We start from the raw sequence: 144179 nt of genomic DNA, 5'->3' as shown, positions 1-144179 counted from the left end.
GCACAAGGAGAGGGCAGTCAGAGAATACTCGAAGGTGCTTAACAGCCACAGAACACAATATTTTTCTCTGCTGATTAGCTTATATGGAGCAGAAGAGCATGGGTGATGATTATTCCCGACGATGACGGAGGCGACATGTAGGAGCTGGCTTTATATAAACGTCAGGCTAGGCATAGTCATTTGATGTTTTCACCACCTTTTTTCCCGTTGCATAGTCCAGCTGAAGTGAATGCACTTTTCAGCTAAAAAAAACATGCTACCCTTGAGTATTACACAGAATAAAAAGTAGCCTTGACGAAGACACAAAGGCACCTTTCAGAATGCTAACGGTAAAAAAGAAAAAAAAAAAAAACAAGTTATACTACATCTGTGTTAGCAGTAGCTCATTCTGTTAGTCACACCACAGCATTGTGTCTGTGTGATTAACCAGGTAGTCCATCTCTATGGATAAGACAGGCCTGCAAACATAATGTCTTGAATATGTAATAGATTATTCTGGAGCCAGTGTGTGTAGCTCCTTGCAACAGAGCTGTCTCCCTGGAAAAAGTGCCAATTATAATATTAAAGCTGTCTCTACCAGTGACCTTTTTGCATTTGCTCTGTATGCTATTACACTCAATCAAGAAAGGTCAGTGGTGGACGTGGGTCCCATGCAAAAACTATGTGTTCTTTCATCTCGTGTTCGCCGTTTGTACAATTGGATTTCATCACTCCAGTGCACAAACACATGGCACACCATCCACGTGAGTTTGCAGAGTTGGTGTTTGCATACTCTGATATGACTTGAATAATAACATGCACTGTGTGTTTAATTTATGTATAGGAAGTGAGTGACTACTTTTCTACTGCTTTGTTTGCTGATTGTAATTTGAAGTGTCATGTAGGCAGAGCTCTAATTGTTTCATAGACAGTTTGGATTTATTTAGTTGTACAAAAGAAATCTGGCAATTTTCAAATGGTCAGTTTCACAGAATCCATTAATAAAAAATAGCATTTTAATATTAAAATATCATTATTTAATAAGTGCTGTCATTGTCCCTCTAATGGCAGTGTTACAGAAGAAAAACAAATGTTTGATCTATTTAGGACAACATGAAAATAGACTTTATTTGAGGTCACTTAAACAAAATATTTCTATTACACTAAAATCTTGTCATCTTTAATTAGCTTCACTATTTTCTGTTGTGATATGATTCTTATATAAGTAGACCTATTTACTGAGATCTATATGCAGTACAGTTAACACAGTAATGATAATTGTTTTCATACAGCACACTGTGGGTGAACAGCTCCACCTGCTTTGCATAGTCATATTAGTGTTTGAGAAGGGAGCCACTTGGTGGGCAAACTGTGAATTTCTCTCCCCTTTTTCCTTCTGTCAAATAAAATAAACAGCGTTTTAAATGAGCTATGCTTCTCCTCGTCTTTTATCAGATAGTTCACACATTCACTAAGACAATGTATTGATGGTGCATTATTCAAGAGGAAGAAAATCTTATTTAGATGTTTTTTTTCAGCATGGAATTACATATTATAGTTGGCATCCAATATCTTTGGTGATTTCTGTTGCTGCTTGTTGTGTCAATCATGAATGTCAAGTCAAGTGAGTTTTATTTATATAGCACCAATCACAACAAAAGTTATGTCATGACATTTTTCATATAGAGCAGGTCTTTGCTATACTCTTTAATTACAGGTACCCAATATTCCCCCACGAGCAGGAGGAAACTGCAGGGATCATTTCTGGTTCGGATAAAACTACCTGGTCTATTTTTTAAAATCTTGCTACTGTGGTCAAAACATGAACACATGTGATACTGACTGACCATAGCAGCTACCAATATAATAATAGGTCGATCTCATTTAATTTTTGGTTCAGTGTTATATTTCAAAAAACAGGATGTAGAAAAAGTCATTTCCCCCTTGTAAAATGTTGTGTATGAAGTCAGGGATTTCTGGCAGGTTTCTGGTCTGACCAGAACAAGAACACCTGGGAAGTTGGTGACTTATTAAATCAGTCCTCAATTGTCGCTCTTTTGTGCCCCGTGTGGACGTCAGGCTGCAGCACATATAGGTTTAAATGCCATTTGTGTGTAAGAGTCTCCAGGATTGTAAATTGGCAGTTAAAGTTTCTGCAAATCACTGATACGTTCACATTTATACATGTCATAGGCTATATTGACATTTCTACAAAATGTATTATCACATTCACAATACATGTTAATGACCTGAATTTCATATCAGGACATGGAGGTGGTGGTGGTGGAGTTACAGGTGAGAAGGCGGTCAAGCCAGCGACTGAGAACAAATCTTAGCATTTGTAAGCGTGTGGCGGTACTGGCAGGATATATGGATAACGTGGATAATAATCACGAAATGCCTGTTTAGGGGATGATGAAACTGAAATATACTTCTTTTAAACATAGCAGAGGTTCTGGCTGATAATCTGTTCGGATGCAGGCTGCAGCATGTCAATAAGAATGAGAATGACCAGGGTGCGTTATTCCCCATCTCTCCTAAGCCCTCACAAAAGGGCGTCTTCACACCCTGATTGGCTGTGAGCGGAAAGCCTCAAGCTGTCAGTCTCTGCACACAGGTGATCTGAATTCACTGCAATCAGTCCAGAGGGATTTTAAAATTTACCTCAAATAAAAAAAGATAGCAAGTACTGCACAATTGGACTGCTACAAGCCTGACGCCATTGATATTTTTAAGGAGACCCCGGGACAATTTCCGAGTGGTTTTCACGCCTGTAACCTACCTATAAGCACAACACTAAATCACACAAAAATCTAAACCTAAAGGAACCTAAAGTTGCAACATAAAGACATGTAACCTTACATTTACATAACATATCTGTGTTTTGCAGATTTACATAACAACGATTGGTTTGGTGTTTCATGAGTAACACGCTATTATCAGAGTAATAAACACACATCTGTCAGTATGTTTCTGCTTTGCCATCAACAGCCGTTTATGTTCCCTATTACTTGGCTTGCATGTGAAACATCAGGTCAGAATGCTTTATTATGCTTGTCAAGTTTTTGCTATTCAAATCTGTATAACAATGTTTTTCACCACTGACCAGCAGGATGAGTCACAACCCTCCTTTTGATATTTATCTGTTTCAAGTTTCATCAGATCAGCTCTGCATACTTTTGGCACAAATGCTGGAAAATGAGTTTAGAAGGCGGCCTGGTGCTGTGGCTCACTGATTAATATTAATTCCTCCCACTACGGGAGTCTGCATTTGATTCCTGGCCCATTGTACTTACTTTTCATTCACTTCAGTGGTATCGCAGAGTCGGCCGCCTGCTCTGTAAGTGCCACTGAATGAATATTCAACTATTGAACAACTTTCATCTGTGAACATTTGGGCTCGACCCCTCCATTTGTCACTTGCAGCGATGTTATATTTCTCTCCTTTGGGAATACATTTTGTTGGTGAGTGCGGCTCTCTGTTAGCAGGCGGACACTCACTTACTGTGTCGACAGAGACTGTTAAATTTTGATTCATCATTTCTTGTGGGCGGGGAACCGTCCTCTGCCAAACACAGAGTTTTGTCTGAATAAAAGGGATGAATCAATTGGTCCCGGTGGGAAAGAGACATTTCTGTATTACAGTGATATTTTGTGAGTTAGGACACAAACACAAATACATGTTTGAAGAATCTTCTCTGTCCGATGAGGAGCACGTTGAATCATAAACAGGAAACAAACCTTTATTTCTAGAGAGGCCGTTGAATCAGAGACTTGTGATTTATATCACTTTGTCAGAAGTGAAACTTAATTGTTTGATCACTTCTCAGTGGACTAACCTTTTCAGATTAGAGATGAAAAATGTGACACATATTTTCCATCTCTGTGCTTCACACCAAAACAATATTTATAACCCTTTAATACAGTGGATGAGGAGCTCTTCTATGTCTGATTTAACCACTTTATTTCTTATCCATCTTGTATAGTTTTAACACTTTCTTCCCACGGTTAATGAAAGGGTAACATCTTTTTTACTTGCTGTATATATTTATTATTATGTACCAAATATGTGGATGATCAGCCGAACTGTTTTATTCACTCTACGTAGAAAACATGTTTACAATATGTGCTGTCTATTTCCATTTATTCATTGAAATGAAATCTTTGCATTTATATGGCTTCATCAAAAAAGTCACAAAAATAGTTTAATGATTTTTTTTTTGGTAATCCATCATACCATGAAATATAACAGATAAAAGGTTTTGTTTCCCTCCACACATGTCTTGGATCAGTCTGCTTTCCCTCCACACCTGCACTGCATCTCCTCCATCAGCCCCTCTTCCCTGTTTCTAGTGTTTTTCCATTCATTCCCCTCACCTGTGTTCCTCCGCCTCACTCCACCTGCACCTCATCCCCTTGTTAGTTCAGTCTGTATTTAAGTCCAGTCTTTTGTTCAGTCATCTGCTTGTGTTCCTGCTGTTCTGTTCCCCTGATGATCCTAAATCTACTTCATCCATTGTTATTCTTGCTTGCCGTCTCATGCATTTGGGTCCACCTTCTCTGCTCTCATTGTGACAGTAACAGTATTTTGCTGCCTTCTGTTCAGCAACTTCTGTTTAATTAAAAATATCCAACATCTGACTCAAAATTGTGTGTCCAGACCTCTCCAGCTGCAGCACGTTCCCTCTGAGGCAATTTCTGACCTTTTTGTTTGTATAAATATTTATGTGGATTTCTATTTCTTGGAGAATTAAGTGAGATATTCTCACAAGTTCCTTCACACTCACATGCTGTCAGTGCTGGGTAACACTGATGAATGCCATTAAATGAAATAATCCTCCTTGATTAGCTGGAATACACACATAAAACATGCCATTTGAGGTACTTAATGATACTGAACCATTATCAGTGTTTTTACAAACTATTACTGGAGCTTTTTTTATTCTTCCTATAAAACTGTTAATTACATTACTTCCAGGCTGCCTATGTCCCTTAAACACCATCTTAAATGTGGGTATTCAATACATTTAAATTCCAGCTAGAACATGATCGTAATTGAAAGATTTTTAAACGTCCAAGAAAAAAACAACGTGTCTTGTCCTTTAATTTCAGCCAAACGGCACGTCTTATATTAATGAAAAGAGGTTCCCTTACGCTGAGTGAGGTCTATTGTTAGAAACGTGGGTGAGAGTGATGGGCCTATAACAGCTGGAACATATTTAAACTGAATATATAGAAAAACATAATTAGAGAATAAAACATATTTATAGCATCCTGACCACTGGTGTAAACAATATCCACAAGTTGCAGTACACTTGAGTAAAAGTAAAAATATTGTTAAAAAAAAAAAAAAAAAAGACAAAAATAGCACTGGATTAAAGTATCTGAAATTAAATGTACTTAAGTATCAAAAGTAAAAGTAACATGCATGTATACGCTGGATAATATGGGTTTATATTTAAATTAAAAATAGTAACGATAGAAAAATGAAATACTCAAGTAAAGTATAAGTACCTACAATTTGTACTTATAAGTACAGTACTTAAGTAAATGTTCTTAATTATATTCAGTCGCTGATCCTGACATTGTGTACATTAAAGACAAACAGATAAATGTATTGATGTTATGTTAGTTTTAATGTACAGTATGTTATTCAAGCTGTCACAAGAACAGGACACTTTCTCTTTTGCCGTGTGTTCAGATACAGGACAGCTGATTTGAGCTCAGGGTCGTAAGAATGCTTGCTGAAACTGGAGCCTGAACACAGGAAGTGACACGTCTCTGCTCCAGAAAAATCTTAGAGACATTTTATAAAATACCAAACATCAACCAGGCTTTGAACCGTTGCACATTTTGAAATTATGAGACTGGAAGTGGCTTAATGGAGTGTTTGATGGATTTTAATGAGCTACCACACAACACCCTCCATCAACAAAGTTATTGCAGAGATGAAAACGCAGCACATATAAAAACTACTGCACATGACTGTATGCGTGTGGGGAGTAAGTTCAGACGATGCTGTCAACTGTGTGTGTGTGTGTGTGTGTGTGTGTGTGTGTGCGTGTGTGTGTGTGTGTGCAGCCAGGACTGTTCCTCTGCTGTTGATGTCGATGCAGTGCCACCCATAGACAGGTCAATATATTACATCTTCCTCCTCGGTCCGTGTGAGTGGAGATGGTAATCACATAGATGCCAGATGGAGGAATTAGTAGCAGCACTGTGTTTGCAGGCTTTTTGTTAGGTGGATGCAATGCAGGTGACTGCAATCTGCATACTGTGTGGAAGAGAAATGAGCAAAGTCCAGTCCAGATGTAGTGGTAGTCAGGCTCTGAAAGTATTTGAGCAAAATTGTATGTTGTCAAAATAAGTTTTTTCATATTTTATTGTCAAATTTCAAATTTCTACGCACCATGAGTCACAGAATGGCATAATCTGTGAGCTAGGTGGAGGCATATGAACTGATATCCCTCTTAGCTGGGCAGGATATAACGATATTATTTGAAATGGGAAAGATTTCTTCACCACATTAACAGCTTTAAAAAGACACTCATGGCTTTTTACGGATATTTAGTCCTCTGTTCCTTTGCCTGTTCTGTGCCTTTCTCTTTGTTGTATGGTTGTTATATTCTTACATCTTTTCGAAAATTACATCAAAATCGCATTAAAAATCAAATCTATTTCCTGTTGTCACTTCTTGACTTGCAGTACTTGCTTACTTTCTTGCCTTTTCCTTTATATTTTTCTACATGCCATGTTTGTTGTAATGCACCAAAACACTGTTTCTATAGAACTGCAACAAAAAACAACCTCTTTCTCGGATTATGTGTGAAATGACATTATTTGTTATCTGTTTACATATAACAGACATAAAGAGCTGACATATGTCAGGCCTATCATCAGTTATTGGTTAGTCGTGTCAGTAGAATACTAGATAATAAAATGATGCTCCAGAGATGCTACTTCCTATACATACTGTATTTTCACATCAGTGACCTCAGGAGAAGCATGTTCCCAAACACATCATGTTTAATCAAAGGAGAGTGTCAATTTGCCATATATTGTGTAGGACAACGTAACAAATATTCACCAGGCAGTATGAAATACCTAAAAACATACATATTTATAGTCAATTGTCTGCACTCCCTCTATAGTGTCAGTGGATTGATCTGTTCCTGCAGTAATATGGGGGAGCGTTCACTGTCAGCCTGCAGCCTGTCTGTAGGTTCCACCACATTGGTTTTGCTTGATGGTAGATGTCAGCAAGACCATAGAACAAAATAGTTTTGAACGAATGCTGGCAAATTGAATTCCCTCTCCATTTGTTGAATGCCGCTGTAAATGGATGCTTATTGACAGCCTCACTGTGGAAGCCAAGATGACCAACCAGCGACATCACAGATCGATACCATTAACTGAGACATCCCCGCAACGAGTCTGTGTGAATAAACAACAGGAGGATATGGCAAATATGAACAATGAAGTGCATGTGATATATTTCCAACGCTCTCAACCGAATAAATGTTGACAAAGTACATTTCTGCAAAACATGGTTGTGTTGAAACTTAATGTTTAGTTTAATCAAATATCAAATACATATAAATATATAAAAACCACAAACACAGCTGGAAATTGTACTGACGTCTCATCAAAAATATCCGATTTTGTTTCCACAGTGGTTTCATGCTTAAAAATGTTAAAACTATTTAATGGTTTTACACTTAGAAATATTAAAGCTAACCAGTGGTTTCATGCCTGCAAATGTTAAAACCATTCCGTGGTTTCAAACTTGCACTTGCCCTGCAAGTTTCTCGTCGCCTCATTCAAAATATCCGGCGGTCTCAGCCTTAACAATGTTGAAATGCTGGGATCCCTAAAGAATATCCAGTGGCTTCATGCCATCTCAAACGATTCTGCACACTGACACCACCACCATACCTTCCACCTCCTCACAGAAGTCAACTCATGTACATGTAATGTGAACGCTGTATTGTAGAAAAGTTGATATAATACATGTAACACATGCAGATTTGAACACATCTGTGGTTTTCAGAAATGTAAACTTCAGCATTTTGGCGACTAGGCTGGACTCATTCCACTGAGTTAGGACGATGAGTCCATTGACTAGTAGTGGTTCTGTCACCTTGTTCAATAAATGTTCTCATGTCACCTATTTGTCTTTGTCATCCCAGTGACATTGTCTATCGATCAATAACCATGGAGCAAAGTAGTCAACATGAATAATGTGCTAAATTAAGATCTTTAGCAGTTATTGATTATGAATTTGCCCCTGCCCTTGAACCTCCTCACAGCACTTAACTGGTTTATATGCAAAGAGAGCTTTATGTCCTTTTATCACAACGAGAGAAACGTACAGTTTAGGTCAGGCTCGACGGCGCGCCATCTATTTTCGGTATTGCAGATTGCGTGCGTGTCTTCACACCGAGGCATCCTTAAGCGTTGCCCTTTTAAAAATGAGGAGGTGAGTAAAGCATACAAAGCTGCAGTGATTATCTCCATCCTTTACCCTGGTGGTGAATGCGATACAGCGTGCCAAAGAAACAGGCCTGATCAGCCCAGAACATTTTGTAGGAAAACCGGCTTTGCAGCAATCATGGCATGAAGCTCGGGCGAAATGTGGCCAGAGACATGCAGTCAGAAATTATGTCTCTGTCTCCCAGGGTAAACAAGCCAGCACACATTCATTAAAGAGCTCTCGACTAGACCTCAAATGTGTATTGACCAGCTGGGGACAAATGGGATCCATTTCCCTCTATGAATTGGAGCCATTTGTTACAGTTTAGGATTGATTCTTTGTCATGGCAACCTCCAGTGTATGGTCATGATATAAGAAATTGCATTATCTCTACTGAAATTGATTCGAGAAAAGAGAAAATGGTTGCGTTTTGAAGAAGTGAATGACCTCATCAAGATGTGACACAGAATACATGAAGGTATGTGTGTCAGAAAGTGAGCAAATGTTGACATTACCACTCTTTTCAAAGGGCTCATCATCTATCCTCAAGCTACGGTTCTTTTCCAGCTATTTTACTTTTTCTACCACATTCTGTATTCATCCTTTTATTCAGAAATGTTTGAACTATTCCTGAAAATTGCATATCCATGCAAGGTTCAATAACAGCAAACAGCACAATAACCTCAAGCAGATCTATTCATCAGCTTTACTGGCTAGTTTGGGTAACAGGTGCAAGATGTAAGATAAGATAAAATTTAACTAAAATGTTACCAAAATGTGAAGAAATAACAGTTTTAAAGTTTTATGTGCAGAGATATCTACTGAAGTTAGCATGCTAACCAGCTAGCCTCATCCAGTCCTGGTCCAAAGCTTCTGTGCTAGGGGTTTAAACATCAACAAACAACACTCCCCCAATGCTCCAGGCTCCCAGTCCGGATCACTACCTGCATGGCTAACTGAGCTTACTAGCTAACGGCAGCTACAGTTAGCAGTTACTCTAGTGATATGTTGCCCCCTATTTGTTTTGAGTGGCCAATTCTTACATATTGCCCCCCCTTTTTTTAATATAGCTCAACTCAGTGTTGATGCATGATTTTTAGTCTGTAAGCTCTTCTAATAAACATGTTTAACATATTGTAGGTCTGTAAAGAGAATAAACTCAGCTGATTTGTTGTCTGTAACAGAAAATTGATACTATTATAACAATTATTCTCTTCCTTAGTTAATGAGGGGAAACCTTGTAATATGTTAGTGATTAGATGATTAGAATAATGTATTGAAAAGGCTACCTGGTTTGTTACAACACAGTGGATGTACTTGATTTTTCCTAGACAATGCAGAATGTACAGTAATCTCAATATCTGCTGAAAATGGCACATTTCAGTGTGACAGAGACCTAGGTGTCAGGTTAAAATAGCTCCATCATATCACACTATGCATATGTGAAAGCATTAATATAAAATAAATACGCATATAAGGTGTTTTCATGGAAGCTGTGACAAAAAACTCACTGGAACAGGCCAAACACAAGGAGCCTAAATCCATGTTAAATTTCAGTAATAAAGGTGAGTGCTTTTTTTAGAGGGGATGCGTGGGATGAAGTGAACACCCCGTTTTCCCACCATTTCCAAAGACAAAACCTGTGCAACCTGTCAGGAGAGGATACTGGTGAAGAGGTGTTACTGTATCTCTGACAAGGTGCCAAAACCTAATCCTGCAAAGCACCAGTCTAAATATAAACAGCAGTTCCTCTGACAGCTTTTTGTTTTCTCTTTATGCATCTAAATTCATGTTTGATGGTAATGTGACTATAATTAATGCTAAAATGCATTTGCTTTTTGCATGCTTTTTTAATTGATGTTTTCATTGAACCTTTTGTTGGAAGCAAAACATATATTTTAACAGCATGTAAATGTTCATTTATATTTTATTCAATAAGAAGTATGTTGTATAATATTTACAGACATGTTCATTCATGTACATGTACATTATTCATTGCCCAAAGCTGTAATTAAACGTATAGCACTGGAAAACACATACAGAGTGCTAAAACATGTCCTGAACAAAATTAGGATTCCTGCAGTACAGGGCGGATTCAGACTGCATCTTTCCTCTGATTCATTTGGTCATGTTTTACATTTTTCTGTTGCTAGTGTTGCATAGCTGAAACTAAGGCATCATTATTGAGGCCCCTGCGGACCCAGAATTGAGGCGATCTCAGCTGGAGCCCAAAACATTTGCAACAGTCTCCTCATTCGATACCCTGGACAGAGTTATCCAACAAAGCAACACTGACACGGAATCAGTATTACATTTAACTCTGGTTTGAGAAGCCATTACCTTGGCACGGACTAGACAGCTTTATTTAATCTACAAGCTGCCAGCTCTGTCCCCTTCCCAGACTGGCACAGCAGGTGCTTGTTCATTCAATCTGTAGGAGCTGGCATGAGTCGGGGAATTTGATTATATCTGGAGGCCTGAAAAACCTGGCAAGGAGCAAAGTTCAAACTGATGCCTATCTACACAAGCACTGTGTAATCAGTGTTTTGGTTCTCTGCTGCACTGCATGAATTATACTGTATGTGTTGACATATTTGGTAAAAAGGTGTAGAGTTATAGCCGGGGAATATTTGATGTTGATGCTAGTTTCAGGCAAGAGGGAAAGAAAAAGACACAATTCACCATTGTGCTTTTTCTTCATTTATTCCCTCTGCACCTCCTCTCTCCCTATCAAGTCGTGCAGACGCCAGAAATATGTAGGTTATTCCAGTGTTGACAGGGCTCCACAGCCAATGAATAACATAGATCGTATCTCTGCAATCCACCAGTCACATCTGACCATTCACCTCCCGGATACAAGTGGCATTTTTATTTTCAGATTTAAACAGGTGTAAAATGTGAAGATGTCAGAAAGCCCGCGTGCGGCATGTACGGCGGGTCAGAGGTCGATGAGCTGTGTGTGCAGTCCTGGGATTCGGGGGATAAGGGAGCGCATCCAGGCGAGAGGGTTTTAAATCCCAGCGAAAAAAGAGGTGCCAGCGTCGAGAGTCAGACAGTGAGCTGCTCGACAGATTAGATGGGATTGTGGTGATGCTGACCTGCTCTTTAAACCCAAACACACTGGCTTACATGCTCTACAGTAGGGGGAGTTATTCTGTTGGCTTTGTGATACTCAAAGGCACACAGCTATTAAATATTTTAATGACCCCTAATCCTCCTGAAAAAGCCCTGTTTGTTTTCAGATCTCATTCATATTCTAAGTGCAACAAGGTTAAGGGTTTAACTATTGTATTAACAACATCAAGCTTAGGCATCAAGGTCACTAAATAGTCGGCATTTTAAGTGGGAGTTTTGGCAACACGAGCAGAGAATTTGCTCATCAGCCAACGAGTTAGCAGAGATACGCACACGCAATTGCACACACAAATACAATGAATATTTCCGACACTTTTTAGTGTGATACAGCCAGATATTCTGATTCATGTGTCCTCACAGCATTGCTACTGTGGTCCCATTTCAGTGACAGACAGAATATAAATTGAAAATTTATATTGTCTTCTCCTTTAGATCCTGATTTGTGAAAAGAGACATTTCTTGCGACTCTTGAAGAAGAAAAAAAAAACAAAAACACAGAAGAAGCCGATGTGCTGGTGTCATTTGCAGGACGGGTTTGTGATTTTTTTCGCCCTGAATAAACATCTTCAGTCGCCGCTGCTCAGCATTTGTTGGAGGATTTTAGCAGGTGTGAGGCAGCAAAGTCGATGCCCAATGAGTTGCCCTTCTTACGCCATTACAGGTCGCGTCTCTTCTCATTCTGTTCACACTAACAAATTACACTGGCCTGACACAGTAAATAGACATAATAAGGGCTGTTTGTTTTTCGGCGTCCTCTTCCAGACAAAGTCACGGCTGCTAAATGTTTGTTGTAGCTATAAGGTATTTCTCTGCAGACTGTGCCTGAGGTCTGCTTCGTTTGGGCTGTAATTACTCTGTTCTATATTTCATGCCTGTTGGTTCTGCATACAATAGACACTAATCACTGAGCCACTGCACATTTCCTAGAGCTGTAATTGAATAGTGAAGGAGAGAAGCAGAGAGCCGGCTGTGACCGTAACGTACTGCAGATGGCAGTAGTTGAACAGGCAAACAGGCAGGTGAGCTGTGCTTCTCTGTTTTTTTTGTTTTTTTTTGTCTTGAATGTTAACTCCTCCACAGGTGACAGATGAGAACGTAGAGCTTCCCCAACAGTGTAGTAGTACTTTTAATCTAGTTCAGATTTATGATGTCAACAGAGGGAAAATTCTCCCTCGCTGCTTGTCTGAGATGAAATGGAATGTGTGCAGACATTAAATAAAGAGGAGGGTGTTTGGTGGGTGATAGAAAAAAAATAAAAAAGTGGGTTTGCCTCATATACACCGGAGTGAATGCCCCATGTGATTCATCCCACAACCTTTTAGAAGTCTGACTAAGAGAAGGCATGAGGTGAGCTGATAAGCAAGCACTACATCAGACAGGAAGGAACTGAAAGACAAAGTGTAAATTGCAGCAACTCTTGGAGAGATGAAAGGCAGGAGCTGAAGAAAGTTCAAATTGGAACTTAAAACAGGGCAAGAAAAAAAAAAAAGATGATGAACAGCCAAAATAGATTGACTCTATCTAGTGCCTCATTCAACATGTACACCCTGTGGCTTGGTTCCTCATTTCCATAAAAGTCTAGGCCTTCATCTGACAAGAGGAAAAAAAAAAAAACACTTGCTGCAGCTTCAAGAGAACACAAAGCATGAAGAATATTGCATCATGCCCTTATCCTGCAGACACTCCTATGAGGTTACACATGACATATCCATTCACGCATTAATGTGCTGCATAAGGACACTTCCATAAAAAATTCTAACCACATGTAGTAAATCACAGCACGGCTGCAGTGCAAGGCAAAGCCAATTAAGTGCATATTTCTAAGGGAAGAAAAGAAACGAGGAGCCAATCAGCCACGCTGGCCACAAATGAGGGGTCAACCTAAATAAAAAGACACACTCTTAGAAGCATTAGAGGAGCCAGAGCATGAAAGATTTATACAAGGGACCGCGCTGAAGATTTACAGTCTTGTCTCGACTCAAAGTTTGTCCATCCTGTCAAATGCTGCACAGCTAAATCCGTCACGGTGAAACATAGCCACATCACACTGCCAAGACCAATTGTTTGTTGCGTCTCAAAGATCAGAGCGTGACCTTAATGATCCATGCAACATTGAGGGTTGGATTACCGAGTTACTTGAGTCAGCCACTGAAAGGCATGCTGCATGTTATATTTTGATTGTGTGGGCAGGAGCTGATACCCCCACTGCCCTCCCCTCGTGGAACCTGACGCCAGCAGCAGGACGCTCTGGGGAGGCTTCAACAGGACGAGGCATTCAGCCAAATAGCAACGCCACACAGCTCTGCAATTTGTCTTCCTCCTCCTCTGGACACACCTCATGAAAACAAATGAACTCTCACCTTTGTTGCTACAGCCAGGAAGCGCGCAACATTGTTAGAGGCTACAATTCATTGTAGGATGCTGAGGTTGTTGAGCACCGCTCCCTCAGGGGGTGGGATCCAAACTTCTCTAAACTTGTGATTGGATTCCACTGAAATTGGATGAGGTGAAGAGAGAGAGAGAGGGAAAAAAAGTGAGGTGAATGATACTTAGTGACCTCTGATGTCCAGTGATGTAAGGCCTTCGGGGGTTTGTGGACTACATTCAAGACAGTAACAGAAAGCAAGTGTTGGAAATTTACTTGAGGGTCAGAGGCCAGGTGCTGCATAAGCACTCCTGCTGCACAAAGATCATAAAGCACTGGGTGGCCTATTGATTTCACAGTCTTTATCAGTGTTTCCATGTGGCCGGTGGCCGAACACCGCTGGATAGACATGTCTGTCATCTTTATGTGAACATTTACAGTGCCCAGGAGAAACAATGAGTGTCGGAGCCTCATCTATCTATTTATGTCACCTGAGTAAAAATGTCTCTTATATTTGTGTGTTTTCCTCATTTACAACAGTGATTTAAAGTTTTCTCTTCAAGTTTACCCGCAGCACAATATAGTGGAATCAATACACTGATACTGTATGTGGAGATAAAGATACAAAGGCTTTGTTGTGTAAAGTATAATTCCAGTTTATCAAACCATAGCTGTGGTATCGTCTGTTACTTATGATGTACTCAACAAAGTGATTGTTTGGACAATGAAGAAACACAACATAACACAAGTAACTCATTTTAGTATTAAAGGATACGAAAAGACAGCAGCCACTTCAACCAAAGTCGGTGGCACCAGACCACACAGCAGCTTCTCTCCTCAGGCTGAGAGACACCTCAGTTCAATCTCCACACCCACATGAAATAATTCAGATTTTTTTATAATTTAATAATTGTGTTTTTATAAGAAGCATAAATGTACTATAAGTATCTATGATCACACAAGACACTGGATCATCTGAACCAGAGCATATGAACTAGGAAGTGGTATAACCTTTGTTGTTGTAGTTGTTAGACTTTTAAGGAAAGTCACAGTAATCCCAGAACTGAGCAATTAACTTAGTGGCTACAGTGTTATCTTCAGTCTGTTGTTGCTGTTTTGGTGATTAAAGTGTGTTATTTATTTCAATCAAAGCAGCTAACTGGATGAAAGCTGATATGACAGCTCTGACAAAATCAAATCAAACTCACTGTTAAACTGAATACAATTGCAGATTTATCTGAGTTTGAACATTGTTGCAAACATTAAGGATAATATCAGAACACAGCACAACAAAATGTATAATATACGTAGGTGTAGTCGTTTTTTAGACATTCATGTTACGTGGACTTGCTGTTGTGTAATGTGCAGTGTTATTTCTTCATCCAAACAAAAAATTAAGACATTGTTGACATAAATTAAGTAATGCTAATTATACGTACTGTATGTTTGAAACTATATGTAATCAGTTATTCAGTTACATCAATGCTCCCAATAGCTGCTAATAGTATAATAACTGCTAGAAATCATGTCCAAACCTATAAAAAATAAGTTATAATAAACCTCCTTCAACATTTGTGTTTGTACCTGGGCTACATTTTGCCTCGACATTGATTCCTTGTATTTTCTGATGCGACAGATGCAAGGCTTATGTGACTTATGGTCAACAATTTCCAAGTTATTGAAAGGTCAACACGGGGCTTAATGTGTCGATACTTCCATCCAGATTTTCAGATTAAATTCTGTGACTGATTTCTATCAGCGAGTTGGCCTGAGCTTGTCTCAGCACCGTCTGAGACTGAATGCGTTCAATAACCCTGGTTCATATTCAGGTTAATTATGTCTGCGTCTGTAAATAAATGCAGGTAGTCGCCTCTGTAACCTGCAGCTGCTGCACCTACTCACTATGATTGACTTCCTCTGTAGGCTTTGGGGATTAGGTTGACCCGGTAGTCGAGCTGCTACTGTGCACTTTAGTGGTGTAATTACGGGGTGAACATCACAGCTCAATTTATTCAACACCTCAATGTTGTCATAATTTTATGCAGCAATTAAATGACCTGACTTCTTTTCTCTCCAGCAGCCCTACTGTCACATCCTGTTTTGTTCTGCCAAATTACTTTTTCTGCCCACCAAACCACAACAACCATCTCAGAATATCTATCTAGAATACAATACATGTGCCATTTTAGTGGTGATGATTTCAATGTAAACCTTAGATCAGTATATGTATTTGTACTATACAACCATTCAGTCATTTCAAAAGAGATGGGCACGGATTTAAAAGTACGTTTAAATGACTGTGGGTTTATTTTGATAACCTCATATCGCGGTCAAAATGACCCTGGTTGAGTTTTTTTAAAAACAACTAACATTCATTTGAAATCACTGACGAGATAAGACTTTATAGTTCCCTCAGCAGGGGCAATTCACTTGTTACAGCAGCTCAAGAGTCACGAGCAGAGGAGAAGACAATGACAAGCTAGACAAAGCAAGAATAAAGTAATAAAAACATGACCGCATTCTATTCACCGTTCACTTACAGATATTGACCAAGAAGACAACTGCACAGGATGATTGCACCCATAAAATGACATAATACAGATACAATACTAAACAACACAAGAATCAAAGGGTTGTAAATATGCTTTTAATTTTACAGATTGTAGTGTGTTTACAGGTCTTTGGGAGTACTGCTGCATATGTGACACAAGTAGTTTGAAGCCTTTTGTGGCTCCAGAGTGGCATTATGGGTAATGTATGTGTCAGGTTTTGAAAAGGAAGAAGAATGCATAGAATACAAAATGTGATATCTTTGATTATTTTGTATTGATTATCATTATTTGTTTTTAAATTTTCCACATTAAACCCATCAGTGTTACATGTCAAATGCAAGACCAGTGGACACATCTACTCTATATTACCCACAATGCAACTCAGGCACTGAATGACAACATTGGAGGAAATCGGATGACATGCAGCTTCTTCAAAAGGCTTTATACTATATTTTTTTTCACATGCAGCATTTATTCTTAACCAATAGCGTTCTCAGTATAAAAACATTAGCATTTTTGGTTCGATGGTTATGTCTTGCAGTAGTAGTTTATTCCTGGTAGTAAAGGTTTACAAAGAGCGTTTAGCGTGAAGCCTCAGAAATCTGCCAGTTCTTTTTGAGGGATCAGAGTCCACACAGTACAACCTAACAATGCTTTATAATAAATCAGTATTACACTGTATCGCACAGTGAAGGCAGTGAAGGTGAATGTCTGAGTAAAAGTGCACCACTGCACAATAATTTTGTGGTTTCTGTAGATTCATTACATAGATCTTTTTGATAGTTGTCTCCTTGACCCTTTCACAATTCTATATGAGTAATGGATACGCTCTCAATCCCATTAAGACGGAAGATAAGGTACTTAAAGGCCACTGAGTGTCGACTGCTATCAGATTTTAATCCTCTACTCCATTTATTGTAAGGTAGCTACACGCCCGGCGCACTAACGGAAGAGGAAAGATTAAAAGACTTTTAATAGGCAGTAAGTACTTCATAATTTGAATCTGGAATGTATTTTGTCTTTTTGTATCTTTATCACTTAAAATGCGTTTAATGATTGCAAAAAATGAAAGTTACTTGTTTACAGTAAAAAAGAAGAGGCCATTTTTCAATATTTCTTCTTGAACAATTATGTCAAAAGATTCATGACTAAACAAATGAATGTCTTTACTGGATCATTATAGGATGGACGAAGGAATAGATGGTTCCCTGAGAGATTATTTGGCTTCAGTTGGAGGTCAGAAAAATCCCCCACTGATACACAAGAAAAAAGAAAAAGACTTTGTTTTTTCTTATTATAGAAGTCAAAAGGGAAGTGGGATGCACTGGTAAAGCCTTTTTTATGGATCCTAAAAAAGAGCCAGGAGGTGATTGTTTGTTTTTCCCTTTGAAACCTCTAAAATAGACTCAGTTAACAATGAGAAAATACACACTGTGCTCCACCATCAACAATGTTGTTACTTTATTACATTTCTTTTTCAAATTTCCCTCAGCAGATTAATGTTGCTTCGAAGTTGTTAATAATTCTTTTTCAATGCTTGGGCACATACCATAGTACGCTGACGTATTTGCTGAAGGAGATATCGACACATTATTTTCAGACACCAAAAAACTTGAGGAGAAAAATAAGGAAAAAAACAATGGCAGTCTCCCCTGAGTGTACAATACTGTTCAGCCTTGATTGTAGAAACAGACATCTTGCAGTTTTCAGGTCTTTAACCCTGCGGTTTAATCAGACTGAAATGATGTCATCTGACTTTCTGAGACTTACAAGTAAACACCACCTTGTAGTGAAAGTGCATTCTTAAACAGCCCTGACAAGAACAATGGAATGATTTTGTTGGAGAGAAAAAATCCGGTTCAACGTCTGTGGTTGCCGGCACGAAAAGCGATCCTACAGTAAACACATTCAAATATTTAGCTTTGCTCCGTCTCGTTCGCTCGCCTCGGAGTCAGAAAGAATTGGATTGAATGCGGAGGAGTGGAAGGTCAGTGGTAGTGAGTGTGCAGGTGTGCATGTGTCAGAAGTTAATAGAGGCAACGGTGGCTCTGTAACAGATTACAGCAGCTCTGTCAAAGGAAGACGGGAAGGCAAGGCCTGCAGCCCATTCATCACCAGCCCTGTCTTCTCCTCAGCCTCAGTCTCCTTAAGCCATGTGATAAAGGTGCATGTCAGCTCCTCTCTGCTGCTCAACTGCATCCAGTCCCTGCAGAATCCATACACAGAGGATCAGGAGCCTTCGCAGCCCCAACACTGTAGCCATAGCAATACCAGCATCACTGTCTGCCTGCTAATGTAATGTATATATGGTAAGGGACTGTTTCCAATGCACAGGCTTTTAACACTCGAAAGTACTTATATAAATACCTTGAAGTTCCTGCAAATCTACAGCCTTATTTATGCAGTGCCTACTGTGTAACTCAGCAATCTTTATCTTACTATAGGAGATTATATATGCCTGAGTTTAAATCCCCAATCAGCTTGACTGCTCAGAGGACTCTGCTATTAATCTCGCCTGAAATAGACCGACACTGTCTTACTCTGCGGTGTTCTTATGGCATTAAAGCCAAAACGATAACTTCATTCAGGCTAACAACCACTTGGAAGTCATTTCTGTTTGACCTAGATTACAACATCAGGGGATATTTTTCCCCCATTAGTGACACAGGCTTATGTTTGCACTCGATTGGATGTGTAGGTGGCTGTTGGTTGAGTCATTTTTATGAAGGATAAGCCATTCAATCACACCGTGGTTCAGTACAAGAGTTGCAATTGCAGATATTAAGCAAAAGGAAATCACAGAATCGTGCTGATACTTCTCTAAAGGACTGAGTCACCCAACAAATCCAATGTTTATTATCTTCTAAACGATTAAATAAATCAGTAACTGCTGGAGATTCCCAGATTCATAATTTCATTTCATCGTATGCAGCATGATGACCTTTCCCATGATCCTTTGGAACATGAGAGATGGACTTGTGTTGCATTCAAGCTGCAAACCTTTTGAAAACATTTCAATGAAAAACATAAACAGTTAGACACTAAACATACTTTAGGTCAGTCAGCGAGTGCAGACTATTTACTGCACTCAAGGACTGATGGCTGGGCAATAACTGTGTTTACAACGGTTATATAATTTCATGCGTCCTCATCAGTGAAGGTGTTGACCTCAATCAGAGAGTTCAGGGTGTTTTTAAGGCGAAGCAGCGATTGATAATCCTGGGAAACATCAAAACTTTATTCAGTATGTCACACTCTCATGTATGTGGCTGTTTCTTTGACCTTAACATCTAAAACTCACAGTGCTATTCTTTATACTGCGACAGGATTAGATACTGTTTCGTATTTTAGTCACTTGAACATAATTCTTCTTCACAAAATTCTGCACGTCCAAAATGAAAGAATTGAGTCAATGTGTTGCATTTCACACGTTTATTAATCTTATTGGTGACTCAGTATAGCATTTATTTTCGCACCATGTATTGTTGTGAAAATGAATTTAAATTTAACCGTAACATCAATAATCTGACTGCCATCTTGAATAATGACCGATGAAAATATGACTTTTTACATGTGATTGGCTATTTTCATACATAAACTATATACTTAATATGTGAATATTTAAATACGTCACATGTGAACTGGACATTTTCACAAGTGATTGGCTTTTTTTCAAATATGAATGAAAATTTCCAAATAAGGAATTTACATTTTCACATTAGAATTACAAATATATGTGATTGGCTTTTTTTCCATGTGGATTAGAATTTACACATGTAATATATCTTACATCTAAATGACATCAAGATAGTAAGAAATTGGTAAATCTATACAAAAATCACATATAAATATGATCTGACCTAAAATAATGTATAACATAAGGGCTACTGAACATGATACATACACATACATAATACATGTTCACCCACACGAGTCCTGCACTAAAGCTGAGGTGAGTGCACAAAGTAGAGACAGTTATGAAAGAGTTATTATTGGAATATCTGCCCCCTCTTTACACGTGAATCTAATACAGTAGCAAATCCTCATTAAATACCATTTAATGCATTACTTCGCAGCTGATCAATAGTCTAGTGTTGGTCATGTGGAGTCTCTTGTTCTTGTTCCTGGGTAATCTCAGATTGCCCCGAGGCCAATTCTCCCATTCACCAGGTAAGCAGAATTAGAAATGAATGTACATTGGAATTAATTTTTAGTGACCAATTCTTGATGTTAGACAAATGTTATGATACATATTATCAATATAATTTACCGGAGTTTGGACCAGCTAATGGGAATCCTTCTAATAAAGTAATTAAAGGAGACATGTTATGCTCATTTTCAGGTTTATAGTTTTACTTTGGGTTATTACAAGAATAGGTTCACCTACAGCACTTTATTCCCCCTCTGTCTGAAACGCTCCTGTCTCTTTAAGAAACAAAAGTCTCCTCTGATTGGCCAGCTCACACATGCCTGACCCAGCTTCACTAGCAACAACAACCAAGCAGCTGTGCTAAATCAATTCTTACGTGCTAAACTAGCCGCTATGCATAAATTATGCAAATGTGTGACAGTGAGCCAATGTGATGTCACAAAGTCACGGAGTTAAAGGCGAGACTACTGATGAGGCGTTGCAGGAGCAGTGTTTTCTGTGGGAGAGAAGAGCTTCTGACTTTTGACTTTTATAAAACACTGAAGGAAAGGAAATAAAAATAAAAAGCAGATTAGGTCTTCTTTCATAAATATTTACTAACTACAGATGAGATTTGTTAGGATTTTATTTCGTAGGATGAACACAGGGTCAGGGTGAGCTCAGCTTTTCGAGCTTTATCGTCCACTGTTAGTGCATTTCCATATTTTGAACAAAATTACATACTGTTTTTTGTGGAGATAAGCGACTGATTGCTCACTGTTTTTTGTTCCTGAAATATAATGCTGTTGTGATGATCGGATTTTATATTGTTTTGAGGGAGCTACACAAGAAGCCTCTGGGCTTTTTAGTGCCACTTTTCATATTTCATCTTCTATTTCATATGGTGCAAACTATCGCAATCAAAAAGATACCTTACTGGCTACGATAAACAAATATCTTCTGAGCTGCATTAAATCCTCATCCATTACAAGGTCAAAGATATATTGGAATATGTAATATAAAGAGCTGAACAATATTCAGCCGTAAGAATATTAATGGACATTGATTAGCGCAGCTCTCTACTTACCAGACCTCCTTATAGATGCACATATAGGACATACTGCATGCTATTAAACATGTTGCCAGACAGCTTAAATTCCTTTGTGCTCTGATTAAGTGTACAGAACACCAATCAATATGGTCACGCTTTGCCGTTTTAAAAATTGAGATCACCAAATCTGACACATAATTTCCTCTCTTGTTTATAGACGCAGGCTTGAAATTATTACCAGATGACCAATATGCTGCAGACCTTATTTGGACTGTTTTATAAATGCGCCTATTTGTTTTAATCCCGTATCGCCGCCTTTGCCTAATGCCTTTCCATTAAGCCTGAGGAACGTGGACATTAAGCTCGCAGCAGTTCAATATCAAGAACTGGCATGTGTCACGACTTTTACTGCATAAATAAATAGCACTGAATTGATTAACATGAAATAATGAAGCTATCTTTTCAGCGAGATAAAAAGATTGATTCTCTCACAATAGCACGGAGACAGGAATAGAAGTGATGATCTAATAGGAACAGCAGTATCTGGCATAAAAGGCGGGCTGCAACATGATGCTCACACCTCATAATGAAACTTTACTTTTCATTCTACAGTCCATTTCATCTTCACCCCTCCACAATGTCCCGGGTCCTCGAGGTGCGCTAGATGAAATGTTCCCCCAGAGTGAATAAATGTCGTGCAGAAACCTGGTTAGGCTCGCGTTCATTTTGCAGTCAGTTCCTTTCTGTGCCTCCAGAAGGGTACTTCTGTTAACAACCCTGCCAGCTAAAATCTAATCCAGCTACTTGAGGTCTGCCCTGAAATGATATTCCCTCCTCCAACTAACAACACATGGTCTTTAGAAATGCAGCACATATCAAAGCAGTGAGTGCATCAGAGACATTAGAGGAGAGGCAAGGTGTGCTGTCCTCCAGAGACTGCAGTCATTTGATTCATAAAATTATTTAATTTCGGACTGATGGGCATTAAGCTGGAGGAAACTATTTCTACGATGATGGGGATCAAACAGATCACATGAATTATTAATCGGGACCATTTTGTCCCTGATACCCTGAGGAAAAGGCGGCTACTGCTAACACAATCCACATCTCATTTATTTTATGGAAAGTTATTAAAGAATATACTTGAAATCAAGCTGTTGGTGCGAGGAGGAAAACATGAAAATAATGAATGTCATAGCCTCCGTATCAGAGAGAAAGGCTTTCAATCAGAAAACAGAGATTTACTACTAACCTACAGACATAATAAAAAAAAAGTATTTGGTCACCTATTTTACTGTGAAAGCTTTACAGAAAACAGTTTCATCCATACAGTCGGTTCAGACGAGGACTTCTGGTCCATTCTTGAAATGTACCAAAGGCAGCAAAGGAAAACATGGCAGTCAAACCTCTGTGTTAAAACATGATGATATGAATGGATCATCTATTGACACAGATGCAATTATGAGTCTCTCATTACGTGTTTGCAGCCATGCTAGCAGCTCAGCTCGTCTGTCATAGATTCATAAAAGAACAACTGGATGCAAAGATGGCGCCAATTCATCACTCAATGTAAAGCTCACTGATGCAACGTGATTTATGATTATGGCCGATATAAACAGACTTGACTTGACAGTTCAATACAATGCGAGTCACTTGTCTGGCGCATACGTCAGAAAAAGCTTTTAGCTTCCGGTTTACTTCCTGGTTATGCGGTCTGCTGAATATATGTGAGTTTCTGCTCGGCACATTGACTTTACATTGCGATGAAGTCACAGATTTTTAAGTTGCTTTCCTCGACTCAAGTCAACTTTTACAAAAATAAAACCTCTGAGTCCATCGGAACCAGACTTCACCACAATCCATCCAGTCAAGACGTTACAATCTGAAACAAAAATGTCGACCTAATGGTGGTGCGGTTGTTGGCTGATCACCAAGGTCATTAGGATTCATCGTCTTGGAACCATAAATGACAAATATCGTCCCAATCCATCAAGAAGATTCAGAGGATTTTTTAACACCTGATAACACCACATGACAACCCTGTCTCCAAGAAATTATGTGTACATGCTGCTAATTTGCATAGGCACATACATTATGAGGAAATATGTCGTGCCAGACAGATTAGCTATGTTTCCCATCAACGATGGCAAAATTATGTTAATTAACACATCTGCCAGTTTACACAAACTGTTCATCCTGAACGTATCAGCAGATTGTTCATTGACTGATTAACCTTTAAAATTGTTCCTACTAAACGTAATAGCGGCATATCAACAAAATGTCTTGGAGGCCGAGTCATGAAAGGGACAGGAGAGGAGATCGTCAACCAAATTAGCCTACATGGACATTCATCCAGTAGTTGTTGAGATATTTCACTAAAAATGGTGGCACTAGTTGGAATCAGCGTGGATTAACAGTGGGCAAACACAGAATAATTTGAACAGAAACATGAATCCATACACGCAGGTAACATCATACTCAGCATCTGCTTCTGACATTACAGGTTCTCAACATCTCTCCTGAGAAATGATGTTATTTTCACTATATTTTACTGCTGCTGTTATTACTGCACTTTATCTGAATAAACACACATTTCATTGTAAGAAGAAATAAATAACCCAAAGCATGTGAGTAAACCTTCAGTGCATCATGGAGTGCAGGAGAACATCTCTGAACACCATTATGTCAAATTGCTGCTGTCTCGCTGAATTATCGTCAGCCTGCATTAACTGTGTAAAACTACATACAGTACGCTCTGTGTTTTTCTTCCATATTCATTAATATAATAGCCTTGAGAGAAATATTAATGTGAACCAAACATCCAATCATAGTGGCCCAGCCTGCTTATGTTGATAAAAGCCTGTGCCACATTGCAGTGTGATGTAAACTCGCTGCAATCAAAATTTGTTTTTCCTACATCAACGCCGCCGCGGGCACTTGGACCTAAATTTTGCCAAGGAAACATCACAACAATTGAAAGCTCTGCACTCCAGAGAATAGGGCTGTTTTCTGTCAGCCGGAGAGTTTGGTGCTCCCCTCGAGTGAGGATGCGGACGGCGCCCTCAGCACTCGTCTGTGATGAGGAGAGCTGATGAAGAAGTACAATGCCATGGCCAGCGGTCAGCAGTGTTTATGAGGAGTGTCATCATGGCTGACAGCCTTCCCGCTCGATGATTTATACACTTCCAATCGCAACAGGCACCTGCCGAGAAGTAACAACTTGCCCGCGGAGGAGTGCAGAATTGTTTCAAGCGAGAGGTGTCCTTGATGCCAGCAGACGTAATGACACCGTTTGATGTCTGAAATTCAACAGCTGGAAAACTGTGCAAACATTTCCCGGGGATGCATTTCAGACACGTCTATCATCTGATAAAGAAGCTGTCCTATTTACAACTGTTCATTCATTCAGACTGTACACTTCAGTCACTTTTTATTGCAGTCACAGTGCCATCACTCTCATGAAAACATGACAGCAAACTGAATATGTGGAAAAGTTCAGAGGGACCTTGTACAGCTCTGCTGGCACAGAGAAGGCAGGAATTACAGTGCTGTGAGTTTCTGCTGTGGTTGAACTAGGAAGAAGAAAATCAGTCAAACTAAAAAACCCTCCTCAGTCCTCCTCTCTAAATTGTTGTGCTGCCCATTAGGAGGTTGATTCATCGCCGCATTTCACTCATACGACTTTCTCCTGCAGTTTGATGCGCCATTAAGGATTAGATAACACACCTACTGGCTGTGAAACACTGTCTATAAGACAGACCAGTATAATTTTCCTTCTTCAAAGCCATCTTTAATTGAAATCTTCGTTTGTCATTTTCGGTACAATCACCCGTGGCACCCCACAAAACAGGCACTGACACCAGCCGAGCTTTGAAATGATCATATAATTAGGTATTAAACCGGTGATATATTCTGTTCTTGATTCTTTGGACAGTTACATTCAAACATTTCTATCACATTTTTCTATTAAGTGACACATTTTTGTTCTTGCAAAGCACAGATAAGACTAATTGGACAGCTGAGTCTCATGAATTGATGGTATGGCTTGAGTTGCTTTTCATTCAAAACGTGGCATGAATCGGTAAAGGTCCCTCTGCAGCTTGTGCGAGCTGCCCGTGACCTTCAGCGAGCCGCAGAATAATGTTTTTATTTTGTTTCTTCTGGTTCCTTTTAATTTGTCGGCCATTCAGAAACTGTTCAGTTCACTTCAGTCACACATGGAAGGAGAAAATATTGAGAGAGTGGAAGAATATTATATTTTCTAATGTTATATGGGAGCATGACTAAGTGATAATGTTTTTATAGAGAGAAATTCAGTTGTGTTTGGTTGGCTTTTGCTATAGGGTTTTTTAAAAGACTACTACTAATAATAATAATACATATTACATAATGATAATGACAATAATAAAGCAGTTTACAAACTGATTTGACAGACAAAGCCAAATGTTTATTTCATCAGGCGCTCTATAGAAACAAGTTTTCAATACCTGAACCAATATCAACATTATGCCAGAAAATAAAGAGCTGTGTAAGCATGTGTTTTATTTTTATTTAGTTTATTTACCTCTGTCAAGAAGGATATTTTTTTCGCCCGTGTCCATTTGTTGGTTGGTTTGTCAGCTGGATTACGCAAAAAAAAAGAAAAAAAAAAAAACGGAAAAAAAAACGGGTATATTTAGGTTTCTGGTATCTATAAGTATGCCGATCTGAATAAAAATCTGGATCTAGGGGATTTTAATATGTTTTATTTGATATTGAAATTAGGCTTGATTGAATTAAAGGGGAATGTTGGGCCTTGCTATCTTTTTTTTATTTTGGCTGAATTTTAAAACCCCTCTGGACTGATTTCAGTGGATTCAGATCACCTGTGTGCAGGATGCAGAGTCTGGCTCCTAATTAATGAGTGAGAGCAGCTCGGGGCATTCCCCTCCCAGCCAATCAGGGTGTGACGACACCCTTTTGTGAGGGCTTAAGAGAGGTGGGGAATGACACCCTGGTCATTCTCATTCTAATTCTGTCCCTGACACACTGCAGACCTCATCCAAATAGATTTTCCAAAGGCCAATAGTTAATGAGAGCAAATCCAAACATAAACCGGTGCTCTAATAATCTAATTACTAGATCATTTGGAGTTGTTAACTACCTGTGCATCTCTAAAACCTTTTGTGATGATAAAAAAAAGAAAATTAAATGTTTATATAACATATAAAAATATGTTTTTAGTTAAGGCACCTGGATGACTGTTTGTATCTTGGGGAATTTGTAAGGCTCAACATGCCAACTTTTTCAATATCATGCAAATAAATAAAGGTCTTACATATTTCTTTACAGCAGTTTGTGCTCATGACCTTCAGTGAGTGCAGACATGTTTTACAATTAAAGGGATAATGACATAAAATGAAAATTGTCTCCAAGTTTCCCAAAATAACCTTGAAAAATAGTATTTATCAGATTTTGGCAAACATGTAGACATCATGCATTCACATTTTTTATCCTATAGAATACCAACTGTAGACGAACCATAGTGGAATAACAACAGTCACAACATGTAGTCACGACTGCTCTGCCTTTAGAGTGCAACAACCGACAGCTGTCGTCTTTCTGTTTTTCCACCATGTCACACTTGGTGATAAGAACTCGGTATATCCTGGAAGAAATGGAAAAACCTAACCAGAATCTTTATCTCTCGACATAGTGGATAAACTTAACCTCTGTCTGGGTGTTATCAAACCCCAGTGAGCAGGAACATATTTCTTGTCCATGTGAACATTTACCCTCTGGTCTTCTCTGAATGGAGAGCTACTGTATATCCTGAATCTCTCTGGACAAATGTTCCCTTTGCACCCGGCATGCCTTGCCTATAATAAATCCTTTAAATTACTCCATGCTTGCTCACAGGGAGAAACATACCGTTCCGGCTCACAGTTCTCCTACAACATGCCTCCGAAACAGCAATGTGCATCTTAAGAGTCTCATTTAATTACCCCAAAAATCATTTCACCAAAATTAAAAATTTAGATCTTATAATGAGGCACTCAAATCAAGAAAATGTCTACTTTAAAGTCACTATCCGGAAGAGAGGAAACTGGATTTCAAATGCCAACAGCGTAATTAAGACACGAGGCTTAAAACTCATGTGGTTAAAAGCTTAAAAAGGAAAAAAGAACATGTCAGACAAGGTGAAAACCTAATGAATTACAATAGGTTTTAGGAACAGTTTAACCATTGGCTGGTCTGATACTTTGGGGACGGCTTTACAGTCTCAATGCTGCCAGAGTTAAAGCTTCATCCCCTGTCAGTCTGAACCAGTGCAGTTCAGAGCGCACAGGTTTGAACTTTCAACCCTAATTAACGTGTGTTTAAGTGGGTCAGATGTGAACATAGAGGAGAGTCGTTCCAGAGGAAGTATGGCTTGGCTCTGTGTAGCTCATGTCCCAAAACACTATTTTATAAAGCGGAAAGGAAGAGGAGGTGTTGAGGAAGACGAGATTCGGTTTTGGCGATGGAGGCACCCGAGGGGAGACTTGAGTCTGAATTTTCTTCTGATGCCAGCAATAAACACTGACCCTCTTGTTTTTTCTGACATCTGATGCAACGTGTGAAACTAAATCCCAGCCCAGCAGAGCAGAACGATTGTGGAAACCGGCTCTGCATGTCAGTTATTGGTAAATCAGGTGGAGAATCAGAGACAGCTGCCTTGACTATTCTTTCTGTGCATGAAAATGTGCAGCCCTCCTCACAGATGATCTGGGCCTCCGTCTATCAGAAAACACTGTCATGCCGACGTTTAGACAGATTTATTCGGGAGATGTGTGATTTCTGTGACAGCTGCAGCCTGGTTTTCTGATTGAACTGTGTAAACAGATGTTAAACTGTGTATTATTAATATGATTTATGTTTGTTTATTGTTTCTCAATATTTCATTTGAAAAGTAAATAAATTGAACAACTAACTAAGATAGCATAAGATCAAAAAAGGCTAATAGAAGACTGTTAAAGTCTTCATCTGCCCCTGTTTGAATCGTGCCATCAATCACACATATGATGTTTATGAATTAAAAAGATAATATTTCAGCTGCCAAAACACTGGAAACATCAGCATATATTTCTAATATTTAACTGATACGTCTACTATGTTCGTTTTGGCGTAGAACGCTATTATTTGCTAATTAGCACTGCATGCAAACTAAAGCGGAGAAAAGGGGATGTCATTAGTTTTGCAGCTTTCTAGTCACAATCCAAAGTATTTGGAACGAGATTGCAGTGCTAGATGAAAAATCAGGGGATGACCAAAGTAATTAGATTTAACGCAGTGGGGAAGACAAATGTCTGTACTAAATGTTTTATCAGCTTATCCAACGCTTGGAACCAAACGTTGGATGGACTGCCAAACTCAACCTGCGCTCGAGGAAGAGTTGATCACCAAAGTCATTAGGATATTGTCTCAGAACCATGAATGTCTGCAGTAAGTATTGTGCCAATCCATCAAGTAGATGTAGAGATATTTCACTGCTGTGGGGATCATTTGGATTCACCCTCTGACCACCATGAAAATTTGCAGTGAATTTAGTTGAAATCCATCCAATAGCTGTTGAGATAATTCTGTCTGGTGGACCAACTGACCAACTGACAGATCAGCAGGCAGACACTGCTAGTCTTAGAGCCACAGCATACAGCTCAAAATATCTTTAGAGCATCTTTAGGTCACCAGCTAAAATTGTATACTATCTATAAACAGCCTCTTATATCTAATGTATTCTATCCTGCTGGGTGTTAAACTGTGACAGCAGTGGGGTGCTCGGTAGTTAAGAAAATGATCATCCTAAGGTTAAGAGTCCTTACACCAAAACCATTTTCGGGGAATGAGTATTCATAAAGCTCTATAGTCTGCTATGCTTAAAGTATTCGCTTTTTTTTGGAAGCAGCTGATTGGAGCAGTCACACTACACCTGTTCCCAGCAGAAAGCATATTACTGTCGTACTTTACAAGCTGGCTGTGTGCTGAGTTCTGGGCGAGGAGGTAAATTATATGGAGTGAGCAGAATGCACAGTGTTCATCTCTGTTGCCATAAAAAACAGAGCTATAAGTCGAAATTGGTTGCAACTGGGAGTAACTGGGCAGAGGCTTTACCCCTCATTAAATTATTTTTTAATTATTGTGGACACAGTAATCTGAACCAAGCTGAGTGGATGTTTTATAATAAGGTCGACTATAAGCAGTGCTTTAAGCTTCTATGAAACTCTGGCGGGCCTGCGCTGCCTGCGTCTGGCAGCAGTGATACCGACCACAGCCAGACTGATCTGACTGTGTAAAGATATTTGACTTTACAGCATCTTTCAAAAAATCTTATTTGCACATTAATAATTGCGAGGGTTACTGGCCAAGTCGCCTGGCCCTACCTACAAATCATCACTATGTGAATAGGTGGGGGGGGGGAGACATCTACATATGCATGACCAGCAGAATGCAGATGCATTTCTCTGCCAGCACTATTAGGGGTGTTCTCCATTCACTGCACACGGTTCGCGAACAGTATGGCATTCTAATTTGGTCACTTTAGAGGTATGGTGTGCAGTCTATGCAGCTCAAGCCCCCGGGTCAGAGTCTACATGTCTCATCTGCCGCAGGAGTTGAGGGCATGAGACTGATTTGTTTGAGAAACCATAAAAGCAACTGGAAGTAATGGAGAAGGGAAATTGGTATCTCTTGGTGGGCTGATTTATCTCTCATCTCAAAAGAAGGATAGAAACATTTGGTGTCATTGCCAATTGCTGGAACCTAAAATTGAAGCAAGGGTCAATCCAGAATAATTGTTGGCAAACTATGTTGCTGCAGAAACACAGATAAGTAAAAACTTTACATTTCATGACTCTGTGTTTATGCTCTGGTTGAGTTGAGGCACAAAAGGGTTTGGAACACATCGGGCAAAAAATATAAGTAAGGGCACCTGCTCTATGGGGTGGGGCACCAGCACACAGAAAGTCAGTGAAGAGAGGGCACCAAGCTTTGTTCACTGGACGGGCACCCTAGGGCACTATCACGCATTTTGTTCAAACATGAGTCCACCAGCCTGTTTTGGCTTAAGCTACCTGTTTTGGTTGCCATAAACACGGTGGGAAATCGTCCCGTGGTCTCCTTTTTTAAAAGATTACAAAACATTGAAACACAGACTTGAACAGTGGTCACTGGCTTGGCGCCCTTGTCCCCTCTAACTCCATAGCCATTTCCTCTGTCTCCCGACATGAAAGTAATAAACATGTACTGTAAATGTGATATGACACGTCAATGTGGTACGAAGCCTATGGCATATACCGCCATGGTTCGCAGAAACCCTTTTAACCCTGGTGGCTGGGCTGCAAGGGTCGATTTAGTCAAGAATCACATGCAGCCCAAGTTTGTCCACCACATCCACCTATTTACCCAGCTTTTTTTAGCCACTCTTATTATTATTATCTAACAGAAAGCTTTGATGTTTTAACAGGAAATTATGCATCAGGTATAATCCTGTTACATTTCTGTACATCGTTTTATTTTATTTTTTTTTTCCCAAAGTGTGAAGCCAAGTGTCTTTGAATTTTATATCTACCTACCTAACAATGTGGACATATTCCACATGGCACTCACCCATGCACCCACACAGGCAAAGAAAAATAAATGCAAACACACACACACATACACAAAATCACACAGAAACACACAACCACACAGAAAGGACCTTTTCCAAACATTTCTGCCAGGATCTGATTCAATGGCTTTGTGTCATATAGAGCACATCCTTTTAATTACATATATCGTAGTCACAAAACGTGCAAAAGCTTCACGTTGAAAGATTTCTTAATACTGTAAGAAAGAAGACATTTTGATTCAAAGCCAGCAGAAAAAAACGGTGCTCTCTTGTTCCCTTTTATAAAGTCTCTAGTCATTTTTACGGATCATTCAGATATTTTAAAAGTACAAGCTGCAAAATGTTACGTTTTAAAAGTATTCATGCTGTGCCAAGTTTCTGATGTGCTCTGCTGCGTATTTGTTTATGTCTCGGAGACAGAATATGTGATTTATAGTTAGACTGGTGGGGGTGGCAGCAAGGGAAGCTGTTATGTTCTTCCTTTGCTGCTTGTCGTGCGCCGCTGCTGTTCTCTCCAGCTTGCTGTACGTTCACCCCGATATGCACCCTCAGGCAGTATGCCTTTCATTATTTCTTTTGAAACTTTCATCTGAAGTCTCTGAGGGATTAGCCCTCTTGATTCCTGACACAGTCAATGAAAAACAAGCCTCATATACAGGGAGGCTTACAGCCAGAAAAGCCGCGCTCAGCCCTCCCCTCTCCTCACAGTGTGAAACTGTATAATGGTTTACACAACAAGTGGAGGCTCCTCTCCTCTTTGCTCATTTTGACACATTTCAATTTGTGTTTTTGTGGAAAAAAATAATCATTTTATATCCTGATGACATCTGACTGTTGCTGAGGAGGTTGAATGCAGTCATTGTGAGATCAAAGCATCTGCTAAATAAATGTCATGCACTGCAATTTTAACCTTTTTAAGCATTATAACCCAGCAGCACTGTGCAGGTTTTTTAATAGATATGCTTTTAATGTTTTGGCTTCCAAGTTCGCACATAGATGGCACTGAGTCTCCACACTCTCGTTAAACCCCCAACATAAAGCCAAAGGCAGCTGTTTCCAGCACACCAAATCAAACATTCTGGTGTTGCCCTGCATGATACCACAGAGGTATAGAGAGGTAAATAAATGGCCGGTGAAGAAAAGTAGAAATCTAGCAAGCAAAACATCCAGATATTTTCTTTAGCAGCTGAAAGAGACCAAATTAGAGATAATAGATTGAGTTGTTGGCGCTTAGTGATGAAGCTAAATAGAATAATCATTCAAACCTGCAGCTTCGCAGCAGTTTTACGGAGCCTTATAGTGAGCTCATTTCAGCTCATTGTTGTCTTGTGCACTACCCGCTGAGCCAAGCAGGTCTATCTGCAGACTCACAATCTGATATTGCCGTGTTAGGTGTTGTTCCTGGAACAATTCTGTTCTTCGAATTCTTCAAGCATTTAACTTGTAATATTATTGTTTTGCAACTCGGAAAATGTCCAGAAAATATGTCCATGGGAGAAGTTATCCCTTTATAATACATAGTTAATGTTGTGATGTGTATTTTACCCAAAATAATCTTCTTCTAAACCTAACCAAGTATTTTTTGTAGCCTAAACATAATGAAGTAATTTTGTATCCTATACCTAACCAAGTTTTTTCAATGCAGAAACCCAACCAAATAAGTTTGTTGCCTGAACCAAACCAATTATTTTCCATGCTTTCACCTAACCTAAGTATTTTTGCATCCTAAAACTAACCAAGCTGTGGCAGAAATCTGGACAAAAAACTAACAAATGAAGTTTAGTAATATGTTCCAAACAGGAGAGGAACTTTGGTTTCCTGGGTGAGAGTCCTATACTTCAGCCATTCAGCCACCATAGCTTGCTCCAGAAGCAGACTTGTATTGTGACTGAACAGTATGGTTAGTTTGAAAATGATCGTCCTGGAACAACATCGATTATAATGTTCAAGGCACAACACCAACATGGTGATATCTGATAAACTATCTGCAGACACACAGCTACAAGACAAGCCTACAACATGATTCCCCGCTTGAAATGGAAAATGTCTGCAAAACTATTCGGTTAGGAAATGATCTCATGGGGGACACCCCTGAGCACCAAATGGCAGACAGAAAATGTTAGCCACAAGCTGGTTAACGTGGAGCGTTTAGAGGCTACAGACTCAGACATTTCCCTCTGGTTGGTAAAGACCAAAGGCAGAGCTAACAGAAAGTGGATATTTGACTTACATTCATCAGGGGGAATCTAACATGGCCGCCTAGCAACTATTTGCTAACAAGTATGTCACAACAAAATAAAATGTGATGTCAATGTTGTGTTGAAAACTTTTTTTTTTGCTGCTCTCAAGTGGAGGAAAAATCTTTTATCGCAGGTTTAAACAGGAGATCACAGCACCAAAGTGTCTTCTTGTTGGACCAAGTTAGTGGACGCCATTCTTTCTGTTAGTATCTGATTAGAAAATTGAAACGCTGAGGCAGTCTGAACTGTCTGTCAGTGAATAAAGTGCAAATAGTGTTATTGCCTTCTTCAGTAACTCTCTGCTATGACCCCCACGTCAAACTCTGTGGTTTTTTGCTGTGCGATTCTTATCAGCAACTTTTTCAAAACTGTCTGAATGGTGAAATGTTGCAATCTCGACTCCTTCCGCTGTAAAAAACCGTGAGTCATTAAACAGTGGATCTGAGTCCCTTTGGGATTTACATGCTGTGTAATGACGCACTCCCTCCTCGTTCTCCTTTGAGCTTACTTTTGTCAGCAGTTTCATTACTTTGCACTTTGCTACTAAGCAGGTGGAGCTAATCTATCTAGTTTGCCCTTCAGTTATGGTTTACTGTCCGGGGGACTGGACACAAGTGTCTCCAATAATCCCTTAATTAGGCAATGATGGACTATTCATTTAGTATGCAAAGCTGCAAATCTCCCCATCCACTGAGCGGAGCCCTCTGCAGTCATACGGAGGCCAACGCTAATGATCTCAGCAAGTGGCAGCAATCCATTGGAGCGCTGCAGCAAGTGCACATTAATCTTGCGGGTGATCCAGTTGATGAATGACCCTGGCCCAGAAGCCCTGGCAGATCCCACCTTAATTATGCTGAGGGAGCCACACCTGGGAGGCACCGGGGGACGTCTTGCTAACTCAGGAACAACGGCTCCAGAGAGGGCCTGCGGTCCACCCGCAGCTCGCTCCAAGCAGCTCCAGTCCTGAGTCACTGTAACGCCTTGGGAAAAAGTGAGCCTTTACAGAAACTCCATAGAGGACATTATAGCAGGGAGTGACTTCCAAAGCACAATTTGTGGAAAGGGCAAATGGATGTCATCAATTCAGGACATTTTCCACTGATAGGTCATTAGAGGAAAGTGATTTTTAGGCCAGCTCCAAAAGAAACTCATTCAAGACGTTGCTTTTTCTATGATGATGCTTCCAAGAGAACATTTTCACCACTGCTCTAATTGTACCCTATTATTTGGCTGTGTGCTGACATGTTAGAAGAGAGAAGCACAGCAGGCCAAGTGTTGCATCAGTCTAACATCAACACCCCAAAGATAGTACAGGCAGCACAATGGGAGGATGAGTAGAGGGGAAAATGTGATCAAAACGCATGAGCAAATAATGTGAGGAAAAGGGAGAAAAACACCAAATCCTCTGCAAACTGTTTGATTAGGCATCACAAAGGAAGACATGGAAACCATCTTCACAAACACTGACAACATCTATGAAATCTCTTATCTCTTAGTAAACATCCAAGGTCAAATTAAAAATATTTGGTATCTTGAGATTTAAGGGGGGAAACCCACTAACGGAGCTCATTATCTTTGAAGAATACTGCAATGTCAGAATTATTTTGGGATCACCTCTGTTGCTTTAGAACGAGGTGTTTTAGCTGTTGTCTCTCAGCAGCTGAGGATGTGCAGGAGATGAGAGGAGGAGATTGGGCAACTCTTGAAATTTGTTTTTTTTTTCATTTTGTGCTGTTGGCAAAAGAAATCTTGCCTTTTGCACCTGTGACATATAAACATTTTTTGCCCAAAGATATATTTTACTTGAAACTTTCACACCTTGATGCTAAAATAGGTCATATTAAAATATTCAGGGCGCTCTAGTGGCCTCTCACTGATCCTGTTGGGAATATCTGATCCATGTAAGCTCTGAGCCGCCTTGATTTCTTCATTTTCGCTCCAGTAATGGTCACCTGGTCCTCATATCCTCAAAGGAGGCTATTGAACATTTGACCTATTCATAGAGGTTATTGGATTCTCTGGCACAACAAACTCCAGTAGGAATAATTTGTCCCTCTTTCTTGCAAAGCCACTGTGACTTATCTGGGAGAAAATTTGTGAAATCTCATTATCTCGTGTGTTGGAATGAGGATCAATAAACCCTTTATGTCAGACTTCTTTATCTATGTATCTAAAAACATATCTTTTTCTTCTTTCTTTGTGTGTATGTGTATGTGTGTGAGTGAATCAATGCAACAAAAGCCAATTGCTGCATCGCAAACATCCAACAAATTGACGTTACTGTGTCCACGTACAATAAAGTTAGGATCCAAAAGGTCAGCTGGAAATGGGAGAAAGCCCAAAGGAGTTCTCTTAAGGGCCAGCAGAATTTCATACACATCCATCACTTTTTATCATCTAATTAGTCCACAGTGTGGCAGCCTGGACAACATTGGAGGGAAGCAGAATTATTGATCAGGTAAAGGATAGTATCTATCATTTCACCTCAGCATCGACACTGCAGCCATCTGAAGACAGGGAAGACAATATAACCGCAGCCAAGTGCGATGAGAATCATGAACGCCATTCAAAACAGGGGGCCATTCGCTTGCTCTCCTCCGTGAGCCCATCGACTAATAGACTCGTTGTACTGCAGTGCAACAACTATTTAAAAAAATAAACACAGGAACTACAAGTAAAATATCAAATTGTATTCAAAATCATCATGTGAAATAAAACACTGTAGTTCTTGATAATTACAGGACGTAAAACAGTTCCTGTGTGCTGTACAGAGAAGTAATATCACTTTGAGTGCATTCAATCTTCAGTGGGGCCAACTCATAATTCATATGGATCATAGTTAAACATTAAAATTCTTGCTGATATTTATTACTAATCTTTTTTTGCGGAGAAGAAATATATATTTTATTACACCCATAAATAAGAGACTTTTCATTATTCTATATTAAACAGACGGACACATTTATGGTAGCAACCCCATGAGATTAAAAATTGTCATGTGCCGATTATTAACAGCTCAAAATACCTGGAAACAAAAAAACTTTTTTTATATATATTTTTTTTTAGATGGACTACAAAATGATGATCGTGGGATTAGTTTTCAACAATTAAAGTAAACGGCAAATATTCTAACTGTGAATATTTTCTTGTTTCTTTACTCCTTATGACAGTAAACTGAATATCTTTGGGTTGGCAACAAAACAAGACATTTGTGCTTCATCTTGGGAAAACCGAAACATGTTCTGACATTTTATAGCTCAAACAACATATGAATTAATCGAGAAAATAATCAACAGATCAATCAAAGAAGAAAATAATTGTTCATTGCGGCCCTACTACTATAGTGGGAAATTCATTTTACACAATAGATGTGATCTATAAGGTAAGTGTGCATGATTCCATGCAACACATCCTCACACCTAAACGACCGAAAAGGTCAAGTGCCATTGACTCCAACAACGACACATCACCATTGTCAAAACAATGAAGCTGTGCGCGGTGCAGGATACCACTCTGATTGAGTCTTGACAGTGGTGATGGTGACTGGATCAAGAGAACTGCCGAGATCTGGATGGATGTGAAGAGGAGTGGGCGCTGGAGGTGAATGGGCTGGGGGGCAGGTTGCAACAATTTGCACTTAAATGACACCTGACAGCAGCAGAGAGGAGAATATGATTGGCTAAAGAAGATCGAGGCATAATCTGGTTGGTGAAACTGAGAGAGGGTAAACAAGGTGATTGTTGAGGAAGCGGGAGAGAAAAGAATCCTGTTTAATCCAACCACCCACCTCCACCCGATGTCGACCGTATAAACATAAACATGGGTCGTCAATAAGCTGCTCTCATAGTCAACCAATGTCTTCGTTTTTTTCTGATGAGGATGGGACAAGATGAAACAGGAAATGGGTGAATGGTCAAGTTATCATGAATGTTTTGCTGTGTACTGGTCTGTAGGCCAACACAGGTGTATCCTTTAGAAGACTGAAGGTTTTCAACCAAATACCTGGTAAATAGGACATGCCGACTTATAATTTCCTGACTGTAGAAGAACCGCCTTGGTGCACTGGGAAACAGCTGGCTGAGCTGCAATGGATCGCTGCATACTGAAAAGACGTGTCCTTCAAATCCAGCCGAACAAGGCTGCATTTCTCCGCCACGTTTGGAGCAGCCTTTGAAATTGGACAGGCCTTGTCGACGGGGTATGATGCATTTGATTTTGGAATCGCGAATTTCGATGCTGGCAGCTCCTGAATTAGCGCACGGCTACAGACGTCCCCGCTGAGGTCTGTAATGTTCAAACAAACAAATCAATAGTGTCAATCCCTGAATCAATTAGTCATTCTGACAGTTGACCCTGCTGAGTTGTGCAAGCAAGTTCAGCACTTCAAAAACAGCTTTCTAGCAACAATAATAGGCTAAAGTGACAGATAACTTATCTAGTTTCAAACAGCCCACTCAGGAATTTAGTTTTTTTGCAGCTATGCAAGAATCACAACAAGAGGACAGTGGACAGAGTAACTATCCGGCGTGAGTGCTGAATATGTGCATGTTCTGCAAAACTGTGCTGAAAACAGTTTGTATTTATTGCAGGATCAGAGGATTTGTGAGGGTGTGAATGTTTGTGAAGAATGACCAATGAGGTCCGGCGCTCACATCAGACACTTTTTCTTAATTTACGAAATTATGTCATCAGTACAAGTGATTGTTGCTATAAATCACAATCACGTTAGATTGTACATTGTGCAGGGACACGCTTAATAGCTAACTAAATCAATAGCTGTCAGCTCTTACAATTAGCCATAATTTGTTATTATTTTAAAAGCCACAGTTTCTCTCTGTTCGGCATTCAGTTTCTCTCTCACCTCAACAAAATGTGCATAACTCGGTCCTAAATATTCAAGCCTTTCCTGACTGTGAAGCACAACATAATGTGGGTTAGATTCGGGTCCTCACAAAAGAGAATATTAATTTTTCAGCATATTAATTTGCTGTGATGTGTCTGAAATTTGTCAAAGCAAAACATTTTTTGTTGAAGGCTGCAAAATTAGATCTGTTAGACCAAGAGCAAAAAACATCAACATTTTGTCTAAATCTAAATCCTTGCCAAACTCTGCCATTGTTTTAAGAGAGCCAGTTATTGTACCAGTCAGTTGCTATTTATTATTGTGGTAAAAACCAGCCATAACTTATTGCAGCTTGGATTAATGCATGTGCAGCCATGCAACACACAAACAGAGACATCCAGGACGTCTCAAGAGTTATGTAAACGATTGTCTTGTTTAGTTTTATTCCATTTTCTTCTCCTGAAAATTCTCACTTTGAATTAAAACTTTAAAAATCAGCCAATTAAAATAAGGTGCAACCAAACCACTTCAGGAAGGAAAAAAAGGAGAAGACTTCAGGGACCTTCAGACCAGGTCGTGATCTTCTGTTCCTACAGGGTGATGACCTCAGCAGGCTGCTCAATCCGGGGGTTGAAATCTTGGAGTTATGGGCTCAAAACACTGAGTGTAGCTCCAGTCTGCCTCCATTTTGTTCCCGTTTCCTCAAAGTCATTGTGCATTACTCACTGCACTGTTCAACAACAATCCAAGCACCCCTGTACATTTGTTAAATGATCAATAACTACACAATAACTGGCTTGGACATCATCACCACACTTCAATCCCAAATCTGTGAAAAACCAATTCAGAATGGACTCATCTGTAGGAGTCTGCAGCTCTATTATTTTCTACCAATTTGTCCAAGCAAAGTAAAATACAAACACAAAATACTATATTTATACACAAAGACTCTTTCACTTTTTACCGAGTGACTGCATAACTATTTAAACACCCTAAAAAACATACCCACTTTAAGGCATTTCCGTCACCCAACACACTCAAATTCCCATTTTAAAGTGCAGTACATACCCAGGATGCACAGCTGTGAGGTGGAACACACATTTGCACATTGTGCTTACGTTTATATGTCCCTGTTTAGGTTTATGTGCACGGCCCCAGGCTTTAGGTTGCCATTTTGCAGCACAGCTTGCCTTCGCACAAGCATTAACCAGATTTCTGATTATATTTGGTGTGCGAACAGAAAACCACATGCTTTTCCTCAGAGGTCTGTGTGATACTGATCCAAATGCATTTTCCAGGCCCAGATATAAAGCATGGGATTCTCACATCCCTAATTGGGCGGCTGAATATAAAGGTGGTTTGTTGCAAAAAAAAAAAAGTTCTATTCCTGTCAGTATTTCCATAGAAATGTGTTCTTCTGTTCAGAAGTTTGATGTGATGAGCACCACACGGTTGTTTAAGAAAATCATATCACAGCTTTTAACAGTGCCTCTGCTTCTGTACAAGAAACTCTTTATAGAAATTCATGAGGAAAAATGCCTTCAAGTGTCACTCGGAGGCATTTTCCTCATGAATTTTGTTATCTTCATTAAATGCCGACAACGAGACTGTAGACTCTACTGAACCTGGGCCAGCAGCGCACAGTGCAGAGCACCGTAGGTTCATGTACCCAAGTTGTATCTTTTACTTTATGTATTTCTCATGTGTGGATTTTACTGCATTTGGAGCCTAAGGAAGTCCTCTCATGGTATTTCGTACTGACTCTTTTGTCACCTAACAGTACATTTGAACTGATGCAGGGACGGTCACTTGTCTCCAGTCTGTCATCTTCTGTCTAATTGCAGCCAAAAACCATCTCTGCTGTCATCCACAGTGGAACAACGCGGCGCGGTACTGGCCACAGCACTCTGACTTAATTTACACTGAGCACTGTAGCAGCTCGGACCTGCCAAAATCTCCCCACAATGGCCGTTCATCTCGGCTCCAGCAGACAGGCTCAGACTGTGGCAGAGTTCAGAATCAGGTCATTTAACATTAGAAGACTCAAATCTCAAGGTGCTGCAGCAGCTCCTGATCTGTAGCTATATTGAGAAAGTGCCAGCGGCCCTGATGTATTTTGCACTGATAGCACAGGAACCTCCACCTTGGTGCATCTTGAAAATTTGAGTCTTTTGGATTTCCAGCTTAAAACGAGCCTCTAGAGTCCTTTGTGTTACACCTTTTGATGATAATCAGACGCTGAAGGAGCTCTGTCGCCACATCAGTTAATTATAGAAGCGATGGCAGACGCAGTTTAATACTTAAAGGTCGTATTAATAACATATTTATGTGGAGAAATCATTTCTTTAAATAATACATCTACAGAGCTTGCAGAAAAGTGCAGAATAAAAGTAACTCTTTTCCTTGAAAACATTATTGATTGTAAATTAATGATTTTCGAAAATTTTGTAAGAATTCTGACAATCGGTTCCAGCTCCTACCAAGGTTTGTGAGCTAATGGTATAATGGTGTTGGCATCACACTGTGTCTGTGTTTCGTCAGCATCAGGTCAGCTAGCTAGCATTAGCAACGTTAGCTCGTGCAACAAACTGGCATCCAGTTGAGGGGGCAGATGATTCGTAACAGCGGTGTTGTGACGTGAATGCAATGAAAGGCGGAGATGGAACGTTATCAATAACACCTTAAAGAAATCTGTGCTAACTGCCGCCAGGCTGCATCTCCAGCACACCTACACAGAGAACAATGCACTGACTGTCACATACTGATGTAAAGCCGTCTGTTTGAAATGCTAGAAGACCTGAAAACTCTCCTTACCTGCACTTGATGATATACACCACATCTTATGAAAGATGCCTTTATATTATACTAAAGATAAGCAGTTTTAATATTGTCTGTTCAGCTGTCGCACCATTAAATACTTTGGACTGAATTTGTCTTTTCTTTGTGATGCATAAATATTCAAACACAGAGAAAAAAAGAAAAAAAAGGTGGCACTGAAAGAGATACACATGTACCGCACTAGAATAAAGTCGGCTCCAGCCTCCTCTGAAGCCTGTGAGATGATATTTATAACGAGTCAGATGAATAATTTTGCATTAACTGTGAGTGGATATTGGCAGGATTGAAAACCATAATTGCAGTGGAACTGCAGACACATTGGATAGCTGAGGCCCATTTTTAATTCCAGGTATAAATGTAATATGGATAATTCATATCTGAATACAATCTAGACATGAGGTGAATGTTAATGCGAGCTGAGGGCCGCTGTGCTCCGTGTGCCTCACAGTCTCGTTGTGATGAGTGTGTGCTGACAGACTGAGGGTAGCTTGTGTTGTATTTATATGAAACAATATGTTATGTTTTACCTTGACTGAGCAAATTGTTGGTTGGTGATGTTTGTAAAACCCTTATCTTCACTTAAATCTTGTTAAAAACCTGTTGCCCGTAGGTAAGGTAGAAAATGTTCATTTGTTGTTGGTCTTGTGACACTAACACTAAATCCTCCTCTTAAAGCAGCTGTCTGGACTCGCACAAAAGTCAAGAAACTCCATTTTTCCTGAGTGACTACTTGTTTGTAAATGCAAATAGAGACAATCTGAGCACTCTGCCTCCACAGGGACAGACAGTGTCTGAGTGATTTTATGAATGGCTCAGATAACAGACACAACAAAGGGAAGATAAAGTGGGTCAATATATTTTCTCTGGCGCTGTGATAATAATTTATCATCAGCATTAAGTGGCGGCAGCCATCTTGATACCACTTCACTTGTTGTTGTTAAACCTGAAACGTCCCGAAGTGTCTGAGCATGCTCCGAACTCTCTGACAGGGTGACAGGAAGTCTGATAACAGTGGGAATTTACAAACAGGGCAGTTCGTGCTAGAGAGCTCTCTGCTTCTCCAAGTGGCAATTTACGAATACAACATTTTCAGCAAACTCATTGAGCTCTCCTACGCTCTCTTGACTGCCAAACACCCAGTAACCATTGTGCTCCAAACACTCGTTCACGCTTCCCTCCCCCTCACCCAATCACCTGCATTGCTTATGGATAGCCCTAGTTTGTAAATAACTTGCGGTTTCATCTTGGTGAGGACATGAAATGGGAAGTAAAATCAGAACAAGAATCCGGCAACAGTGTTTGGGATCAAGATTTCACCAAAGAGGATACACAGACGGCTACATGGCAGCTCGTGATGCTGTTTATTAGACACAACTGAATCTCACACAGATGTAAGGTACCTCACATTTAGCCGTAAACATATAAATTACTGACTTATGTGTATGACTTAGAAAGAGCACCACTGCATAAAATCACAGCAACAATGTACAAGCCATAAGATCAACTTTCTAACCCTAACCCTTTCTTTTGACTATGTATTTTTTGGCCACCAGGGGGCAGCGAAAAACAAGTTGTAAACACAACGTTGATATATTGTCACTTTTAAAGTTGAAATTTGCAAACAGACACTTACATTCAGCTGTTACTCCTTTGTAGTCGTGTTTCATCCACCTGATGAATGTAAATCCAACCTTCACTGGCTTTTTTTAATGTCTACCAACTCCTGAGGAAAATACCTGACTTCTTTAGCAGCTCAATGCTTCACTTTGTTCACCTGCTAGCCCACCCAGTTGCCAGAAAAAATGTCTCTCTAACATGGCTGGAAATTGTCCCTAAATATACCCAGTGATGAGACTCTTACAAATGTTGAAACCCTGTCTCTGGCTTGGCGCCCTTCTCACCTGTATCTCCACAAGCATCCACCTCACGATATCAAAGTCAGGTCATAAACATGTAACATGAACGCGATATGACACGTTATGCAGAATAACAAGTCTGGTACGTAGCCATTTTATCCTAGCGACTGGCTAAATTTTGCACTTACTGTACAGATGAAACGCTGTCTCAGACACTTGGCCGCCTTACCTAGCTGGCACGCCACCACCATCCCCTCCTCCCAGGACATAAAAGTGACACGTATTGTAGAAATGTTCATATGACACGCATTGAAACTTGCAAATTGAACATATCTGTGGTTAGCAGAAATGAGCACCAACATTTTATTCTGGCCACTTGTCTCTTCTCACCTGTTTCACATCATCATTTGCTACTCTGTCATTGTAAAAACATTGATATTTAAGCAGTTATCTCCACTGAGTTTTGAGAATCTTGACTATGTGTTAGGGGACTCAGCAATGTGAAGAGATATATTTCCCGCCTGTGCTTGTAGCGCTGGTTGGATGACAGATTTTGTGATTTGGTGGAAACGCATCGGGCTGAATGCAAATTTAAAGAGCTCCCTTGCGATGCTGTTGTCCTTTAGTACCACTGCGCCACTTTATACAACACTTTACTAAAATGACTTTGTGTCACCCCTGGTTTGCATGCTGAGGCAGTTAGAGGAGACACAGTTTAGTAAAGCCAACACACACATATGAATATTTCCCCCTCCCCCCCAACACCAGAACTTTAAATATAACAGTGGCTTGCTGTTCTGTTCTGTTCTGTTCTGAGATCCAGGCATTGCAAATTATTTGTGACCCAGTACAGAGTGTGACGCTGGCTCCGCCGGTGTGTTGGAGGTGCGTGATGAATGAGATCCTCTAATACAGGGAGACGTTTCAGTGGCATGCAATTTTAAATCCTCATATTGCGGCAACAAAGTGTACAAGTTAAGGTCTGGTGAATATTCTCATCAGTAATTACAGCCTGCGCCCGTGTGTAATAAATCCAGTGTATAATGCAGAACACAGGATTGTTTCCTGCATGTGCTGCCCTGCATTTAAGAGCCACTACACCCCCCCTCCCTCCCCAGTGACTCATCATTTACATTCAGGACACACTGTTGCTCATTATCCACTTTGAGTCGTATAACATGCGCTCACATTTGGCAGGATAAACTTCTCTTTGTGTCTTCTGTTGTTAATTAACTTAACGCAACGCTCCACAGAAAAACCAGCAGGGTGCAGACATGAGCTTTCTGTAAAAATGTAATCTCCATCGCAATTATTATTTGGAGATGGAGTTTGGGTAACTTTGTACAGTACGAGGTGACACACACTGTAATGACATCCCCGCATATTCCTGCTCTGTAATTCAGTCCTCTGTGAGTGTCCATGTGAAGGGTAGGGGACGTGTGGCTTTGTCCATACGCGTGTTTCAGATGAGGATATCTGACGTTCAGAGCCCTACTTGTGCACGGATAGAGGAGGAAAAAAAAAAGTGGGTGTACACACTAGTTGTGCTGTGTGGCTCCACGGCGCTTCACTTGAGATGAGCTCACCCAGCCGATGCGCACATCGTAGGATCCTACCAACGTGAGAAGGCGCAAGGCGGCAGGGACGGCGAGCAGCAGCCTCAGTGAGGAGAGTGGATGCCTTTGTGCAGCAGGCTGCCCACTTTCTACTACAAAAGTCAGGAGCAGAGAGAAGCGGAGGGGGATTGTGCGCCCGTTCGTCTCCTGTTGGGAAAGATTCAGTGGATTTGCTCTCGCCCGGATGGATGTGAATCCACTCTTGTATCGCAGACTGGACTGGACTTCGGGCTGGTGAGGAGGAGGAGAAGAAGAGGAAGAAGAGGAGGAAGAATCCCACTTTAAACACTGCTGCTCATTTTCTTTCCTCTCTTTATTTCCCTCCTTCTTCATAAAATGCCTACATTTCGCTCATCACACTCAGTCCAGTTCAAGCCAGGCTGCTCATCTGGAAGGACGCCAGACCTCCAGCCTCTCAAATCTGCAAGTTCAGTCCAATAAATTGTGACATTGTCTGTCAGCCTTGGAATAAAAAAGAAATCGACACTCAAGAGGAGAAGGGACGCGATATTCTCCCGGAATCTTAACGAGCTATTTCCCCGGCTATCCTTTTTTTTATATATAAATATGCGGTCAGGTTGGATTAGGTTGGTTTGGTCCAGCTTCACGCTTTTCCAGCTGGAGCAGCGCTGATAGTGACTGATTATTGCTGTTGATTTTTTGTCCATGCAAGACTCGGGGTGGAAACATGTCTGGCCACTTCTTTGAGAGGATCACTGCTATCAGAGATGGCATTTTGGTCCAGCACTTCGGTTTTCACCTCTAAAGTGCCCCGGAAAATCTTATTCATGTTCACCCTCTCCCTCTCTGTCACATACTTGTTCTATAGCTTGATGAGCTGCTACAACTCGCTGCAGTTCCCCCTGCAAGAGAACTACGCGTATCAAGGGAGGCTGGTGACGGAGGAGACAACTTTTGTGACATTGAGGGAGAAACTTTACTCCGCTTCCCAGGGCTTCAGCGAATTCACCGAGGCCGAGAGGACCACCGCGGTCTCCACCGTGAAGGATCATGCCGAGGCCGAGCAGAGGACGGTGGAGTGGATTAGGACGCAGGCGGCTCCGACCAAATCGGCGGCGGCGTATCGCACCACCGCGCTGGAGAGGGAGCACCAGGAATTCAGCACCACGGACAGCGAACTCAGGGTGAACTGCACCATGGATTACGGAGAGAAGAAACTTCCCCAAGCCATCATCATCGGGGTGAAGAAAGGGGGGACCAGAGCCCTGCTGGAGGCGCTCAGGGTGCACCCGGACGTCAGAGCCGTTGGGAATGAGCCACATTTCTTTGACAGGAACTACGAGAAGGGGCTGGACTGGTACCGGTGAGTTACAGTCTCAGTGTGATCTAGCCCCAGTGTTTCTGTTTGAGCCAGATCCATTGCTAATCATGCACACTCCAGCCTCCTCCTTGCTGTTTTCCAATTCCAATAAATCTTTTTTTTTTTTCATTCGTATTTAATTTGAAAGACTCAAAACCTGCAGGAGATCAGACACAGAGGATAAATCATTTCTCAAACTTTTCATCTCTGCACATCAGCTACACAAGCTAATTTTTTTTGTGGTTCTGATAATAAATAAAGCCTGTGGATTGGATTATCTCACTCCAGCAAGTTTCACATCCTTGCATTTTGAGTGACACCAATACAAAGCAAAGGCTGCCTGGAAATGCAGGGGAAAAAAGTGGTTTGTAAAGTGGTTGGTATGATTTGTATAAATTGGTAAAATGGTCCTTTAACAGAGTGTGTAAGAGCACCTGAGAGAGGTGAGGTCTGTAATCTTGTGTTGAGAGTATATATTTATACTGCTCACAGGAGAGTTTCCACTCTGCTTCTGAACCATGATGTGTGTGTCATTACAGGCTGTAGTGAACTCCATTGTTGCAGATCCAGGGTGGTCTTAAACAGCAGAATCACACTTCACCAAGCATGGTGGCAGACAGACACACACAGATGAGGGCCACGGGCCAGGATTCTGTTCAACATCACGTTTTATTTATTTTTTTTGGGGGGGGGGTCTGCTTCCTGTATCAGCTGGTGAACATGAAACACGTGATGGAAAACACAGTGTCCATGTGTTCTCATATTATTTTCTTACACTAATCAAGAGGAATTGGCTCATTATTCAGTTCATTATTCCTCAGTTTTAGTTGCACACATGCATAGTCATGCACACAGATTTAAAGAGTTCTTTTATAGGAGCACATTTTCATGTGATACGTATCAGACTGCAAGTATTTAAAGGTGAACTAGTTTTTTTTTTTCTCGCTTGACTCCGCTTTCATGTTAAAGTCTGTCAGTATTTTCTCCTCCTACTCAACCCATCATTTAGCAGAGCACCTCCTTTGCTTGAATTGCACAACACGTGAGAGTGTTGCATTTTTTTGATCTTGAATTGTTAGTTAGTGTCTGGCTGACATTCAGTCCAGCTTTATTAGCCAGTGAGCTGCCTGTTTATCATTCCCGTGTTTATGTGAGAAAAAAAATCAATTTGAGGGTTCACTCATGGTCAGTTGGTCATGGCTCCGCTTGGCGTTCCTCTCGCATAATGATGTTTGACCGAGGGAATTCAAGACTTTCTAACGGAGTCAATGAGCTGACGAGAATGACGCTGACTCAAGGTCCCTTCTGTTCCTCCGGAGAAACCCGGGTCTGTTACGCCGGTGTTTGGGTTGTGGAGCATCTGCTTTCATCTTGCTGCATAGACATGGGAGCTCTCGGCTGTTCATTTAGCCTGTGTTAATGCAAGCTGTTTCATTACGCTTCCGGTGAAAGGCTCATTAGACAGGAGGATGACATGCTTACATAAATAATAATAAGTGTGCTCGTGTGTTTTAGGGCCCCAGAGCCGAAAAAATCCCCACAGGAGCCTTAATTTTGTATCCGACGCTGTCCTGTGAGGAACGTTCACCTCTGAATGGTGCATTCAGGGAGCCAGTGAACACACAGGCCACATTTTTACACCAGTGGGTATAAAGTTGATGGTTTAATGGGTAAAAAATAATGACGAATTGAGCCACGCTGAGGCAAAAAAAAATCCATTCAGGCCACGTTTGTTTGTTTCTACACAATGCCTTTTACTGCATCGCTCTCCTCTGGCTAATGTGCACTTAATGGAAGTGAAATTATGATCAGTTACAGATGTTTGCAAGCATTTGACATTGGTGTAGTAGAACGAGACCAGTAATCTCATAAAATGTGATTCATAAATTCAGGCCTGTCTCAGTAACACCTGCTCCACATGTTGATGGATGTGAATGACAAACTATGGGGAGATGTAATCCTAAGGCGTCTCATCAGAGCTTACATGTACTCAAATGCTCACTCAGTCTCGGTGAATCCAACGATATCTGCAGGAGCTTGTATCGACTGGTGATATTTTTCAGTTACAGTTTATCCTACACATATTCAGGTGCAGTGATCTTCAGTACGGGGTTGTGTGTTTGAGCTGTTTGTGTGTGCTTAGGGGAATACTTTCCTGTGGCTTTATGTGATCTTGTGCGATCGTGTGTGATTTGAGCTCTGGAGGAAAGAAAAGAGGATGAAGGGAAGTTCCATCGAGTTTTTGTGCTGTGAATTAAAGAACCTGCCACGAGGTGAGGAAACATGGTGGGTTCATTCAGGCAAGCCTGGAGCCTTTGCCACTGCAGTACAGCTGGGGTTATAGTCAAACCCAATCCCCTGGATAAATGTACATTTCTGAAAACCATGGTGATACTTTAGATTTCCTTGGGTTCAATTTTCTATTTTATGTTGTGACAAGACTCTGCTTATGGTCTTTTTAGGTTTAGGCAACAAAATCCACTGAGTTAGGGTGAGGAAATGTTCATGTTTTGCTTAAAGTACCTGTTTTGGTTGCCACAAACACGACTGGAAATTGTCCCGTGGTTTTCTTTAAGGTATCCAGTGGTGTCATGCTTGCAAATTTTGAAATGCAGTCTCAAACTGTGGCCACTGGCTTGGCAGCCTTCTCATCTGTTACCTACACCACCTCCTCAGGTCATAAATGTAACGTGAATGTATTGAGACACCTGTTGTAGAAATGTCCCTGTGCTACGTAGCTTTTTACAAATAGAATAGTGAACATCAGTGGTTTGCAGAAATGTTAACAGCCAACATTTCATCCTGGCGACTCGGCTGGTTGCACAGTAGGGTTATAGTCCAGCTGAATGAGATTGTGAACATGTGTTTGTGCTACTTGAACATTCAGCTTCAGACACCTCATTTAGAAAAAATGCATCTGTCCAGTAAAGGCTTTTTTTGCCACTTTCCTCTGACTTGGGTAAAGTATCATGAAGAATCAGCTCCTCCAAGGATGTTATCATTATCTTGGCAAATGTTTGACATGGTCAAACCTCAGTGACAGTGGTGGAATAAAAGGAAATATGTGCTCTTTTATGTAGGCAGCAGCGAACGCCCCCTCCTATTCCACAGTCACTGTGTTCTCCTGCTGAAGTGAAGGCAGGCAGTACAACTTGTCAGCTTGTGTTGTGTAGAGGCTGCATGTACAGTACATGTGTTGTCGACAGGAATCTTAAAAACGGCACTTCATCAATTCTGAAGTTATTTGAAATAATTACATTCATTTTAAAAAAGGTAACTGGCCATTTATTTTGCAACTGAAGCGTTTTCTTGGAGCTTTGAGTCTTTGTGTTGTTGTTGTGTGAGAGGATTCACGAAATTAGTATATTATATAGACTAAATCACAATTGTTGCACTCAGATTCACTTTTATATATAGGCTGGGGACTCAAATGACATTTTGACACATGCGTCTCCAGTAGCGGTTGGATCTGAATCATGCTTGTGTGATTTATGCTTGTTAGTGTTTCAATGTATCTGTTAAAATTGCAAATGAAACGCATCACATGATTTTTTTTTATGGCATCAGTCCATGTTATCAGTAGTTAGAGATGGTTTTTTGATCCATGTGTTCATAAAAATGCTTCCAAAAACCTTTTTGCAACCGCTTTACACCGAACAGTGAATTTCTTTTTAAAAAATTAGCATTTAATCCAACGTTTCCATCGTGCAACACCTAACTTAATGTCATGTGAATCCTCACAATTTCAATTACGATTCCCCTGTCAACTATTTGAATGCACAACAGTTCTCATTTCATTGCTGTGCTCCCATTGATGTATCTTAATAATGCACGTTACTGCACATGCTGCCTTTTCACCAATTAATACAAGAACTCCGGTTAATCTAAACTCCCTTTTCATTTAGAAAGCCAGTATACAATATGTAAAGATGCATCTTTTCAATACCAGTATCTGTGTGACCCACCTCAGTACATACACATAATATAAATCTTTCTCCAAGAGCTTCACAAGTACTGTAGTGTTGTCACAATACTGGGATTTCTAGCTTCTATACACTGCCTTGAAAATATCGATGTTCAATACCATGTTTAACAACATGGGTAAAAACTGACATGACACAAAGGGCATACAACTGTGATTTTTATCTAAAGATAAATACAACAAGGCTTGTGGACTGTGTGTTTCTAGCAAAAGCATCTAAATGAATTGATTATGGAGGTGGAGCGATGTGGCATCTCGCTGTTGGTAAAGAGAGTGAAATAATGCAGCTAGTGCTGGTGTGTCAATACTGTGAAGAATGAGGCCTGAAACTGTCGATATTTTGATCTCTTTGACAACGCTAATTACAAGTGCGCTTCAATCTACAAAAAAATACATTTTCACATTGCACCTCTAAGACCGGGGTACTTCCTGACACATGACTCTGCTGCATGCTCCTCTCTCAGATGGCTTCAAACTCCTGATTATGCTCCGTCGCTGCATCGGTGCAGAATCCTCCACGTCGGCATCACAATGCATCTAAGAATCATTGATTTTCAACACGTCTAATACAACTATGTTATTCTGTTGCTGTTGTTTTACTTCCACATTTTTCTGTTTAATGCAATATTAAGCATCTGACCCGTTACTGACACGTTACCGGATTAGGGATTAACTCCAATTGTGGAGGCGGAGGGAAAACAATGCTTTGTTTCTGTTTTTTAATTTATTTTGTAGAGTAATTCTTCCATCATGAACACTTCAGAATGTGGCACAAAGATGGTTTTAGCCTCCTGTATAAACTCAGCACATATCTAATATTCACATCAGGATTCTTGTTTATTATTGCGGGTCTGGTATGAACCTCCATCGACGGGCCCAGATTGGTGATTGGTCCTGCTTTCCTGTTTTTAGTGCTCTTGGACAGTTTCTCCAGTGTGTTTTGGGCTTACTTGAACAAGCAATTAGCAATGTAGAGCCATCATTACCGTACACAGAGGACTTTCAACAGCCAATTGGCGCTTCTAATGTTGCCTCTATTTCTGAGTAAAGAGGATGAGCCACCGCAAGGATTTAACTTATCTGTTCTCTTGAGCATGCCTCAACCTGGAATAGGAAACGTTTGATGCATGATGACCAATCCAGCAAATGTTACCCCAGCTCCCTGCCAGTATTTGTATACTTTAGTGGAATCATAATGTGCCTCATGAATTGTGCTAAATAACGCCATTGATTATCGATCATACATGAAGATTTATGTGTGCTGTGGGCGAGCTTTCTCAGCAGGAATTCACACTTGTTAGGGACCGGCCTAATGAGGGCTTATTAGTGAGGTTTTACACTTGGAATTTTTTTGCAAAATGCCAAACAAATAGCGTTTACATTAATGCTAATGAATAGGGTTGGAGAGGAGCAACTGCCAGAGAAGAAAAAATCCGAAAAAGAACAGAAAAATAATCACAAAATGTTGCTGGCTGAGGAAGAAAAAAACATGGCGTGATCAATTACAGTGAAATCTTGTTGACAGAGCAGTTATTTTTCCAAAATTGTTCAAATTTGGTGCATCACACATAAAACGCCTAAAGCCCTTGACATTTCAGCTAACTCACAGATTAACAGTGGCAGTTTCAGCCGCTTTTCTCGTTGTAAAAAGCATTTTGAGGAGTGTCAGATTGTCCGATTTAGATTAATTCCAGCTGAAAAGCATGTGTGGCCGGATCAAATAATACAGCAGAAGGCACAAGCTTTCTCATCTACTGAGGCTCGATGGGATTCTGCTCTGCATTGATGTGCGAACTGGACAGTCAGCAGAGTGGGAACAGTCCCTTCACAAGGAGGAGGAACGGCTTTCTTCACACTGAGAGAACCTGCCATGGAGCCGTTGTGTTAATAGTTTCTGATCTGAAAGGTTCAAGGGAACAAAAAGTGCATATCATGCTATATGTGTTTGTATTCTGACTTTAGGCTCTGGTATGATCGGTATCAGTGTCTTCTGGAGGTGCAAACTCGAACTGATACTTTCCCGGAAAATCATTACAGGAGTCATAAATAAAGCTTTATCAACACACAACCATAGATCTGAAATGAATTATGTGTGAAATTCATCAAAAATCAATACGACCCTGAAACACAGATCTTAAAATTTCAAGTAACTCTGTCTATGTGCCCTTGTGCTTCTAGTGCATGTGTGTGTGTGTGTGTGTGTGTGTGTGTGTGTGTGTGTGTGTGTAACCCACCCTACTTCTGCTTGGATGCCTTGTAATATTCAGAACCTACTGTGAGACATCTACTTCCTGAAAACGATGCTACATGGAAGAAAGTCTGACTCCTCTTTGCACAACACCGCCTGAAATCTCAACAAAAGAACCGCGTTACACAAAACATTCAACGATAATGTAAAATATGACAGTGCTACCGTTTTGGCTTCGAAATTACCTGATGCAATCCTGTTGAATCACAGTGAATGTATTTGTATTGAGTAGACAGTGCTGCCCATAAGGGGGGAAAAGGGTCCCAAATGCTAGCTGCACCCGTGGAGACTAGCAATAATCATGTTCATCCTAAATTAAGCATTTTATCTTGAACCAAATTAATGAGCATTACCTGTTAAAACATCAAGAATTCAAGTTTCAGTTTGATTTATTGTTGCATTAGTAAAATGTGACCCGTTTCATCATTTGATCTTAATTAACTACGAGCTCGCTAGGCTACTAGCTACTAGCACTCAAATATTAATGTCAGAAAAGAAAGAGAAGAAGAAAAAGGGGAAGTAAAAGACTCAAATAATAATCTATTAACCAACGTTTTTTTTGAGAATTAAAGCCAGAATGCTAACGTTACAGCTAACGTTACTCACGGTAGCTAATACTACTTTTGCACCAACACTAGCGCGTATATATATATTTTTTTTAAATGCAGGATGAACGATTGACATCTTTCACATTGCCAGGAGACGACTTCGCTGTGCCTCATGACGAGGGGCAAATATTGCCGTGTCCACCCAGGTGTCCGATAAATACTCGGGATTACTTCAGAGTCAATTGCAAGAACACAAATTGAAGTATGGAAGACGGTTACACACACACCCTTAACATCTACTCCACATAAACTGTGGAAAGAAATGCACAATTTGCAATTCAACAGCCTTACTGCTTTTTGAGCTGAAATACAATCCACTAAAATGAATTGTCCGTCCATTTAATCTGTGTATGAACAGAGTTTTACACTCACATCCACGTCTCACAATAATTGGCCAAAAGCCGTAAATTAGACTTCTCTCGTAAAGTTTCTCAGTATAAGACTTAACAGGGTATAAAACTGATTTATATACTGTACTTCATCAAATAACTGCCACTAAGACTGTACTGTTAGAGCCAGAAGAAAAGACAATACTCGGTAACAGGAGTGTGTCCTGCATATCCTGAATAACTTATCGCTCTGTCAGCCCACTGCTAACACACTTCAGCCGCCACCTCCTGAAACACCACAGTTTCACCACTCTATGGATCTGACCCAGTGTTAAAGGATTTATTGCCAAGCTCACCTGTTTATGAGGCGAATACATCATCTATCAAACTCATAGCGCCACAGTCGGGACTTGGCAGGGCTGAATTAAAAGCATATTTTAAGGAGAAAAAAGACGAAAGCAACAGCAGGTCGTAATCTAAACAACTTTGTGTTGGAGGAGTTTCATGACTTTCATGGCACTGTGCTGATTTACCAGCTTTAATTCATACGAGATTTTTAAAAAACTGGTGTAAAATCCAAGAAGATGAAACTGCAGTATCTATGGTCAACATGTGAGAAAAATCATAATGTGCCCTGTGTATCCTTTGTCTCCTCTGTAAAGTATTTATACATTGATAAATCAGCTAGCTGAGAACAAGAACAAAAGTTTTACTGAGGTTTGCAAGCTCTAATATCTCTGTGTTATTAAAATGACACTTTAACCCCTATGCAATAAAATTTGAGAGGGAGCGCCTATAAATCTTTAGAGTCGTATTCTTATTCTTTCAGGGCTGCGGCCCCGTGCTGCTGAGAAACGAGTCGGCGATGGCTTCCAGCTCCGTGGTGATTAGTCCCAGTACGCACTGTTGTTATTCCAGCCTGCTCTGAAACGATTTCGCTTTTGTTGCCGACTTTTTTCAATCATCTTTTCCTGTTGCTTTGTGCGATGTGGCCTTTTTAAAAGCATGTCGCACAATGAGCGTTGTCATATCCAAGGCCTTTTCCCTTTGTGTGTGTTGTAATGTGCTCTAATCAATAGATCCCACACAGATTTAAAACTTTTAGCTCAGTCAAAGTCACACAATGGAGCGCACTCATTCCTCACCTTATCAAAGAAACAGATCCTGTCGTTGCACTGTATTATAAAGAATTCACAACTTCTTTTTTTTATGAAATATTAAAGTCTATTCATGGATGCAGTGTGTATCACATCTGAATCAGCCTCTGTGGGGCTTTGAAGGAACAGTGTGTGCTGCAGCTCAGGCTTTGCTGTACCTGCAACCTCTGGTCGTGCGACAGGACCCGGTGACAGAGGTGTGTAATGGAGACATGGATCCAGTGCCGGGGCCAGAACCAGAAAGTCTAAATCCAGCGTTTATCCCTTGTTTAGCCCTGCTTTCCGTTTCTCAGCTGCTCCATGGGCAGCTTAGCGCCTGACTCTTGCCACCTGACTGGGAGCCCGTGACTCCACTCAGTGGGGAGATGGGAAAGAGCAAGGTGGGCCAGATCCCCGAGTAGGCACGCTGCCATCCCTTCCAGCTGGGCCTGTGTGCCGCTGCAGTGCCTCCCTGTCCTGCGCCTTCCCCAACATGGCAGAATCTGCCTACGCCTGATAAGACGGCGCCAAGACTCACAAGGACGCACCTCTGAGTGCTCCGATGCCAGTGCTGCAGTTGTGGAATTAAACTTTTTAATTAGCAGCATACCCCATGCGCTGTCAAGAGAGTGGACCGCTTCAGTACAGACTTTCTCATTGCCCACCCTCTTTCCACTTGATTAAACTCCCAAGCATCATGGAGCTCTGAGGTTCCAGTTACCACAGGAGCAATCATGTTTATTTCTTGTTTGAGCATCTCTTTAGATGCAGCATAGCACAAGAAAATTACTCATTATATCCTACAGCTAGAAAGGGCAGCCTATTTCATCTGCTTTAGCTCGTACACAGCACTTTATAAATCAATCTATTGAACAGTAAGCCAACTGTGGAATCAATGTTATGATGAAATCATCTTCTCCGTGAGTAAGAAGTGACTTCTTCCTGTAAGAAGGCTCTCCTCAGTGATGATCAGATGTGCGGCTGATTGTCGAGTGTAACGATGGAGTACCACTGAGTGTCTGTGATCTCAGAGCTGAAAACTGCCTATCCACATATTTTACATTGTCAATGGTGCCTTGCACGGCCAAATGTATACATGACTGTGTCAATTTACATCAATCATTAATGCCCCGCATGCATGATGTATGTGTATCCACGTGTTATGGATTCAGTGCAAGTGCAATGTCTTTCATGTTCAGGGCTGTTTCTGCACATCCATCAGAAGCCCTGAGAGGGTTCATCTTTAATTATATTTCATAAGACTCAAAATAATTTAAAAGTATTTTATTTTAAATGAAACTTTATGCAACTTTACTTCTTCTGCTCAGTGTTATGCCATCAGACTATAGTCTGTCAAATTGTATCTTGACATGCACACCGGCCCCTCTGATGTCTGATCTTGGTTTCAGTCACATTTAGGATATGCTTTGGAATATAATATAAAACCGAACCAAACATTGTTTTTTTACATCTGAACCTGACTCGAGCCCGGCACAGTTAAAGGTAAGGAGGGTTATTCTGGAGAAATATAGTTGATTGATTACAAAGGCAATCCAGGCACCCCAAAAAGACGCTTGGATCTGATGCTCGAAACATGTTGGCTTTTGTAATGTTTGCCCTTTTAATCTTTTAGCTGTGAGAATGTAGGCTTTTTAGTATTTCCTTCCTTATTTCTTGATATTTTCTTTTTTTTTGGAGTGCCTAGACTGCCTTTGTATTCCCTTTCTCACATTTTCCAAGAGCACCTGACACAGTGTTTGCCTACGTATGTTACATAGAGCAACCAGCCTTCTTCTCTTTTTTCAAACATAGTTTATTGTTGACTTTCATTCCCAGGTCATTTAATACGACGCCTCCAGGCTGAATACTTACCCACAGCGTCGGTTTTCTACAACCTGGGAATGAGACTCAACAATAAACTCTTTCTCCAGAATTACCTTTGCACTGAGCTTCTGCGTCACACAGCTGTTACTATGGTTACAGCTTACCTGTTTACCCTGATTACAGAAATGTACAGTGTAGGTGGCCTTGAAAAGATATTGCTCCACACACATGGATATAAAGTTAAATTATATACATATGGTTACACATACACTTACGTGTACAGAACTGAAGTCACATCCAGGCAGTAACTACTCATCCCTTTTGTTTACACTGGAGAACTTGAACGCACCATGTCAACTGACATGACCGATCCTAACCCCTGCGCAGATATCATTTCTAACCTACACTTTGGGGCAGTGAAGGCAACATCATGCTGAAAATGCTTATTTGCTTGCCTGCCAAGAGTTAAATGAGAAAACTGAATATCACTCTGATGTCTGTAAGCTTAATATATGTAAAGCCTACCGTCAGCAGCCAGTTAGCTTAGCTTAGCACAATGACTGGAAGCAGTCTACTAACCTAATAACCTATAAAGCTCACCACGTTACTCGTTGCATCTCGTTGTGTTAATACACACAGACACCTGTGTAAACACAGCAAATCCCCATTTTACAGGAGGTTATGTGTCGAGCTGTCCTTGGTTTCTGGATGATGAAGAAGTGAGATGCAATGTGTTAATTAGTGAGCTTCACAGGTGCAGATGGCTGAATTTCATGATGTTTTGACAGAAACAGGCTAACTGTTACACCTTGTTTTTAGCCTTTGTGCTGAGCTTAGTAGCACCTCATTCCAGCTAAATATTAAGCGTACAGACACATGAGCGTTGTGAACCATCTCATCCAACTCGCAGAGAGGATGCATGTAAGCATATTTTGAAAAATGTTAGTAAGGCTTTCCCTAAGCTAGTTAGGGAGAGGCTAACCTGTAAGCTAGGGAAATGGCTAAAGACTGTTTTGGCTCAGAATTTGTGATTTAATTCAGTGTTGCCTTCTAAAATCAAAGCAAAACCACAAATATAAGTCATGCTGTGATGGATATTGGAGGTAAATGACATCACAATATGAACATTTTGCCACTTAAACCATCAAAACATTAACCCAAATATGAAAAGGGCCATTCGGCACCACATAAATGTATTTGCTGAGACAGGGTTGCACTAGAAGCTCTTCCCCCAGTTAAATAACATTGTCTGCAGATTTTTTACAGAATGCATTTGCATCATCTGGTTTTGAATAATTGAAATCTCAGGTGAAATTTTCCTTTTGTAAAACACTGCACATTTGAATTTCAACAAGTACAGCCACGAAAAGCTGCAACTGTTTCAGCACAGCTAATTAGTACAACCATTACAACACCATTCTCCAGGTTCTTACATTTCCTGCAGCAGATATCCCAACACTGTGGATCAACACATACTGTACAGAGCACAGTGCTGAATTACCTTTCAGGAGCTTTTCCCTTTCTGCTGTGTTTTGTTTTGGCTGAATAGCGGCTCTTTTTTCATTTCATTCCAGGATTTCAGATTGGTTTGATCTTATTCTCGCGATCTCTATTGTAACATGGGAATTATGGAAGAAGTAACGTCGCTCCATCCTTTTTGCATATGGAGAAAAAAAAACCCCTCTTGAGCAGTTAATGGGTATAGCCAATTTCATCCTGCCTTTGGTCCTGTTCAGAATTCATGTGCGTTCCTCCTCTCTCTCTCTCACACACACACATCCATCTCTTTCTCTTGCTCTGCTGTAGCTACACTCCGATGCTTTCAAGTGGAAGTCTATTTTACTTATGGTTAGAATTTAATTCGCCGTTTTTTTCCCCTTCCATTGCTATGAAGTGGCCGTGGGTTATGGTTCACCATCAAGGCTCATATCCACTTTATTTTTGTGTCCATCAAAAGAGGCGGATAAATTCAGAGCAGCCTTCTCCTGCGTCGTCGCTGAAATAGAAGGGAGGACTTAGGCTTGTGTTTTTGTTCCACGACATGGACAGATTGTCTGAAAATGAAAGACACAGCTTCATCTGCTAAATTATTTATTTTGGACCCAAAATAAAGTATAAGCTGAAGTCATTTTATGCTCAAAGGGATTCCTCTCTCCCAAAAGATTATTTGCATGCAACAGAATTGCCGTGATGTGCCTCTAGTCTGGAGGAACAATGATTGTGCTCTGCAGAAATGCCGGTTTACAAACGTCTTTAAATCTCTGCAAATAAGACTACCTTGGGACAAATACGCATGTCAATCATACTTGTCAAGATTCCAATTTTCCTTCCACATCTCCTGGAGCACTTGCGCCGCTCATGCTCCTTATTGGCTGCGAGGGATGTGGTCTCATGACACGAGCTGATGCATTTGTTCAGTCAAAGGGAAAACCCTGACAGGAATGGTCATGAAGCCAAGATACGGGGACTGCTGGGAGTATGTTTCAAATGTGTGTCCGTGAGCTGATAGGTGCCTCTGTAGTGTGTTATGCTGAGGGATGGAGGGGGAATGAAAATGTTGGCTTCTCCCAGTAGTATAGGCAGCATTATCATATGACCATTACGCAGTAGACATATGCAGCAATATGCAGCGTATGGCAGTTTTTTCCATCAAGAAGAGCTTGGCAATTTTTGTGAAAGCAAACAAATTAGCATCAAAGGGCTGGCTGCTAAATATAGATACCATTTCAGACATTTTTCAATAATCTCATTACCTTTTTATTTTCAGCCCAGTCACCAGAATACAATGCTAGCATTGTACATTTCTGCAAATCACTGATATATACTACATTTGTATGTTTCATACATATTGTATCAGAGCTTCTACAATACGTGTCATATCATATTCACATTTGAGCTGACTTTCATGTCAGGAGAAGGACAGGATGGTGATGGCATGACAGCTAAAAGGCAAGATGGCTGCCAAGCCAGAGACCACTGTTCAGGACGATGGTTCAACATTTGTAAGCGCGAAATCACTGTGTAGTGCATTTTTAACAAGATGCTGGGACATTTTGTGGCAACATACTGGATATTTTTAAAGAGATTCTCGGACATTTTCCAACCTTGTTAACAAAACCAGATATTTTTTAGGGAGACATCAGGACAAATTCCAGCCATGTTTGTAGCGACAGAGCCTGGTAAGCTAAAGCATGATGTTTTCCAAATCCTAACCAAGTGTTTTTTGTGCCTAAACCTAACCAGAACAGAAGTAAAGATAAAGTCATGAAGAAACATAAACATATCCACATTCTGGCGCTTGAGATGTCTTCTTCAAAGATTCGATGGAAACGTAAAGTTCACTTATTGAGGTGATCTTTGAAGCCGAATGCATCTCGTGCTCCTCACACCATCTACAGTTTCAGCAACAACCTGACAGACTTAATTCAATTATGGCTGTGTGATGTGTTGAGACTCCGGAGGTGCGAGCTAATTCCTCTGTTTACACCCCTGAGTCACTGTCACAAACAAAGACAAACACATTCATTGGCTTCCAGGATCTTGTTTGCTGTGATTGTCCCATCGCCTTTGAAGTTTCTCATCGCTTTATGTTGTTTACTTATTCATGCTCTTTCTCTCCCTCAAATCACCATGGGGTATTCCGTTAGAATAATTTTAGCACAGTGTGAAACAATGTATGAGCTGGGTATTAGATGTGTAAACTGCACTCGACACGCTTCTCACATACAGTAGAGACGCTGCCGAGCCGGATCGAGCGGCACTTTTTTGAAGAGGAAAATTTCCGATCGGTAAAAAAATCTGATTTCATAACAAACAGCGCTGCTGACGTCTCTGCCACCAGCAGCACTCTGTGTGTCGGTATGTTGGAAGTCATTAACACAAGCCATGGCATGTGCCAAACTCCACCGAGACCTGGATTAAGCCAGTGAAATTCAAAAGGGCGCTTTTAGGGATTATGCTAATTGCTAATGGCTGTATCAGGAGGTGATTGTTTTCCCTGGATAATTTGGATTATTGGCATTAGAGATTTAGGAGAGAGTTGACGTGTTCTGCCTTTCTAATAACGAGTGTTACCTGCCCTCAACCATGAAGCCACCGATTCCCTTCGGGGGCCCTTGACACGGGTGATATATCGTCTTCTATGTATAAAGCAGAGCACAACCACACACAACAAAATCCAAAATGACTTGCGATTGAGACAAAGAGACGAAATGGGAACACTTTTACTGGAAATGGTGCTAATAATAGTTAGTGCTAATGGGGAGAGATTTAGCGCTGCCTTCTCAGACTGTTCATTCTGTTCTCATAAAATATGTTTTTTATATAATGCTAACAGCTTCAACAGAGGGCCTTCGGGAAGGCGCGGTAAGAAATCCTGAAGAGTTGATGTTTAGTCTCATTCCCAGGTCGGCAAATATTCTTTGAGTCGGTGAAAGTTTCAGATAACTACTTGGAATATCCAAAGGCTGCCATTTTCATGCCCTTTGTACCTGCAAGGGATGGTAACCATAGTGTCACTGAGCCCCTGAACAGGTCCAGTGAATGGGCCCTCCCTAAATCTGCTTTACTCATTTTAATGCACGCACATGCCTTCTTTACTTCTTCACTATTTGCTTAATATGATGTATTCGCTCTCAGTAGGAAAAAGACCCAAAAAGTCTTTAAACCTTCTCTGTCTTTAGATTGCCTTTAACCTCCGTCTATAAGCAACAGCTTCATCACTATTGGTATAAAAACCACGGGCCTAAATTCAGCAGTCTTTTATTTGCAGAGTCTGTCAGGGACAAAACTGTAAAAACATTCCAGTTTGCTTTCAAGCTGCTGTAGATTAGGATCCTTGACTTCTTTCTGGCTCTTTTTTCATAGAGAAGCTGATGTGAACTGCACTCAGTTAGTCATTCCATGCATTTTAAGTACGCCCATGGTGAATCTCCCAATAGTCGCTCTCTACTCTAATCGACCTCTAGTTTGTTTCATGTCTACAAGACAGGAGGAGGCAGAATCCTAAGTATGAATTGATTTTTGAATGAGCATACATTTACTTTTTAAACACCCGCGGAACACACTGGGACTGTGCTGTGCAGCGAACAGGGCTGTCTTAATTGATTTGAGTAATGAACAAGGACGTGCTCTCTGTCTTTTGACTCAAGGTCGCTCTGCCATCACAGCCTTAAGCTGTGTCCTCTGGTCTCTATAAAGGACCAACTTACCATGAAAGTGTATCTGGGCCGAGGTGAGTAGGTAGCTGCTGTAACTAATGGGTTTATTTAATTCAATTTATTGCTTCAGCCGCTGCATCATATGAGACATGCTGGTCACTGTAAGATTGAGGCTTCTTCATGAAAGAAAGAGAGATTAACCCCCTTTTTTTCGAAAGGGCAGAATACACTCTCATGTCATGCTGGATTTTTGTGCCCAGATAGCTGGATGTATAAATCTGCAGAACTAAATGAATATAGGTTTGTGGTGAAATGGGGCTCTCAAGCTTATTTCGTACAAGCCTTCTAATCAGCGTCACGCTGGGGCTACGCTTGCCGGCCTGGGAATCTGTAATAAATGAAGGCTTTGTCAACATGTCCACTGTTGGATGCAGGGGAGCAGTGTCTTTTGATTTCCACGTGTCAGCCGAAAGGCACTCGGGTGCTCGCGTCCAAGCAAAATGTTTAGCATTCACTGCTATCTTTTTCATCTATTATGTATTTCTATGGATGGAGAATGACATTCATTTTTCACCCTCACCATATTGTGATAATTAATTCATCCTTAATACTATTATGTTGGCTACATGTCAGACCATATCTGCCTCTTAACACATTGTCTCCAATTAACATTTTCCAAATTTCTGATACGATCTGTGGAATACAAATGAAGTCGTCCCAGCGGCTGCCGGCTCCGTGTTGTCTCAGCTCAGAGCAAATAGCTTTCTCTTAAGTTTGTTTTGTAGTACACCTCATTTTTACAGGAATAAACATGTACGCTGTGCACATTGGGTAAACTCAACAAAGGCTTCGGGGTTTTGAAAATTAATGTGCCATGATAATTAGTTAAGGAACGCCACAGGAAGGAATTTCACACCTTGGGTTTAATAATAAATAGCATCATTTGCCTTGGTTGTAATGTGCATATGTTTCTTCATGTTATTTCATGGTCCTGCTGTTATATCATCACTTCTGAGCAGATGGATCATCACATACTGACAAAGTGCCAACTATTTCCAAACACATTTATTTATGAGGATATTTACCCCAAAATCAAAAATACATATTTTCCCTCCTAACTGTAGTGCTATTTATCTGTCTAGATTGTTTTGGTGTGATTTGGGGAGATGTCTGCCTCCTCTTGAATATAAAGGAACTAGCTGGCACTTGGCTTGTGGCGTTCAGAGCATCACTAAATATATTTTAAAAACTCAACAGCAATGTCTCTTTCCAGAAATCATGACCCAGTTTTTCGGGAAATTCACAGACCTCCCTCAAACGGTATCACCGCAAGCGAGCATCTACTGCACTCATGGATGAGAGGCTCATTAACTAAGCTAACTTAACTAGCTAATGATGCAGTTCAGCTGGAGAGAACGGCAATAACGTTTACATGAGCACAAGTCTCTTGTCTTTGAGTAGATGCACCCGTCCTTCCTCACTTCTAGATGGGTAAATTGTACAATGGGTAAGGAAAAATATGTGTTTTGGATTTTTTATAGGATCTTTGTAGGTGTGTCTGATATTGCAGCGTTAGTGTTGCGCCAAGAAAATCATAACTAATGTTGTTCCAGGACAGGGACTGGGACTGTCCTGGAACAACATTAGTTATGAATAGTATGTTTCACTTGGTTTGAAACATACAATTGTAATGTTTACTTATTATTTCAGGTTTCTTTTTAATTTTCTGACAGTGTTTGATTAGGTTTAGGGAACTAAAATATTTGGGTAGGTTCAGGAAAACATGGTTTGGGTTAAAATGGACCATTTCACAAGGTTAAACAGGTTTTAAAAGGATGACTTCTCTCATGTGTGTATTTTTTCCGGTCTTATTCCATGCGTCAAGCTACGACACTAACAAAACATGATTTGTCAGTTTCAATGATCGTCCTGGAGTTCCAGGAACAACATGGTATCTACGATATTAGATTGTAGAGTATCCTCATGTATCCTTTTGTAATCTAATGCCTGATGCGTGATGTAAAAATGTGACATTATAAACCACCATAACAAGATGTTCAACACACCTTTATTTTCATAGTTAAACCATTTGCTGCTTTACTTTAGGACCCAGGGTACTGCTTCCCTCCATCTTTCCAGGCAGTTGATTGCAAGTAATTGCCTTCACCTGGCATCCCAGGTGTAAACCACTTCCTGATTACATGTTGAAAACCAGCAGGCGTGTAGGTCCAGAGGGCTCAGATTCAAGAACCATTGCCTTAAAGATTCATCTGGTTCCAACCTAATCTGCTCTAATTGCTCTCCGGCAATTCAGCAAAAGTTGTATTTCTTTTAAGAACCTTTTAGTTGTAATTTGTTCATAAAAGCAGCCAGAAAAATGTCAATGAAGAATACATACTTTTTCAAGCCTTTCTGAGGCTTGCCATTCTTTAGTTCACAGAGGAATGTCAGCAGAGGTGCGCTGGCAAATTATTCTGGTTTATAATGAGATGGTGGGTTGCTCAGACACTTTGACATCAGAGAGGCTATGCCCCCTGCCCTGGATAAGTGCTAACCCACAGAGTCAAACATGGCTCTTTTCCTCCATGACTTCATTGCTTTTTGTTTCCTGTCTCGTTTTTTTTTTTCTCATTTCTAAAAAGCTCAAAATCTGAATAGCACAACAATGTCCACTGCACGTTCTGTCAATTTCTGAAAAATCGTGCAGTGAAAATTAATGTAATCATCCAACCTCCCATTGATTTGACGCACTCACAAAAAAGAACGTCAGGTCTTGAAGTTATGAGCATGTAAAAAAGGGAAAGATCCATCACCACTAACTACAGTACAGTATATGGTATATCTGGAGGGGAAAAAGTATTTGCTATATTCATATATCATGGAGTGAAGTTCACAGTAGTATGAAACCTCACTGTTCTGTATACTACACAGTTGAAAGACACAAACTGCATGTGGCAGATGAATGTCATGGTGGATCGTGAGATGATCGACCTTCATTCTTTTTTACTTTTGGCAGATAAATGTGCTGATAGCTTATGTATTAAATGTGAATGTAGACACAAGGCTAACTGCCTCTTAACACTTCAATGGAAATATTTTGTTTGACATCATGTGACACTCAAGTGCAAAACTAATTTCTCACCATTTTTCCAGCTAAATTTGATTGAATCTCTATAAAATGTAAGCCTGTTCTCGCTTCCAACGTGTCAAATACAGCAGTCTGATCAGTGGCCCTTTGCCACTTCCCTTTCAAGTTTGTGGCTGTAGTTTCCCCTCTAGTGCAGAAGTGTAAAGAGCGAGACAAATCTGAGTCGGGGGCTGGTTGGATGTCTCACACACATGACTTTCCCCCAGGAGACTGGGGTTTGACTCCCATTTATGAAGACTGATTTAATTTTAAGTTATGTTATGTTATGCAACATAATTTATATAACTTGCTTACATAAGTGTCATGACTGAATGTAACCAAGTAGTCCTGGTGCCTAAACCTAACCAAGTAGTCTTGGAGCCTAAACCTGACCAAGTAGTCCTGGTGCCTAAACCTAACCAAGTAGTCTTGGTGCCTAAACCTTACCAAGTAGTCTTGGTGCCTAAACCTGACCAAGTAGTCCTGGTGCCTAAACCTAACCAAGTAGTCTTGGTGCCTAAACCTGACCAAGTAGTCTTGGTGCCTAAACCTGACCAGGTTGTCCTGGTGCCTAAACCTGACCAGGTTGTCCTGGTGCCTAAACCTAACCAGGTAGTCTTGGTGCCTAAACCTAACCAGGTTGTCCTGGTGCCTAAACCTAACCAAGTAGTCTTGGTGCCTATACCTGACCAGGTTGTCCTGGTGCCTAAACCTAACCAGGTAGTCTTGGTGCCTAAACCTAACCAAGTAGTCTTGGTGCCTAAACCTAACCAGGTAGTCTTGGTGCCTAAACCCAACCAAGTAGTCTTGGTGCCTAAACCTAACCAGGTAGTCTTGGTGCCTAAACCTGACCAAGTAGTCCTGGTGCCTAAACCTAACCAAGTAGTCTTGGTGCCTGAACCTAACCAGGTTAAGGGCACCTACCAAGCTGCTGTATTTGACGAGTTGTGAGAACAAGTTGGAAATGTTCTGCATACCACACAGCTTCTACATAGAATTTCAGGAAAGTCAGTGTTTGACCGTCATGGACCAAAAAGTTCTGGCAACGACATCCTTAAAACGTGTTATGATTCGGAAAATGATTCCTGAAGTATACATATGATTTATCTGAATTTCCTACAACATGCATCACACAGTGTATATTTTGGATGCTCAGAGAGGCCAATGGCAGGGCAGCATAAATCCACCGTTCACGGAAGGAAAATTGGTGTCACTGTTACAAGTAGCTGAGACAATTACTGCTGAAGCATATTAACTCAAATGCACTGAGCACACAGTGTATATATGAGCTTTGTACGGCGTTGGCAGAGCGTGTGAGTTAATTTAAGTGTGAAGGCTCATGCAAACATTGTTAGTTGACAGATAGATCAAGTAAATGTGAGTAGGAGTCAGGAGACCGTTTGGTGATGTGGGGGCTGCATCTTAAGACTCTTGTTTGGATAAAACCACGACACTGGGGAAGCACAGGATGTGAGGTGACGCACAGTCTTGGCCAGAATGACTACTAAGTCTGTGAGAGGAAAAGTTGTGGAGCAGATGGTTGTCGGGTGTGTGCGCACTACTGTTGGCATTTGACCAAATGAGCACAACGTCACTGTAAAATCTTAACAAGTGAAGAATTAATCTGGAGGCATTTTTGTGATCTTCAGGGGAATGTGTTTGGGAGTTTGTTTTGAAAATACAGTTATGTTAACTTAATAGGGTTGCCAGATTTTGTCATCTGAGATCATGAGATTTTTACATTGTTAGGATGCTCTGAAGAGTTTTCTTCCTTGTTACAGTGAACTGTAATTGGTGTGATTTTACCTCTGAGAAATTGCCGCCTCTGCTACCAGAATAAAACTTTGCAACCGTCTTAACAAGCACAATATTTCAGACGGAGTAGATGCTCCACACAGTGACACAGTTTCACTTTCAATGCCTGAATAACCAACAGTCCAACTTTCTGTAGCCAATAGTGTTTCCATTTAATAGTCAATAATAATAGTAGACTTCATCTATACAGCGCTTTCCTTAACAATGTTACAAAGTGCTTTATAAAGGAAAACAAAACCAGCCAAGACAGATAAAATGAAAGATCAAATTACTTTATATGAACACGGAGCAACATTAACGAGTAAGATCAAATTAAGAGAAATAAAAACAGAATAAATAAAACGCGTGTGTGAATAGATACATTTGCTACTGTTGTAGCCAAGCATGCTTTTATCAATTCAGTTAAATTCAAAGGGGTTTAAATAGCATGGACATTGGAGGAACAATTTTGCCAAAGCATAAAATAAAAAATGTTGTACAGTAGATTAAAACAGCAATATGAACATTTTGCCATGAGTTGGAATGAGCTGCTCAGATCGGGTAGTGAAAGGTACCAACATAAACAATCTAGCAGCTCCTCCCTTTTTTGGGGGGATGTCACCATTTATTTTCATGCCAGAACGAATGAATGGTTACAAGAAATAAAAACAAGCCAGAGTGTTTTTCTCCCAGAATGAGAAATGATGCAGCCAGACTTCCTCCTGCAGGTGTGGCTATGCAAGACTACATGATGCCTGACCTTTTAACATTTGAGAATGGGCTGCTGACGCCGTTGTACTAAGAGATGATGGTGGACTTCATGTCGGCCTCCTCTGTATGCGTGAGTCCTCTGGGTGTGATCTCAGCCTCTTCTATGCCAGTGTTGTGGTTTGTTTGTTTTGGAGCAGGTTCAGTGCCTTAGCTGGCCTCTTTATTACTGCATTCCCTAATGCCTTGATTTAATGCACTCTCAGAGGTCAGATATTGTGCTGGCAGCCACAGACCACTTCCTTCAACACCGCCCCATTAATAACAGCAAATAAATCAGGGCACGCTGAATTTCCTCACTTGCATATTGCGGCTATTTGGGAGTGCGATGGGGACATCTTTATTGCAGAGGAGGTATATTGCCAAACATCTGTTTACACCTCAATTGCAAGTCCTGAACGTGTGGTCCATGTCCAGATTAATTAAAGGTGCTATTCCCTGTGGGTTACTATCATTTGCACTGCATTAGAAATCCTCTGAGGGCCTCAAATTGATTTGCGGAAGATTCATAAGACCATTTAATGCTCACTCAGTCGGCAAACTCTTTGACAAATGATACTTTCCTTAAAAAATTAAAGTGCTTTTCTGCCTTTTAAGATTTATCACAAAAGAGCGCAGTCACTTGTGCGCACCATGAAAGCTTTGGCCTATAAAATAAACTAATATTGTAGTAAATTTACTACCACTTTGAAGACTACTGTGTGCCATTCAGATCTGAACCTGTTTGAAATGAAACAAAGGGTAAAATGAGTCACTCTCAGTGAGCAGCACGTTGCCAGAGATTCGCCTTTGCAGCAGCCTGTTTTCTGCACATACATATCAGATTTCGTTTCATCACCCGATGATACGGATGTGGTCGGACAGAAGAATTATTATTGTTGTCAGCATGTGTTTATCTTGATTTGGACGCGTATAATCAACCTTACCCAGCAAGCACCTTTTCGTTTCATTCAAGTGCAAATGTGCCTCGCGTGTCTTTTGAGATTAAACTTTGAATTATGCCAAATATCTTCTCCACTAAATGAATAAATAAATGCATAAAGATTAAAAAAAGAAAAGAAAAAAAAGCAGCATGCACGGGACAGTGGTTCTGTGCTTACACAGTCATTTATATTGTTTATGTACCATTAATCTCCTACAACATTCTCCCCTTCACTTTTCACATGAAAGCATAAATTGCTCCTGGCTACTCTCATGCAACAACAGCTCGTCCGTGCAGTAAGAGAGAAAAGCAGGCATCATATTCACATAACCGCTCCCCCAGAGTGAGGGAAAAAAATGCATAGGACACCACTGTTCATGACTGGAGGGCTTTTATTATACAAAATTATGATTTTGTGTGAATAAATTTTGCCTGGAGGAGAATTTGCACCTCTTCACTTCTGAGGTAATCAAAGACTCTGCATTAATTATATGGACAAACACAGGGATCTTGTTATCGGTGATAAACACCATTAAAAGTTACTGAAGGAACTTAATGCAGATATGATCCTTGGAAAAATAATTATGAACGTGTGTGTGTGTGTGTGTGTGTGTGTGTGTGATGGCACGAGGACAGTATCCTCTATATGGGAAGTCCACCATTCTGGGATGATTCATGCTTTTGTCAAGGAAAAAAACCAAACACGTTGGTCTGCCCAAGTGAATAATCAACATCATTAACCATTCTATTTTTTCTCCCACTGCTATTAAAAATGAACAAACCCACTATAGCTGCAAAACTTGGCAGCAGGGACTTCTTCTTGATTTGCATGGCAGCCAATGAAATGTCTTGGCGGGGGCGGGCATTCTCTCAGATGTTAAGATGTATGAATAATGCAGAAAGCAGCTTTTCTAATATTTATCACTATATGTGATATTCTTTATTGCATAAGGGGGAAAAGGAGGGGGGGTATTTAGAATATACAGTTAATCATAACTGATGTTGCACACCTTCGAGTGACGAATAAAAGGGTCCAATTATCTGTTTTTTTGAGTCGTTCACCCACAATAATCTCATTACAACGCTGCAGTCAGCTTAAGTGGATGCTAAGAATACAACTGAGGGAGTGAGAGTGAATGGATCTTATGTTTTCACTTCCATGCTCAACTAAATTATGCACTGGAGCATTGTTTATCCATCAAACCAGGCCCTGTTCCAGCAATCCACTCACAAAGAAATTCTGAATTAATTGGCAACACCAAAGTGGAGACACAGCAAACAGACAACTTTCTTCCTCTGTCCATGATGCAAATTACATCCAGCATGGGGGAAAGGAGAGGAGCTCGCTGTCTTTTTATGTGTCGTCCCCTCGGTTCTTAAGCCAAAACTCAGTTGCTCTGTGGAGTCTTTAACCTCTACACCCTCGGTTCCCAAAAGGCTCTGGCAGGAATATCCTGACTGAAAATGAATGCAGTGGTGAGCAGCAATTGAGGAGGTAAATGAAGGATGGTGAATGACGGTCTGGTAATTGGGGTCTGCTGCAGCGCTCCGTCCTCTCTCTGATCTGGGGACAGGGAGGGAATAAGAGTCGGGAGAAAGGGAGGGCGGCGGGGCTTACTCAGCAGAAGAAGCCATTTGAAGTAGGGACACACATCCACCCTTCTACCTCCTGCTCTTATAATAGCCCTTTAGTACACTCTTAAGTGACTTGCTTCGATATATCGCGTGTGGCTTACCTGTTTTGAAAGTTACTCTTCAGCCGCGCTATCGGCGGGCCCTCGCGCAGAGTGCAGTTCATGCTCGACGGGAAGCGGAGGGGGGAGCCGCTAAGTGGTACACCTTGGCGAGAGCCGTGTTTACCCATGAGCACTCAACACAGTGACACATGCTTTCACTTTGACTAATAAATCATTGAGGGTCTGATGTGCATCGATGGGAATGCAGTGTCAGTTTTGATACTTGATTAGCATTTCTGTCACTTCGCCTTACGTTTAACATAACTCCAGCTGTGCAACTCAATCCACACTGCCCATGGGCATGAGTATGACGAACCATTCCCCAAACTGACAGCCTGTCGTGGCGACACAACACCAAATGTGCAATTTCACTGAATATTTGAAACAAATCAGATGCGTCGCAAGAGGTATTTGCATGCAACAATTAGACAAAGAGTCTGCGATGGCATTCTTCCCTTCCTTCTTATGTATGTCCCTTACAATTTTAGCTTTTATAAATCCTTCAGTGTTTTATTGTCTTGTCTGTCACACAAATAAAATTCAGCTTTTGCTCTCTCATAGCAACAATCTCATGCAAGCTGTGGTGTTCGGATCTCCAGCCGACGCTAGGGAACCCCAACTGTGCTAAGAAAACTGTCCATGCACCATTTCATTCATCACGCTGCCCTGACTGCATGTTTGTTTAAGTGCACCGCGGCATTCTGAGTCAAATATAAACACTGCAGCGTGCCAAAAATCCCTGGTGATCAGCTGTTAAAAGTTGCAATCACACGTCCCGTCTTTTCAGGCGTTTCGATGAGCGCGAGCTGAACCTTTTAACCCCGCCTGTGTGCTTTACATTCATGCTCTATTTATATACTGTGTGACTCACTGATTAAGGCGAGCTGTTTGCAAGCTCGGTAACGTGGAAATTGTGGAGTGTATGATATTAAAAAGCATGCAGTATGAGGTTCACAACTCCCCTTAGAATATTATGTAAACAGCGTGCTTCTGTACAGATATGGGAATTAGCATCCTGCCTTAGCGTATGTTAACCTACGCTCAGTTCAGTCCTCCCCATCTGTCAGGCTCTGCTGTTCAAAACAGCGAAGGGGACAAATCCGCCCTTGACACTGACTGAAACTTCAGCTGTCTTAAACGTTACATCCCAAATAATATGACACCCTCTCTGTGCCGCCAACACCTTTATCGTTTTGGAGATATTATTCTGCTATTTCTTATTTTTGTGAGTATTTCACAAGACTTTCACTCTACGATTTAAGCCATCTGAGCAGAGTGATCTCTGCTCTCAGCAAAGCATGAGGAAAATAATTATAAAATACAACACGCCCTCACTCTCACACAAAAACACTCACTTACTTAGCTGATAAAATAACACCCTCGCATTGTTGACCCTGCTTTTTCAGACTGAATATATATCACATGTTGCGCTTTGAAAAACTGATTTATTTCGACTCTGCAAAGGATCAGAGTTAATGTAGCAGTGACCTTGGGATTCAACTGTAGTTTAATTGAGGTAAGTGCTTGGGCCACATTTTCATGCACACTGTTAATATGGTAATGAGAGGATATGTTAATACCCACCTTCATTCTTGTCCTCATGCATCCTGGCTGTAGTGATACCTGTCCGCGCTAATGCCCGCTGCATCCCTCCTGATAGAGGCCGGCCTGTCCGGTCACTGTTAACAGTAATGCTGTCAGGGCAGAGCCAGAGGCGGGTGCACTTAACCCTTCACATATCTCACTGGTTTCCACTTTCCTGCAACACATATCAGTGTGCATCGAGAAAACTGCTTTCTCCTTTTACGCAAATACCATTACCTAAGAAGCACTCTCTACTTTTAACACCTTTCCAAGGTCTTTTGCAAATGGCCCTGAAAAATGTGTTGCTGTTTTACATAACCCTCGACTTGAATGCGTGATAGTATGGTTATGTATGCATCTTTTCTTTTACTAATTTACTTGTATCTCGATCGTACCCTCCTGGCTAAATAAAGGATAAATAGAATTCATTCACTCATTAAGTAACCAGCAAATATCAAGTCAAAGAGTCAGTTATTATAGACCCAGCACAAACTAAACACTACCAGTGTTTAAAGGGCACACATTATGCTCATTTTCAGGGTTCCTAATTTTATTTTGAGTTACTACTAGAATATGTTTACATACTTTAATGCTCAAAAAACACATCAGTTGTCTCATACAGTGCTACAGCATTGCTCTGTTTTAGCTCCTGTCCCTTTAAGCCCCCCCCCCCCAATACCCAGTCTCCTCTGATTGGTCAGCTCACACATGCCTGACCCAGCACCTCTTACAACAACAGAGTAGCTGTGCTAAATCAATTCTTGCTAGCCACTAGGCTTAAATTATGCAAATGTGTGACTGTGACGTAGTGTGATGTCACAAAGCCACGGAATTAAAGGCGGGACTACTGACGAGGCGTTTCAGGAGCAGTTTTGTGTGGGAGAGAGGAGCTTCTGCTGTTGCAGACTTTCACTTTTTTAACTTCCAAGATCTTTTACATGCACATGAACCTGTATGAAGCACTGAAGGAAAGGGAAAAAAGCACAATAGGTCTCCTTTAATCAAAGTGCATTGCTGATATTAGTATAAATCAAGGTGTATCTTCACTTGCAAATTAAAATGTGCACTAACAGGTACAACATGTCTTTTCTATTGTTCATTTAAACCTTGATTTCCATGACACAAGTAGCTATGTGCAATTTCCTACAGTTGGTTGTACGCTAATTAAATTACATGCAGAGAGCTTTACGTGTTAATATCACACTGTGTGTTATTAAGGGAAGCGCATGCTATAGGCATCTTAATCTCCTGGAAGAATCCCACAAATGTGTTGCCTATAGTATCAGCTCTGATAAAACAGTCCCCAGGTTGTACTGTGAGAAAGTGGGAGGGGATGTGTGGATCTAAAATGAAATCTCCTGATGAGTAAAAAGACAGACGGCAAACTGTAAGTGATCTTCATGAAGAGGTTTTGATTTGTCTTGCTGTCCTTCACCTCTATACACAGTAAATTACCTAATAGCACTGCAAGAAAGCTTTGCAATGAAAAATTACAGTATTGTTAATTGTAACATAATACAATAGCCCAGCAATGAAGTCCTTTTTAAACTTAAACATGTAATGAGTGCAAAATGACAGTAATAATTTACAATATTATGCAAATCCATATAACAACACCACGAACCGCATGTTTAAACAGAGCAAGCCTTGTTTGTTGTATGTTGAAAATGAAGTGGAATTATGGATCGCTGATGAATTTTTAAAAAGATTACCTTTTGAGTGGGAAGAGCACTTAGATCACAGCGCTTCACGACATGATTCTCAACCGTTATGTATCGTTTGGCTGTTAAATCTTAATGAACACAGCGAGACCATTACTCACAAAGCCAAGTGTTAGCACGCATGTTCCTTGTTCCTCTTCTCACACAGGGGCCTGTGTTTTATAAATGTTTTGATCATTGTGTTTACTTTGATTCAGCACTATTAGAACTTTACTTGAGTAAAATCCTCTTTTGAAATGGTGAGATGATCAATGCGTGAAACACACTTTTCCATGGCAACGGTAAACCGACTTTCTCACTCCGCTTGCCAGCTAATCAAAATCAGCTCTTGACACGGCACAACAGACGAGTAAAAGAACTACCTTTGAATCAAGGAGAGTAATGAATCTCACTGCTTGCTCCATTATTCAGCTGGAAAATGCTCATGTAATTTGCCTCCCTGTGATGGAGGGTAAATAGGGCGGCGTGTGAATGCAAAATGTGCTGAAAATCCCAGGAATCTCTTCAATTGTACTCTCAACTGGGAAGACATTAACACGAGTCTTTGGGGGCACAGATGAAAATCAACAACCCAACATTGTGAAAGCTCAATTTGTGAGATAGCTGATTGTCGAGTCTCATCCCCGACTCGTCATGTACCGATGCTTTGGGTTGGCGGCCGGCCCGACCTACCTTCCCAAAGCATTGAGTTGGGACAAATTGGACCTTTCACTCAACATCGGTCATTGGTGCTGCTGATTCCTGAACTGATTTTTACACAACAAAACCGCAAAAACATGGCAACCACTTGAGGGGGCAGATGCTTCAGACAGCGGTGTTGTGACGTATATTCAATGGTAGGGAGGAGATGGAACGTCAGACTGAGTGGCTGAACATTATCATTGACACCTTTAAATGTTTGTAATAATCTGTGCGTGGCAGGCAGAGTGACACTTTGCGCTGGAAGTCAGTCAGTCGATGGTACTTTGGATCCTAGTACCATTTTACCAACACTTAACGTTTGCTCCCTTATATTCCTGTCTGCACCTTCATACTGTCAGCCCTTTTACTATAAATATTTCTTTACAGTCTTGTTGTGTTTAAATTAGCAGTGTTATGTCATTTATATAATATAATGAGTACATGTATACAGAATATAGCATTTTAACCTTCATCTCTGATCTCCTTTTCATCTCTTTAGCGTATAACTGTTTTTCGTTTGATCTCACCAGCTACAAGCTCGTCTTTAAATGCCTACTGCATATTGCATTTCACTGCACGTGGTATTGTAAGGTCTGTGTTTGTGACAAGTAAAGAACCTTGAGAGATGAACCTCGAACTGAAAGCGGAGAATAAATCAGATTTTTCTTATTTTAAAGCACCGAGCTCCGGCGCTAAAGATAATGCAGGAAACACGTTTACACTTATTAAGCTGTGTGTGGAGACAAGATGTCAGGCAGCAGCTGTGTAGCAGACTCATTGTGAGAGTCAACATTTCCTGCAAATAATATTCACAGTAACGGTGAGGTAGCTCAGAGATCCACATGTTGTGTTTTAATGTCTTACACTACGTTTTCTTTTTAGTTTCATGGGAACATAAAAATAAATGCCTCTCAAACATTACAAGAAATCTGAAGAAAAGACCGGTGCTCAGGTTTATTTCCAGGTTATGCCCAGTTTATTTAATGAGGCTTTCACAATAAATAATAATTGCACTGATATGTAAGTGTGAACAATGTTGATTAACATGTTAGATTAATTAACGTGTTGATTAAGACAGCAGGGCATTTTTGAGGGTTTTATAGAAATGCTGCAACTACCCGAGGCAGGTGCTATTATATAGCTCATTACTTTTAAATTTGAAGCACTTCGTTTTTTTGTCTGAGTGATTATTAGTTTTTAATATCTGTCCTCAAAATGATCCTTTATGTGTTAAACAGCGCCTAAACCTTATGTAAATTATGGCTTTCTGATTATGATTAGCATCTAATAAGGCGTTATAAAATGTAGTGGTGGTTTAAATTGTTTAATCAGGGCTTAACCCAGAGCTACTGGAGAGAAAAAGCTCAATAGCACTTAAATAACTTAAAAGGTTTTATTGTATTGAGGAAAAGAAATGAGACTACTGACTTCAGATCACAGAAAAGAGAGACCAAAAAGAAAAAATCATCTCTTACATAACAGCAAAAATGTAATAATTTGTCTTCATGGTTTTGTTTGTTTTACTATTGCTTGTAATAACTCAACAGAGCGTGAACAAACCCCAGCGTAAGACTCTGGGTTTGGTGGTTTTCGTCTGTGAATACTCTGTGGGGCTTGACCCTTGCTTTAAGGCTCATGGCCTACATTGTATTGAACAAAGTAAATCTTCTTTGTCTCTCCCTCTGCGGGCCTCTGAATCAGAAACATAATGGATACAAAAAGAAATGGTTTTGGGGGGGAAGAAATGCTCTCGGGTATGTTGTCCTCTTCTGTCTGCATTATAATGTTATCTTAGTGTGTCCTTGTTTTGGACATGAGGACGTATCTGTGCACTGAAACACTTGATTTAAATGGTAGCTGTGCTCGTGGAGACCGGCCTGTGAAGTCAGTGAGTTTGAGATGAAAGCGTGACATGGCTTTCAAATCTTCTCATCTTCAGAACAAAGACACATCATGAAGGCAACACAGAAGTCTGCAGTCTGTTGTAAAGCTGACATCCTTTATGTTACAGCGGCTCGGCCTGTCCGGACGTTACATGTGTGATTATCACGTCATTAATTCTCTGCAAGGTGTAAATTGATAAAGTAAATATTGACAGATTTCAACATTTTCCATTAACAGGCTATTAAAAAGACTTGTCCAGAATGAATAATGGTTTTAATGTTAATTGGATTCCTTTAAACACTTCAGGTTTATGACATTCGCAGCGACATTGCTGTTGACTGTAGCACCAGTAATAGCATTTTTTAGGCCCGCAGCTGTACATCTGCCCCGCTGCTACAGGCTCTGACAGGTTTAGTGGCACAACTGCATTAACCCAATACTGAGGGAAAGCGCTGAGTCTGCCAGTCCTCGGTCCCATTTCCACAGGCTGATCTTAAAAACCGGACAAAGCTTCACACTTTGATCTGTTGAGCGAGTTCTGCCAGAACGTAAATGCCTTTGACTGCTCTGTAGCTCGGCTCTGTGCTTGTTTTGAAGAGGAACAAAGGAAAAGTGAAAAGAATTGGGTTATTACTGCCACTGAAAGATAAACAGTCAATCTCAGCTAATGTTCATCACTATGAGAATTATATGGGGGGGGGGGCTACTGGACAGTATGAGGAAATTGATGTGTTTTTTGAGCACTAAAGCATGTAAACCTATTCTAGTAGTCAAGGGCGTAGGTTTGGTCTCAGCTTTGGTAGTGACATTACCAGGGGTGGACTGGGACAAAAATTCAGCTCTGGCATTTTCTGTCCAGACCAGCCCACTATATTATCAGCGGACACCACGAAGAAGTCCACAAATCTCGTGGCGTCCTTTCTCACACATACTACAAAGGAGAGTCATATTCCTTGATAGCAGTTAACAAATAAAGCACGTAGCTATGAACTCAAGGACTAAAACTGACAGCTATAGCAATCAACCAATCAATCTTTGTTCATTATAGTGTCAAATCACAACAGAAGTTATGTTATGACCAGGGGTGGGACGAGACTAACGGGAAGAACCCAAAACCAGAGACGGGGTGGAGTTTTTCTCACATCATTACTTACATTTGCACAACAGTTGGTGCATTTCTCAAAACAATTAGTACAAACTGCAAAACCTTGTTGATAACCTGCAAAAGCATGTCACATGCTCAAAATAGAGGTCATTCCTCAAAACCAAGTATTCCTATCAATGAAAGTGTGTGTGTCATAAAAAAAAGTCCTGACACCATCATTTATGAACAAGGTAGTCAAATGGCTTTGTCGTGTTTTCATTAGGACACTTTACTAGTGTTTCCCAATGCAAAAAAGCCAGATCTTTGTGACCTGAAAATGCTCAAGACTATACACTAACACTATACACAGCCATTTGAAAACTACAGTAAAAGTAACACATTTACACACAAATTATACCTATTAGATAGTTATCACCTCAGTAAACAATAAATGAATTGAAAGATTACAATAAATTCAATGGTAAATATTGCAAATTAAACTTATTATTTCCTACAGGTTTACTTGTGTTTTGTATCTCTGTTTACAGCTCATCAGGCCACGTGAATGTTTACTGTTGCTATGGCAACAAGAGACCGCTGACGTTAGCATCTGTTAGCTAGCTTAGCTAAATCATCTGAACAATAATAACCCATAATATCACAATTCGGCGTATTTGAACAAAATCAACCACAACTACCAACAGTCACAGCCCTTTAACTCCGGGCTGATGTGCTGCCACGTTAGATTGTCAAAGTTAGAAAATAACGACTTCAGTCCCTGAGGAGCTACGTTAGCATTAGCGGCAGCTACGTTAGCATTAGCGGCAGCTGCGTTCATCAGTATGCAGTAAGTGAGGTCGCATCACATTCAATGTAAAAGCGTCTTTTACTTTGTTTTGGACGTGTCTCAAACATTTAGCCGAGCCAGCCCCAGGCTGACGGTACTGACCCTGTCTGCCTCCACTCGCTCATCATCGTCAGGTCCTCCTCCCTCGTGTCCCGGCGCAGCAGCACCTGTGGCTGCTGGCGGGTCGGTGTCACTGGGACAGGTGTCCCAAAAAGCTCCGTCAACTTCGCACATTTAGCAGCCTCCACCTCCAGAGACTTCAACTTTTTAATCGCTGTTTCTCAGCTGTTTCTTCCTCTTATCCATTTCAAGTAGCGGACACAGTTTGGAAGATGCTCACTACTACCACTCACTAACGTTACTACTGGCTCAGCAGCAGACAAATATTGGTAGTGACTATTTTGCAATCCTCGAACATTGGTTGTGACATGTCACGACCATCTATATAGAAACCTACGCCCATGCTAGTAGTAACCCAAATGAACAGAACCTGAAAATGAGCAGACTATGTCTCCTTCAAGTCTCTGTAAAATGCACTGATACACACATCATCTGAGCAAAGTTGTCACTTTCAAATGTACTGAAAGCTTAAATGTTAACATTTGAACCTCCGTACGCGCCTCAATTCACATCCGTTCCTAACAAGTGGCACTTAATGATATTAATGCACTTTCAGTAAGAATTTGTGCCAAGTGTTGTAGTTAGTCATCTCCGTTTCAGAGCAGCGGCTCACTCCGTACCAAAACTTCACAAACGTTGCTTACTTCTCTTTCTTTTTGAACTCATAAGCCGGAGATCTATCTCAAGGTACAATACAACAAAAAGATAACTCAAAAACCTTCTTTGAGGAAAACCAGTCCACCAAGGTTACGATATCGGCGTCACTGAAATCAAAGTCAAAGAGGTGCAAATTGAAAAGCAAAAATCCCTTTTCCTTCATCTTCACACTCTGCCCTTTATCATTTTAAATGGAGTATAATTTCATTATTGAATCATTTATTTCTGAGGACACCACTGCCATAGAGTTGCAATGCCAATTTGGTTACTGTTAACGGCACTGAAGGTCATGTAGTTGGAGTAATTGTTACTCGAAGTCTGTGTAATTATATTGTTGAATAGCCAATTAAAATCCTTGTTAGAGGTTGAGATATTCCTTTATTTACCTTCTCTCTGTGGACTTTCTTTGCTCTTGTCACTCCTTAAAGCTTTACACACACACACACACACGCACAGTCTAACACACACTGCTGCAGCCACGTCCGCTCTTGTCATGCTGGTTTAATAAGAGATAGCATAGAATTAGAGAAAAGACAATACTGGGTGTTTGCACTCCCCCATACTGGGGTAATGGCCTGGGGAAGCTGATTAAATACCATGGGAGCTCCTTTCCAGCCAGCTTAATCTGGACAATACAGTATGTGGGTGAACACTATTCCATAGTGTTCACACCCACCTATACCAAAGAATGAAATTAGCCACACATCCCACATACTCGAGTCTTTTCTTTCTCTGCAATTTCTTTATGTATTTTCATTCTTACAGTAATTACTGTATGTCAGTCGCAATGCAGAAGCAAAGCCAATCGACACCTAAAGCTACACAGGAAGAATCACAGAAATGTGCCACCTTTAGTATCGGCTCTAAAAAAGCCGGTCCCCAGGTGAAACCGAGGGAAAGTGGGAGGGGATGTGCGGATCTGAAAATAAATCCCCTGATGAGTAAAAAGACAGACTGAACAAATGTGAAGGGCTCACTTCAGCGTGTTTGACTTTTATCTTGAGTGTGTGCGACAGAGGATTTATATTTGTCCAGCGTTTTTCAGGACTGATGTTAGTGATGAACTGATTTTTAAAGCAAGTGAAAAGGCTGCTGTAACCATTGAAGTGCATAATAGCAGTAAACATATGAAAGCACTTTTTCGCTCGCAATTACATAATTGTTTGCGATACAACGCCAGACCTGCAGTAAATACTTCCCTATTTTAACTTGTGCTCTATAAGGCGTAACTATTATAAAAATATTATTATGCTACTACTTCTATTAGCATTATAAGATTGTGCAAACCTCTGAAATGTCAAAATGTGTACGTGTCATACATGTTATTTAAACATTTGTACATTGCGCATCATATCGCGTTCACATTACATGTTTATGACCTGATTATCATGTCGGAGGAGGGAGGAAAAATTGGTGACTACCCAAAACATTTACTATTTACATTGTAAAATGTACCCAAAAGTCATACTTGAGTAAAAGTGAAGATATTGTGTAAAAATATTACTTTGCTGCAGCAACTGCTAACTGCTGCTAACTGTAGCTGCTGGTAGCGAATTAGCTCAGTTAGCTGTGCAGCTAGTTGTCTGGGCTCGGAGCTTGGAGCACCGGGGAAGTGTTAGTGTTTACACCGCTAGCACAGGAGCTTTGAACCTAGACGGGCAGGGGCTAGCTGGTTAATATGCTAAACACTGCAGAATGATATTTAGACGTCATAATAACAAAACTGTTATTCCTTGGTTTTGATTGCTGGTTAAATAAAACAAGACAATTGTAGACTTTCTAGAAAATATAATGGGTATTTTTTTTCACCATTTTCTGACATTTTATAGACAAAATAATAAATTGATAAAAATACAAAAAAATCAGCAGTGCAACAAACCCAAGATGAAGTCTCATGTCTATGATTATGGATTCATAATCTAAAGTTATGAGAAGCATCTTTCTCTGATTTCTGAACAGTAATTCTTTACAATATTGAGCAATAATGCTGTACAACAACACAAAGTCACATGAGTTTGACACACATGACATTCAAGGCTTTACAAATGGGATGTTGTACTGGATTTCATATTTAAAGCTGCTGCTGTCACTGTGTCCTTTGAGGTACACTGTCCTATTACCTTGGCTTTAGTCACGAATCAGCACGCCACATATGCTCTGCCACAGTGACCCCAGGGGTTCAGTGAAGATGCCACGCTGTTCACGGCCCGTGATGCTACAGAAGGAGCTAGAAAGCTGCAGCTGATCCTTTCTCATTTCGGTGCACTCAGCACGTTGGGCCCATAATGCCTTGAGTGCTTGCCTGAGCTACATGGCATCACTCAGCTCAGCCACTCTGCAATTCTACTTTCTCCTCCGATATCCAGGGTAACAAGAAGAGAATAAGTGGAAGAAGAGAAGAAAAAAAAAAGGTGGAATAAGAGTTTGGGAGGCAGGCGAGGCAGAAGCTCGCCCGGGGCAGAGCACACCAGAGAGCTCTCTCTGGTACACACTAATCTGACCACCCACTATTTGTGACCTATGTATTCCCTGCGTGAGCAGCGTACTCCAGGACAAGCCCACCCTTCCATCACTGTCACACGCTGCACTAATGAGTGCCAGAGGCCACAAGGTCAATGACTAAGCTGATTTGCCTGCTGATAAGTGATCGCCAGGAGGTACCGCAGTGGAGAAACTGAAAAAGAAGTCTTGCCTGAATTTGCCAGGCGAGCTCTCAGTGTCCCATCCCTTTAAAAGAAAAAAAAAATGATTGCCCCTCGGCTTCTTGCCATATTCTCCGCTGCGAGATGTCCAGGGAACTTCACTAAGCAAATAACCAAATCACGAAACTATTACATTATCATTATTTAGAGAACATGATGTTACCGTCGGTGTAATCACACCCCAGACGTTTTCTTAACCTTAAGAGGCGTTTGGTGCATTTAAAACCAACTCTTTATCATTCTCTGAACACGAGTCTTTGTTATTCCTAATGGCACAATAAGTGACTTGAGAGTAAGATTGCCCCTCAGTGATTTCAGCATGTCATTCACATAGGTAAGTGATAACAGCGCCCAGAACTAATTTACATGCGATTATGCAGCTGTTACTGTAGGAAAGGGAGCACAGCTGTAATTGTCTAACTTTTAGCATGTAATTACGTTGCAATTTGCTTTGTGTAATCCGAGATGCTATAGCGAGAGCCGTGTGGCAGAATTAATTGACGAAAGAGGTGTGTTGTCTCGGTACACACCAATGTTCTTTGTTCACATTTCACCACTCCTCACATTTGTCTTTTTAATGAAGTCTGTTTTGCACCTCCATATAACACTCAAAGTTGTTAAGGGGCACAGGTAAGACTTCTACTTTTCCTTTCATGATGCATCGGGCTCCATATTCTGTCAGAGGCAACATCTAACACCCCAGTGGATAAAAGGAAGGAGAGAAAAAAAAAACTGTGGAGTAATTATCCTATACCTTCTTGAGCTGAAAAGATTTTTTTCTTGTTGAGTTTTATGGATAGCTCCTTATCGCCGTGTTTCCAGCTTATCTCGCTCTCTTTCAACTTCACCAAAAGCAGCATCAAGCTGTTGATGACTTTAATCTTCCCGAAACGAGGCGCAAATTCAGGAGAAAGATGGAGCCTGCATGAGCGTATGAAATATCAGGGCGTCAGGTGGGGATGAGTCTGCAGGCACGGCGTCTTATCCTTGTAACCGTAGATACGCACTTGATGCCTTTATTTTGGCGAGACATCGAATATTGGCAGTTCTCAGGAAGACTGGCAGTAGCCGTAATCAATCAGGTCATCAGGTGTCAGGGGAAGACAGCCGAGCCCACAGGCTGTCTGTCCATCAGGGAGCGTGGCAGACATCCCGGGGCACGGGGACAGCTATACCTCTGCTGTGTACCTCCATACATGTGCATACATTAAAAGTGTGTTTTAATTAGTTGGTGCATCCTTGAAGTTTATTCAATTTTCAGACCACTTAGTGTCATTAGAAGGTGGTTTAATAATGCAGCAGGTACACCGAGCAGAGGAGGTTCTTGTGCTCCCACTCAGACGTTTTGCAAATATCCTTTAAAGATTTAACAGTTTACATCAAAACTGTTTTAGCCTCCTTCACAGCAAACTCCTGCAGACATCAGTTGTATCAGTTTATGAAGAGGTTTCTATCCAATGGGGTGCTATTAAAGAGCATTAATAGTTCAAAATCTGAATTAAAAATAAAGGATGAACCCACATTTCCTCTGCAGTGGTTATTCCCATAGAAGCTATAACCATGCAGCAGTTTCTGGTTGGGTTTATAGAGGAAGTGCAGTGAAAGTTGTGCACTCATTTTGGGTTTATTTTGAGATCATCGCACTTGATTTATTCTAGCAGGAGGACAACATATGCCATTGCAGGTGGTGTTTGTTATGAACCCACCCAACGGCAAGACTATAAAAACCAAAAATCCATTAAAATTTTCTCTTGTTTTTGTCCGTATTGAATAAACACGTACCAACATCTTGTAGCCGCAGCTGAGGAAATAAACACAGGCAATAAAATAATATTTGTTTTTATGCTTTTCTGATTCTGTATCCCTGCCATGTTGGAATACATTCAAGATAGATATTTCCAAAAACTGAAAAAGGACACACTCGATTTTGGAATCCCATTCGTCTGAGTCGGTTTCTTTCCATCCACTGACAACTGGAGCTTTATAAAATATGCAAGTAATCAGTTTGTTCAACAAAAAGTCCAACACATCACCTGTGCTTGTCTTTGTGTGGTTAGGATGTTGCCTTTAATAGAGAAAAGTCCTTCGAAACTTTGTCTGCATGAATTTCTACCACCTGTGTCGACAAAAAGAGGTTTGACTCGAGTGGGTGTTTGTGCACATTTCCTCTGAAAACTGGCACTCGGTTCCCCAAACTTTAGACAGCCAAAGTTTTCTTGGGTTTAGGAACAGCGCCTACATAGAAGGTCCAGGACAGACTGTAACGCAGGGCTGCCGGATCAAAATACTACTTTAACAGAGAGTTGCTTAAATTTTAAACACACAATCATCTTTTCACAACCTGCTATAATTTTCCTGTTTTCCTGGCATCATTTTCACAGTGTGTGTGTTGCTGCCAGCCCATGAATGATGCATGCACATGTAGAGCTGCAGGGGCTTTCTAATAGTGACCCTGCGTCGCCTCGCTCCCAGGGCTGGAAAGGGGGGGGAAAAAAAAGTGGCAGCCCGTAACCGCGTTGACATTTTGGAGTGAGTGATCCACAACAAATGTCCATTAATGGTGTGTTGTGTTTCATGCAAGTCTGTTGTATTCCTCTAGCCCGGCACAGGTCAGCCCGTCCATGCCAGCAGAGGTGATGCTTCACCAAGCTGCACAAATCAGCTTTCCATTTCACTCTGCATGAAAGACACCGTCTGAAAAATAGTCTCCGCTTTGTAAGTGGCTGCTTCCATGATGGAAATACAAATAATGCTTCCACTTCCATGAGAAACAGCCACATGGCCGTAGTCTCACGTTGCCATGATTGTGAAGTAATCCTCTGCTGGTGCCAAGTTGACACTGTGCATCCCACCTGCAGAGTGTTTGGTAATCAGCGTTTAGGATCGAAGGAATGGGAGCCATTACAAAGAATATGAAACGAGACGTTGTTGTGCTCCCTCCATCAAGAAAAGGACATTTTAAGACTTGCTTAGAGAAAGTTAGACCTTAACTGCTTTAGGGCTGCAAAAGCTTTATACAAGCAGACAGAATGAGAAAATTGTTGTTTAAGTTTTAGTCATCAATTCAAAGCGCTTGTCCTGAGGCTAATTTCTCCAAATCTGCCATGTTTTCTTTCAAATCTCCCACATGTTATTGCACAGTGCTGTGCTGGCTTGGCCAGACTCAGCTTGACTCCCAGCACGGCAGGGATTTGCATTGCTGCTTCAACAGGGGTGCCTGGATAAGGTGTACAAATAGGGATGCAGGAGATAAACTAAAGAGATTCAAATAGCAGCAACAAACGTACTTAGAGCTGAACAGAGACTTTTAAAAATCATCTTTCTCTCTGGTCTCCTGCACAAACATGAGTCTCTCACATCGCAACAAAGGCTCGTTTGATGGGAGTAGGGGAGTTGTCACCGGTTGCCCGTGGTCATGAGATGTCACCGCAGCCTGCTAGGAGGTGGTTGGGCACAAATAAGTGGGTATGGTTTGACTTGCCTTGGCAGAAGGTGCTACAGTGGAAAAGCCTGAGTGGTTCTCACAGTGTTGTTCCAGATGTTTTTGTTCTCCGGACAAACTCCCATTTTGACCCCATTGTTTCAAGCCTATATTTGTTTGACAAATATGCAATGTGGAAAGTCATGCTGCATTAACTGTAGACCAAATCAACATGACTGACAACAACAGTCACTTACACTGTAGACAACTGGCGGCTGATTACATTGACAACATTGGCAAAAAAATAAAAAATCTATCGTCATTTTCAGCTGTAACTGTAACGTTTAAAGATTAGTCCAACACGGTGGTCCGATCTATTTGACATTTCTGTTCTGCTGATTGTACATGCTGCTCTGTTAACCTCTTTGATAAGTCAAACCTACCCTACAGCAACATCTCATCACCGGTCAGACTTACTGCTTCAGCTAGTTTTGGACAAACTGTTATTTTCTGTCTGTGGCCCAACAGGTAAATTAGGTCTTCTCCCTGAATGTTAGTGAGATGTTTGGATGAACGAGATGTACAATTTAAAATAAAATCATAAAAAAGGGAAATAAAATAGTATGTAAGCTGGTACGCGAGGCAGGGGTTTCCTACCCAGAAGTTTTTCTAAACAGACATTGTGATTGGTTCCCTCAGCAGGTGTTGAACTGTTGCGTGGATGTAGAAAACTAATCAGCAACTATTTTGAGAATCAATTGTGTGATTTGGATTTCAATCAGTTCTTCGTCTCATAGAGTAAAGTGAACCATTTGGACTATTAGTCAAACAAAACAAGACAATTTTAGACTTTTTACGGACAAAATGACTCATCAATAATGAAAATACTCCGTACAACAGACTGAAGAAAACGACTCACCATGATGATGATGAGTCAACATCTCAAGTTTCTTTTTTTCCTGATTTGTAAATGGATTGATGGATGTTTACACACAATGGACACCAGAGATACCACTAAGTCTGTGCGGCTGACTACAGGATTATGTGAATCATGTCTGTGTATTCAGATTTGACTGAGTTATGACTCTGAGGAGAACCATTTTTTCACCTCCTGCATGAACCCCCACTTCCCCATGCACCGCTGCCTGAGGCAATCTCCTGCACCTCTTATTCCACGAGCCACCGCTGGGTCCTCGAGCTGAGACACCACATGAATACGAAAGCCCGCCCTCCAGATGATACTTAATTTGTGCTATTTATCCTCTTGGGGAGGGGGGATGGACGATTCACACAATGTATTTCCTTAAAGGGCTTCAGATAAATCATGATAAGGAGAATAATGTTGGAATAACATGTAATCGTATTCCTTCTCACGCACAATAAGGCTCGAAAGGGAGAACTCTGATTCTTAGCAGATTATTAATCTTACTGCCGCTCAATGAAAACTTGATTTTTTTCCAATACTAGTTTCTAATTGTTAACATGTTTAGAGGAATAGATACAATGAATCTCCAGGCAGCAGCAGCTTGTGAGCTTGTGTGTGAAAGGAATTCTTACATTCTCTGCTTTCATGCATGCAAATAATAGAAACGCGGGACATTATCCTGCCAAAGGTCTAAAATACTAATCACCTGCTGTTTACTGGGCTTTGTACGACCCACCTTTCTTGGGACAATCAATAATTACACACAAAGGCCGAGGGAATGAAATCACCCTGATAACCATTAGCATGAAACTGGATGAAGTTCATTAGCGATTCTGCGGGCATGGTGTGTAATATCCAATATCGGAGACAACTAGCTCTGTTATCCCTTTGTCTTCTGTTCTCTTCCTGTGTCGAAGGCACACAAGTTGGTATTCTGTGACAATTCATTACAGCCGTACACAGCATGCAGCCTAATATATTGCCTCATAACAGCAAGATGAGCTGTTTTCGATGCATTTTTATGCCGTTTGCACGTCCTCTCTCTCCCTCTCACGCTTTTCCTGTTTTGAATGGCCGCACTGATGCTGCAGTTTCTGCGGCCTAGAATGACACGACGTCTGCAGACGTATTAGATAAAACGCCAAATGAAGAGGTGATTAACTAAAGACAAATAAACATCAAGTTGTGATGGCGTGGTGACACGAGACTACTCATTTCTGTAGCTCACAATTAGCTTGCGCTTATTAGTATTATCTCTTCATTATGATGTGTCAAGTTGCGAGAATTATTAACAATTATCATCCTTTTACCTCCCTGACAGGCTCTTTTCAAATGCAGTTACAGTCATTGAGATGGATTCTTCACATCCATAAAATATGTAGGATCCGGGGCTGAACATGGGCTGATTTAACTAATAGTTTAAGTTATGGGCATCTGTTGTGTGGTGAAAAAAAATAAAGTAGATAATGTCAAATTCAAATTGTATTTGCATATCACCATTTCATACAACAGCAGTAAAAAGTGGTTTGTATAAAGACTAAATAACAGCAAAAAAAGTGCTTACAGACAGAAACATCCATGTGTATACAGACACATACAGTATACACACATACATGTATACCCAGTTGTCAAATTTTAACGGGGGGCATGCGACTCAAATTCAGGTCAAATTACCCAAAAATTTCCTCCAGCGGAGATTCAGAACCTCACAATTTCTAACTTGCGTGATATGAAATATTTCATTTCCTCTGCCTTCAGTTTGGATTTGCTCAGAACATGCTCTGTGCTCTGTCTAATAGGGCCACTTCACATTGCCGCTTAGAATAATTGTTATGGATTCAGACATGAGTCATGCTAATTTTGAACTGCCCGTGGGAAGAATGAACATTTAAGAGACCATTCTTGATAAGAGCTCTGTTTTTGCTGTCTTTTTCTGTTGCTGTTGTTTCCCTCCTCTGTGTGTGTGTGTGGGTCTGACTTGACGTGAGGGGTTTATAACGCATGCAATTGATTTGTGAGTTTCCTGGACCACTGGTCCCGTAAAAGGCCAGGAAAGCTGTGAATGTTTCAATTGAAACGCTCTTATTAATTATTGAAACTTATTACATTTTGACAGTTATGGGTCAAGGTCCGTACGGGGTAACATCTGGGCCCGGACCTGGACAGCAGACCACCTGTTAGTGATGTCAGGGGGATTGAGAGGGATGGCAGGTTAACAAGGAGGATGCATTTCGGTATTTTTGCTAACAATAAGGGATGTGCCTCACCTGCTGTATATACCATACACACATACAGCACCAACTTACATACTGTTCAAAGCATGGTAACACTTTATAATAACTATTGGTAAATTTATAGATAATTAAACTTTAGTTCATGGTTATTTCACTGTCAACAATGATGCAATGCCTTGTGAATCATTTATCAGCCTCCTCAGCTTATGTGCTTATTTTGAATTATGATCCAGATCCAAAGGATCCCAAACAACAAATGATGGTTACATTTGTATAATTGGTGCAAAACTATCTAGAATAAGAAATGAAAAGGTTAATGAACATCAGTTGCAACTTTACAATAAACACTTGCTTGATAAATGGTTTATCAAGGATTTCATTGCTTATTCAGAGAGAAAACTTTTAAGTAAAGATAATTTAACCATAACTACCATTTAGTAAAGGTGGTCATTAAAACGTCTTACTCTGCTTTACATAAAAACGTACATTTGTTAAACCAGATGTCCTGTGTCTCAGCGAGGACACAGTGTAGTATCTTATTCCTGAACATGTTATTGTGTCACAAGAGCCTGCACTCGCTGCATGCTCTGACATTACACTGCATGACTGGCTCCCTATTGCGGTGCCCAAGAGAGCCCCTTTCAAGCCGGGATGGACGGCACAAAGGGACCGTGCATGCAGAAAATAAATAAATGAAGAGATATGTTAAAAATTAACCAGCTCCGCTTTCTCCTCCGAATGACCAAGAGCCTTAAAAAACCACTAAAGCGTCCGATAGGAGAAGTAGGCCGCTGCTCAGGATCATTGTTCTTTGGAGCCTCGCTTGCTCTTAGCCGACCGTAATTACAGCAAACAACATCAGCTGATGTGATTCTCCTTTTCTTTGCTGGTCAAAAGACAACTACTTTATAAAAATGGACCCTGAGAATTGATTTTCTCCTCAGCATCCTTGTTCATTATCTGTGTGGGCTCTATTTTTACAGTCTGGGCAGTGAACCCCAATTTGTACCCAGTAGAACCCACTGCAGTCATTTAATTAGTTTGTGGAGGCACATTAACATTTACTGAATATTTATGTTGAATTGCATCCAATTAAATCTTGTCAAAACATCTTATCAATTAGTAATTATATGCGCATGCTGCTCATTAAATCAACGAGCACATTGGAAAAGTCTGGAGAGCAGCAGTGATGGAAGAAGTACCAACGTCTTTTACTTTTTGAGTTAAACTACCAAAACCAGTCCTGCGTGTGAAATCCCGGTTAAAGTATTATCAGAAAAATACATGTAAACTATAAAAAGTAAGAGTACTTCTGCAGTTAATTGTCCACTGTGACTGATTATTAATTGATACATCAGTTTGTAAGCAGCGTTTTACAGCTGCTACAGCTGTTACATCGGGATCGAGGCCCATACAAAGGGTCGCAAGATAAATGTGGGGGGTCGTGAGATGATTAACGGGAGAGGAAAGAATAAAAATCAACATTTATATTATTTTTTCTTATCTGTGTTTTGTGCAAAATACTTGATAATTTTACTTTTTTCAAGCAATTAATCGAATGTAACTTTATGAAACTTGTTTTTATGACATTTTTGAAGGAACTTCAAATGTAACACTTTGTTATAAGAGGTCTCAGGTCAAAATGGTGGGAACTACTGATTTAATATTTAACCCTGTCTTACTCAGCTGTCAGATATACTGTGGATTAATAAGTACTCCATTTCTAACCGAAACACTGTCCACCCACTTTGTCTGCGTGTACGCACAAACCATCAATCATGTAAACACAGAGTCCACCTCTTCTCCTGATGTGCTGTTTCGGCTTGGAATACGGTCCATCCGTCTAATGCAACGGCTCGATCCAAGATGTTGTGTTGGAGACAGGTCTCTGTAAAGATGCAGGCACAACAGATATCCCGTTGTTTGGCCAGCCTTAGTCCCATTTTCTTCTAGCATGGCTCATAGCTCGGCTCTCTTCCTCTACTCCGTCCCTCGGCGGTCCAGCTGGATAGGTTAGATGGCTGGAAGATGTTGCGGGCAGCAGTTGTCTCAAAGTTTGCTGCTTTTAATCCAAAACCTGAACTTTCTTCTCCAGTGCTGATGAATTTATTTCTGCCATAGGCTTCAGTGTTTCAGCCATGTAGATGAAATTTGGGGTTGCTATTGGGTCACAAGATAATGATACCCGTGGCTAAAAACTGTGGCAACGAAAGGGCGGGGACCTTTTTTTGGACCAGCTGATCGACGCAGCGAGGATATAGAGCTGCTCTGTGACAGATAAAACTAATTAAGATTAAAACTTACCATATTAGTCTCCTTTTGAAGGATAAATTCAGTTTGAATCAGTCTGAGATGGAACAAAACGAAGCCTTCACTGACTTATCCTGTCACTCTCTACATACATACATTCGCTGCTGTCGTGAGGGATAAAGACATTTGCTCTACATGGCAAATGCTTGGCTGGTTTTCCTTTTTCTCGCTCCTTATTTTAAATGCCTCTTTCTCCTAGCTGAACCTATTGGAGACCACAGTCCGTGTAAAGTGCTAAACGTAGAGAAGGTTTGCCACATCACCACATGTCGGGAGCGGAGAGAGGAATCTTAATTCATCGCAGGAAAAGCCCTTTCACCTCTTTATCAGCCACTGAAGAGGTATTAAAGCACTGGTACTTCATAACTAGAAATGTAGGGAGAATATAAATCTTCTTGTCTCTCGGAGTAGATAAAATGTTCAATGTCATCAATGTCACTCACTGTGTTCTGTATTTGTGCTGTTCAAATTGGTAACCAGGAGGTTTAAATACTCTACAAGTAAATTGTAAGTGCTAGCATTTGAGCACAAATGGCACCGCTCAGTGCACAATTTAGTCACAGAGCCTTTACTCGAGTGTTTCTCGCTGGATGTAATGGCAGACCTGTGGAAAATAGCACTGAGCTTTTTGAAATCCCAAAATGTCACTAAAAAAGTGCAGCAGTCCATGTGAAATATAGTCCCAAATCTTGAGAAACATTTTCGACATAAGCGCATGAATAAAAAATAGCGAGATCAACAGCTGAAGACGGTGTTTATGTCAAAAATTAAAAGTTAGAGCCTATTTTTTTGTAGGAATTTGACAGACATACAGTACAAAGTAAAACCCAAGGACTATTCCGCATGTAGACACACACACTTTTCTTCTACCAGAAATATATCACTCTTAACAGATGTCCATCTTTTCCCCCAAAGGCTGTTTTCCTAGTTCTAGTTCTGCTTCTAACTTTCAAAGTGAAAAAGATAATTTGGTGTGTGCCGGGGGAAGCCTTGCTTCACTCTAGTAAACCTGTGTCTTTCAAGTTTGCCTCTCTGCAGTCTCTGCAGTAAATCAAATGAGCACACTTCTCTTTCTCTCCTCTCCTGAGACATATTTTGTTTCAGTTTTCTGAAAATCACACAGTTTAGTCAGGGTTTGAGGGTGTTGTTTACTCCAGTAGAAAACACGGCTTGGGTGGAAATCTGTTGTGAAACAAAGACACACTTTTTAAGCTGCATTTTGCGACGAGATGGGTTTATATTTTTGCTTTGTATTTGGTGAAAGCACCGGCCTGTCGCCCAGCTAGCGATGTTCAAATCGTGGCAGTGTGCGCGGGGTGTTATCGTTAACGTGATGTCCAAAGATAACCTTTGAGCGTGCTTGTCCGTGTCTGGTTGAGTACTTGATGAGAGACAAAGAGTGTCTCAAGAACAGAGGGGATGTTAAAGTGCTCAGCATACCCTTCCTCTGACACTATCTCAAGTGAGACTTACTGCAAGTGGACAAGAACGGAGTGCCGAAAACATCGCAGGAAAAGGGAGAGATAACATTGATCAAGGAGAAAAATAGGATCCTCCTTCAGAGTTATTCATCATCACCTCGCTGTGCTACTTAAAGTGCAGACGGCCATAAAGGAAATGAATACCAGTGTTTCCTCTACGAAACCAGAATAATTAAATGATTTTATCCATCTTCAAATCTCTCTAATTTCTCCAGTAAAGCACAGTGAAGTCTGAAGTAATCAGAATTAATAAAAGACACTTACTGCATTTTGTGCAAAGAGGCTGCTCTTCCGCTAACAATCCAGTATCACAGAGCGTCCTCACACCTTCGTTGCATGTCCTACACCCACATCCCCTGTTGTCTGTCTGTGTCTTTGCTGTGTCTTTCAAATAAAAAACAAGAATAAAGCCACAATGTCAGCTTGCTGAGATGAAATTCCTCAGAAAACAACAAAATATCGTTTGCTATTGTTCATCGTCAGGCATTTAACTGACAAGATGATGACCTTTGGATTGAATCTTGTCACGAATGAAGTCTTACTTATTGAAAATGAATAAGAAAACACCAAAAATATAATCAGCCAAATACAAATTGTCAAAAATGTTTTGTATCCATAATTTGTTTCATTTCAGCTGTTGTGTGCATCCCAGACAGTGCTGTAAAGTCTGAACCTAACAATAAAGCTCAAAGTCGACCTCCAGGCAACAATATGTTTTTGTTCTTGATCCTGCGGTTGACTGTTCGAGCTCCTCTGTGTAGAATGACGTATGTGCAGAACTATGACACTAGAAGGAAGGTTTCATTTTCAGTGAATGTGTAAATGTTCTCGTTGTTGTCAGATGCATTTAAGAGAATTTTTATGTATGCCTTTATTCATCGTGTGGAGGGGACCTTCCAAGGAATTATATCAAAACGTGTATTATATTAGATAAAAGCTTGTTATTTAATTAGCTTCACCAAGAAGGTCAGATTTCCACCCATGTGTCCGCTAGTTTGCTTGTTGGTTTGTCAGCAGGATTTCACAAAAACTACTGAACTTATCTCCTCAAAACATGGGTGGAGGATTTGTCTGTGCCTAGAATAGACCCCTGTAACTTTTGGTGCAGATACCAGTAAAGGGATGGATCACAGAACATTGCGCTTTTTCGACATTATCGTTAATTTCTCAGGGAAAATTCTTGATGAAAAAAAACAAAAAACAGGATTAAGTAGGTGTCTGGTATTATTTTTTTTAAATCAATATTTTTATGCAGTCATGTTTTTCCAATATTATATGTAGGGGATTATTTAAAAAAAGCCAAATATAGATAGTTGCCAGGATTTTGCCAGCTTTTGAACATATTTGGACCCATAAACAGTCTGAAGACATGCGGTGCTGTATGATGTAAGAAGACACCATTTCCCTTTATTTTGAAATCTGAAAACCTGTAAAAGCACTTTGATCCGATGACCTCATTAATTACTCAGGCACATATAAGTAGAGATGCTCCGCCATTAACAAGACAAACATAAAGAAACACCAGTCCTGACCTTAAGTGTTTTCATGCCATTAAGCATACTCTGGATCAGACAGGAGTTCTGAACAGACCTCAGCTTTTAGCGCCTTTTCACCCCGGGCATGTTGCTCACAATGTCAGAACACACTATTTCTGTTTTTTCAGTCCGGCTCTTATTCAAGGGATATTTTCAGCCGCTCTGAGAAGAAGAGTCTTCTGTAAAAATGTTCCCTGAACTAAAGCAGCGCAATAAATAAATAAAGCCAAGACTGGTTTGCAGTTTACCCCCCAGTTGGAAGTAAAAACCCTGTAGTACATCCATTGTTTCGAGGTATGACAATTTAGGAACGTTTCTTTGACGGGGGCGCTTACTTTAAGATACGCTTTCAGCTAAAATTGTTTGCTTGCTCAGTTCTATTCAGTGTTTATCCATTCAGTCTCCCTCTCCCACCCGGATTAGCTGGAAATCTATGCGCCAGTTTGGAGAGGGGTTAGCCCTACTTGACAGTTTTTTCCTATCTCTCTAAAATGACAAATGCCATCAAACAATCTGCAGGCTATGGTAACACTGTTTGGCTTGCAGTTTCCCAGGTAATTAAAATAAGAGGGCAGCTACCTCCCTAATGTCAGAGGGATTTTCGTTATCAGCTTTGCGAGGTGCTATGAAATTAGTCTCTGCGCGCCATAGTCTTAACCGCTCATATCTCCCTCCTCAGACTCTGGCTTGAGTTGCAGTTTCAGACAAGGTTGCCATCCCGTGCCCACGACTCGATCATTAGAAGGTCAGAGGCACACAAAAAGAGACAGATTGTGCAGCCACCTCTCAACAGGACTCATCTCATCTCGTTTACAGCACAGCGGGTTTCTTTCACAGTGCAATGGCCAGTAATGTGACGTGGGTAACACTGACAACTTGAAATGTACATAAAACGCAGCGAGAGCCGGCGTTCCATCCTGCCTGCCAGAGAAACATTCGTTTTGAGATGCAGATTTTTTTTTTTTTTTTTCACTAATCGCGGTCGCACCTCACATTTCTGACAATGTTGTCACACGGCTGAGTCCTGCTCCCAAAGCTCTCAGCCTAATGATGCTGCTGTTGATGAGGCAGAGTTTGATGACGCACGATTTAATGTCCACATGCAGTTCATACAATATGCAGAGAGCTGGTACGGAAATGATGAAGCTTACGAGCTTCTCAACACGCAGCTTTCAGAGCTAAACCTACAGCAGCGTGGATGTCAGCACTGTTATTTTTAGATTTTGCTCCAAACAGATCAAGTATGTCCAGATGCAGCCGCAGCACGAGCGTGAAGGAAGTTGAAATCCCAAATATGTTCACTGAATAGACAACAACTACAAGAGTCCCCGTAGTTCTGAACCAAGACGGCAAACTTTGTTCTGCTCGGTGCATGCATACAGATTCCTTCTGTTTTTCTACCTTTCACAATAAGAGTCCTAGACATATCAGTACACGCTGCTTAACTGCTTATCAGGGAGGAACTTAAATTCACTCAGACCATTTTACAAATGGACCACTCAATAAAATAGCTTACAATATCAATATGTATAAGTTTAATAGTTAGGCTAACATAGTTTCTCTAAGCCACCTTTTATTTGCATCTATTCTCCCACTGCCTGCTTGTTGGTTGTTTGTCAGCATAATTACACAAAAACTACCAGACAGATTTTCATGAAACTCGAATGGAGGATAGATCTCGGCCTAGAAAGGACCCAATTACCATGTGGTGAGGATACAGATAAAGGGACAGATCCAGGATTTTATTCTCACTTTCTTTAAGATTGTGCCAATCTAGTTGGGGCTCAAACAAGCAAACTAGAGTCGTCATTATTTCTTTGCTTCATAGTTGATAAAATTGCTTCTTTTAATAATATTTTCAATTTATTTATTATCTTGTCTATTGTCTTCCTCATCCACTGTAGCGTTGGCCCTGGTTTGCCGAGGCCTTCTTTATAGGGTCTTTCCCACATAGACCAAGCACTGCTCCAACTCGCACGTGTCGCTCAGCACTACGTCACACATCTGTCAAACTGCATCAGATATTTTTGCTCTGCGCCCTTTGAAAATCAAAAATGACGGAATCAATCTGGTCGATGCCGGGCTAAAAGAAGACTTTTATGAGAGCAGTTCACATTGAGGTACTTCACCCTGGCTTTGGGTGGAGGGAAAACTCTCAGACCCTCCCTTTAAGTCAAACAGAGGGTCGAGGAGGGCAGCTGTCCTTGAAGAATATCAAACAACACTCGACACAGTGTTCAGTGATGCTGGATGCCATGTCAAGTGTGTCTGGGGAGTGTTCTGTAATGTCACACGTCGGGACAAAAGTTCATCAGCTCCGAATCTCAGCGACTGTTTGATATTCCGACTTCAGGCCGGATCAAAATATTGTCAAGTATTTCCTTGACACTTACATCTGAGGAATGGACATCAGAGGTAAAAAGGTCTTCTCAGTGTATCAAACTCTATTTGTGGAAGCAAAGCCGTGATTCACACTCTGTCAAAAAAAATAAATAAAAAAGCGCAGAGCGAGCTCCAGCCCTCTCATCACATGTCTCCATGTTGCTTTTCCAAATCAGAAGCACTTATTTACACACATGCTGCTCACTACCAAGAATACCCTGGCACTTAGTAATGGATTGTAGCATCTCCAGTAATGGCTTTCTCACCCAACCAGTTTCTACCTGACGGCCGTGGTGGTTGTAATTTACGCTGCAGGTTTTTTGGATCTCAGTTCTGCTAAAAGTGACTCTGTATGAAGCACGCACATAACACTGCACTGTGTTACTTGGTGACTGTGCCCGGTAACAAAGCTTGAGCGTCATGCTCAAAAGTGCTACATCACCCAAGCATAACACGAGTTGCTCTCATAGCTTTGGGGAGCATTTAAACCTGCTGCATATGAAGTGAGTATTTAATGAAATCACCTGTACATCGAGAGGCACCGCTCCTTCTGGCTAAATAGATGTTTAAATACAATGATTGGACCGTGTTTAGCAGATACTTTTTTTCTGTAATTCAGTGCAGTTGAAGATTGAAGATTTGTGACAATAATAAATGTGTTTTCTTGTATTCCGTGGGGGAAGTAAAGACACATCTTTTGTTTTAAAGGGGAAGACATCTTTAATCAAAAGATCTTCATGGACTGATTTTTTTTTAATGTCTAAACAAACCAAAGAAACAAACTCGTTTTGTTTTCACATCTGAATAAACTGAATAAACAAACTGACCTTAGACGGCAACACAATCTCATACTGTCTTACTTTTTGGCGGACCCTGCCACCTTTCTAGCTTCAAACGGTGTTCTGGGGAACTTATTTTCCTCTTGTTTATTCAGTCATGGGAAAAATAAATGTTTTTGAGTTTGTATAATTACCTCAACAACTGTAAATATGAAAATTCTGGGTTTGCTTCTGCCCCTTTAACTTCATCATGCGGGGGTCATGTCCCCCCGGCCCCCCTGGAATTTACGCCTATGGTTTCAGGAATGACTGGTTTTAAAGACATGCTGTAGGTGGAAAAGTGAACAAAAATGACGACCTCTTCACTATTCCCAGAGCTTTTCTTTTCTTCCCTTGATCCTCTCTCTCTCGAACAGTTTTTCTCTTGCTTTTATAGCTTTATATGACAAACCCCTCTGCTGCCTCTCACTCTCGCCGCTTATAAAGCTTTTAAACATTGATAGCGGCTGCTGAGGGCGCGGAGGCCCCACGTGGGAGGAGCGTCGGTTGACCTCAGGTGAGTTTGAGCACCTGGCTCTCAGAGGAGACGTTGCACACGGCGCCTCTCCGCGGTTTGCTTTTAGACAGACGTGAGCAGCAGACCCACTTTCTGACTGCCACTCGCTGCTGATGAATTCTTTTTCTTCTCACCGGTCCCACGTGTGCCTTTGATCAGTGCGTCTATTTTTACAGTCTTTCATTGTCACCAAGACGTAAAACTAATAGAACATATAAAGAGACCAGTATTTTGCAGTATGGAAATCCGGAGGAAAAAAAAAAAAGTATCTCGGGCTTATCTTGGATGTTTGACATCAGCGCTGTAAATTAGTGATCGTATTTTCATCTGTTTTTTCCTGTCTTGCTGCCTTCAGCGCTGGTTTGAAGCTCAACAGACAGCACATCACAGTTTAATGGAAGAGACAGGCCGACATAGCACACAGCTTATTTAGGATTTCCATCATAGTCACAGCACATTTAGAAATCATGGGGTTGTTGTTTGGCACGCACGTTTCTGCTGATTGCGGATTTTATGTGTCTGGCACGAAACCATATGCCTCTGCACGCTGCCGGGTTTGGTAAGGAATGCAGTGACTCTTTGTTTTCCAGAACCTAATGCAGCTTCATATTTCCGAGGATGCATTTAGTCATACCTCATTTGGTTTGAGGACACTTAACACGCTCAATTAGTTTGTCTGTTTTTGCTGTCATTCATTTTAATAATGATTATTGTCTGCTTCATTCTCAAATCAAACAATTACGGCTTACGCGGCACAAACCGACGATCGCATCCGATCTCCTCGCTCAGAATTTTTTCCAACGGGCTGCTGTAGCTGCACATTATAACTGTCTCCCCACACGTGTGCTGACAAACTGTGATTTAGATGTCAAAACCGGCTAGGCTCACTACACACTGCTGTGCTAAAGCAGCATAGGCACATCCGAGCGGTCAAGCATGGCATTAGTTTCCCAAACTCCCTGAATTTGTTGGGTTTTAAAGGATTACCAGCGAGCACACAGCTCAGTGCTGCTCCAAAATTTCCAGATTTTGTAATGATTGATATTTACAAGCCCTTTTTTTAAAGCTGTAGCCATTTTTTGAATGTCTGTTAATCCATTCAGGTTGTGCATTAAAACTCCCAAAAACATGTTCAGCAGTGTTTTGAAAATATAACAAGTAGCTGTCGAACAAACCGTGTTGTAAAGCAGACGAGGAGAGTCAGTGTTTGTAATGTCTTCTGCTATCTTTCTGGACAAAAAATAACACATAACACTCACAGTAAGTGGTGATTTTGGCCTTAAAGGGTCAGCCATCATTGCATGACTCAGCTGGATGACATATTCAAGATTACTTCCATAATAATTTGAGTTTAGAGGGAAATGATAGTGTTTCCCTTTTGGCCATCACAATAAAACCACTCCCTGAGAAAATGTAAATACATTTCATATAATACTCGATGTACTTTATACCCATCACAGCCACACTCATACATAAACTCATGAAGGTTTATAATTCAGCGATGATCCATTAAATGCCTTCTCTAAGCTGTTGCTCATTAATGGCTGCTGAAAAATTCATAGTGTTAGCATTTAAGCAGCAGTTAGCAATTAAGGGCAATGTCGGGACAGGCACTGCAAATTAGCCTCAGGCATAAATGCTATGATATGTGGCGTGAGTCCAATCAATGGATATTCTTTGTTTGTGCTGCTATCTACATAAACAATCGATCATATTGATCAGAGCTTCTTAATAACAGAAATAACTGCAAGTTTGAAGTATTGTGTGCATCAAACTAGTTCCAGAAGTCTGTTGACTTAGATAACCGAGAGAAGAGGCATCGTTTCCTCCCTGAATTTAATAGTTTTGTGAATTATTACTGTCTGCTGTTGCTCAGGTGCGGTGGGTCATTACTGCCATCTCTATTACAGCATATGAAACAGCAGCTCTTTTCCCAAAACAGCTGTAATATTCTCTCATTTCACTGGGCTAATTTGTTGTGTATGTGTATCAGTAATTAAATCACTGTTTTTCTCTCTGATTTGCATTTGTTCTGTGTTGAGGCTCCAAACTGAGAAAGGAACGATTGAAAAGAGACACATGCTCCAGTAAAATCTGTGTGCACTACAGCTGAGTTCGTGACAGGAAAGCTAGCTCAAGGGTGTGCACTTTTTACTGTTGAGGGTCACGTTTTAACACCACCTCATGATCCCATTGGAGGTTATTTCATACACCGTATCTCAATATGAAGGTCGGCCTCAGCTGACAGTCTCATGAGACAAAAAGCTGACTGAAAATTCCTGTTCAGGCTCGTATATGTGTACTTAATAAGACATATCTACATATGATGCAAGGTACAGGTACACTTTATAATGAGGGCACCACTACTATTGAAAAATTAATTACTGCATATCATAGATGCAAAATTAATAGAACGTCTAATATTTAAATTATTCATTATTTAAACATGTATTTTATTTTAACACATTTTATTTTGAAATCAGTTTTGGCCTTACGTTCACAGCCATAAACACACACGCAGGTATATTTAAATCTGTTTGTTTTTTTTGGTTTCTTTCCCTCTCTTCATATTTTTTTTCTTCTTCAATAAACAGATGGCCCTGGTATGATCCTTTCTTATTGTTACCACGGTAACCACGCCGTGCAGGTGCAAACTTATCCCTCGCCCCGGTCTTTGTGGATATGAGACTGGAACAGGCTTATATATACACACCGGATATGTACATATATTGCCGTCGTTCTTATAACACGGTCACCCTTGTCAGTAGACATGTCTCTGCCTTCACATGCCTTTTATCATGGCCGCCATTGTTATGTGCATTTTTCATTTCGCCACGCCATTTAATTTCTCCGTCCATAGATGGCGGGATAAGAGTTTAAAAGTGCCTTTGACACATGGATGATGGACAAGGGGAAGCAAATAAGCTTTGTGGCTTCACACACTCCAGATGGAGACTCAAAGTAAAACTGACCAGAGGTTACATCTTCTGGTTATATATCTGCAGAGAAATATTACCTAAAACCTCCATTATTGCTCATGAAAATAAAGTATCTTTAAACCTGAGCCCTGTAATTACATGTTATTACAACGTTTTAGAATCAGTCCAGTACATCACCACTGCTGCAGCTGTGGTTGTATTGGCTGCGATGTGATCCTTTGGGGCAACTTTGACTGTAAAAGTTACTTTCAGTGCTTGTTTTTGCCACTGACTGTCAAAAAGGACCCAAATGCAAGACAACAAAGCAAGCAGAAGTCCAAAAAAAGACAGGCAACAACAGAAACTAAACAAAGTATGTACACTGCAGGCTGAGGTTGTTATTGTAAGTGCCTGACAACATTACAGAAACAATCCCTACAGAGAGAGACCTTTTTGTTGACTGATACTGAAACTGAAAACTGAAATTTAAATTAAACTTGATAACAACCTCAGCCTGCCAGCTGCAAAACAAGCACTTTTAGCAGACGCGACTTCGGAGTTGCCCCAAAGGGTTACGTTGCCGCCATTGCAGCGATTGCAGCCTGATCTACCGGACAGATACGAAACATTTTTTAGTAAATATGAATCATTTACTTACCAAAAAATATAAATATAGGTCCCAGGATGTTTTCTTCCTCTAATGATAAGTGATGATATAAGAGCAAGAATATTTGTAGATAATCTTGACAGCTGAATTGTTAACATACATTAAATTGCAACATGGAGGACAAATAACACATCTCATAAACAAGAAAGATGGTGGCAGTAACTGATGGTAGATAAATCTATATTGAGGTCACTGACCTTTGACCCTGTTGCTCTCACACTCTAAAGCGCTCGCCTTAAGTGAACTGAAGGACGGCTCAGTTGTGACACCGATGCAAAGGAAACCTGATTAATTAGAGGCACATATTCAATATGTTGTCATTTTTGCTTTTCAATCAAGTCAGCAGATCTGCTGCAGACATCCGCACCTTTGGCTGTCATCGCAGTAACTGAGAAATCGATAACTTCACGTCTATTAGTGTCATTGGTGCATTGGATTACCCACTCACACCAATTAGTGGAAGAAGAGGGAAATGGAGGAGGCCCTTCAGGCACCTAATGGAGTGCAGCTCGAGAACTTTAAAAGATGATTTCAGCAGACTTGGACGAGGATCGGACGTCAGAATACGACATCAAAGAAATCAGTTTTCATCACAAGTTAAAATCTAACAGCTGTAGACGAGCAAAGCCCTGCGAGTGTGTGTGCAGTTTCTCACTACAGCATCCTCCCACTGCTCCACCGCAATGTTTAAGATATTTTTTTTACAGCGATCATATCCTCTCAAAGGGCCCGATTGTTTTGCTTGAATAGCCTATGTCTGTGTCTCAATCGCTATGTGAACAATCCATTACTTGGTCAAATGCGCTGTTTTCCAAGACAAGACAAACATCCATATTTAATGATATTGTTTCTTTCTCTTTTTTTCTCTATCCTTGCTCGTGTGTTGTATGTACAGCGTCAGATCATCCAAACTCAAGGTTGTTTTTTTTGTTGCGTCAATCTTTGAAAATCGTCATCGTTGGCTGAGTGATTAACCTGTTAAACTCCAGGCAGAGTGGTTTGACTGCCCCACAACACTAACAAAAGGCATCAATAATTCAGTATCCGCTGTGCTGAACGCTACAGGCTGGAGATTAATGTTGCATTGTTTGTTTAGCCATAGCTACTACACTACATAAACTCTGATATTGCACAGGGTTTATGACAAAACAGCCTCTGGAGGATCTGGAGTCAATACAAACACCGTCAAGTGCAAAATATTCAGGCGTTCCCAGCATTTATAATTTACTACAATAATGCTAAGATAGCAAAGCAATCAGGCACAGATACAGTGCGTGTGTTAGTGCATTTCAGCAGAACTGTCAAATGAATCCAATCAATAAGAACACTTCATTTAAATACACATCCCCTCCCACGCAATCAATCAAGGTTTTCTTCTTTAACGCCTCTTACCATGCTTTTGCTACTCGTTATCAAATCAGTTTCAATCTCAACAAGGCAGCATCCAGTCGGTTTGGCTCCTTTCACCACTGCCGGGGGAATTAATGACAAACCGATTTTTATTTCCATCAGCTGTTTGTCGCCCTCACTCCGGTCGCTGCTTTTCGCTCGTCTCCCCGAAAGCTTCGAGCGCCGTCGAAGCCCAAGTTTCAAATGGTTTTATTCAATAAAGCTTCTTCCAATTAGTCCCTCCTGATGAAATTAGCAAAGACTCTTTGCCACTAATGTAATAATGTCACAGAAGTCTAAATGTGATCACTTCTGTGGCACTCATTATTTCAGAGTGGCACAGGAGAAGAACAGAGGGAACATGCTGCAAAGGCCTCGACACACAACTGTGCAGATTTCAGTCACCATTGCTGTGTCTATTTTAGCAATTTTAGGATTGCTTTTTAACCTGAGCAAAGGTTAATGGAGCGCAGAGGACAGAACTAGCGCGCGGTGAAACAGAACGACCTGCCTGGCCTGCATGTTGATCTTTGACAACAACACGTCATATTTCTGCTCAAGTCAAAGAAACAGTGTATTAAGAGGTCAGTGAATCAACCACTGTGCTAATGATGCTGCTGCTATTATGCAGTAATTGACACAATTAATATTATGTTACACTCATGGCCTTAAACTGTTTGTTTTTCTGCAGTTGTTGTGCGCTCGAAGACAAGGGAGCCAAATAATTGGAAGCACAGGCCAATTTTAGTAGTGGTAAAAGTTTCAAAAAGGTCATCAAAGGTTTTTCTTTATTTTTCTGCATTAGGAAGGCCATGTGTTGTGTGCATCAACAAAGCGAGGGGTAAAAAGTGGCCGAGAGGTTATGGGATCTGCCGTGATACGCACACGCTACAAACGTAGCAAACTCGACAATGTTTGAGGCAGCAAAGGTCAGAGACTTTGATTCGAGCTAACTGATGTCATGTGCCGGGTCTGCAGAGCTACTCGCACCGCGCTGAGCAGCTCAGCCTTCACAAGAACTTTGACTCTACAGCAGCCTAATTGCTATGAAATGGAAGTGACCTGATAACCTAACGTCTCTTGTATCAGTCAGTGGCATATTTATCTTTAATTGGCTGCGATGAAGTTTTTAGGCCCTGATCCGCGCTGTATTTTAAATGACATTTAACTGCTTTGACTGACATTTTCTTCATACTTTTTATTCACAAGATTTCACGAGACCGTCCTATCAAGACAGCTATCAAAACACTCATGCCTCTGCCGGTAATAGCCTCGCCATCTCCTTTGTGTAACCTTTGAAATAGCTCTACTGTGTAGGAATGACAGCCATTTAGACAAGATTTATTCTAAGGTTAAAGTACAACAAGTGGTTCATGCATGTGGAGGGAAGAGCGGAAACGCAGGGTAACCTTCGAGAAAATAAAGACAGAAAAGTCAGATTTATTTCCTCTGCGGCAATCACATGTACGAGAGACGCAGAGTGACAATACATTTAAGAGACAAAAGCAATGATCTTTTCTTTCTCGCCGCGCTTTGACAGATTTAAAAATACTCTCGGATGTGTGATTGTACAGTAATGCAGACAAAAAAAGGCTGTTTCGTCTCTTTATGTGAAGGAGTGCTATTCCCTATAGAAACCCTGCTGTTAATCAGTTTCTGCTGACTATTGTTCTAATGACGATGAGACTCTTGACATCGATCCACTGAAATAACTAGGTGTAGGAAGAAAGGCAATTTGCACAATTTTTAGCTTTGGCACAGCGAGCTTCACCTACGAGAGAAGAATAACTCTGTGAGAGGCCGTTGGTTGATTTAGTCATCTCAGTCCGGTTATTAGTGTGGTCAGATTAGTCTTGATTAGTTGGTGGATTCCTCTGCGATCTGGGAGACCTATCACAAAATGTTTAGCCGACTGCAAGAAATGTGTGAGCTTTATTCCATTCAGTCATATTTCCAGTCCTGACTGCATCGGGCGTCCAGTGCAACGTAATGTGGGACCCTCGCTGTCCACACTGAATCCGTTGAATATGCGTTCTGTTACGTCATGTAAAAAGTGTATTGTATTGATTCATTTTAACTTTATGGGCCCATCGTTCCTAGTCCATGTCGTGCTTTTCGACAGAAACCGAAACCGAAACAGGGCGTCTGGCTCAAAATGGCAAAAACAATGAAATCGAGCTGATTTCTGTGGCTGACACTCGCTAGTGTCGCATGTGATTAGGACACAGTGTTAAGTTCATTTAAAAAATTAGATCCTAAAATCCTTTTGAGGACTTTCACAGGGTTGTCCATGCTTCTATTTTTCTCATGTTGATTTCTGTAATGCCCTCCACACTGGTGTTATGCAGGCTTCCCTCCATCATCTTCAACTTGTTCAAAATGCTGCTGCCAGGATCATAACCGGTTCAAGAAAACTCGATCATGGCCTCCCTGGTATTGGTTTTCTCTTGATAGATTTTTAATTTCATATGTTGACAGTCAATGATTTACATGACCAGGCCTCATTAAAGATTTTCTAACTCCTTATGAGCCGGGGCCCCTCCCAGATCAGTTGATGGTAGTTTTCTAGTGATGAGGGGCTCAAACAATGGCCAGAATACGTTAGCAATGTTGTTTCTGCAAAACTAAAGATAAGTTCAAACGTTAGGTTTCTTATCACACATGACTCAGGATAAAGGCTGAACTAAAATCCAGTATGTCTCTTCAGTAAAAGGATTGTAAATGTTTCCAGAGGATTTATCAGTTTTTGTTTTGTGAGCCATCTTTTGTGAACTTTATTAGTCCTCAGTTGTTGAAATATTTGATTTATTGCCCAAATTTAGATGAAAGGACTGATAAGACTCTCATCACAGCTTCTCATCAGCCTCTCCACAAGAAAAATAATCAGCGTGTTTCCTGAAATGTTGAACTGTTGTTGCACAATTTAACCATCTGCGTTTATTGTTTGTGACAGATGTTGCCACAGAACGACTGCATTGTGTCATCTCATGTGTCCCCATGGGTGTTGAGGGTATTTTCTTTTCTGCCCATGTCCGACCATATGATCATGCTGCGATGTCATTGTTCAGCTCACTTGGTATCGAGTATAAACCCTTTGAAGTCAACGTATGCCATTTCAAAATGGCTCGACAATTTCCTGTTTGTTCTCGGCGGAGATGACACAGCTAAATGATTCTGACACACATAATGAAAACAGTAAAACACCACAGATTTAAGTGTCAGCACAGCTGTTAATTATTTTGCTCTCTAAGGCATTGCCCCTGGGGTGGTATTGAAGAAGACCAGTGTTCAGCATATTTAGAACAGCGCATGTTAATTGAAACAAAACAGCGATGACTAACTCGGTTCTACTTTACTGCCAAAAACGGTGTGGTGAGTGCTTTGGCAAAAGATGTATTGAAATCAAATTCAGAGGTCACGAGAACAATTTCATTAATGTTAACATGCAGTTAGCAAACACTGGTTTGTTCTTACACTGACGTCCAGTGGAAGACGATTGAATTTAAGTTTAATGTAAAATAAAACAAGTTTAATTATCAGAGAATTGGCGACATTGTAGGATATTGGGGATTATACTCTACCATGGAGATATGAATATATTGGATGGAGGATGATTGCTGCTCCTGCATGACAAAATCCACCAAACAACCAGCTGATGAGTCTGTCAGCTGTGGGGCAGAGGGTCCTCCCTGGGCTGTGTGAGCTTCCATTGTGTTTCTTTTGTTGCTGCTTAAGTTAAAATTGCCAAAAGGAACAACAATGATGTGTCTTGACAGGTATTCAGAGCGTCCTCAAACTTTCCTCTATTACAGACTGTAACATTGGCTTTCGGGGTCTGAACATGGCTCATTCCAGCTGAGACAGAGTGTCAGTGTCATAGGCAGATTCGGAGCGCGTATGCAACCCAAAGCCACGTGTTTCTGGTCAGGCCGGATGACAGCCAGACGGGACCCTCCGTCACTCAGCTCGCAGCGGAGGTGGAGGGTAGTCTGGGGCCAAGAAACACGCATTTGAAAACACGACGAGAGAGTGTCATATCGTCAAAACATCACAAACCACTCTCGCTGCAAGCGAAAGTGATGTTTTCAAAGAAGCCTTGAAACATCTAACTTTGATGGAGTGCCTTGTGTGAAATGATGGATTAAAGTTAGTTAAGACAGCTCGAGGGTTAAGGAAGGGTCAGAATAGTGTTTGTTAATACTACCAAAATGACATATATGAATATTGAGGAGTACCAGCAACAGGCATACCGGACCTTCGTTGTCACACGGTTAACATTGTGATACGCAGTGTTTCCCACACATATATCTTACTTGGGCAGTCCGCCCAGGTACATTAACTGCCGCCTAAGTATTTTTCAACCCATTTTAGCATTTTATAAGCTACTTTTTTATGTATCTGTCCGAGAGAACGATACCATCCGAGATCGATGCACTATGCAACAATATCAGAGTTCAGAGAAGCCTAATAATAGCAGCTCTGCCTTTATTTTTACATCTGTCAAACTCATCAGCTGTTCCTCATCCTCATATACATTTGTCTTGTAAAAATTAAGAAAACCTAAAAAACACCAGCTGTTGTAATACACAAGCTTTGGAATAAGGGGGGCTGTTAATGGTCAGTTGTGTAGGATACTTACAGCTTTAATTTTACAGGGATACACTAAATATCATGTTGTCTTCTACTGTATGTGTTGGGATGAAATTGTAATTAAGCACACTGCACATAGAGAAAGGGCTATTACGGCAATTAGTCTGCCTCTTTATTTAGATTAGCTCTTTTTGAGCTCATTTATTTTAATCATACTCAACGTATCTGAATATTCAATCAGTACATATGCAGCGTATATGTAATAGCCCCTTAATATTTGTTTTAACAGCTTTTCTTTTTTTACATGCCTGCGGTGCTCCATCACGTTGCGCTGAACATCTGTTCTGAGAATAACAGCCAAATATCATGGGTGCACTGTGTTGCTAAATACTAATCAAATCAACATAATAAGTGTCTGATTTGATTACCGGTATGTCAGGGACATCAAAAGGCACAGTCTAGATAACAAAATTAACCTTTAAGGTATGCAACCACACTTGTTTGACATTTTAATTAGCTGGGAGCAATTAGAGGGTGTCGTAAACCGGAAGTTGCTCCACGTCAACACCTCGTCCCTTTAAAGAACTTTTGGGTTTCCAGCTGCGTGAGCCAGAAAACAAGCTTCTTTCCAGCAAGCTTCCTCTGTTAGTAAAGTAAGTCCAACCCAACACTTTTTCAGCTTTGAGCACTTAAGCAACATGAATAATTACAGGCTTTACTGGGAACGTCTGACAACGCGGTCATGAGATTGGCTGTGCTTGTCACAGGCTGCACATTAAGTCATCATGAATACAGAGCTGTCCAAACGGGACTTGTACCGTATCTTTTTCAATAATATAAGTCTTTCTCTCAGACTTCATCACTCTGTCCCAGAAATGTCTTCAGCGGGCATACAGAGACAATCGTTTCCTCTTCTTTGCTCCCAGGTTGGACACAGATCCGTTTTAAAAAATGCAGTGGGTAAAAGAAATATGCAAAACTGTCGTTATCATGATGGTAACTCATCATTCTTGGTCATGTAAACAAAATATTAACAGGAGGAAAAAAACTGCATACATATGAGGCTTATCTCAACTCCCTCTGACAGGCCTGTGGCTGGTCACTTCAGGGTTTTTGTTTGAGATGTCAGCGTCCTCAGCTGTGAGAAATAATGAATATCCAGAAGGAGAATAAAGCATCTTTTAATAGCCTTCTGTCTTGCTGAGGTAAAAGTCAATGTGCAGACCATTTATAATGAGCCAATCATCAGGTGGACCTCGTGATAATATTGTTTCTCATAATATGCCCTGAAATTCTCCTGGCTCTCAAACCCTTCCCCTCCCGACGAGCAGCAGAACTCGTCCTGAGCTTGTAAAAACTGGACAGACCCGGCAACACATGACGTGCCTTCTACACCGTGTGAATATTAACACGAGTCATGCAAATTGCCGAAGGTTCTGCACACGACGTTCAGCCGGGCTTGTAAAGATTAGTAGTGCCTGTTGACTTGAAAACGTACATTTGAAATGTGATCATGTGAACAACTAAGCAGAGGATTAATTGAGGGGAAAATTCTTTCCGACAGGCTTTTAACTGCTGTGCTCCGATATAAAAACTGTCCATTAAAGGCATTAATAACTCCGTACACATTTCACTTCATCTGAGATTATCCCCGTTCAAACAGCTCTCAGTTTCATAATTTCTTTAAGACACAAGTGGTGGGAGAGGCCAACGGTTTCCAAACAGTTCCAGTTTAAAGCATGAAGCATAAATCCTGGTTGTGTGAGCGATGACTGTGGTGTGTAATATTAATTACAACAACATCTGCTCGCAGAAACTGCAGGAATTGACAGAAATGAATGCACCGTGAATCCAGTCCGCCTAAAACGGAGCAAAAAAACAACCACATCATGTTCTGCATAATGATACACGGTCTAAGTATTGCTTATATTTTAAGGATACAAGGCCAAAAGTATGTGGACACATGGACATTACACCCATTTGTTCTGCTATTATAACAGCCTCCACAAATCTTAACTTAGTTCTGTTGCCACAAACAGGTTTAAATTGTCCTGACGCCTCAGAAACACCCACTTTTTGACTGCAGATTGTACCGATGTCACGTAAAAAACAAACAAACAAAGCTGGCTTGCTTCCAATCAGCCACCAGAGCATGATGTTGGGCGACAAGGGGATCATCCAGGAGGTGTTCTGGCTCACCAAAACATAGAGAAGACATCGTGATGGTCCTGGTGTGCATGAGGGAATTGTGAAGTTGGCGGGAAGCCCTGATCCCTTACAACATCACTGCCTTTCATTTCATTCATTTCATCATAGGTCTTCCACCGCCTTTCTTCTTAATGTTTCTTATATTTCTTTCAAGAAATCTGGTGAGGCCTCCTCTCTGATCTTAGAACAGCATCCTTTGGTATTAAAAAAGGTCTAAATTTAAAGACCTTTATTTTTGACCGAAGCTTTTAATTTAGGGTAAACCAACCATATTAATGTTAATAACAATAAAATGCAATTATATGCTGTGGTGTCACAATTTCTGGTAATTGGAGCAAAATGGCCAAAACCATGAAAGTCTACAAATAAAGTTCCACTTTTCTTAAAATTCTGAAACATAAATCAAAACAATTCCCTTCCTAACAGTTTTCTGAGACAAACTAGTTTGAACACTTTACACTTTAGTGAAACGGCAGCTTAATATTCTTCTACTTCACTCCGGAGCCTCATTTTCAACAAAATATCTGACTGGTGGAGATAATCATACATCACTGCGAGAGGCATGCTGTTTTCCTTTAACATTTATCCGAATGAGCTGATTGGCAAAGTTGTTTTTGAGTTTCCCCTTCCGCATCTATCCCCTAAACAGAGCCTTATTGCCGAAAACATGCAGTCGCATTGTGTTGCGAACGATATCTGAAATACCATTACAAGATTACGAGGCGCGTCTGCAAACAAGGAGGCCGCAACAAGCTCTCGTTCGCTGCCTTTGTAAGCTCTCGACTGAAGCATAAGCCTTTCAGAAGCCCTCTATTCTATCACTGCTATCATGAGGATATATTGCTTGTATGTGCAAGACTCATTAGGCAATTAATTTATTGTATAACTTAACACACCCCAGTGTCCAATTCGATTTACGAGAGGAGTGGATTGATATTAAATTCATATTCTTCAAACGGCCGGGGCATTTCTTTCATATAAGGGGAGGGTCGGCATTCACTGCAGCGGAACATGTAGAGTTCAAGAAGTCGTTGGCTTCACTGGGGTACACACAGCGGATTATAAATCAGTAAAGAGCTACAGTGGTTAATGATGTACAGTCACACACAGCTCACTGCCTGACTGAAGGGACCCTTGGACACTTAGCAGAGACAACAGTTTGAAAGGTAGAACGGGAATTAAAGTGACTAACAGCAAACTCCAAATGCGCTGTGTGTTGTGTGTGAGAATGACAGACAAGTATCCACACAACGACCGTATGCATTAGAGAAAACGCCGTCTTTGTTATATACCTTCGGTGCAGGAATCTCTCGCGTTACAGCACCAAAAAGCCGCAATGCAGTTTTGTTCTGCCAAATCATCTGATCACAGTGCTTAATTGAATACTGATGTGAAATGCAGACAGCTCGAGATAGCAGAGCAGGTTTCACAAGTAATTAAAGCATGCTACTCGGCCCATATGGATAATTTGCTTTAACTCATTTATGTGCTGGAAGTGTACCTGATTTAAGCGTTGGTTTATTGATAAGGGATTTTCGTGGTCAGCAATATGTTTGCATCTCTGAAAACGAACGCACACCTGTCAACATATAGAACTCTAATGAAGTTATTATTCAGCTTCATAAGTTAGCAGATTTTTAATCAGGGAGACTTCGGGATCAATCAGAAAATTTAATCAGAGACACCCGCCTCTGGCTGAAAGAAAAATTCACATGTACAGTCGACGTACAGGAATGTGTTTGGTAGCAGACGTGCAGAAGGAATTTAAGTAATTTACATTTTTAACACAGTAGATAATTGCAAACATGGTACAAGGACAACATAACTGCAGTCCACACATTGCTATGCAAGTATGAATGATAAAAATGTATAGCTCCTCCCACAGTTACCACAAAAATGACCCCAAAATCTAATGAAAAACATGATTGAATAATAATACTCTGCTATTCCAAGTAGGAAATAAGTGGCTAACTTCTTTAAAACATATTCAGGAAACTTCCGACAAGCTTAATGTCTGCTGACCATGCCATTTTTAATCTCTAACTAGTGTCTGCAGGTCAGGAAATTGAAGTACATTCCACCATTTTTCTATTCCAGCAGGTCAGTCCGACTTTGGAACAATCTTTTCTCATAGTGGTCTTTTTTTTATATAATAAAGAATCAAGTAAGGAAAGTTTAAGAAAATTGTTCAAAGTCGCTCTGACCTGCTGGAGAAGAAACTGGTGAGAATGTAAATGGTAATAAAAAAAAAAAAGTTCAGGTCCGGTCGGAGACTTGTTGGAAAATAGGCTGCAACTACTCTCTGCAGTTTATTGGCCTGCTGAGGGGACGTTAAACAGAAATTGAAATTAAAATGGCGTGATCAGCAGAAGTTAAGCAGAAAACAGTTATACGTTTCCTGATAATGCATTAAAGAAATGACAAGCTATTTTTAACTGCTTTCAATGAGGTCATTATTGTGGTTATTTGAGGGTAATTCCAAATAAATTTCAAAATATGTAGCCTGGTACTTACCACCTACTTACCATGAAATGTGCGGACCTGTATAATGAAGTGTTACCATATGAATCTATCAGTTAACAAGTATGTGCATGGGGACAGTGTGGTACACAGCGTGTCTCTTAGTGCATTATCCAGTCAGCAAGTTTTCTTTGGCAGAGATGTGGGCAAAATAAACAGCCAAGCTCGCGGCATCCATTTGATGGGGAATGACGCCACATTCGCAGTCGAACCTGCAACACCTGTAGCGAATAACTCCCGAAACGGTCTGATGTGGCTTTCTTCAGAATTACATTTCATCTTCCAACCGGAGGAAACTGGTCAGCATCCATTCGCATTGTTGAGCAAGCAGGTTGAGGTACAGGATGGAGGCTCTGGCTACACACTCACCTCCCTCAGGTGTGAGTGGTGCTGCTGCTGCAGGCTGCATGGCTTCCAAAGCATCAACCATATGTTACTCGAAAGCAAATGGGTCCCCTGGTGCTGTAGCCACACACCATATACTGTACGGCCCTCAGCTGTTAGTTCTTATCTGGACTGCCTGCTTTGATGCTGTCCAATGCCTCTGACTAAGGCTTTATTGCTGGGTTTAGGCAATACAATATATATCTCAGTATTTTTTTTTTGTTCTTCATAAAGACTAAGACTGGTCGACAAAATCAGATGTCACAATATATTTGAATAAATAGCTCATAATTGATATGATGGCATGATTATTAGTACTTTCACAAAATATTAACACAATGAGATGTTTGATAAATATCATCAGTATAGTGGTTATAAAGAGGGTTAAGGTAAGTAGTAGAACAAGTAGAATAAGTTCAGAAAATGACATCAATTTACTGTAATGCAGCCTGTAAATCCAGGAAAAGACAACACTTACACTGATATCAATAAATTGTCCAGCCCTCACTTTGACTATAAAAGGTACTGATGGCTCTAAAGTGTTAAGCCATGTCACTTCTAAGCCATCGTGTGGCACAAAGTAACTGTTATCATTTGGACCAGAATTGTGTCTGTTCTCAGCTATCATTCAGACAAAAACAGCACAAGAAACACAGCGCTGCCTCACTTTCATTTCTCTGACTTGCTGTCAGACAAAATGTGACCTCGTGACGCTCAAAGCAGTTTGTGGGAGCGATCAAGTGTGACTGCTCCGGCTAAGGAGTTAATCATTTGCTTTATTTTGCTCTCTCCCAAATGGCCTATGCAGAATACCAAAGCATCAAGCCTTGTACTCATAAAAGCGTGTTATTATGAATGCTGAATCCCAGAAATGCACATTAAACATTTAAATAACGGACATTGTTTTCCACTTATGAAATAAAAACAACATCAGAGGATATTTAAAGCGGCTGCACATCTCCCAACAGACTAACTCCTGTTTATGTTTAGGCCAGCGGACATCTTTTTTTTTTTTCTTCTTTAACACCCTTGTCTTCCAAATTAATTGCAAATTGCTGTGTGACACGAAGGCACTCAGTCATTCCCTGAAATTACTTGGGAAGCCATTTGGATGTAGATGACTTCACATTATTCACATTTTGTTTTAGTCCCTGGATTTTCTTTAATCGTTGACATTTATTCAAAGAAGTATTTTGTCTCGTGTGCTGATTTAAACTGGAATATTCCCAAAACCATGATTTGGTTTAAAGAATGCTTTATTTAGGTTACTTACATCATTGCTATGTAATTGAATTGTAACTGATGTTCCCTATACTCTCAGAATAGAGCAGAACATGTGAGGACAACAATAGAAAAAAGCCTTTGGAGATTAAGGTTTAATATTTGGTTTTATTCTATCTATAAACATTTGACACATTTCTCTTTAAGCTCTGCCTTTGGCAGCCTGGATTACACAAGTTATCTCTAAAACATTATCCTGCATTTGCGATGCGTGTTTATGGCAGATTCACTCACTGTGTCAAACTACCTCTGCCGGGGAGATTAAGGGTGTGTACAGGGGTTTACTGGAAGTCCTCAAACAAGCTGCTCAAACGGCTGAGGGCTATACCAAGATCCATTCAAGGATTACATCCTCATATCTCCCATCTTGAGTATTGAAAACCAGCGAGATGTTCAATGACTTGCAACAGCCATTTCACAGCCGAGGTGTTTGTCTGTCCATGTTCTCGACGATAAAGAATATCTCCCTGTTGGTTTGGGGCTGTAACCAGCAGACATAATGCGGAACAGCCTTAATAAAAGAGGCTGGAGGTCCTGCAGAGCCTTTCTGGTGCTCGCCCGATATTGTGACTGAGTGAAAGACGAAACGTCTTCCATCCTGATAATTATTAAATGGGAAAAAAGATCTTTAATGCCATTTGCTCTGTGGCAGCCCTCACACTGCACAGTTAGGTCCTCTTCACTGGACTCTGTCTTTAATCCCTTCAGTCTTTTACAGGTATGAATCTCCAAGAGGAGGAGCAACCCATTGAGATTAAGGTGTTAGATTAAATCTAACAGTGATTAAATAACCAACCATTATATGACTGTAGCAAATTAATTTCCCCAGTGTCATGTCAGCCTGGCTTACACAGTGGATCTGTGGAGCCAACTGTGAGCTGCTGATATTAGCTGCCGTCGTAGCAGCTTTGGAAAAATAAAACAGCAAGCCCGGTGGCTGGCCTCCGTACAGAAGTCACATTAAAAATACAAACAAGAATTAAAAGATGCCAAACTTTGTGTGAGCATTCCCCGAAAAAACAGAACCACCCTACAAGAGAAACATTCATATGTGCTTCCATGTAAAGCTCACATGAAAAAACCTTTTCTGTGCATTCTGCTGTCTGCAGTCGTAAATATAACTGTCACTCAGCACGTCTGAGCGTGATGCGAGTATGGCAGCCGAGGCTATTAAGCCCGTGTCAAATAAAAGCGTGCTTAAGGCACTCCGAACTGGTCATATCTGGCATTTATATGGTAAGCAAATAGAATATCCAGCATGAATATGAGCTTTTCTAAATGTAAAAATAGCTCAGCTTTTCCGCACATATGATACCGGAGTGATAAATATCTTATAAATGATAGCAGCTCACATGGCAGGTGAACTATTTTTTTCTCTCTCCCTCCCAGCAGACTGTCTGAATTGAGCAATCTCTGCCAGCTAAAGCACAATTTGGATTAGCAAAAGCCCCACTGATAGGTCAGCTTAGCCCGTAATGGAGCAGCTTAGGCCTTGTCTGCATGATTATAACATTCTTTGCAGCCTATTTCGATGCATCCAGATGTTACAGTACACACATCTCTGCCTTGCTTTTAAGCCCGGTGCAAAATATAGATCACAGGGACACAAAATGATGCACATTAAAAATATCCCGGCGTATAAGACACCGTTTTGACAAGTTACCTAATTGGAGCTGTGCTGCAGTTTCCAAAAAATGTCTAAATCATCTTCTGTAGCTGTAAAAGACTTCAACAGTCATTTCTCATTCATTTGCCACATTTAATTTATCGTAAAAGTTATTATCTCGGACATGCTTTTGCCGTTTCTTCTGTTCTGCGGGAATCAAAGCATCGCAATGTCGGCTTTGTCAACACTTTAGCTGCTTTAAATACACTTTTCAGCTGTGACACTTCTGGCATGAAAAATCTCTCTCACTTAATTGATATTTAGCAGTTCAGTCATTTTGTACACACGTTGCTTTTAAATTGCCATAAATTCTTGATTATAAATATATTTTCCCTTGTAATTTATTTCCAACTGTTCACTTTGTGGCTGCGCTTTAAATTAGAGCTCCCTGTAGACTTCTCCAGCTGTTGTGATGAAACACTGTGATGCTAAAGTGAATTGTCCCTCAGCTCGCAGATACTGGTGTGTGTGTGTGTGTGTGTGTGTGTGTGTGTGTGTGTGTGTTTAAACCTCAATGCACTCACCTACGCTGAGGATTCAAGGGTGTATTGTTAATAATAATACGTAGTGATTCTCAGCAGCTTTCTCAGCACAATCAATGAGCAGGTACAACAGGCCAAGACGAGGTTAAAGGTTTTAACGGTTCATAAGTGGTGTTGTCAATGATGGAAATGAGTTGAAAAGGAGATTACCAGAAAAATCAATTGTTTTTTTTTTCTTGCAAATGACAGTGTGAATGCGCACCACTGTGTGGTACAGTCATTGTCAAAGTGCAGTCTGGCTTGAGAGGTCTCCCGGCCTTTTCTCATCATCGCATGTTTTATCTCCTAACTGAAGACACTGTAAAGGTCCAGTGTGCAGGATTTAGCAGCGTAACAGTGTGGTTCAGTGCAACTGAGAGAATACCCCGAGTCTCATCCTCCCTGTGGTGGCCAATAAAAACATTAAGAAATCTGACTCTCTTTAAAGCCAGTGTTTGGTTTGTCTGTTCTGGGCTACCGTAGAACATGGCGGTGCAACATGGCGGACTTAATGCTCATTCACAGGTAACAAAAACACAATGATTCTTAGTAATAGGTAATTCTACACTGTTGTTAACATAGTTTCAGTATTATATTCTGTTTCTACCCACAGATACGTGCCTCTAAATCCTACAAACTGGACCTTTAAACACACACTAAGTCAATTTCTGCCACAAGGGGTCTCTTCATCAAAACAAAACAACTGACTCAGGCAGTGTGGAATCATGGGAGTTGTCTTCATTGTTAAACATGTCTTCTTGACTCGAGCAGAAATGTTCACGGACAGGTTAATGTTTTGATAACTTCCTGTCCATTCTGCAGTTAGCGATCGCCTCCCTCCTCTCTACGCCAACACATGAACGCAGAGCGGTAATTGCCACAGGAGGATCCTGCTCTCTGCACGTTCACGAGCAGACAGGACCGCCTCTTTAAGGAGTTCTCTGTCTTGATTGGATAAAGTGGGCAGGGACGCCAGAACATTTCTTTTCTCTTTTACGGCATGAGCAGGTGGAGAAGAGACATGGGTTACTGACCAAACACTCTATAACAGAGATTACTGTTGGAATATAGAGATATTTAACACTTATTTGAACTCACAGCAGCTTTAATGTTACATTTAATCACACTGACGACTTCCCCCTTCACTATCTGACTCTCCCCTAGATGTCATAGTGACAGACGAGCAAATGAAACACAGTTACCTTGTACAAAGTTACAGATTTCTCTGGGTTTGAACATTATTGGAAACATTTAGGATAATGTAAGTACACAACTCAACAAAACATAATAACATTCTAGTCTTTTTTCAGACATTTTAATGCAGAAGTGTTACTTATATTTATCTTTACCTATCGCTATTAAAGCAGAAGTTATCACAAAATGAAAATGTCTACTATAAGGTATTTTCATCAATGCCTCCTCTTCACATTAGCAAATGAATCAACCAACTTTTTGTTTCTGAGTTCATTTATTACTAAAAAGTGCTTTAACAAACACATTATATTTACAAGTTTCAAACATTAAAGAGAAAGTTTATGAGCGGCTCACGCAGGCAGCAACACTTCTCCAGCAGATAGCTGCAGGGCAGCCCACAGCTTTATGAATGCACAACATCGAGGAAGCAATGAGATAAATATCGTGCTGTCGGATGCACAATGTACTTTTTTGGGACTCGGAACGCTGGGTTATCCTGCAGGAGCTAATCAGGATCATCTGTATCTTTCTCATTTCTTTGCAGTTTTTGAAACAAAGACTTTTGTTACTGTTGTTTTGTAAAAGTGGGGGCCACGCTATCTGCCTGTGGTGTCTGATTTATGGAGGTTTCTTCAGTTCTGGTGCCATTATACATTAAGTGTTATCACCATTAGACCATATAAGGAATACATTTTATACCGTGTCTGATGAAGGTCCCAATTTCTTTTTTCTGAGGGTGACATACTTCATTTTCAGAATGACTTTGGAATCAAACTTAATATCAATCTGATCAGTACGGCTCAGTAACTATTTTAGCTTCGACTTGTTATTTTCAAACCTCGGGAAAGAGGTTCATCACTGTCTGAAGCTTAAACGCTTAAATATTTAATGTTGTCTCAGATGAGTTTCATGTCAAACTAATTTAACAAAACACAACAAAAATAAAATAAACCAAATGATCAGATGATCCGTCGCGGTGTTTAGAAACATTCACTGATCCTGAATTCAAGAAGCTCCTGGGGATTTCTAAAATTAGACGTAGATCTATATCTATGTTCCTGCCGATGTCAGATTCACCACGTTTCAGCTTTTCCTCATCCCTACCGAGGAGCCATTTCCATCCTTTTCTCTCCTCTTTGGCTACAGACCACATTAATATTTTACAGTGAGCACCGGGCTGGGCCAACCTGCCCAGATGACCTGCCACAGCAGCTGAAAAGAATTTAACTTGTGCCACAGAGTTTGATTGGTATTTAAGGTGCCTTTGCAGCACGCCGCACACCATTGTGCATGTGGTGTGTATTAAACATCCGTCAGAGATCTTTTGGTGAAGAATAAATCCCTCATGCAAAATGTAATAGATGAATCTCCACCCTCCCTCCCCCCTTTTGTCTGTCTTGGAGGTTTTCCAAATGCAAAGACCAAACACATTCCCAAGCATACATATCCCTGGTAGTCTAGAGCTATATTTAAATTACCTGGAGCTTCAATAATATTTAAATGGATTAGCACATACCTGCAGTGCTCAGTAAGGATATTAGCAGGAATAACAGTCTGATAATTTACTGACAGTTTCAACATGCTGTACACTGACATCACACCGTGTTCAACATGAAGTACAGGATCATAAATATGATGGTGGATCGTCTGAAATCACACACACCAGCAGGTTCCTACTAGAATAGAGACAAGAAGAAAGTCATCTCCGCTTGTCACATTTAGTTGCTGACCAGATGCAACTGTAAATTGCTGAGCAAACATTTAGCTTTTTTTAAATAGCAGGATCAATACGCGTTTCCACCAATATTCCTTTGTCAGTGTGCTGCTGCACACACGGCCATTACAACGAGGGGTCAAACAGGAGTCACAGGGCGTTTTGTAGCGCTCCTGGTGATGGAGGCGATACTGCAGCGGACATTCAGAGGGATTTCAATTCAATTACATTTTCATTCAGTTATTACTCCACTACTGTTCTTCATTAAATCACCCCAATGATTCAATTTAGAAATTCAATTTAAAAATAATTATAATAGAAAAAATGGAACATCTTGGCATCGGAAAAGAGCAGGAAGAGACGCGGCAGATATGAGCCTGCAGTGTTAATTATCCTAATGGATGCATAACAACGTGGTAACACACACGTCATTAAAGAATCTGCCAAGTTGCTGCATCTGATCCAAACGGATCTGACCTCTTTGTTACTGCCCAGGGGCGCCCTAAGAATTTTGTCATGGGGGGGCCAGAGGGGGCCACTAAAAATCTTGGGGTGGCCACCGATCCAAAGTGACTGGCTGGCTATACATTTCTTATTTTCATCTTATTTCCACTATTGATTAACAGTATATAAATACACTTGTGAGTGGGGTGGCCAACAATTTTTTTGGTCCCGCTGGCCCCCCCTTTGGGAGTGCCACTGTCACTGCCCCAGGAATAAAGAGCGTTACAGTCCATAGTCCACTGAGGTATTTTAAAACGAAAGCTGCATTCAGACAGACACTCCTGAATAATAATGTATTACATATTAGTTGGAATCCAAACTTATTCTTTGTCATCTTCATTTTCTTTCTGATTTTCATTCATTACAAAAGAACGAGACACACACCATTTATCCCTGTGAAATTCCAGCTGAGCTTGGAAATTGCCTGTGATAGAGAGCAAAATGCGGCAAAAACTCATAATTTTCTATTTTTTAACAATCAAATTTGACTCGTTGGTTTTGTTAAACATGATAAATCTCTTCGCTTTGACTCTCAGACTAAAAAGCTGGCCTTTTATAAGTCACCATGTGTTGCTTTCACGACAGTCGTCTTGCATTAGAATAAAAACAGCTTATTACCAAATAATTTGCGCTGATTTTTCAAGTTCAGTGTGCAGTTTGAGGAAAGTGGTTTGCTCTGTGTGGAGCCTTGTTTTGCCAACAGACGATGGAGGTTCATGCTTTTCCACGCACTGTACAACACTGTTTAGCTTCTGATGGCAGCATTGAGACAAACTTGAGTCGACAGCAAACTGAGGATGAACTAGACTTGAACTCCCTGTTATCATTTTGCTAATAAACTCCCCCAAAGCATCTTGCGTTGTCCAAAACTGGCTGTGGACCATTTTACGCCTTTTTGGTATAGTTTTATATTCATGTCACATATAGTGGAAATTCACAGGGATGGTGTGTTTACAGGAGCTTGCGGCTACTTTTTACATTATTAATGTGTACGTATTTCTCTTAACACAGCTTTAAATATTGTTAGTATGCTAACAAATCTATTCAAGGAACAAATACCCTGATATAAAGTGCTAAAGGTTGATAAAATATGTAGACCCAGCAGTAGCATTCCTGTTCTCTGTGCAGACAGAGTCTGACGCTGACATTTCCCAATAGTTTTATGACATATATTACCAATTTTTTCGCGATATGACAAATGGCAAAAGCACATAGCACATTTACCGGCCGTAATTTTGCCCTGATATTCATCCTGACATTTTGTGAGTTACCTTAAATTTCTACAAAGGGTGAATTTCTCTGAATCAAGTTTCTGTCCATATTACTGCACTAATGTCTCGCACGGAGAGTGGAAAGAGTTTGTGCAGCCTCCTCCTCTGTGGTGTCACACTGACCTACAGCTTCATAATGAATTGGAAAAAATGGAAGAAAAAGTGACTGTGATAGGTAATTTCCTTGAAAGGTTCATGTTCAGGTGTTTAACTGATAGTGCTGCCAGAAAATAACCTCGTGGATATAAGAAAAAGACAGTCAGCTTCTTTTTCCTGTAAGATTTCTGTCCAAGAAAATCAACATACCCCGAGGCAACGCAGAGGAAGAGGCAGGTTTTGTTACAGCTCATATTCAAAGTAAACAATTGTTGCACTCTGTTGCAGAGAATGAAATCAGACACAGATGCTGCTTAATTTGGTGTCTTTAATGACCGGTTTTATTCCATTTGTTTCTGATGATGGTTTCAGCCATATGGCTTTGCTCTGATGGAAAACAGTTTATATCTTCTGTAGCCTCTTGTTTATGCCCTTCAATCTTGTCATCTTGTCAGATGCTGTATCACTGCAGGCTTGGTGCACAGTGTGTCCTTGCAAATCAAAAAATGCCAGATGCCAGAAAAATGCTCTCATTTTGGAGATTACATCTGATCATTTTAAAAAATACTGTCTGACTTCAGCTGCCTCATATGACCTCTTGAATGCTTTATCATGAATATGTCATGTAACGAATGAGCGTGAATGACCGCTGACGGAGAACTCATGTGAAAAGTCGCTCCATGTGTTGTGGTCGGACGGTGCCGAGTTCTGTCTGTGACGAACTTCAGTGAGATCCTGAAGTGTCGGCCATTTTTCTCAGGCAAGGAAATCTATCATGTTCAGACTGTCATGTTAATTGGTTCTGCTTAACTGAGCCAGATCTGCAACATTACCAGGATGTAAATTTTAGCCTTTGACTCTGACGTATTCAGGTGTGACTTCCAATTACAGCTAGCAGTTTTTGTGCTTTACTTTGAGCTAATGCACATTCTGAGAGTGTTTTAGCTCCATGTGTCCATATGTGGGAACTCTATACACAAAGGCATCCAATCACATGTGGACACGTGTCATTCACATGTGGAAATATGACTTTACATGTGGTAATTTCATTCACATGTGAAAAGTTAATAACTTATTGTCAGTTCGCATGTGACATTATTCCATTTTCACATGTTAAAATTTCAATTCACATGTGACAATTGGCAATCAAATGTGAAAATGTGAGATTCACATGTGGAGGAGCAAAGTTCACTTGATTTCAAGTGTCATTTTTTTTACAAATGTGGAAATTTTTATCCACATGTGTGAAAGAAGCCGATACCATATGGATACGCATGTGAAAATGTCAATTTCGCATGACGAATTTTCACTCACATGTCAAACTAGCCAATCGCTTGTGAAAATGTCCAGTTCACATGTGACATTATTTTAGTTCCACATGTTAAAATATCAATTCACGATTGAAAGTAGCCAAATTACATGTGAAAATGTGGAATTCACACGTGACGAAGCAAAGTTCACATGATTCAATGTGCCATGTTTTGTGTCCACATGTTGAAAGTCGAGTCCACATGTGAAAAGAAGAAAATCACGTATGAATGAATGTAGCAGACATGTGGAAATCATAACTTCACATGAGGACAATTTAATTCAAAAATGCCAATTATGTGTTCAAATGTGGCATCATTTTCTCTTCACATGATAAAATTTGTGTTTACATGTGAAAATATTCAAAATGTGATTTTCCATTTTTGCCAGATGCCAGGAATGCTCTTATTTTGAAAATAACATTTGATCATGTAATAATTGCTGATTGACTTCAACGCAGATAAGACTGCATAATCATATTTTGTTCAACATAGACTAAAGTTGAACCTTTAACTCACAGCTGACATGATATTTAGCTTCACAGGGGTTTGCCTCTCGCCTGCCGTGTCATGTACGTACTTTCTGTTTGAGTCAATAGCTGACACTAACATCGTTGAGGGCTCATTCTTTCGATGATGTGTTCGCTGCTGCTTCGTGGCGGGGACCAGCACATCACGACTGCTGCTTGTGTTTGTTGTGGCAACATCAGTGACAGAATATTGAGGGCAATTGTGATCAAATTGAATGAGTGTGGCCTGAAGTGCTCTCATCAGCTCATCGAAAGGCAAATAAACAAACAAGAAAAGAACAATAAGAGAATAAAATCATCTTTCAGAGGAGTGGCAGACTGCTGTTGTTTTCTATTGAATCACAGATGAGCCATTATGTAAGACTTTTATTTTGGGTTCTAAGGTTTGTACTATATATTTATTTCCAGGTTTGTGAAGAGAAATCAGTGCCTTTTTATAGTATAACTACTAACAAAGTTAAAACGAGACACTGAAGTTGAAAAAAGCAATATCCTCCTTTGAGTCTCTGATTTGAGATAAGATTGCCTCCATATTCTCCCCGGACTTTAAACCAGTTAAAAATAGACTAATTTCCCGGCTTATATGCACTGTTGTGGACTAATGATGCAGGATTCCAAACATCCTCATAGTTTCCCTCATCGCCACGCTTTATTTCATGATGTTTTATGTCCAAAGGGCATCTGAACACAGCTTCAGATCTCAGCGCTGCAGTCTGGCGATGTGGGGAGAGAAGTACCTGGCTCGCCCACTGTTGGAAGTGGGATGGTCTTCAGGGGATCGCGGGAAGAGAGCGGGGAATAAGGTTTTGATCAGGACCAGCTGTCACTTCTGTCCTCAACTATTCTGTTGAAGCCCACAGTCCTGCAGAAGTACACGTAATAATGGGCTGATTTAAAGTGAGGAGGCTGTGTTATGGTTTAATTAGTCTCACTGTGTTGTGCTTTTTGCATTCAACAGACGTGATTTACCTGTCACTGAAACTAAATGTACTCAGCAGAGACCAAAAATAATAATGTTGATTACTGACATTATTTATGACAGGATGGAATAAAACCCTTCATCAGGCTCAGACATGTTGTATTTTACTGATGACAGATCTGTAGGTTAGTGTGAGTAGGTGGGACGACTCTGCGATGTGAAGTCAGTGATTGACAAAGGTCCAAGACACCTGTAGGTACACAGAGGGACAGCAGTGATGAGCACATATGATGGAAAGGACATGTAAGTTAAAAGCGTCCTCAACAGACAAACAAGGAAATCCGTACAGCATAGTTTTGCCAAAGGTTGCTGGTACAGGCTATCCACAGGGCTAAATAGAAGTCTCGACCCGGAAACAAGAACACCTGCCCACTGTCAATAAACCTTGTTACTACCCGATCTGAGCCGCCCAGCATGTGTCAATGGGTTGGCCATTTTAGACAGTTAGGTATGGCAACACCACTTGGACAAACCACACACAGAACCGCAGTAAAACGGACAATCTGTTAAGATAGTTTATGATTATGATCACATCAATATGATTATATACATATGGAAAAACTGTGATTGCTGTTGTGGACAAAATATCAGAAACACCTCAGCATGATGCAACAGAACTGTCAAAAGTACCCTAACACTGATCCATCTGGACAGGTTTCAACAAAAACTGAACTACCAGGCTGCACTAGTTTCAGCTATACAGTATGTGTGTCTAATAAACTGGCAGCAGAAAGTATTTTGCCATTTAGTTTAGAGGACTGTGGAGGAAATAGTGGATAAATAATTCAGCAGGAAGCACGGAAAGCAAAGAAATGGACTGACTGGTTTGGGAATAAATGTGTGATGAATGTGAAGTAAACTAATTGGAGAAGTCTGAGTGAGAAGTGTCAGGGTGAGGTGGCCTTTATGGATGGATTTCCGCTAGAGCTTCGTTACAGGTGCGACGTATAAATATGAGATTGTGAGGACAGAAGTGCTGCTGCAGCGTCGCCTTTAAAGTTACACATTACACATTAGAAAAAGTCCAAAAAAATCATAATTTAATGGAGAATAAGTCTGTGTATGTTACATAATTAGATCCGGTAAAGCATCAAAGCAAAGCGCTCTGTGTGCTCGGTTGTGGAGGTCAGACTCCAGGTTGAGAAAAACAAAAACAAAAGAAACCCTCCACCATTACTGAGCCTGATCTGATCACTGAGAATGGCAGCATCCTCTCTATTTGTTTTCCTCCTGAAAGTTGCACCTTAACCGTGACAAAACAATACCTCCCACTCCATAACAGACCCGCTAAGACCCTTTGCTGTGGCCTGTGGGCTTGTTTTCTATGTGTGCCAAACATGTACGCATCCACTTGTTGAGGGCAGAGTGAGGAATGACTCATTTGACCAAAGGTTTTTTGTTTTTTTTTCTCGCTCTCTTTCTCTCCTATTCTCAGTAAACCAGTGCGTTTGTTCTTTGTGCTGCTGTAATCACAAACATGTCACTCGGGGTGTAATAATGGGATTATTCATTGCAAACTGACCGCAGTATCTCTCACTTCAAATGTCCTGACTGACTGTTGTTGATGAATAGCCGCTCACACCCTCGATTGATATTTGCGATCGGACTCAGAGTTGCACCGCCGTACAATTACCTTTTGTTTTACTTTTTCTATTGTCTGTCTGCACTGACAGTTGAGGCCAGAAAATGCCTCACACTTAAAATAAATCAACAACCCCATCTCCAGAATAAATATTGGCAATGTACCGATCTGCAGACCATGAATATGTTGACACTTGACGTCTTTATGTTGCGACTTTACATTTATTTGTGTTTTAGGTATACAGGAAGCCCTTGGATGGTTCGGAAAACATCATGTTTTCGGCTCATCTGGATTTTCATTCCTTAAGAGAACTTTCTGATAGAAAGTATTGGATTTATCACAGGAGACAGAATAATATGAGTTGACATCAAATTATATTATTAATAACTTAGTAATAGACACTTGTAAAACACATTATGTTTATGTAGAAGTTCTCCTTAACCTTAATAATTCATTAAACACATAACGTTTACTATAATTCTGCATCAATTCAATTAAATCAGACTACGTTTTTAAATGAATACACATTGACACAACATGATAGAAAAACTACATTAAACGTGAAACCTTGTGTAACAGAATAAGATGGAAAATGTAATTGAAATACTGAATGTTGAAACGCAGTCTCGAACAGTGGTCTCTGGCTTGGCAGCTGTCTCGGCTAGCTTAAATGCTACCACCAGCCACTCCAGCTCTTAACATGAAACGCGACGGCCCATGTACATACAGGTGATGTGAACATAGCACATATTGTAGAAATGTCAGTATGCTACGTGTGACACATACATATTTGAACATATTTTTGGTTTGCCGATAGATAAACTGACATTTTATTCTGGTGACTTGGCTCAAAATAAAATATGCTCCTTCCTACACCTTCCTTACAGGATTAGTCTGGTGGCCTATTATGACAGAAAACCCCCCAAAATTGACATTTAAATTACTTTCTTTTCATTCTATATTTCTACCTCAGTATAATCATATTCTTTTTTTTAGGTATTATTTTGAGGATTACAGTAGTCCGCCCACATCGTCGCCACCGTCTCCAGAATGTGCCTTCCGAGGACTCGGGAGCTTATTATGAGTGGACTCCTTTAGAATAATTGATTGTATTTGACATGACATGGAGGAAGCTCGGTGGATTGATACTCCGCAGCGGGGCCGTGATCAATCCAAATGAGAGTGTGTGGGAGCTTTTATTCCTCTGCCAGACTTTATTAGGAACGACTTAGCTTCTCCGGAGAAAGCGTTTTGCTCCAGAAACAGCTTGGAACTATTAGTAACTGGGAATGTAAATTAGCGCGATCCCTCACCTCATCACGCCTCAAAATATTCCCCGTGCACTAATTTGACAGAACGTAATGAAACGCTTGGGCATGTTCCAGAGCACCTCCGCGGTGGGCGTTTAGGCATGAAGAGTTGTGATTATCTGCGAAGATTACTTTGTGTCTTAACAACACAACGCTTTTGATGTGATTCTGTATACTGCGCGTACTGAATGATGAGACGTCTGGACAAGCTCCGGAGCTGGAATTTCATGTAGAGTTGGCGTGAAATGGATTTTCCTCCCAAAGTTATAGAACACGACCTCAATAAAACTGGAGAAATGTCGTTTTGAAATGTTGATTTTTTGCTTTATCATTTATTCGTCTGACTTTGATATTGTTTTAGCGACATTTAGCGGATCTGCTTGCGAGGGGATTCTGTCAGCATTTTTCCGAATTACAGAACAGTAATGAGGCTGCGTTCAGACGTTTTTTCTAGGGACATTTAATGGGCCTCAACTAGTTTCTGCTCAATGAAGTATCACAGAGTCACATTCTGCTCGAGCTGCTATTAATCCGTCTGTATTATTTACACTCTCATTGGAACAAAGGTAACACTCCTGTAGGCATGCTGAAACTTTCCTCTCATAGCAGGAAGTTATTCCGTGCTCCAAGTGTGAGGCACGCTTCTGCTTTCTTTTGTGGACATGTGCTGAAAAAAGCGAGGAAATAAGTGAATGTTATGTGGTATGTCCTCAGTGTGAGGAAGTAAACAGCAGATGGTTGGCAGGGCCTCTTTAGCGCTATGGATTTTATTTACCTACCCACCTGAATGACCTGCACTGAGCTATGCAGCTGATGCGGAGAGAGACAGAGAGAAAGAAAGAAAGAAAGAAAGAAAGAAAGAAAGAAAGAAAGAGTTAACAGTTTGCTCTTGTTTACTCTGGTTCCACTAGATTGCAAGGCCAGAGGAGTCATTTGCCATGCACAGAGAAATTAGCTTGTTTATCAGCATTTTGATTTCCGTCCCGCCTCGCCGTCCCGCTGACATTTTAGACGTAGGCTACATGATCCATGACTGATTCCCAATCAAAACGGAGCGGCGGTAACACAGTAAAGTATTTGGCTTGTGCAATTTTCATTGTTTTATAATTAAATGTATGATGATTAGCGTTGAGCCCGATGAGGACAATAGCCTGTTATGTGCACACCTTCAAAAAGGTAACCTTGGACGCCGCACATCTGTCCTGTCAATTGGACATGCTCCAAAGATGCACAGCACATTACCGGTGAGACACCGGAGCTCGTGTCTATACAGTAGGATGCCGGATGTTTCAAGGTGATTTTTTGTGGTATATCTGAGCGCCGTACGTGGTTGATGCCGCACCGTCAGACCACCTACCGCACTTTGGAGTTGAGTTAAATGGCAGACAGCGCTGAAGTCCTTGAAAGGTTACAAAAATCTTTAGCCATTCATTACTGTAAGGGAGGAAGTGTGGAAAAGTGATGGAAAATAATGAAAACTAATACTCTGTCTCGTCACCATGCTATCTGAAGATATGTTTAATATCCCATTACAGGCCCAGAAGTAACCACAGTTCTATACTGTCAAGAGACAAACATAATCCGGAGGGAAATTACCCATCAGGAAGGCAATACTGTTACTGAGATGCAATTACCAGGCCACTTGTGAGACTTTCAGCCCAGTATCCATGGGTGCATGTGTGTGTGAGGCTGGTCGATATGTGCATAACAGCTCTTATGTTTTGCAGAGTAAATTGGATTCTTTGCAGGAGAACAGTTAATTTAGAATATGTCCAAGATGCAAATGATTGATGTGACTATATCGTTACAACTGTAGGTTTGGGGGGTGCAGGGCAGCCTAATGGAAAAAAAAAAAAATCTTGCAGGGAGGAGGAAATGGCTTTTATCCCAGAATGTATGGAGAATCTGTCTGCACTAACTCCCCCAGTCTCCGGTTGGAATCAGCTGGATTTTGGGTCGGGCTGTTTATACATTAATTTCCAAGTAAATATTGCTTAATTTGGGGAGGCAAAAACAGCGTGCATGCTTGGATTCTGCCTCATATTGTGGGGCTGCTGTGCTCGTATTTGTTAGTAGTTAAATAAACGGCGTGTCTCACAGAGGATTTAATGTACCAATTTAGCACTGAATCACATAGCCTACAAACAAAGAAAACAGCACGGATTGGAGTGAACATCAGTGTGAACATTTGATAAGGATTTGCTTGAGGCGAATGCTATGCTTTATTATTGATACAAAAATAGCAACCGTAGAAACAAGACTCGCTCCTGTGCGTATGATGTACTTGCCTCGGCACTGTCACATCCCACAACTCATTCTCACACACCAAGTTGAACATAATATTCATGGCAGTGGCAAATGGCTTCCCGCTATTCTCGGGATAAATTTCTCAAGTCGGGGACATTTCTATTGTACTACAAATTATCACCTTGAATCTCATAATTAATCACTGCTGCCTTCAATGAACGGCCCCCTAACCTTAAACATACAGAGAGGAGAAGAAAAGAGCTGCCCGCGCCCATCGCACTGGAAGTGCATGTGCCTCAGAAATAAAACTGCCTGCACAGAGTGTGAGCCTTGCATGCATAATAAATGTATGACAAAACAATACCCCAGGCACCCCAGTATTAATGATATGCAGCGAACTCATTATTAAAGTTCCAAAACAGCTCCTGGAGTAACACAGATGGAGTCAATTAAGCAATGAGCATACTTGCTTGCCTGCCGTTTCATCTCCTTTCTTTTATCTCTCGCATATTACTCCATGGATGTAATTAGCTGTATGTTTCTCCTCGCAACATAATGTCCAGTGATAATAACAGTTATTTTCACTTGTAATTTCAAATAATGTACTGCTTAATAAATGTACCAAATTTGCTTGCACCGCGTCCTTGGGTATTTCATTTGCACTGCGAGAGGTGTTGAGGATAATACCGAGCTAAGCCGCTTTTTTTTTCTCCCCTCCTGTTTGTGTTCCCAGAGACCTGATGCCTTCGACGCTGGAGGGGCAGATCACCATGGAGAAGACGCCCAGCTACTTTGTGACTAACCATGCCCCAAAGCGCATCCACTCCATGGCCAGGGACATCAAGCTTATTATTGTGGTGCGTAATCCTGTCACCAGAGCCATTTCAGACTACACACAGACTTTATCTAAGAAACCTGAGATCCCCACCTTTGAGGTTCTGGCTTTTAAGAACCGGACGCTGGGGCTCATAGACGCCTCGTGGAGCGCGTTGCGTATCGGAATATATGCGCTCCACCTGGAGAGCTGGATGCAGTATTTCCCCCTTTCTCAAATGCACTTTGTCAGTGGGGAGAGGCTCATCGTGGATCCCGCGGGCGAGATGGCCAAAGTGCAGGACTTCTTGGGGCTCAAACGGATCGTCACAGACAAACACTTTTACTTCAACAAAACTAAAGGATTTCCGTGTCTGAAGAAGCCCGAGGACAGCAGCACTCCCAGATGCCTCGGCAAGTCTAAAGGGAGAACTCACCCTAAAATAGACCCGGACGTGATTCGGCGGCTGCACAAGTTCTACAAACCCTTTAACATGATGTTCTACCAAATGACCGGCCAGAACTTTGAATGGGAGCTGGAGGAGGACAGTGTAACTCGTAGCTCTCAGGACTAGTAAGACTGCGGCATGGCACGGCGCAGCCACACCACCAGCCTTCTCAATGAAACTACTATTGTCTCCGCTTCGTCTTCAGAGAGAGTGCTTGAGCACGCCAATCAATCATGGCTGTCTTTGCAGTGTCTGTATCCATTAGCAAGAGTTTACTGACATGCTTTTTCTCTCCCTTCAATACTAATGTTGTTGATGATGGCAAATCATTATTGTATATACTAAACATAAAATATATTTATATTTGTGAAAAGGAGATGATTTATTCATTTTGTTTTTAAAGCATAGAGCTGATATAAAATCATGTTGACTATGGCAATGCATGCGATGAGTTAAGTGTCCTTACCTCATGAGCCCTAAGGGTAAACTCTGCCTGTTTCTTCTCCCTTTACTTTCCTGCCGTTTGTTGCCCTCACTCCCACTCACCAGCATCCAGAACAAAAAGATATTCTATTTCAATGGCTGAGGCCATGCAGTGCTCTGTATTATGTCTTTTCACACTGTCCTGCTGCTTTAGAAGAGAGACAAAAAGAGAAAATGAACTGATAGACATGCAGTATAGTAGAGTAATCCTTTGACATGTGCTCATCCTTTCAGTTGTCCATATTCTGAGTGGAGACAATCCTTTTTTTTTTTGTCAGTCTAAGTTTACCAAAGTGTTCATTTACTCAGTGTCAGTATTCTAGTTGCTCTGCACTCATTAATTGCACACGCATTCAATAAGAGAGCTGATGTACAGTGGCCATCATTCAATAATTGGATTGTTTCACTGCATAGTTGAACATTAGCATACTGATGACCAGACACTCAGATGTGGTGCAGTATCAGTGGTTTTGGCATAATTTGACTAATGAATCCGTGTAGTACAAATATCAGAGGTGAGCCGTGGATCAAACTATTCTGCATCTTGACAAAAAAACATTTCCTGTCGCCAAAACGCACCCAAAAATATATCAGTTAACTCTTGCAGAGCAGGCCTGTTTTTTCTTTTCTTCCTCGTGACCCTCCTCTTGTCACAGTAATACATGTCAATGAGGGTGAAGAACAACAGCGGAAGGACCGGAGCAGAAGTTTGTTAACAAACATCTGCTGCGGCGCGGTCTTCTGTCGTTGGAGATTAATGGCGTGTTAAATAAACCGCTGCCGCTGGAACAATGTCAATGTCAGAGAGAATTTGCTGTCAAGGAAAGGCTACATACATGCCCAGGTAAATTACCAAGCCATTACTGTGTGTGCTGAACTTGAATGTGATGATGTGTGCCAGGGAAATGTGCTGTAACCAGAGGTTTACTACCAAACACTTGTGATCAGCGGGACTAACCAGGCGGATGCTTGTGTTGAACATAACAGGGTTTTTGCTGTGAAATGCTCCTTTACATGACCCATCATCTTTTCCTCCATTATTTTATTTTTTATTTTGCATAACTCGCTGTGCGTCTGTCTGTTGTCTCTGGACTTTTCATCAATTGAGACAATCAATACAGTCAATGAGTCAATAAATACAGTCTGCTACACATCACTGGTTGCTACAGCTATGATGCATTGCTCTGTTAATCCTCCCTGTTCTCCGGCCATGGATGGCTGGATTGGTTCACTCTCTGCAGACCTCTCTGTCACCCTGGGGAGGCCGGCACCAGCAGCTACTTACACAGAGCAATTGATTCAATCAAAGTAAGCACTATACTGCCCTTTGTAGCGCCAAGCCTGAACACTTACCCCTGAGTCTCGCTATCCCAGAGTCACAACTTCCACTTTGAGGCTTTTCTGTGCAGCCATCCCTCGGTGTTTTCTTGACAATCTCTCTCTGTCTCTCTGCACTTTTACCTTCCCCTCTCTTCCCCTCTTCCTCTCCTCACACTCCTCTGAGCTGATGTGCTGTTGTAGGAAGCTGTTTCACAAAGGTGCAGCGCTCTGGATAAAGATAACTGCAAGCAAGACATGCTAATCATACATTTAAGAAAAAGCCTTTATCATTATTTATTAATTCACGTTTTTGCCCCCGAGCTCCGGAGCACGTAAAATCCACCTTCCCAACCAGACAGTCCCTCCTACACAGGGTAGAGATGCTCAAAGAAACCCACAGAAGGCACCCTACAGTGTTACCAGGACAGATGAGGACTCCATTTTCCATCTATGAATATGCACTTGTGTGCTGTCATTTGCATTTCCAGGATCACACGCATGAGGGAATTCCTCTCCAAAGCTCAAAACTCGGATCCAACCTCTCATTAACCAAAACACACGCACACCTTTTTCTCTTGTACCTCCTGCTTGTCTCAGGTACAGGCAGAGTACTGTGATACATCCTGCGAGGATTAAGACGCATGAAAGACATGCTAAGATGTCCTTCATGTGTTCCTCCCAGCGGGGGTCATCCTCGTTGCGTGGTTCATCGGCGTTTCCAGCGTCGACTAAAGAAGACTGTTACAATGAGTGAGCGTCGCCCGCTCATCAAACTGTCACCGCTTAAGTGCAGTCACTTCAAAATGAAGTACAAATTCATATTTGTCAGTCACTACTGACAATTTGGCGAGAGCTGAAACGGTAATTCGTGGCGTGAAAAAGCTACCTGCATGAAGTGATTTGCAGTTTTTCTGCTTGTGTGTTTACGTTTGGTTGAAGGGCTATAATCTGTGTATGAGAGGTGCTTTAAAGTTTTTTGTTTTATGATCTATAATTATATGCTTTACTGCTGAGGGGCATAATGAAGGTTTACTGCAGGCTCAGTTTGAAACAAAGCACTGTGAATAGTTTGTGCTGTAGAGAAATGAATGTTTGCAAAAAAAAACCTTCAGTGAAGTCTCCATTACTACCAACTAATTGGATTTTCACTTCATTTGAGTGAATGATTACTATCTGCTCAAAAAGGCACAATGGTGTCTGAACTAACTTTGCACTGATCCTCTCTAAATGTCTTTCGTTTAAAGGGACAGGTCATCCAAAATCAAGAAGACTGTACATTGTTTTTTCCCCTCTACCTGTAGAGCTATTTATCCATCTCAGTTGTTTTGATGTGAGTTGCTGAGTTTTTGATATATTTTGCCTCTGGAGATGAAGTGGAACTAGACAGCACTCGGCTTGTGGTGCTTAAAGAAGGAACAGCAACGTCTTTTTTCCAGAAATCATGACCCGGTTACTCGGGATAATCTTTTTAACCAAACAACACCGTATCACAGCGCAATAGGAAACATGTGTCGACTCATGGATGAGAGATTTGTGCTCTTGACTGTGTGGGATGTAAACATGAATGGTGTCCTCCTCGGCTGTAACGTTAGCTAGGATGTGTGTAAATGCATAGTGATAGGAAAGGAAAATAAGGCCTATATCAAACTGCTCACAACACGGTGTGTGGATTATCTTCAGTAACCGGGTCATGATTTGTGGAAAGAGACGTTGCATTTGAGTTCTTCAAATGAATTAATTGGGTGCTTCGAGTGCCATCAAGTTCCATTATATTTGAGAGTACGCAAACACTTTTATAGAGCCAGTATCTCCAAAAATGGATAGATACCACTACAGAAAAGAGGACAAGTAAGTACTTTTGAATTTGTGGTGAACTGTTCCTTTAATGACATCCAAATTCCTAGTAAGACAAATGCATAAAGTGCAGTTGTAGCAAAGGTTTGAAATCCCATAAGGAAAACAATGTGTATTTGTCAAACGTTAGCATACGGAGAAGGTTTTTTCAACAGCTGTGAGTAACTGCAAAACAAACATCCACAAAAAATAAATAAGCTGAAAATGAGATGCAACTATACACGCTCCCAACGCGCTCATCTTTTTTTATCCCCAAACAAATTCATTCATTTATCCATACTGCAATTGTATCTGCATGGAAATGTTCCCAAGGTGGCTTAGTCATTCATTGAATTTAGCTGCTACCCATGCACCAGAATCCTATTGATCACCAAATTAAGGATTAAGCAAAATCCCGGCGTCACTCTCTAGACTCATCTTTGTTTCTCTGTTTTTCAATATCTTTGTCTTCAGGTGTGTGGAGGGGTGACGGCGTGTCAGAAAAACGAGGACAATGCATCCACTGGTTGCCAATGACAACCTGAACATTGGTGGCTGAACATATTGAGATTCACAGCCTAAACATAAAACATGCATCTCCTCTGTTTCTTCAGCAACACTCCTCATTTACACATTCTCTAAAATGTTCCATGAATCTTAAATGTGTTAAAGTGCTGCCCTGTTCTTTGTATGAATGATATTCTGCCCCATTTCCAAGCTGAAACTGATGTTGACACTGAGACCAAAAAAAACGATATAAAATGGTCCAAAATATATTTTTTTAAATATCTTAAGTTACATCGCAATATCCTCAGATCTATAAATCCTGCCATTTCCACAGCAGTGTAGTCACGAGAATAAAACAATGGCATTGTTAGTTTCTGCAGACAGATATGTTAAATGCACAATATGTCATTCCTGCTGCTAGGGGGCTCTCTATCAAAAGCAAAATACAAAAAAAATGTTTGCAGAGTGTTGTGCGGGGAGGGCGGGGTGGAGTGTGGAGCATAGCCACCGCTGTTATTCAGAGCCGGCTAGCTCTGGAGGAGAGGGGAACAAGAACAGAGAGAACCGGAGTATCTGCTGAGTGCTGAATTGAGTGAGAGTCGACCTAAATTTTGGCTATATGCCGATGATACAACACTATTGCCGATAAAAAATCTATCTAACATGACTCAGGAACAAAAACTCACAGCCGAGGTAATGTTTTAAACTATTATTTACCTTAGGTTTAGTCTCCTTCACCAACCTTATCCTGAGGTAGCGACAGGCGATCAAATGAAACGCGCCATGAGTAAACTTTAGGATTTCTCTGGGTTCAAATATTGTTGGAATTATTTGGGATCAAGTAAACAACTCAACAAATATATATATCAAAGGACTTGTTATTTTTAGACATTTTAATGCAGAATTCTTACATATTTAATATTCAACATTCATACAGAAGGGTGAGATGGCTGCAAGAGACCACGAGACCTCGAAACAATTTGAACAAGTCGAACAACTGGGTATTTAAAATGCAAATCCGACAATTTCCAGCCGTGTTTGTTCTGAAATATCAAGTCTCTTAAAAGTGGACCTTTTAAATAAAATTTAAAAGTGAACATTAAGGAATATAAAGTTTCAATGTATCCTTGGTTTCGCAGAAATGTAGCCTGCCAACATTTATTCTGGTGATTGCGCTGTCCACAGACCACAGTCGGCACCAGGAGTTCTCATTACATCTGCTGCTGCTGCTTCCTGAATCATGAACTTCCTCTCCAACCACCTCAGGAGAGGAGAACCATCCTCTTATAAATCTTGACTGAAAACCTCTCTGTGCTGCAGCCCCCCCTCCATCCTCTCTGATGCCTGCCTACACACAGGCCTGCATGAATCCTTCACAGGGACAAAAAATGTAATTTAATCTTGTGTGTTTCTTGCAAATGCCTTACCATGGCCTGAAGGCTTTAAAATACCTCTCTGATCAGAAGCATTACAATTTAGAGTTGATGTTAGACACGAAGAGAAGCTGTTCAAAAATGACCAAAGCGTCAGTTTGATTGCAAAAATACAGGTCAACTCCTTATCGCAGCTGATATAGAAAGAGTCCAGCACACTCAGTATTTGTTACCGTGCTATTTTTACCCTCCTTGTGTTGTTTACTATTAATTCAGTTTTCACTCTCCTGTTAATTAATGAGGCGCCGTGCGTTCAGCGCAGGTATTGTGGGATGTTTAAAGGTCCGCTCGAGCAATGATGACTTCAAAAGCAAAAAAAAAATAAAAATGCCACTCAGCAGCGGTGCTCACAGCTATCACCTAATCACCAATTAAACAGTAATCACTGAAAGATAAACCTGTTGATAATGTAGACCAATAAATTAGGCATACATAATTAATGTATGTTTAATGAAATCAGCAGAAAATCACTTTGGCTGCTCAAACTGTGCTATGATATTATGCAGTAATCCAGTTGCGACTGAATAGTATTAACCCAGTATAGTCTCCCCGCACCCCTCCTCCTTTATTAATGTTCACAACAACAACAACAACACAGGAAGGGATTCAGCTGCTTTCAGTTTAAGATGTAAGTCAGCCTTTTAGACAATTCTCTTGCATGACTGGTTAAAGCTCCCACACTCAGGCCCTGTCTGAAGGACCCAGCTGGTTTTTGTCCTAATCAGAGAGAGCCAGGTGACTGCAGTTAACTAGATGGTTGGTTGGAAATCTCTGAGTGTTATATTCTGCCTCAACAAGCAGGGTTTCAATACTCTTTTTCTCCTGAAATGTTCCCCCAAGAAATCAGTCTTCATTCCCCATCCAGGAAAAAGAGAACATGAAAGATTTGAGGAGCTCTGCAGCCTTTTTCCTCGACTTTACACAATGTTTCTCAACGTAATGACTGATCAGAGACACAAAGATATTTCAGTGTAGATCCCTGAATGTGCTGAATGTGACACTGTGGTGATTTTTACATTCAGTTCTGTTACCAATTTGAACATGTTGGATTTTCTCTGGTAAGTATCTGCTTCTTGTGTTTAAAAAAAGGTCAGTCTGAGATTTCTTTCATTCAGCTGGAATTATGGGACGACAACGTATGAAGGAAAAACACATGATGCATCGTTAGCTCGTTTATCTTCTGACAAACATTTTGTAACAGCGCTGAAAAACCTGTTTTTAACAACCAGAGTGATGGACCCACTAGTCACTCGCAAGTATATAGCACAGTCAGTCTGATATAGTAACACACGTGTGTTAAGGCATACAAAACATTCACTAAAGTGCATCTGCTGCCCCGGATAAAATGTTGGCAGTAAACATTTCTGCAAACCACTGATTCATTCACATGTGTACATGTCATACGTAGGCTGCCATATTGACATCTCTACAATAGTTAGGTTCACATTACAGTTTTATGACCAGACTCCAATTTCAGGAGGTGGAGGAAAAGGTGGTGGAGATACAGTTGAGGTGACAAGGCTACCAAGCCAGTAACTGCAGTTTCAACATTTGTAAGTGTTCACCACTGGATATTTTTAGGGACACCTCAGGGCAGTTTCCAGCTGTGATTGTGGCGACAAAACATTCCTATAACTCTAATCAAGTGTTTTTTGGGCCTATACCTAACCAGGCCATAAGCACAACATTGTCGGAACATGAAACTGAACATAAAGTCATGTAAAGTTTGTGTTGTTTGCACAAATATTTGTGTTTTGCAGAAACTGCCAACATTTATCCTGGCAATGGAGTTGATGTCTCAGATAAGTATAATTACCAATTTAATGGCACCTACTCCTTCTCCCTCATAAAAATTCATGAAGATGCAAATGTTATTTTTGTAAATATACAGAGAAAATTTACACTTTCAGCAGTAAATCTTTCAAACAGCCTTGAAATGTCAAAATCTGCACAGACATCATTCTACACAATGAAGCTCAAACATTCAACCAGAAACAAGAAGACAAACACATTTTTTAACTGGAGGGGGTGGCTTTAAGATCAGCTTTAAAAAGTACTTTGTACTTCTTCAGAAAACTATGCAGACACTGATGTAACCACATCACATTGTGCACACGGTAACAGATTGTTCAAATAGTCCAGTTTTAGGCTTGGTTTGTACTTCTCAGTAATGGGAAGTATAATCTTTAGTCATAGTATATGAATGTAGAATATGGTAAAAAAAAAAAAGAAATTGCACCGAGGTACAAAATTTAGTGTCGCAAAAGATATACTATTGCTGCCTGTTTCTAATAAAGAAGCCTGGTGAAAAATGAAAAAGCCTCCTGGTTGAACAGTGGGAACGCTTTAAGAATACAAATCAGATCAGTGCAGTCTTTGGTTTGCTTGTTTGTTTATAATACTACTAGTGACTGTGAGACAATAAAACGTATTTATTGCATTTATTTCAACTATTAAGTTAAAAATGTGACTTGAACAGCTGTGAGACGACACAAATCCAGGTCATCAGCTGCACAGTAAGGTGCCGGGGCAGCGCCGATCGTTCTTTTAAGAACAGTGAGTTGCAGTTTGATCTAAAAATTTCTTTCCCCTGAAAACAAATTTGGTGCATAATTTACAACTAAAAACTTCAAATAAGGTGAACACCAAGGACATTTTCAGTCTCATTGAAGGCATAAAATGATCAAACTCTGAGTATAACATAAAACTGCAAACAAGGGCATAGAACTTTCTTCTGAATATAAAAAAAAAATATTTTAATCAAATCAAACGTTATTAAAAGTCTTCAACATTACTTGAGGGGAAAAGTCTATGTATTGATATCATTTCTTAGTTCGGATGAAGGTTACACATTTTCCTTGAAGGGCCTCATCAAACCACATGAAGTTTTCTTTAACAATTTAAGAAAACCACACGTCTGGCAAGATGATCAGTTCTTCAGTCACCATATAGGACACCTTTTACACCCTATACATGAGGAAGAATAAAAATAAGGAGAGCAAATGAGATTAAGTGACATGCAGAGAAAGAAATGTATCTGATCCTCTGGGACCAGTGTCCTGCAGATGTTTGATCCACCCTGACAGCTAACAAGCCATACCTGGATCTGAATCTACTTGGCACAAAGTGTGGCACAATAACTATCAAGAAGGAGGATCAAAAACCTGAAGGACATGAACCCTCGAGGAGCAGAATTCAGTGTCTAGGCTGCAGGCCAAAACATGAAGCTCAGCACTCGACTGGCAGAAAAAGCTCCTCCAAGGTGGTCCTCTGTCACCTTGAGTTGAGGCGAAAGAGAAGCACAGGCATAGTAGTCTAGTTTTTCAAGGTCTTCAAGAAAAGACGAGCACGCTGCAGAAACTCTGGTGAACTTGTTGGCACCAGACGGCCGCGGAGAATTTAATACGTGCTGTTTTTGTTTGTTTCATGTTCTTTGTGAACCTTTGAGCCCTTTTCGGACAGGATTACGCCCAAATGTCTTGGATATTATTGCTCATGGAATCATTCAGAGTTGTGAAGAGAAACAAAATAAATCCTCAATTGAACCAGATGTGGGTGTCAGACAAAGATTAGAGCTTCTACGGCACAAAGCAATTGTAGAAACAATTTATCCAGGACAAAAGTATACAGGGAACAAAAGCTTTTAATTATGATTGTGCAACTAAAAATGCTTTTTTATATGCATGTGTGTAGAAACATAAATGTATAGTGGTTGTTTATTGTATCTTAAGACAGTGAAGAAATACAGCATTATGGGATAGGCTAAAACAAAAGAGATACAACAAGCTGTTTATAGCTAAAAATACATTTACAGTGTCAGGTTATTTTATCATCTTTGAATCAGCTACCAATAAAGCACTGGGAAAGAAGTATTGGTGAAAGAAAAGATGTTGATGTTATGCAGAACCTGTTCAGTAATTATGGAGTAAAGCATTATAATATTATAATGTGGGTACAGAGAGGTGACAACAGGGGCTTTTGTAAAATCTCTCCAAACGTATATGTTGATGAAGAGCATATTAAACATGTGGGTTACATTCCCAAAATCATCACCAATGCTGGGGTACACTAACCATTTAGCCAACCAGTTCATAGTATTTGTATTGACTACTGTAAAAACAAATGCCTTTTCCCTCTGCTAATGGCAGTTATGTTATACAAAACATCAGTGTTGATAACACCGTTTTCCCCAAACATCAGTTTTGTTTCACTCTACTGAACCCTACAGGCACCAGGTACAAAAATAGTTTATTCCCCCTTTCCTCTAATAATTGTTACTCTCTTGTTCTTCCCCTAATGTTCCACCTTACCTGCATTTAAGTACGAGTAGGAACTGATAAATATTTAAATAGTAGGTGATTCATGCAACAAAGTTAGACTGCAATTTGTGTTACAAAAACAGTAATTTTTTCTATAATTACTTCTATAATCCAGTTTTGAGATCAGTTCAACTAAAAAAAAAAAAATAACAAGCTAAATGAAAAAGTGTCTGAAACGCACACTGCAGCTTTAACAAACCTCGGTTTCACCTTTTCTCTGTTTCCAGCTTTTGAAAGCAGAACCTTGTTCTGAACTTTGTCAAAATGGAGGCACCTTTTAACACATTAGCTTTTCTTTCTTTGGAAGCTTTTTGTTATGATCACATCACACCTCACTCCTCTCTGTGTGCTCCTCATCTCAAAGCGTCGGCGCAGCTCAGCTGCTGCTCCGCCGGCGCTGTTACATCATTTACATAAATGCACACAATGGGATGAGATGCAGCGGGCGGAGGGGAGTGTAGACCTGTGCTTGCCTTCAGCACAACCAGTCGTCCTGCTGTCTGATGTGTTCACTTTAAAAATATATTACAATACACAAAATACAAAAAATGATTTAATAACCTCATCAAGTAGCACTGTGAAATCTGACAGAGTGACTTTACGTGAAAAAAACTTGAGTTGAGTGAGAAACTTGAGACTGATTACTTCAAAATGACCAAGTAATGTAGACTCATAATTTTAAGTTGTTAAAGCTTTTTAGCTCGTACAACTTAAATGTATTTTGAATTTATTGAATATAGGTCGAACACCTATTTTTAGCAGCTTTACATGCACAGGTATTCTGTTACCCAAAGCCCTTGCAGCCTGTCCTTTTATAATCAATAATTCAGCAAATGTGTGTCTAATAATGAAACCACCCTGCTGACCGTACTTTTCTCTTTTATTTTATACATTTTAAACTGTTAAATGTAACTAACATGAATTCTGGTTGCAAAAAATCAAACAAACAAAAAACAAATTCCTACAAAATTTAAAAAAGGACAGACCGATTGGACATTTGTGATTTTGGTGTTGGTGGAAAATGGGAAAACGAAAGCTCTCTCTTTCTTGCAAACATTTGGTTTGTGTTTATACTCTTGTGAAGAACTGCACAGCACACTCCAGCTAACAGGCCGGCGCTAATTTGAAATTCCAGTTCTGCTGCAGATTCAGTTTGACTGGTTAACTTTGAAGTGCTGTTCAAATGAAGAATTGATACATGAATCAACCCATCTCTAGAGCCCTCTCTAAGTACTGTCTGACTCCCTGCCAATTAATAACCCAGCACAATTTTCTGCAGAGACATATTTCATGTGTATGAATCACTCTTGAAATCACTGTGGGGACCTGCTGATAGTTTCGCTCCTCGAGACTGCAAAAACACGGCGGTGTAAGAAAAACCTTGAGTCTCTGAAGCCGGTCTGATAGTTGACTGACTTTTACATTGTTAGGAGAAAGAGCCATTTCTTAACATTTTTCTGAAACTTAAGATCAATCTCAACACGCCCCTTGCCCCCATTACCACTCACATGTTCATGCCGATAGCGGGAGGGTGTCCTGATTCCTGTTGAGACGAAGGGGCAGGGCGACATGACACCGAAAATTGGACTAAAGTCCAACAGAGAAGTTGCTGCACCCGGTTCCGCTCCTCTAATATCAGAGCAGAGTGGCAGGTTTGGAGCAAGGGTTGCTATTGTTAGCCTATAGAGCACCTAGTGGCCTATAGAGCAGCTAGTGGCCGGGTAATAAAGCAGACTTCTTTTTTATTTGATGACTTGATTGATAGCGTGAAGTTGTGAACCAATTGTGAGCATCCAGCCATATTATAAATGTCAGGTCACGTCTGTTGACTTTAAGGTAGAGAAGGCAAGTCTGGAGAGAGGCAGCTGATTATTGAGTGTCATTCCCAGGTCGTCAAATGCCGATGCTTTGGGTTGGTATTCAGCCCCGCAAGTCTAACCCAGTGTGTCAGTGTTTGACGACCTTGAAATGAGACTCAACGAATTTAAATTGAACGAAAAAACGTAACAAAATTTAAATGCCATTAATGGATGACGTGTGAGGGTCTTGAAGGGGCACTCGACAACAATGGTAAGGGGTAAAAATTGGAAATGGGATTGAGCATTAGACCTTAAAAACAGACAAGAATTTCCAAGTATAAAAGACATTTCACTCCCACTCCAACAGTTCGTTCAGTGGCTGCAACCTCCAACAGTCAGGACCGCACAGCACAGGCCATCTGGTCAAGGGCTTCACCAACAGATGCATTATTTTTCAAATCAATACCTCCACATCCCACAAAGTTCCTGCTTTGAAAGAAGACTAATTTCGTTATCAATCCATGCAGGTAATGATCTCATTAATTCACTGTTGATTCATTTTCAGCTGAGTGGATATTAACCTTTTGCCAGTAATCATTAATTTTCTGTGGGAGAGGTGTGGTATGTTGTGATTGGAGCTACATAAACAAAACAATTAATAGGCTCCAGACGTTCGAAGTCCTTCATGATGTCCAGCTGACTTCTTACACTCAGATGATCGATTAATTGATCCACTCCCCCCAAACAACCAGCAACACCCCTGGAACCGCTCTAATCCCTCACCTCACACAAGGTGTGTTTTGCCCCAGAAGTGACACGAGAGATTATTTGTGTTGTTTTGTGTAGTCATGCATGTATTACAAGGACAATTATCATGCTCTGAATACTCATAACTTTGGAGGCAGGCAATCAGGGTTTACTGTACAGCAGCACCTGGTCACAGTTTCCCAGTCTGCCTCAGGCTAAATCTACTGACACTAACGGCACTGACACTATTATTGATTATTTGAAGGTTACAAAGTTTTAAGAGGAGACACTTCAAGTAAAAACAAGGAAAAAAACTTTCAAGCACTGGTCAGTTTTGAGATTTTTGGCTATGTTGCATTTCACCTCCACCATGGAGGTTATGTCTTTGCCCGTGTGTGTTTGTTGGCTGGTTGGTTGGTTTGTCAGCAGGATTACACAAAAACTACTTGACGGAGTTCCATGAAACTTGGACGGAGGACGGGTCTTGGCCCAGAATAGACCCCATTAACTTTTGGTGTGGATCCGGATGAAAGGACTTATCCAGCAATGTTTTTCTCACTTTCTTTAACAGTGTGGGACAGGATGTTTTTGACATTTTTGTGAATTTCTCAGGGAATAACGTATGGATCTTGATAAACAAAATAAAAAAAATCAGGCATATTTTTGGTGGCTGCTATCTTTGAGTGAGTACAAAAGGGGACTGTTGGGCCTTGGGTGAAGGTATGCGCTCTACTGATTCTAGTTTTATTAAATAAAATCCATATTACTGTGTGTCTTCTTTCTGACGAGTGGAAAGAAAAAATCTTAACAACAAATTTAGGTGTTCAAACAGTTCAGTTTATTAGTAGATATTTATGTATTTCAGTTACTAAAAATAATTGTCTTAATTGGCGAAGTTTCATGGTGATATGTGTTAAAAAATGTATTAAAATAAACAGATAACAGTTTTGACATTATGATGTCTTTGTATTGTAGAGATCTTCTGAAGTGAGCGTGCTAACCAGCAAGCACTCGGCCTAGTTTTAAGCTCCTGTGCCAGCGGTTTAAAAACTAACACTAACTCGGTCCCGCAGTCCCAAACGGTAGCTGCACAACTAGCTGTGCTAACTAGCTATGGGCAGCTAAAGCTAGCAGCAGGTAGAGGTTTCTGCTGCCCCCCTATTTATTTGATTTTGACACATGGCCGGTTCCTCCATATTGTATCTTTAAAGGCTGTTGAAGGATTTTTTTCTCATAAATCTCCACTTCAGCAAAGCTTTGAGACAAAAAAGCAATATTTTTGATGGAAGTAACCAACTGCATACGTTTCATGGTGATATCTGTTGGTGATTTTTGTCCTTTTTCACTTGTAGTGTCTCCCCTTAATTGGTTGTCATATATTTTAAGGAATTTTCTATATGCGTATATGGTCTGTATAGAGTAACGGCTTTGTGCTTCTTAATGATGATTTCCTTTTATCTTCCCGCATTATTCCTTTCTCCCCCATCAGAATCATTGTTCGGACCTCCTTCAAACACTTGTGTCATCTTCTGAAACTGCCATAGAGGAAGTTTTAAAGGGGGATAAGGATTTTTTTTTAGAGGCCCATCGATCACTAACCGAGCTCTCACTTTCAACACTTAAAAAAACGTCACATCAAAGTTTGTGTTTCCGTGAGAAGTCGCCACCAGCAGTAATCCTATAAAGAATCCTTTACTCTTAAAACCGCATTCAAGGTTCTGTCAAACTGCACCATTACTGGCACTTCCTGTCACTACGTCTGTATAAGCACACTGCCCAGCTTGCAAGTGACTTTTAAAGTGATAGTAATTACAGTTGCCAGAGTCACTAAAGTGACTCTCCTGTCCACATCGGCTCCTCGAGTCTCTCCCTGACAACTCAGTTCACTCTTTAATGTTCAGATGTTCTTGGCAAAGTAAACACAGTCTTGTACTGTGTATCGTTCCTTGTATCCTGAGCCTGCTTTTGAATTTTTGGCTGATACACCACAATAATGTTGTGATTTACATCCACTGTTTTTGGTTTCAGCACTCCTCACACGAGCCTCACTTCACTTTATAGGCTTCCACACCAGAGTGTCACACTCATTCATTTTTACTGACTGCTCTGAAAGACACCAACAACAGGAGTCCAGTAAATCCTCCAGCAAACAGGGAGTTTTACAGGAACAAGACGACTGGAAAAAAGGAACATAAAGTGTATGTGCTCAGAATGGTGAGGCCTGATGTGCTGCAGTCAAGTTTAGTGAGCACCGGTGGATTCAACATGCTGGAAGATTACGGTCCACTTATGAAAATAACACGTAAAAATCACAATTTCACATGTGAATTGAATATTTACTGTATATTATGTTTTCATACGTGAACTCAAATGTTAAGGTGTGAGACGATATGAATGTGGACATTTTCACAAGTTATTGACTTTGTCCACATGTGAAATTTACATTTTCACAAGTGAGTTACATACACTACATTCATTATGATTGGCTTTATTTCGCATTTGGATCAGATCATGGCCAATAAAGCCACATGAAATGTGCGTCTTCACATGTAAATTACACATTTTTACCTGCAATTCTGCAAAGTAACACTTTGTAATAACCATCAATAAAAAATGCTAATTGTATTGTTAATCAAACTTTAGTTCACCTTTAACAATGAAATGCTTTATTAACCATTTGTTAATGAATTGTAAAGGTTTATAAACATCAGTTGCAACTTTAAAACAGATAAATGATTACTAAAGCACGTCGTCATTAACAGTCGAATAACTATTTACCATAAATCAACTATAAATTCACCATATTTTAATGATAGCTATCATTAGGTGTTACTAAATAAATAAATTAATTAGGAAAATGTAAATTTTTCACATGTGAATTTCATATCTTTACATGCAACTGGGTTTTTTCACCAAATAATAAGTGTCATCTTTGTGCTTAAAACCTGCAGGAGGCTCTGCGGAGATGAAAGCTGCTGTACGTCTCAAAATTAAGTTTATAGCTCAAAGGAACCAGATGACAGTGTTCAAGAGGCTGAA

At 40.6% G+C, this 144179-nt stretch overlaps 1 protein-coding gene across 1 annotated transcript; it reads left to right on the top strand.

The window, feature by feature from the left end:
* Nucleotides 1-45430: 45430 nt before the first annotated feature.
* On the top strand, nt 45431-128825 carry LOC141019766 (heparan sulfate glucosamine 3-O-sulfotransferase 4-like). Its single transcript, XM_073494767.1, has 2 exons — nt 45431-46026; nt 128171-128825. The coding sequence occupies exons 1-2, from the start codon at nt 45431-45433 to the stop codon at nt 128823-128825; spliced, it is 1251 nt and encodes a 416-aa protein (XP_073350868.1).
* Nucleotides 128826-144179: the final 15354 nt, after the last annotated feature.

Source organism: Pagrus major, chromosome 23 (genome assembly GCF_040436345.1).
Source record: "Pagrus major chromosome 23, Pma_NU_1.0".
Classification (NCBI taxonomy): domain Eukaryota; kingdom Metazoa; phylum Chordata; class Actinopteri; order Spariformes; family Sparidae; genus Pagrus; species Pagrus major.
Note: the sequence above shows the minus strand (reverse complement) of the source record. Positions and strands in the feature narration are given on the sequence as shown.

Excerpts from the sequence above, each read along its gene's own strand:
- LOC141019766 (XM_073494767.1), top strand. The coding sequence starts at position 45,431 with ATGGCATTTTGGTCCAGCACTTCGGTTTTCACCTCTAAAGTGCCCCGG. Across the intron at positions 46,027-128,170 it reads AAGGGGCTGGACTGGTACCG|AGACCTGATGCCTTCGACGC; the intron begins GTGAGTTACAGT and ends TTGTGTTCCCAG.